Source organism: Cucurbita pepo, chromosome 19 (assembly GCF_057944985.1).
Source record: "Cucurbita pepo subsp. pepo isolate OVF chromosome 19, ASM5794498v1, whole genome shotgun sequence".
Lineage (NCBI taxonomy): Eukaryota > Viridiplantae > Streptophyta > Magnoliopsida > Cucurbitales > Cucurbitaceae > Cucurbita > Cucurbita pepo.
The window spans coordinates 733,324-855,219 of NC_141816.1; the positions used below are offsets into that span (position 1 = coordinate 733,324).

At 38.2% G+C, this 121,896-nt stretch overlaps 20 protein-coding genes and 1 pseudogene across 29 annotated transcripts; 11 read left to right on the forward strand and 10 right to left on the reverse strand.

Annotated features, from left to right (window-relative positions):
* Nucleotides 1-2,929: 2,929 nt before the first annotated feature.
* On the reverse strand, nucleotides 2,930-2,990 carry LOC111782339 (U6 spliceosomal RNA; annotated as a pseudogene).
* Nucleotides 2,991-3,209: 219 nt separating this feature from the next.
* LOC111782066 (guanylate kinase 2) lies at nucleotides 3,210-6,872 on the forward strand. Its single transcript, XM_023662842.2, has 10 exons — nucleotides 3,210-3,575; nucleotides 4,635-4,670; nucleotides 4,790-4,897; nucleotides 4,994-5,070; nucleotides 5,141-5,270; nucleotides 5,357-5,719; nucleotides 5,816-5,937; nucleotides 6,004-6,139; nucleotides 6,206-6,360; nucleotides 6,446-6,872. Exons 2-10 carry the CDS (start codon nucleotides 4,668-4,670, stop codon nucleotides 6,561-6,563), a joined length of 1,212 nt encoding a protein of 403 aa, XP_023518610.2. The 5' UTR covers nucleotides 3,210-3,575; nucleotides 4,635-4,667; the 3' UTR covers nucleotides 6,564-6,872.
* Nucleotides 6,873-8,231: 1,359 nt separating this feature from the next.
* LOC111782067 (ras-related protein RABA4d) lies at nucleotides 8,232-13,033 on the forward strand. Its single transcript, XM_023662843.2, has 2 exons — nucleotides 8,232-8,875; nucleotides 12,441-13,033. Exons 1-2 carry the CDS (start codon nucleotides 8,649-8,651, stop codon nucleotides 12,883-12,885), a joined length of 672 nt encoding a protein of 223 aa, XP_023518611.1. The 5' UTR covers nucleotides 8,232-8,648; the 3' UTR covers nucleotides 12,886-13,033.
* Nucleotides 13,034-14,367: 1,334 nt separating this feature from the next.
* LOC111782175 (protein POLYCHOME) lies at nucleotides 14,368-17,309 on the forward strand. Its single transcript, XM_023662992.2, has 3 exons — nucleotides 14,368-14,548; nucleotides 14,700-15,108; nucleotides 16,536-17,309. The coding sequence occupies exons 2-3, from the start codon at nucleotides 14,707-14,709 to the stop codon at nucleotides 16,896-16,898; spliced, it is 765 nt and encodes a 254-aa protein (XP_023518760.1). The 5' UTR covers nucleotides 14,368-14,548; nucleotides 14,700-14,706; the 3' UTR covers nucleotides 16,899-17,309.
* A 439-nt stretch (nucleotides 17,310-17,748) lies between these two features.
* LOC111782174 (polygalacturonase inhibitor-like) lies at nucleotides 17,749-20,024 on the reverse strand. Its single transcript, XM_023662990.2, has one exon. The coding sequence runs from the start codon at nucleotides 18,967-18,969 to the stop codon at nucleotides 17,839-17,841; it is 1,131 nt and encodes a 376-aa protein (XP_023518758.2). The 5' UTR covers nucleotides 18,970-20,024; the 3' UTR covers nucleotides 17,749-17,838.
* Nucleotides 20,025-20,175: 151 nt separating this feature from the next.
* CYP93D1 (cytochrome P450, family 93, subfamily D, polypeptide 1) lies at nucleotides 20,176-22,547 on the forward strand. The gene is made up of 2 exons (XM_023663014.2): nucleotides 20,176-21,087; nucleotides 21,906-22,547. The coding sequence occupies exons 1-2, from the start codon at nucleotides 20,176-20,178 to the stop codon at nucleotides 22,545-22,547; spliced, it is 1,554 nt and encodes a 517-aa protein (XP_023518782.2).
* A 1,451-nt stretch (nucleotides 22,548-23,998) lies between these two features.
* On the forward strand, nucleotides 23,999-25,097 carry LOC111781136 (polygalacturonase inhibitor). Its single transcript, XM_023661583.2, has one exon. It carries the CDS (start codon nucleotides 24,049-24,051, stop codon nucleotides 25,039-25,041), a length of 993 nt encoding a protein of 330 aa, XP_023517351.2. The 5' UTR covers nucleotides 23,999-24,048; the 3' UTR covers nucleotides 25,042-25,097.
* A 2,752-nt stretch (nucleotides 25,098-27,849) lies between these two features.
* On the forward strand, nucleotides 27,850-31,717 carry FTIP1 (C2 calcium/lipid-binding plant phosphoribosyltransferase family protein). Its single transcript, XM_023661785.2, has 3 exons — nucleotides 27,850-28,344; nucleotides 29,137-30,036; nucleotides 30,402-31,717. Exons 1-3 carry the CDS (start codon nucleotides 27,850-27,852, stop codon nucleotides 31,362-31,364), a joined length of 2,358 nt encoding a protein of 785 aa, XP_023517553.1. The 3' UTR covers nucleotides 31,365-31,717.
* A 1,568-nt stretch (nucleotides 31,718-33,285) lies between these two features.
* LOC147786567 (polygalacturonase inhibitor-like) lies at nucleotides 33,286-34,365 on the forward strand. Its single transcript, XM_087120208.1, has one exon. The coding sequence runs from the start codon at nucleotides 33,286-33,288 to the stop codon at nucleotides 34,291-34,293; it is 1,008 nt and encodes a 335-aa protein (XP_086976334.1). The 3' UTR covers nucleotides 34,294-34,365.
* A 5,624-nt stretch (nucleotides 34,366-39,989) lies between these two features.
* Nucleotides 39,990-41,261, forward strand: LOC111781283 (polygalacturonase inhibitor). The gene is made up of 2 exons (XM_023661788.2): nucleotides 39,990-40,719; nucleotides 40,909-41,261. Exons 1-2 carry the CDS (start codon nucleotides 40,001-40,003, stop codon nucleotides 41,186-41,188), a joined length of 999 nt encoding a protein of 332 aa, XP_023517556.2. The 5' UTR covers nucleotides 39,990-40,000; the 3' UTR covers nucleotides 41,189-41,261.
* A 2,287-nt stretch (nucleotides 41,262-43,548) lies between these two features.
* On the reverse strand, nucleotides 43,549-47,623 carry LOC111781282 (receptor protein kinase-like protein ZAR1). The gene is made up of 2 exons (XM_023661787.2): nucleotides 46,131-47,623; nucleotides 43,549-44,294 (listed from the first exon to the last, which is right to left on the reverse strand). The coding sequence occupies exons 1-2, from the start codon at nucleotides 47,452-47,454 to the stop codon at nucleotides 43,669-43,671; spliced, it is 1,950 nt and encodes a 649-aa protein (XP_023517555.1). The 5' UTR covers nucleotides 47,455-47,623; the 3' UTR covers nucleotides 43,549-43,668.
* A 5,388-nt stretch (nucleotides 47,624-53,011) lies between these two features.
* On the reverse strand, nucleotides 53,012-53,769 carry LOC111780983 (uncharacterized). The gene has a single exon (XM_023661366.2). The coding sequence runs from the start codon at nucleotides 53,684-53,686 to the stop codon at nucleotides 53,324-53,326; it is 363 nt and encodes a 120-aa protein (XP_023517134.1). The 5' UTR covers nucleotides 53,687-53,769; the 3' UTR covers nucleotides 53,012-53,323.
* Nucleotides 53,770-54,745: 976 nt separating this feature from the next.
* Nucleotides 54,746-58,139, reverse strand: LOC111782332 (protein cornichon homolog 1). 2 transcript variants are annotated; one of them, XM_023663195.2, is made up of 4 exons: nucleotides 57,909-58,137; nucleotides 56,737-56,918; nucleotides 55,871-55,993; nucleotides 54,746-55,226 (listed from the first exon to the last, which is right to left on the reverse strand). In XM_023663195.2, the coding sequence occupies exons 1-4, from the start codon at nucleotides 57,981-57,983 to the stop codon at nucleotides 55,166-55,168; spliced, it is 441 nt and encodes a 146-aa protein (XP_023518963.1). In that variant the 5' UTR covers nucleotides 57,984-58,137; the 3' UTR covers nucleotides 54,746-55,165. The 2 variants fall into 2 exon arrangements, with proteins under 2 accessions (XP_023518963.1, XP_086976259.1); XM_087120133.1 differs by lacking the exon at nucleotides 54,746-55,226 and adding an exon at nucleotides 55,250-55,770 and having other exon boundaries at nucleotides 57,909-58,139.
* A 1,070-nt stretch (nucleotides 58,140-59,209) lies between these two features.
* LOC111781480 (uncharacterized) lies at nucleotides 59,210-64,255 on the reverse strand. Of its 3 annotated transcripts, none has more exons than XM_023662095.2 (9): nucleotides 64,038-64,255; nucleotides 63,779-63,862; nucleotides 61,537-62,812; nucleotides 61,147-61,438; nucleotides 60,787-60,990; nucleotides 60,496-60,669; nucleotides 60,201-60,398; nucleotides 59,984-60,097; nucleotides 59,210-59,859 (listed from the first exon to the last, which is right to left on the reverse strand). In XM_023662095.2, exons 3-9 carry the CDS (start codon nucleotides 62,607-62,609, stop codon nucleotides 59,518-59,520), a joined length of 2,397 nt encoding a protein of 798 aa, XP_023517863.2. In that variant the 5' UTR covers nucleotides 62,610-62,812; nucleotides 63,779-63,862; nucleotides 64,038-64,255; the 3' UTR covers nucleotides 59,210-59,517. The 3 variants fall into 3 exon arrangements, with proteins under 3 accessions (XP_023517863.2, XP_023517864.2, XP_023517866.2); XM_023662096.2 differs by having other exon boundaries at nucleotides 63,773-63,862; XM_023662098.2 differs by lacking the exons at nucleotides 63,779-63,862; nucleotides 64,038-64,255 and adding an exon at nucleotides 63,622-63,744.
* Nucleotides 64,256-71,646: 7,391 nt separating this feature from the next.
* LOC111781243 (bifunctional cytosolic FAD synthase/FAD diphosphatase-like) lies at nucleotides 71,647-78,764 on the reverse strand. 5 transcript variants are annotated; one of them, XM_087120132.1, is made up of 17 exons: nucleotides 78,741-78,764; nucleotides 76,761-76,866; nucleotides 76,329-76,374; nucleotides 76,089-76,246; nucleotides 75,881-75,998; nucleotides 75,671-75,753; nucleotides 75,411-75,470; nucleotides 75,020-75,268; nucleotides 74,555-74,651; nucleotides 74,214-74,264; nucleotides 74,041-74,121; nucleotides 73,866-73,937; nucleotides 73,735-73,797; nucleotides 73,419-73,571; nucleotides 72,333-72,390; nucleotides 72,207-72,259; nucleotides 71,647-72,117 (listed from the first exon to the last, which is right to left on the reverse strand). In XM_087120132.1, exons 2-17 carry the CDS (start codon nucleotides 76,859-76,861, stop codon nucleotides 72,022-72,024), a joined length of 1,539 nt encoding a protein of 512 aa, XP_086976258.1. In that variant the 5' UTR covers nucleotides 76,862-76,866; nucleotides 78,741-78,764; the 3' UTR covers nucleotides 71,647-72,021. The 5 variants fall into 5 exon arrangements, 4 of the variants coding, with proteins under 4 accessions (XP_086976258.1, XP_086976257.1, XP_023517493.2 ...); XM_087120131.1 differs by having other exon boundaries at nucleotides 76,329-76,377; nucleotides 78,741-78,758; XM_023661725.2 differs by lacking the exon at nucleotides 78,741-78,764 and adding an exon at nucleotides 77,643-77,825 and having other exon boundaries at nucleotides 76,329-76,377.
* A 3-nt stretch (nucleotides 78,765-78,767) lies between these two features.
* On the forward strand, nucleotides 78,768-79,634 carry LOC111781594 (uncharacterized). Its single transcript, XM_023662280.2, has one exon. It carries the CDS (start codon nucleotides 78,768-78,770, stop codon nucleotides 79,458-79,460), a length of 693 nt encoding a protein of 230 aa, XP_023518048.2. The 3' UTR covers nucleotides 79,461-79,634.
* Nucleotides 79,635-79,853: 219 nt separating this feature from the next.
* Nucleotides 79,854-82,937, reverse strand: LOC111781244 (uncharacterized). The gene is made up of 3 exons (XM_023661727.2): nucleotides 82,772-82,937; nucleotides 81,753-82,688; nucleotides 79,854-80,505 (listed from the first exon to the last, which is right to left on the reverse strand). Exons 1-3 carry the CDS (start codon nucleotides 82,778-82,780, stop codon nucleotides 80,164-80,166), a joined length of 1,287 nt encoding a protein of 428 aa, XP_023517495.2. The 5' UTR covers nucleotides 82,781-82,937; the 3' UTR covers nucleotides 79,854-80,163.
* Nucleotides 82,938-83,806: 869 nt separating this feature from the next.
* On the reverse strand, nucleotides 83,807-87,006 carry LOC111781242 (probably inactive leucine-rich repeat receptor-like protein kinase At5g06940). Its single transcript, XM_023661724.2, has 2 exons — nucleotides 84,506-87,006; nucleotides 83,807-84,353 (listed from the first exon to the last, which is right to left on the reverse strand). Exons 1-2 carry the CDS (start codon nucleotides 86,811-86,813, stop codon nucleotides 83,983-83,985), a joined length of 2,679 nt encoding a protein of 892 aa, XP_023517492.2. The 5' UTR covers nucleotides 86,814-87,006; the 3' UTR covers nucleotides 83,807-83,982.
* A 5,065-nt stretch (nucleotides 87,007-92,071) lies between these two features.
* LOC111781588 (serine/threonine-protein kinase Nek6) lies at nucleotides 92,072-98,784 on the forward strand. 2 transcript variants are annotated; one of them, XM_023662273.2, is made up of 14 exons: nucleotides 92,072-92,294; nucleotides 92,630-92,754; nucleotides 92,925-92,991; nucleotides 93,920-93,985; nucleotides 94,897-94,943; nucleotides 95,253-95,298; nucleotides 95,373-95,453; nucleotides 95,549-95,591; nucleotides 95,713-95,729; nucleotides 96,907-96,988; nucleotides 97,070-97,119; nucleotides 97,193-97,266; nucleotides 97,363-97,414; nucleotides 97,494-98,784. In XM_023662273.2, the coding sequence occupies exons 2-14, from the start codon at nucleotides 92,636-92,638 to the stop codon at nucleotides 98,631-98,633; spliced, it is 1,884 nt and encodes a 627-aa protein (XP_023518041.2). In that variant the 5' UTR covers nucleotides 92,072-92,294; nucleotides 92,630-92,635; the 3' UTR covers nucleotides 98,634-98,784. The 2 variants fall into 2 exon arrangements, with proteins under 2 accessions (XP_023518041.2, XP_023518040.2); XM_023662272.2 differs by having other exon boundaries at nucleotides 92,073-92,294; nucleotides 95,680-95,729.
* Nucleotides 98,785-101,953: 3,169 nt separating this feature from the next.
* Nucleotides 101,954-110,966, reverse strand: LOC111782102 (Peptidase S41 family protein). Of its 2 annotated transcripts, XM_023662897.2 has the most exons (12): nucleotides 110,501-110,966; nucleotides 110,250-110,331; nucleotides 109,190-109,320; nucleotides 109,012-109,098; nucleotides 108,302-108,380; nucleotides 107,550-107,638; nucleotides 107,030-107,062; nucleotides 106,825-106,944; nucleotides 106,633-106,719; nucleotides 106,393-106,542; nucleotides 103,503-103,610; nucleotides 101,954-102,435 (listed from the first exon to the last, which is right to left on the reverse strand). In XM_023662897.2, exons 1-12 carry the CDS (start codon nucleotides 110,819-110,821, stop codon nucleotides 102,187-102,189), a joined length of 1,536 nt encoding a protein of 511 aa, XP_023518665.2. In that variant the 5' UTR covers nucleotides 110,822-110,966; the 3' UTR covers nucleotides 101,954-102,186. The 2 variants fall into 2 exon arrangements, with proteins under 2 accessions (XP_023518665.2, XP_086976248.1); XM_087120122.1 differs by lacking the exon at nucleotides 110,250-110,331 and having other exon boundaries at nucleotides 110,501-110,640.
* Nucleotides 110,967-113,342: 2,376 nt separating this feature from the next.
* Nucleotides 113,343-115,972, forward strand: LOC111781994 (zinc finger protein WIP2). Its single transcript, XM_023662750.2, has 2 exons — nucleotides 113,343-113,969; nucleotides 115,220-115,972. The coding sequence occupies exons 1-2, from the start codon at nucleotides 113,346-113,348 to the stop codon at nucleotides 115,664-115,666; spliced, it is 1,071 nt and encodes a 356-aa protein (XP_023518518.2). The 5' UTR covers nucleotides 113,343-113,345; the 3' UTR covers nucleotides 115,667-115,972.
* Nucleotides 115,973-121,896: the final 5,924 nt, after the last annotated feature.

The following is a 121,896-nucleotide window of genomic DNA, read 5'->3' on the forward strand; positions in this document are numbered from 1 at the left end:
AGGTATTAAACTTTTGAAAACATTTGCACACGTGTGAAATATGATATATATTAATATACTTACGAAAGTTAGGAACCTAAACTGATCGCTCTCATTCAAATGTGATCTCAGTTCATTTATGTACCCGTTACTCGAGTGTCACATGTCCACTGGCTTCCGCTTTAGTTCGTCTCCATACCACATCTTATTAAAAGAGGTACTATTTTGGTACCGTTTGTAACGTCCCATGAATTGATGCTGAATCTGAATTTTAAATCTCAAGCATGAGGTTAAATCTTTTATTCTTACGGATTTATGTAGTGATTAGTTTCCGTTGCTTAATTAATTGAATATTTTATAGAGAGTTTGAAAAGGAACTCGTTTATATCTCAATCATACTCGTTTATATCTCAATCATACTCGTTTCCTCGAAATCCAAGAAATCTTATCGTCTTTGATTCTTAACGTCGATTAGGGATTGAATATGAAATAGGGATCTCATGATATGGTGATAAAATTTTCAAAATATTTCAAACTAACGCATACTACGATATCACGTTGTGCACTAAAATCTTCTTCAAATATGTCAACTTTACTCCCTGAAGTCAACATAGAAAGAATTGTCGGTTTCAGAAAATAAGTTACAAGAAACATAGTAAAACCCTTACTCAAATTGTGGAGTTTCGTAATAGTCGGGTAGAGTCAAATATTTCATGATTTCACGACCAAGTACATCGAAAATAGGTCAATATCTTCAACAAAGATTAAGTGTCGGAGTCAGTGAAAGATCAAACTCTTCTACTCAAACCGACATAGATACTAGACTTAATCCTCGTTAAATTATGAGACGAGAAGGATGTCTTTAGAGATAAGACTCGATATCTTTACGCTTAATAATGGATCGAACCTTGAAATTTGAACTAAATTTTAATTATTATCGGTTTAAATGTTGACCCTATCAATTTAAATTTAAAATATTGTATCCAAACTACTCTTTTTCACCATCTCTAATTTAAAATTTGAGCTTTTGGATAATTCCTATTATTTTTTTATTCTTTTTATTTTCTTTTTTCGAGTTACGTATTTTTGTTGAAATCTATAATTGCACTTATTAAAAACATGTGTGAGAATGCCATAAAAATATAAAAATAAAAAAAAGAAGATTTTTTTTTTTAAAAAAAATAAAATAAAATAATAATAGAGGTGTTCGTATGACCTGATAATTCGACCAACCTGAACTATCCAACCCAAATTGTAAATACTAATTTGAGTTGAGTTGAATTTTTAAAAAATTGAAAGTTCGGTTCTGTTCGGTGGTTGACATTTTTTTGGTCCATGTATGTTATGATACCAGGTTCATGTTATGTCCTATGAGACATTGGATCATGTATGATAAATATGAATAATATATCATGCATGCATACATATGTATGGTTTCAAAAATATCCTCGAACTTTGGACCATGTTTCAAAAACATTAAGATCATCTTTAAAAAAATACCCATAAAATTTTTAATATACCATTAATACCCTTAACCATGAGTTAAATTTTTTTTTTAAAAAAAACTATTATCATCAATATATGGATAAAATCCGTTTATCTACACCTTATAGATCATTTCCAAATTTTTAAATTTTTTTTTTTAATATTACTTTTGAAATTTCATCCCTATTTTAAAATTTTAATCTTATATAAAAAAAAAAATAAATAATTTACCAAGTTCCAAGAATGACTTGTTCACATGGTCGTGGTCAATAAATTTAATTGATGAATTCATAAGAATATAATTAGAAAATGAATGAATAAAAATTAATATGTAAAATACCTTATTATAAATTATAATTATATCACTAGATCATAGCCTCACCCCTATTTTATTGTCTTTTAGCCCTTAGAACGTGCAATGCCTAGATTCCCATATTTAAATTCATATAAAAAAAATTGGGAAAATTAATCATATATTATACTATTAATCTCAACAATTTGTAACCATCTAAGAATAAATGAATGCTGTTAATTTTAAAAACATTGAATATGTTAGGAGTCGGGTCACTGTCGAGTCGGATGTTGGAGTAGGATTTTGGATCTCTTGTGGGTTAGAGTGTTGGCTATTGAGCCGTTGATGGGTATGATTGGGTTTTCAGATCTGATCGAGTTCAAACTCATATACCCACACGTTCCTTCTTCTTTACCCGATTTCCTATAATTTCTCTCTCCATTTATGTTCCTATGTCGTTCGTTCTCTGATTCCTTTCAAACGGTGGTGTCGTACCACTTGTTCCGTTTGCACCTTCTCTCGTGGGTCGTGACAACAAGATCCCAACGTGAGTGCTGACGTGTCAATCATTTTTGTTGTCGTGCAACCATACGTTGAAGAGCTTACTATCTGCGATCTTAGAAACTTCATCCTCCTATCTCGACAACGTTTTGTCTCTCTTAGTAGTATTCTCTCTCTCTAGCAACTAACCTCGAATTCAAATGGGGAATGGTTGCTTTCGAGCACCGAAGCACAAATTAGAGAAGAAATTGTTAGTTGTTCAGACAACTCGCCATACTTTTTATTCTATTTGTACCTGTTTGTTACAACGTGTGGCTCGACTAATTTACTTTAAAATTAGATACATGGTTGCCAAAATTTCAAATGTGATTGTCATCAAATTATTTCAATACTTTTATTGTTATTATTTTTTAGTAAAAAAAAAAAAAATATTATCTTAAAAAAAAAAATCAGTTTTAAAATAATTTCAGATGAATATTAAACTTACCAAAATAAATGTAACATCCATGTCATGATTTGGATAAGGATTTCTTATCGTCCCTACTACATGATACATTACTGGCTTCCAAAAGTACGAATCCTTTTAGGATGCTTTGAGAGGGAGAAGTTTCCACGCCCTTATAAGGAATGTTTCGTTCCCTTTTCCAACAAACGCGTGATCTCATAATATCTAAAAATTTGAACAATTTCTCGATTTGTGTGTCATCCTTATGCAGGGGACATGCTAATCTTGGAAATCTCTCAGTAATAGACTCGTTTTAAGAATCTCAAAGGGTAAGAACAGACAGAAAAGCCCACAAAGTATAATGTCTAATAGCGGTAGGCTTGAGGTGTCACAAGTATCATGTTTTTATGATTTTCATAAAAACAACTAATATAGAATTGTTAGAATGATTGAGGGATGGAAAAGATGTATAAATGGAATAGGTGGAATAGGTCTCGATTCATTCATGAACGGTGTGGAAAGGGTTAGAAGGGAATTGGATTAGCGATTGGCATAAGCATCCCGCGAGAAAAAGAAAGTCGGTGTTCTTGTTCCGTGAATGGAATGCGACCAAAACCCCGCATCCCTATTTCTCTCTATTTCTTTTTATTTTTCTGAATCGCTTTGTTTCCCTACAAATACGAGAATGCTCCTCAAACTTCCCTACGCCACTTCTCTCTTCTGTAGCGCTTCTAATTTCTTCTATTCTGGGGTTCTTGTGATTTTGTAGAAACCAGGAGCGAAGTTTTTTCTGGGTTTCACCCAACACAACACATTCAATTACTCTTGCGATTTCGCGAGCTTAGCGGCCCCTTAGCTCGGAATTCGCAACAGGTAACATTGTCTGATGCCTTTCGATTTTGTTTCTGGCTTTGATTTTGATGATTCTGGCTCTGGTTTTGCCTCGTTCTTACATTTGTTATATGTTTCTGAATGTGGCGCTTGGATTCTTAGAGATCGTGGATTTGTGTTTGTTTTCTGGCGCTTGGATTCTTTGTTTTTTTTTCATAGATTTTTATGTGTTTTGGAACTCTCCATTTACATTATTGATAGTGCTTCTGGGAATTGGATTTTTGGAGTTTATTATGCTTTTGGAGGGCTTGAGTTGGGAATCTGTGATATCCGAGAACGAAACATTCTTGTTTTAAAAACCTTAAGGGAAAGGCTAGAGAGGACAATATTTGCTAGTGGTAGGCTTGGGCCGTTACAAATGGTATCAGAGGCCGACACTAGGCGATGTGCTAGTGTAAGGCTGAGCCCTGAAGGAGGGTGGACCCGAGGTGGTGTGCCAACGAGGTCTTTGGGCCCTAAAGAAGGGTGGATTGTGAGATCACATCAGTTGGGGAGGAAAATGAAACATTATTTATAAGGGTGTGGAAACTTCTCCTAGGAGACGTTTTAAAAACCTTGAGGGCAAGCTCGAAAGGGAAGTCCAAAGAGGACAATATCTGCTAACAGTGGACTTGAGCCGTTACAAATGGTATCAGAGCCAGACACTAAGCGATGTGCTAGTGGAAGGTTGAGCCCCGAAGGATGGTGGACATGAGGCGGTGTGCCAACGAGGACGCTGGGCCCCGAAGGAGGGTGGATTGTGAGATCCCACCTCGGTTGAAACATTCTTTATACGGGTGTCGAAAACTCTCCCTAGCAAACGTGCTTTAAAAACCTTGAGGGGAAGCCCAAAAGAGAAAGCCTAAAGAGGACAATATCTACTAGCGCTGAGCTTGGGCCGTTACGAAATCCTTGTTCTTTCTTTCTTGCTGGTTTATGTGTTGTAATTTCATTATTTCGTGCAATTTCTTGTGTGTTTATGATTGAATGTTTTGAGTTTCTTCTTGAATCCTCAAGTATTTTGATTTGAATCTCATCTCTCATTCCATCTGTCTTGATCAGGGTAATCTAGAACTTGGAGGATTAAATTTCTCCATGGTGAGCTTTTAATTCTTCTTCAAAAAACCTTTCCTGTTCTGGCAAAAATATGCTTAAACTTTGATTAATTATGTGGACTATGTAAAAGAGCCAATTGTGTTGGCTTTTGTGCTCATTAGGGAGAAGCCGCAGCTTTCTTGGTTCATGATTTGAAGGAGGGATTCCCGAACGGGTTCGGTTTAAAATCGAAAGGTTGTGAAACAGCCACCGTCATCGGCAATAAAACAGTACGCTGACTTACTTTGTATTGTTTGTTCTATAGTTATTGTGATGCATCAAGAACTCATCTCTGAAAGTCTTAGCTTTTTGATATGCTTTGGTAGTATGTCGTTGACGGAGGCTGTGATGACTCGATATTGTCCTTTCGAGTTCAAGTATTCGATCATTCGACAGGAACACGGTGAGTTTCTCCCGTGGTTATGCAATTTATTCTTTTAGTTCTAGTCTTCTAAGTTTCGGTGGATTTTCAGGATTGATCCTGTCGTTTTGGGAACGATACCGGATCCATGTAAAGGGCATTCGGCAATAGCTTTAAACGAAGATCGTATATTGTTTATTAAGGGTGGATCGCCCTTACATGATTCCTTTTGGTTTCTTGAGGTATGTGTTCATGAGGATTCAACAACACAAGATCACTCAGTGTTACACCTGATTCTTATGATATGTATCGATTTTTATACGAGTAGGTGAATACTCCATATGTCCAAGAACGAAGACGATCTTCGGGTTGTGAAGTTGTCGCTTGGAGTAAAGGGGTGAGGGGAACTGTTGAGAGGCCGATCGTTGTTAGCGGTCCGTCCGGGGTGGGCAAGGGTACTCTTATATCCATGCTCATGAAAGAATTCCCGTCTTTGTTTGGATTCTCTGTTAGCCACACGACCCGTGCTCCGAGAAACATGGAGAAAGATGGGCTTCATTACCATTTTACGGAACGAAACGCAATGGAAAAGGACATAAAAGAGGGGAAATTTCTCGAGTTTGCTTCAGTTCACGGAAACCTCTATGGAACAAGTGTCGAAGCTGTTGAAGTGGTCGCCGATGCCGGGAAAGTATGAAAATTCAGTTTGCTTCCATTTGAGGATCGTTTTTCGGTTTTATCGAATCTGTATGATATATTCATCATATCTTCTGGATCTTCCATGTAGAGATGCATTCTCGACATTGATGTTCAAGGTGCAAGGTCCGTGAAGGCTAGCTCCCTCGACGCTATATTCATCTTCATCTGTCCACCTTCAATGGCTGAACTCGAGAAACGTCTTCGTGCAAGGTGAGTTAACGATACCATCGTCCATTCATGTTACGAGTCTGAATATATGCATTGTTACATCCTCAGGGGAACCGAAACCGAAGAACAAATCCTCAAACGACTACGAAACGCCAAGGCCGAGATCGTGCAAGGAGAATCATCTGGAATATTTGATCACTTCTTGTACAATGATAACCTTGAAGAGTGCTACAAGAATCTCAAGGTAATTCCTCATGAAATGGAATGAAAATGTGTTCAATCATCTTTTTGATGATTCAAATCATTTCAGAAACTCTTGGGGCTTGATGGGAGTGTCAATACTTGCACTAAATCAATCCCAGAAGATTTCGACCTTCCTCCGATCGTTCATTCGGTGTCGAGGATCGATAACAAAATAATAATAACCAACCGAGCTTCAGATCTCAAGAACGAATCCCAAAAGACGTAAGTACTCGAGTCACGATTTATATCGATATGATTTGAAAGTTAGGGTGTTCAATGTGTTTATTTACAACTTTTTCGGAAGCAGGATCGTGCTGGATTTAACCTCGCTCAGAGGTGGCGCACCTGGCCGGACTAGAGGGCTGGATGTGTATCCGATCGATTCGGTTTCTAATGGCTCGAATATGATCAATCAGCTTAGCTAACAGCTCTACCAATGATTTATGCTACTAACCTGTTACTACCCTTTCACAGACGACGTCGAACTTCGACGGTGCATTCCCAATTGAATTATATTGATTCGAGACGACGTTACAAGTTTGATTTTTCTCGCTCGCGTTTTAAGTTAGGAAGAGAAACGACTCGATTGAAAAGGTCGAACGATCATTATTGTTTCTTAGGTAGGCTGGTAGAACGTGATCATTGATTTTTCTTTGCCAAATTGGGTCTGATCATTTATCCAACACTAATTTGTTATTGCTTTCTTCTTAGAAATTGAAAGTCCTATTTTTTCAGATTTCTTTTTTATGTTGAATGGGTTTCTCTGGGTTCTTGCTTTTGATTGTTGAGATAAAAATGTCGTTATCCATCAGATATCGATGTCGGGTGAGAAACTGAATTATCGACTATCGAGTGCTCGGTGACCCAAACAATCCAAATAGAGTTTCTAGTTCTATTTTTTTTATTGAATAATTAAAATTGACAATGTATCACTAACTTCAGTCTTAATCCATTTTAGAAGTACCGTTCAAATTATTATTTAACATATTAAATATATTACATTTAAACAGTGTAAATAGCGAAAATATATTTAACTTGGAGTGTTTGAATTAATATTTAATATATTATATATGTTAAACGGTAAAAAGGTAGAGGCACTTTGCGTCCTTCAACCAATAATCTTTCAGCTAACCTAACCTCTTCGTCTGGGACCGCACTTTGCGTCCTTCAACCAATAACCATCTTTCAGCTAACCTAGCATCTTCGTCCCTTGGGACCAACCAATAAGGGGTAATACAAGAATATTTACCTATTGTCCATCGACTACCCTTTTCGACATGATCTTAGGCCTTGAGTCATCCTCCGTGGACGAACCTTGAGAACATGCTCGATTATCCTTTCTACTCCAAACACTACATGCCACATACTGTATGAAATGTTCATAAAACTAAACGGATTAAACTACGTCTTAATAATAATTATCAGGGGTGCACACAGGTTGCGTTGGGTTGGAAAAATCTTTTGAACCAACTCTAAATTTCGAGTTCGTTTGGGTTGGTGACTCTCTACTTTTAGTTCGGGTTGGGTTGAGTTATTTTTTTAAAAAAAATATATTTTAAAAAGTATCACCCGTTCAATATTAATAACTAAAATCTCATAAATTTTAAATATGGAATATTTACAAGTCACGCGTATCATTAACATCGGTTATAAACATTAAATATTCTGGATCTTTTAAAAAATAGAGATAGGTTGTAACCTTATTTTCGGGTTGGTCGGGTTGACCCGATCGTAAACTCGCAAACCGAATAAACGGTTTTTCAAAAATTCAACTTAACCTAACCTAAACCGAGAAAAAAAAAAAGAAAAAAAAATAAACCAACCTAACATTTATGATTTGAATCGGATAGTTGGAGTTAAATCATATAAACACACCTGTAAACCACGTCCATTCATTCCAAATTTTGTATACAATTTTGACGACGTTCGTAACAAAAAAAAAAAAAACAATAAAAATAAATAATGAAAACGCATGTGTTCTAAAAAAAATACTAAAAAAGAAAGCAAAACATGGTGATCCAATCCTAGGACAACTCGAAAAGATTTTTGTATAATATTTGTGACTACCTCATGGTTATCTTTGAGCAACGCCTCATATTGTAAATGACACCGAATTTCCTAATTACATTTGCATTTGAAGCCTAATTTTACACGGTGAAGCCCACAAAACCGTTGGTGAGACCCCACAATGGCCGTTTCTCCATTTCTGCTTCTCGCTCGCATTTCATTCTCCTTTTCTCCCCTTCCGTCCTCCTCTTCAATACCCTTTTCACACCTTTCCAAAACCCAGCTTCGATTCCATTTCTCCTTTTGGGTTGAATTTCAGGCAGTGCAGTGGTTGATTGATTGATTGATTGATTGATTGATTCTTCAGCTTCGTGTTTGATTTAGGGGTTTCCCAGTTGTTATGATCGGGAAATGGGAAATTTCTTTGAGTTCTAGGGCTTCTATGTGTCTAATCTGCGTGTTCTAGAGGTGGGTTTGTGGGGAATTTTGAAGAGAAAATTAGAATGTCGAATCTATATGGGGATTATAATCAGAAGATTGATTATGTTTTCAAAGTTGTTTTGATCGGAGATTCGGCCGTCGGCAAAACCCAACTCCTTTCGCGATTTTCAAGGAATGAATTTAGCGTTGATTCCAAAGCTACTATTGGAGTCGAGTTTCAGACTAAAACTCTCGTTATTGATCAGAAAACAGTGAAAGCCCAGATATGGGATACTGCTGGACAGGAGAGGTATGTTGGTTTAATTCTTCTTGTTTTGTTTCTCGTCGAGTACTTCATTGTGTTCATGCTTTTGGATCTGTGATAGCTTTTAGAGATGAAAATTGGAATGTGCTCTTCAACTTTGTTGTAACTTATAGCTTGAGTAGATGAATGATTGTATGATAGAACATAGAATTTGTAACAGCCCAAGCCGACCTCTAGGGGAATTTAAAGCCTTGAGTTGTTACAAATGGTATTAGAGCCAGTCACTGGGCGGTGTGCCAGCGAGGATGCTGGGCCCCCAAGGGGGGTGGATTGTTAGACCCCACATCGGTTGGAGGGAGAAACGAAGTATTACTTATAAGAGTGTGGAAACCTCTCCCTAGCAGACAGATGCAGTTTAAAACCTCGAGGGGAAGCCCAAAGAGGAATATCTGTTAGCGGTGGGCTTGGGGATTCCACACCCTTATGAAGAATGTTTTGTTCTTCTCTCCAACCAATGTGGGATCTTACAATAAAGAGGATAGTTTCTAGATGAGTACCCATTTCATTGCATAGCTCTGAAAGATGCGTTTTAAAACCTTGAGGGGAAGCCTAAAGAGGACAATATTTGCTAGCGTGAGTTTGGGCTGTTACAAATGGTATCAGAGCCAGACACTGAGCGGTATGCTAGCGAGGACGCTGGGCCCCTAAGGGGGTGGATTGTGAGACCCCACGTCGGTTGGAGAGGGGAACGATGTTAGGAATCACGGATCTCCACAATGGTATGATATTGTTCACTTTGAGCATAAGCTCTCATGGCTTTGCTTTGGGCTTCCCTAAAAGGCCTCATACCAATGGAGATAGTATTCCTTGCTTATAAACCCATGATCATTCCCTAAATTAGCCAATGTGGGACTCACACCCAACAATCCTCTCCTCGAACAAAGAACACTATAAGCCTCCCTTTAATCGAGGCTCGACTCCTTTCTCTGGAGCCCTCGAACAAAGTACCCTCTTTGTTCGACACTTAGTTACTTTTAACTACACCTTCGAGGCTCACAATTCGGTGTTCGATATTTGAGGATTCTATTGTCATGACTAAGTTTAGGGCATGAATCTGATACCATACGGATCTCCACAATGGTATGATATTGTCCCCTTTGAGCATAAGCTCTCATGGCTTTGCTTTGGGCTTCCCCAAAAGGCCTCATACCAATGGAGATAGTATTCCTTGCTTATAAACTCATGATCATTCCCTAAATTAGCCAAGGTAGGACTCACACCCAACAATCCTTAACAAACGAAGCATTCCTTATAAGGGTGTGGAGACCTCTCACTAGTAGACGCGTTTTAAAGCCTTGAGAAGAAACCCAAAAGGGAAAGCCCAAAGTGGACAATATCGGCTAGAATCAGAGAGCAAAAGTTTAGAACCCTTGAATAGAATTGAAACTTGTTTTGTTGTTGTTTTCTCTGTACTCTCAAATCCAGAGAGATTGCAGAGATCCATTTATGTTTGAATGAGCTTGTGGTGATTGGAATTGTGTTCAAGTTCCATTTTATCAGCTTTTGTGTATTAGCATGGTCTACTTTCTATTATTTTTTCCTGTGTTTCTTATATATAGCTGCAGCGCATTCTTGTCCTGTTTCAGATTTATTGAAATTGTTGTGATAAGATCGATAAGTCATAGGTTTGTTTTATGTATGCTTGGAAATGACACAATGAAAGAATGAGTTGTTGGGAGAAAAATGAGAAGGGTTTGATCTATGTGGGACTCGAGTAGTTCAACACGGTGAGGCCCGACTTTCGTGATTCTCTTATTGTAGGATCGGAATGCAAACACAAGAGGACTCAGTTCTGCATAAATTTGAGAGGAAGGTAGGGGAAAAGGTGAGTGAAGTCGGGGGGGAGTCGGAGACCTTTCTCGAGTTTGCTAACTTTTGTTCTTTTGCTAAGAGGATTGATACAAAAGTGTATTTCAAGTCAGGGAAGTTCTATCAAATTGCTATTAGAAAATTTTCTTAGGCTTGCCTTGGAGTCACTCGAGTTGCACTTAGGATTAGTTGTGCGGAAGCTTGATGTAACAGCCTAAGTCCACCGCTAGCAGATACTGTTCTCTTTGGGCTTTCCCTTTCGAGCTTCCCCTCAAGGTTTCTAAAACGCGTTTGCTAGGGAGAGGTTTCCATACCCTTATAAAGAATGCTTCATTCCCCTCTCCAATCGATATGGGTTCTTTCAATCCACCCCTCTTCGGGGTTCGTCCAACATCCTCGCTAGCACACCGTCTGGTGTCCACCCCCCTTTAGAGTTCAGCCTCCTCGCTAGCACATCACCTGGTGTCTGGCTCTGATATAATTTGTAACAGCTTAAGCCTACTGCTAGCAGATATTGTCCTCCTTGGGTTTTCCCTTTCAGGCTTCCTCTCAAGGTTTTTAAAACGCATCTGCTAGGGAGAGATTTCCATACCCTTATAAAGAATGTTTCGTTCTTCTCTCCAATCGATGTGGGATCTCATAACCCATCCCCCCCCCCCCCCCCCCCTCCTTTAGGCCCAACGTCTTCGCTGGCACTCGTTCCCCTCTCCAATCGATGTGGGACCCCCCCAATCCACCCCATTCAGGACTTAGCGTCCTGGTTGGCACACCGCTTGGTGTCGATCCCCCTTCAGAATTCAGCCTCATCGCTGGCACATCATCCGACGTCTGACTCTGGTATCATCTGTAACAGCCCAAGCCCACCGCTAGCAAGTATTGTCCCCTTTGGGCTTTTCCTTTCGAATTTTCCCTCAAGGTTTTTAAAACGCATCTGCTAGGGAGAGGTTTTCACACCCTTATAAAGAATGTTTCGTTTCCCTCTCTAATCGATGTGGGATCTTCACACCTGAAGTGGCAAGTAACAGAAAGGACATTATCATTTGGATTAACCAATGAATAAGTTGCTGAAGCAAAGGGAGGAGGAATGAATTGTGACGAGGGACAAGACAGTTGAATTAAGGAGAGGGAGAGGCTAGTGAGATAATGAGGAGGAAGTCAGGCATAAATGAACTAACCGCAAGAAGGCTAGAGCTGCCTCAATTGAATGGAGTCAATCCGGATGGATGGACGAGTCGTCAATCTCTTTGTACTCGGTGAAGTTCAAGCTGGCGAAGATAGCTTGATTTCCTACGACATCGCACGAAGGAACGCCATATGAGCTTTTTTTAGCTCTACAACAGGAGAGTAGTGTGTACTAACTCAATGGATTGGCAGAGCAATGGTGGACGCCCCATCGGAAAGGTGGAAGTTCGGATAGGGTCTTGATGAATAAACGAGCCACGAGTTCGGTTTATGTATTCGAGGAAGAAAACGAGAGAATTGGGTTAACTTGAATGCTAACCAGAAGGGTGTGAGTTATGCAGGACTTGAATTAGTTAGGAGTAGTGAGGTGTGTCATTTATAACTCCGATATCATCAGTGAGAGATGTTGAAGGAGAACGTTATGGAGAAGTTGAGGAGAGTTCGATACGTATATCTGACGAAATAAGATTCCGAAAATCGATGTTATGAACTTAAATTGTGTAGATTACCATGAAGTTGTTCATAGTTTCTTATGATATCTTGTCATCTCCATTGTCAGATACCGAGCAGTGACAAGTGCATACTACAGAGGTGCAGTAGGAGCCATGCTAGTTTACGATATGACGAAGCGTCAATCGTTCGACCACATGGCACGGTGGCTGGAGGAGCTAAGAGGACATGCTGATAAGAACATCGTCATAATGCTCATCGGAAACAAATGCGACTTAGGAAGCCTCCGAGCAGTGCCAACAGAAGATGCACAAGAATTTGCTGAAAGAGAGAACCTGTTCTTCATGGAGACGTCGGCTCTGGAGTCGACGAACGTCGAAACTGCGTTCTTCAGAATTCTAACAGAGATTTATAGGATAATCAGCAAGAAGAGTCTTGCAGCTGGGGAATCGATAGATATTGGCGTGAATCCAGCGCTGTTTAAAGGGACAAACATAGTTGTTCCTGGACAGGACCAGGCTGGTGGGAGAAAAGGGTGTTGCTTTGCCTCATGAGTTTCCATATAATTCCATCATCATTTCAGTTGGGACATTGTTTTTCTATTCCACTTTTGATTTATACTTCATGTATTTGTATTTTGTAGAGGAACTGGCTTTATACCATGGATGAAGGATTAGTGAAGCTTATCATCTCTTTTATCTCTCTCCCTCTCTTTGAACCATTTTTTTTTTTTAAATTCAAACGCCCCAACGTTTCAGTATTCTCCTGTATACCCTACGACATAATCATGTTATCTACTTGTCTAGGATTTGAATCAGGAGTTGGAATCTAGATTCGACATTTGATGTCTCTTACATCCCCTGCGACATGGTTGTGTTACCTACTTGTCTATCGTTCGAGTCAGGATTTGGAATCTGAATTCGACATTTGATGTCTCTTGCATACCCTACAACATGGTCACGTTACCTACTTGTCAAGCAAAACAAGTAGTATAGGTATAACTTTACTATCCTAATAGTCACTCTTATTCAGATATGATCTTGGTTCATTTATGTATCAGGTGTTATGTATGAACCAAAACTGAAGGACCTTACTAGATATACTCAAACACACTAGACTTAGCTTTTCCACAAAATTCATGTTTCATCACCCAAAGATGATTGTGAAGGTAATTACGAAATAACCAATTGTAATTACCGTCAAATAGTTATCATCATTTAAAGGTGACCGTGTTTTAACCAATGTGCAATCATCACATACGAACAACCCAGTCATGAATTAAACACGACCCAAAAAAAAATTATAAATCATGTTTCATAACACATCATAATTTGAACTTCTAAGTCGTGTGTAGAAAAGTACTAAGCATCCAGACCTACCTAAAAATGAAATTTGAACTCAAGACTATAGACATGATTTTAGATCTCATTGAAACACGAACACTAGATCATGTCGCCTTGTAGATGCAAAAGAGGATAACCAGAGAATGAGACGGAGTTAAAAGAACTCGTGATGATTCAATAATTTTAGGTTTAGAGTTTAGGGTCTAGTAGGGTTGACCCCTGCCATGTCTGCCATTATGTAAGAGACTTTTTATGTAATATTACAGACTATCGAGTCGAATCGCTTCAAATTATTCTCGTCATTGATTAAAAATTTTATTTTTAATAAAAACAATGTTTATAGGTAAAATAGTTTATTTATATTTTTAATTTTTTTTTATATTTTTTTTTTAAAAAGTGAAGTTTTTGAAAAATACAAAATTAATAATAAGGGTATTTTTGAACTTTTGAAAAAAGGTTAAGGGTACTTTTGACATTTTAGACAAAATATTAAGGGCAGGATATATTTTTATTAATGTAGTATTTTGCAGACGTGTAAGCACAACAGAATGGGATTTAAAACACAAGGACTATATAGTCATTTCACATGGAGCTAAAAAAGAATTGGGTTTCAAAAATGAAGATCCCGCTCTTGCAACAAATTTGAAATTCAAATAACAAAATTGAAAAATGGGTTTAAGTAGCGCCCAAATTTTCACATTTGAAAATCGCCCAAAATTTCGCCTTTCTCTCAAACAACCTCCATCTTCTTCCCTCTCATTTTTCAACTGCGCGTTTCAGAGAGCGCCTCCCACCAATCCACCGCCATTCTTTTTTGTTTCTTGTATTTTGGTCAAACCACATAAACTCCATTGAAGCCCACTGGAATCTCACGGTATGATTCATCTCCTTCTTCCTTTTTCTCATCTCTTTGTTCAGATTTTAGAAATGAAATGTAGGTTTTAACTCGAAGAATCTGGTTCTTGTTACTGTAAGAATCTTCTGTTTTTTCTTTTGAAATGATTGTTTTCTTGTTTCTTCTTAAGTTCCATAATGTCGGAATCAAGGGATAGATTGGAGAGGCAAGTGGACTATGCCGAGGTCTTTGCTCGTCGGAGATCAGAAGGCGGTATATTGGACGAGCAAGAAATGAGTACTACTTTGATCGGGACTCCGATCGCACGCGCCACAACGACGACTACAGCTCAACAAAGACCTACGAATCTCGGGCCTGGAGGTGGTGGTGGTGGTGGTGGTGCGATTCCGAGACGCAGTTTTGGTTCTCCCATTTCTGGTGGAATTGGGCGTAATAGACTTCTTTACAGATCTCCAGTTTTGAGCCGCGAGAATACGGCGGCTGGGAGTTCCAGACGGAGTAGATCCCGGGTGAGGCATAGTGTTTTGCCGATTTGGTATCCAAGAACTCCACTCCGTGACATTACTGCAGTTGTGAGGGTAAATGACTAACACTCCTTTTATTTTAATTCTGCTCTGCTAGATCTTTCAAGTGTTCGTTGTGTTCTGCTTTCAATTTGTGGAGTATCTGCACATAGCATCTATTGAAATTTCTCTACTCATTGCATTTCGACTGGTGAATTTGATTCATATGAGCTCTGTTTAAATTCACTCATTGTCATTGCATCTCTCTCTCTCTGGTATTCATATACACCAATATCTTGAGATATCTGTTCTCTAATACTGTATGCTTGTTTGTTTAGATTCATTCTAATTTGAAGTTGCTTGAACTTTCGGAAACCCTCTTTGATTTTTTTTTTTTTTTTTTTTTTTTTTTTTTTTTTTTTTTGCTGTAGTTATGATCATGTTTCTGTTTTTCAGTTGGTAGGATTTGATTTGATTTGAGTTGAGCTGACTTTTAATCGGAAATGTTAATTTCATATGTCCAATCCATTTTTGTGAATCCTGAGATCGGATTACTTTCCTTGCCCTTTAAGTTAATTAATTAATATATTTCCAGTTCTTAAGCAAATTGACTACCGACTTGTTTGTCTAAAAAGAAGATTCTCTTTGTTTTGTAACGCCCATGCTCAATGATTCCATATGTAACATCAACAGTCTTGATGATGATATCCTGTCAACCATTTACTTGTTAGTTTGTCACGTAATTCTTCTCCTTGTTAGTTTGTTTCTTTATTATTTTATTTTTATTCAAATTGTTTTCTAGGCTTTGTTTTAACCTATTATTTGAACTACTTTTTGGTGGGCTCACCATGCTTCGGCTGATTGCAGTGCATATTAGCACAAGATGAATACATTACTTTGTGGGACATGTTTTCAGCGCTTTTAACGCGTTTGAATTAATAGACACTTGTACTAACGTTTTCGATGTGTTCATATATTTATGTTGTTATTTGAACAAAATAATTAATTAATTTTGATTGTGACAAATATTTTATATTTTCAAGCCTCTAGGTACATGTACATTATTGACTTATCTATGTCACGTGATTGTGTCTATGCATCATTCATCTCAGATCTTTGCTACTTTTCAAGTTGGTTCCCTGATATTTTTGCTGTCAATTTGAGAAATTTCCCCATTTGTCACGTTTCCAAGGATTTTATTTGATGAGAACTTCTATTATAAGTCTTTATTGAGCTATGTCCTTGTGAATTCTCTTTAAAGAATTGCATATGGACTCAAGTTTTTGGGCTAATTCTTCACATTCCTATTTCATGTGTGAAACTTATTTTGTTTTTTTCTGGGTATTTAGTTACTGCTCCATGTCATCCAATAGCATCTGTGTTCTTCCTAGATATCTCCTTTCCTAGTTTTCCATTTGATGCGAGGTGAACTGGGGTTGTGCCTTTTATAAGCATCTTCCAATAGTGTTCTTAACTTGGGGAGAATCATATTCTTAAATCAGGCAATTGAAAGAACACGAGCTCGGTTGAGAGAAAACGAAGGCCAAGGAAGTGATAATAGTCCAGCTCCCTCGGACGAAAGAGCTTTAGAGTTTAGCGCATCTGTGTCAGGTGGTCATCAAGAGCCAGACGTTTCTCTGGTCACCCCCAAACCAACCGTAGGCAAAGTTAACAAGATTCTTCGTGGAATTGCAAATGAGAACGTGGAAGAATCCGAGATGCTAACCCCACAGAAGAAACTCTTGAACTCCATTGACAAAGTGGAGAAAGTAGTGAGGGAGGAGTTGCAGAAATTGAGAAAGACACCGAGTGCAAAGAGAGCCGAGAGGGAAAAAAGAGTCCGCACTTTGATGTCATTTCGTTGATTCAGTTCAACACAGTCAGTCACTCCCAGAATTGGGGAGAACCAGATCACCATCATGTTGATCAGATTCATTCAGAACTCAGATCAATCATCTGCTGGTGATTACTCGGTAAAGAGCGCTGGATGATATGATACTAGAGGGACAAGGGAGAAGGAGAGATCCTCATCTTCTGATGAGATCTCAAGAGGATTATTATCTTACTTTCCTGTTAAATGAAATCCTTTTCATTTGCTAGAACCATAATAGGTTGTTTTGTTGTTGTAGGGTCGTCTGCCCTTAAGTCTGTTTACTGCAAATATAGATAGTGAAAGTAGGCCATCTGTTTTGGGCGGTGGAAATGATGTATAGAAGAATTATTCACCAACTCTGGACTTGAATTTTTGCCTTCCAAAAATGCACATTTTTTATCAACTGCTGTGAATTGGGTAGAGTTTGGTTCATTACATCAATTAACTTTAAAAAGGGTTATTTTAGACGTCTTTGGGATTTGTTTTCTTTTGGAAGGTAAAAATAACCAAATGATGATGCTCATCATGGACAGGTTTTGAGGAGCATTTGCAGCAGGTTCAAAGGTTCAAATGGTGAAAGAGAAACCATATGATTAGAGATGTTGATTTTATTGATAGGGTTAAAGACTTTGTAGGAACGTGCCCCGAGTAGGAAAGGGATTGTTGAAGATCGTTGGTGAGGAGCTTCACATTGACTAATTAAGTGGTTGATCATGAGTTTATAAGTAAGAAATACATCTCTATTTGTAGGACGTCTTTTGGAGAAATCAAAAGAAAAACAATGAGATTTTATACTTAAGGTGGACAATATCGTACCATTGTGAAGATTTATAATTCATAAAAGGGATTCCTCTTTTAGTATTTTCTTTCGTTTGATAAATGAGGCCGAGGACGGACGATAGATCAAAGTACATAAATATTAAATACATCCTTCATCTTGTGCAGCTACTAAGTGGCGCCCCACACAAACACTTATTATGAAAATAGGAACTCAAATCAAAGCTCTGCAAGCGGCCGCCCACCGGAATCTCGCCGCACAGCCTATTATAACTGACATTCAACTGAAAAGTCAGTTCCGTCATCGCCACCGGAATACTCCCAAAGATTTTATTATGGTTAAGATCCAGCGTAGTCAAGCTCCGGGGAAACACAACCTCCGACAAGTTAAACTCAAACAGATTCCTCGACAAATCAACGATCTGGGTCGTCTTGTTTGCACCAAATAACATCCACGCGCCGCCTTCAAGCCTGTTTCTCGACAAAGAAATGACATTGAAATCCATTTTAGACAAGGAAGCTGGAAGTTTGCCGGAAAGTTCGTTGTGGGAAAGATAAAGGTAAGGAATCTCTCCCTCGAAGTACCCAAAAGAGTCCGGGATTTGTCCTGTTAACTTGTTTCTGTCCAAATGGAGAGAGCCGAGATTCGGGAGCTGGGAGAGAGAACTTGGGATTGTTCCGGTGAGATTATTGAAGGAAATGTTGAGGAGGGTGAGATTTTTGAGGGAGCCGAGGAAGCTTGGGAGAGAGCCAGAGAGATTGTTCCAGCTGAGGTCGAGGGATTTGAGGTGGCGGAGATTGGCTATGGTGGGTTGGATGGGTCCGGTGAGATTTGGCAGCTTGTGGAGCATGAGGGTTTGTAAGAACGGAAGGTCACCCACTTCCGGTGGGATTTGGCCGGAGATTTTGTCGTCGGCGAGGATGATGAGGGAGATGACACGGTGGGTGGTCGGGTGGCAGTCGACAGAGTACCAGGTACAACAGTCCTGTTTGGGATCCCAAGAGGAGAGGACGTAGGGGTTGTTGAAGGCTTTTTTGATGGTGAGGAGGACTTTTTTGTCAGCTGGGTTGCAGAGCTGTGCAACAGAAATGGCGATGGAGATGAAGAAAATGAGAAGGAAGAGGAGGCATGAGAGTTTGAGATTTGGAGCCATGGAGGAAATGGGGGACAGGTATGGTCGGGAGGATAATAGATGGATGAACTTGAAAGGGATATAGTCCAAATCGAAGTCAAATAATGAAGGTGGTGTTTGGAGCATTATAGCTTTATTGACTAGAGTCTCCATTCATCAAATGATTCTTGATGAATCTATGTAAGTGGTGAGTGCATTATAAACTTAGGTGCACCATGTCTTCTCTTCATTCAAGCTTGGCGTGCTGTTCGGCTTGGCTCGGCTCAACTCGACTCCCTAGACTGATCTTTCTTCCTCCCATTTTCTTATTGTCCCTCACTTGATTTTTCTCATCATCTCATCTCATGCTTGGATCTTCGTGTTGAGAATTGTTGAGAGGGAGTCTCATATTAACTTAGGCAAGGAATACATCTACGTTGGTACAAGGCCTTGGAATTCCAAAACAAAGCCACGAGAACTTATGCTCAAAGTGGACAATACCATACCATTGTGAAGATTCGTGATTCCTAACAATCCCTTCCTCCTTACTTTTTGTCCAATTCTGTCGCGACTAGAGTGTGAGTCGTTGGAGCAAAAGTTGTCTCTTCTTCGATTTGGCGAAGTGTTTCCGTCCATGTTTTGGGTGTCTGCTTCTTTCTCCCCTTTGTGTGATAGGTTATACAAAGTATTCCAATGTTCATGTTTCTCCTTTACACAACCAACAACATGTTGGTGATGTTCTTCGTTACTAGTTTGATCCCATTGTATGATATGTATACCCAGCGTTTGGGTATTTGATTAATGCACTACAAGATTTTGTTCTCTTTTAAGGTAAAAAATCTTTGGGTTGTTATCGATTAAGCCTTTCTTAGATAAAAGTATGTAAACATGATTTTGGTGAACGGTCGTACACTCACACACCATGAAATACTAAGAACCTATCTAAGATAAAAGTATGTAAGAGGGATTTGGAAGCATGTGGTCATGGACAACACGTCCTGAACAAGCATGACCGAAACATCCAACATGCAACCGTAAACAACACGCCTTAGACAAGCATGACCGTAAAAACTAACTACCCTCTTAGTTAGGACCTGAAGAGCTTCCAATTTTGATTTATGCTAATTTATTTTTTAGACATGATAGTTATTTGATTATTCTTCCAAATTGAATGTCTAATTATTTATATTAAACTTTGGCAGGCCTTGGCCATCATCAATATATATATAATTAAATACAACAAACAAAAAACATGAACACAATCATAAAGATCTAATCACTATGAACAATACTTCTCGCCGGCTGATGTGAACAGCATCAGAGTCGTCTCCTTCCATATAAAAACTATATTGAACTGATCAACCTTCATTTGAGTCATCAATGGAGGATTTCCAAAGCTACACAATTCTCTTCCTCATATGGCTACTTTCCACCATCACAATCCGCTTCATTTTTGCCAAAACCAAGCCAAACGCTCGCCTTCCTCCAACCCCTTTAGCCCTTCCCATCATCGGCCATCTCCACCTCCTAGGACCCCTACCCCACAAAGCTTTCCACAAGCTCTCAACCCGCCATGGCCCTCTAATGCACCTCCGTTTAGGCTCCGTCCCTTGCATCGTAGTTTCATCCGCCGAAACGGCGAAACAAGTCCTAAAAACACACGAATCGTCCTTCTCAAACCGACCCCATTTGGCTGCAGTTGACTATCTAACCTACGGCTCGGCGGACTTCTCCTTTGCTCCCTATGGACGCTATTGGAAGTTCATGAAGAAGCTTTGTATGTCGGAGCTCCTTGGTAGCCGAACGCTCGACAGCCTTGCTCCGATAAGACAAGACGAGACACGGCGGTTTCTACGGTCGTTACAAACGAAGGCGGTCGAGGGGAAAGATGTTGATGTTGGAAGAGAGTTGATGAGGGCGAGCAACAATGTGATATCGAGAATGACGTTGGGGAAACGAAGCGCGGAGGAGGAAGAAGAAGCGGAGGGGATAAGGATGTTGGTTAAGGATGTAGCTGAGCTTACTGGGACTTTTAATGTTGCGGATTACATTTGGTTTTGTAAGGGTTTGGACTTGCAAGGGCTTGGGAAGAGGTTGAGGGAAGTTCGTGAGAGGTTTGATGAGATGATGGAGAGGTTGATAATGGGGCATGAAGAGAGCTTGAAGATGATGGAGATGGAGGGAAATGGTGATGAGAAAGTGATGGATTTGCTTCATATTTTGCTTCTTAAGTTTAGAGATGAAAACTCGGAAGTGAAATTGACTCGAGAGAATATCAAGGCTTTTATTCTGGTAAGTTCGATTTGAAGTTATGGCTTAGTTCTCGATGTTAGAGTCACGGACCTCCATAATGGTATGATATTGTTCACTTACTTATAGACCCATGATCATTCCCTTCGTTAGCCGATGTGAGACTCCTACCAACAATCCTCCCTTCGACTAAAGTATATCATAGAGCCTCCCCTGAGGCCTTGGAGCCCTCGAGTAGTCTCTGCTTAATTAAGATTCGACTCCTTTCCCCTGAGGCCTATGGAGCCCTCGAATAGCCTCCGCTTAATTGAGGCTTGACTCCTTTGTCCTGAGGCCTATGGAGCTCTCGAACAACCTCCCCATAATTGAGGCTCGACTCCTTTCTCCTGAAGCCTATGGAGTCCTCGAACAAAGTACACTCAAACAACCTCCCCTTAATTGAGGCTTGACTCCTTTCTCTGGAGCCATCGAACAAAGTACACCTGAACAACCTCTCCTTAATTGAGGCTCGACTCCTTTCCCCTGAAACCTGTGGAGTCCTCAAACAAAGTACACCCTTTGTTCGACACTTTAGTCACTTTTTGACTACACCTTCGAGCCTCACAACTTCTTTGTTTGACATTTGAGAATTTTATTGACATAGGTAAGTTAAGGATACGACTCTGATACCATGTTAAAATCACGGACCTCCATAATGGTATGATAGAGCATAAGCTCATGTGGTTTTGCTTTTGGTTTCTCCAAAAGGCCTCGTACCAATAGAGATGTATTCCTTACTTATAACCTCATGATCATCCCCTTAATTAGCCGACGTAGGACTCCTACGGACAATCCCAACTAAGTCCCAATGAATTTTGCAGGATATATTTGCAGCAGGGACAGACGCATCAGCAGTAACAACAGAATGGGCATTGGCAGAGCTAATCAACCATCCAAACATAATGGAGAAAGCCAGACAAGAACTCCACACAGTTGTAGGAAAGAGCAGACTGGTTGAGGAATCAGATATCACCAACCTTCCTTATCTCCAAGCAATAGTGAAGGAGACATTAAGGCTTCATTCAAGCCCATTGATTGTGAGGGAGTCAACTGAAAGCTGCACAATAAATGGCTACGAAATTCCAGCAAAAACCCAATTGTATGTGAACATTTGGGCCATTGGGAGAGACCCAAATCAGTGGGAAAGGCCTCTTGAGTTTGAGCCAGACAGGTTTATGGGCAAAGAAGGGAGTGTGAGTGGTGATATGAGAGGGCAGAATTTTAATCTGCTGCCATTTGGGAGTGGTAGAAGAAGCTGTCCTGGAACAACGCTTGCTTTGCTCATAGTTCAAACTACTTTGGCTTGCTTGGTTCAGTGCTTTGATTGGAAGGTCAGTGGAGGAGATGGCAAAGTTGATATGGAAGAAGGGCCTGGCCTTACACTTCCTAGGGCTCACCCTTTGATTTGTGTACCCATTGCTTGTCTTAGTCCATTTCCATCGTTAGCAGATATTGTACCGTAATCTCTCCCACTACCATGCTATCTCGACGCATTCTAGATTTGTTTGTATGTCCATCTACTTAGTGATCAAGGATGAAGCGTTGGATGATTTCTTACTCAAGGCGCTAGCCATCACAGTTTCTTTACTCGAATGATATAATATTTCTACGTCATGGTTCTCTAGCCATCAACTCGTCTCATATGAGTTTTTTTGCGTGAAGAGATACTTCAGATTTGGAATTTCTCTCTCGATAGGCAATGCCTCCAAATCTTCAGGACAAAAATTATTGTCACTAGCTCTAAATCATACATCGAGTAATTGTACTCTTTCAATTGGTAGGATGTGTAAGTCACAAACTTGTCTTGTTACATCAAAACACAACACATCCTTTCTTTGAGACATCGCTATATACTACGAATCCTTCTGTCTTTGTTGGCACTGAAAGCACTAGAGCTAAAACTAGACTTACATAAGGTAGTGAAAAAATTCTCTCGGTCTTTGTTTTAAGGGTAAGAACTCCCATTCTTAGTCAACTTGGTGAGAGGGGTAGTGTAACGGCCCAAGCTCATTGGTAGCAAATATTGTCCTATTTGGGCTTTCCCTTTTGGGTTTCCCCTCAAGGTTTTGAAGACGTGTCTCTTAGAGAGAGAAACTCCTCTAGATACTGTCCTCTTTGGGCTTTCCCTTCCAAGTTTCCCCTTATAGGCTTCCCCTTTACGTGCCTGTTAGGGAAAGGTTTCCACACCCTTATAAAGGGTGTTTCGTTCTCCTCTCCAACTAATGTGGATAGCTCAAAGAGTGTTTCGCCTCGAGCCCATTCCCTTCGGGTCCCAGCGTCCTTGCTGATACACCGCCTCGTTTCCACCCCTCTTAGGGGCTTAGGGTCCCAACGTCCTTGCTGATACACCCCCTCGTGTCCACCCCCCTTAGTGGCTCATCCTCCTCGCTGGCACATCGCCTAGTGTCTAGCTATGATACCATTTGTAACGGCTCAAGCCCACCGCTAGCAGATATTTTCCTCTTTGGGCTTTTCCTTTCGAGCTCTCCCTCAAGGTTATTAAAACGCGTCTACGTCGGCTAAGGAGAGGTTTCCACACATTTATAAAGAACATTTCGTTCTCCTCTTCAACAGATGTGGAATCTCACACTTGTAAATCTTTCTTATACATCATATCTATAAGATCGCTCTCATTCGAACGTAGTCATAGTTCATTTATGTACCTCTCTTTTACATGGGTATCACAAGTCCACCCACGAGCAAAACACGCTTCAAGTTTAAATGGTTATACAATCGATTCGTGTTGAAAAAGAAAAGCCAAATCCAAACCAACCTCTTCAGTTCTTGTTGACTTCATAAAGCCTTCTTTACTCCATCATCCACATGAGCTGAGCTACTACGCGTCTTTAGCTGTCAGTCCACAGTCCACAGTCCACAGTCCAAAGCCTTCACCAGATGCATCCTTGAATCCCAAATCATATATATCTCAGCTACTCATCATCTCCACCTTCCTCACTCAAATCCATGGCTTCCAATCTCAACCTCCCATGCCTCTTCCTCTTCTCCATCTTCATCGCCATTTCTGTTGCAGAACTCTGCCACCAAGACGACAAGAAAGCTCTCCTCAACATCAAAAAGGCCTTCAACAACCCCTACATCCTCACCTCCTGGGACCCTCAAACCGACTGCTGCCATTGGTACTGCGTCAAATGCAACCGAACCACCCACCGCATCACCTCCCTCACCATCTTCGCCGACGACCGCCTCTCCGGCCAAATCCCACCCTACGTCGGCGACCTTCCATTTTTAGAAACCCTCATGCTCCACAAACTCCCAAATCTCACCGGACCCATCCACCCCAACATAGCCAAACTCCATAACCTTAAATTCCTCGACCTCAGCTGGAACAGCCTCTCCGGTCCCATCCCTGATTTCCTCAGCACCCTCTCCAACCTCTTCGTTCTCAGCCTTTCCTTCAACAATTTCAACGGAACCATTCCAAATTCTCTCTCAAAACTCCCAAATCTCGGCGGTTTAGAATTGGACAGAAACAATTTGACCGGAGAAATCCCAGATTCGTTCGGTTACTTCACCGGAGAACAAGCCCCGTCTCTGTATCTTTCACACAATCAACTTTCTGGGAAAATCCCATCTTCCTTGTCGAGATTGAACTTCACTTCCATTGATTTGTCCCGCAACAAGCTTAAAGGCGACGCCTTTATGATATTTGGGTCAAATAAGACCGTTCAGATCGTTGACTTGTCGAGGAATCAGCTGGAGTTTAACTTGTCGGAGGCTGTGTTTCCTCAGAGCTTGACTTCGTTGGATGTTAACCATAATAAGGTGTTTGGGGGTTTGCCTCCGGAGATGACAAAGCTGAATTTTCAGTATTTGAATGTGAGTTATAATCGGCTGTGCGGTGAGATTCCTGTTGGTGGAGAGTTGCAGAAGTTTGATGTTTATGAGTATTTTCATAATAAGTGTTTGTGTGGCGCACCGCTCGGTAGCTGCAAATGATGGAACTTTGCACGCAGCTTTGAGGATAATGAATAAAGTAAGAGGATTTCAATGTGTTCCTTTATTGCAACTTATTAAAAGTCAACTCTAATCATTGGGGTTGACTCGATCTAACACGAAGATCCAAGTTTGATTCGAATTAAGTTTAGTGAGTCTATGACACTGTATGAGTTAGATCGTGTAACTGCACAAGTTTATCGCTAGCAAATATTGTTTTCTTTGGATTTTTTTTTTAGGTTTTCCTTCGAACGCGTCTGATAGAGAGAGAGGTTTCCACACTCATAAAGTGTTTCGTTCCGTTTTCCAACTGATGTGAGATCTCACAATTCACTCCCCTTTGGAGCTTACCGTCCTCGGTGACACTCGTTCCTCTCTCCAATCGATGTGAGATCTCACAATCCACTCCCTTCGGGGCCCAACGTCCTCAATGACACGCTGCCTAGTGTCCACCCCCCTTTGGGGCTTAGTGTCTTGGCTAGCACATGGCTCGGTGTCTGGCTCTGATACCATTTGTTATAGCCCAAGCCCACTACTAGCAGATATTGTCCTATTTGGGCTTCCCTTTTGAACTTTCCTCAAGGTTTTTAAAATGTGTCTGCTAGGGAGCACACCCATAAAGAATGTTTCGTTCCCCTAGCAGAAGCGTTTTAAAAACCTTGAGGGAAGCTCGAAAGGGCAAGCCCAAATATCTGCTAGTGGTGGGCTTGAACTGTTACAAATGGTATCAGAGCCAGGTTACTAAGTGATGTGCCAGTAATCCCCAAAGGAGTGGACACGAGGCGGTGTGCCAACAAGGACGTTAGGCCCCAAAGAGGAGTGGATTGGAGGGTCCCACATCGATTGAAGAAGGGAACAAGTGCCAGCGAGGACACCGGGCCCCAAAGGGGGTGGATTGTGAGATCCCATATTGGTTGGGGAGGAAAACGAAGCATTCTTTATAAGAACCACCACAACTTGGGTCATAATACTTACCCCGAATCAACCTCTATAACATACCTATTTCTACTTCACCTAAAGGGCAATCTTCCCATTAGGGACGCACAATGAGAACCCGTACTGGCCCAACCTGAATTATAAGGATTATGTTAGGTTAGATAGAATTTTTGGATATATTAAGTTGATTTTTTATGACCCTATCCAGTTCAGGTTGGATATGGGTTCGGGGTGTAAAAGACCAAGTTAAGAACAGACTCAACCCACCTTCTTCTTCCTTGGACCGTAGCCCAACACAGTGTGTATATTATTTACGGGCCCAACCCGATTACTTTCTTAGCCTAATAGAGTAAGTATACTACACAATACCTACTTCCTCACACAACCTAGTGAGTTAGTGAGGCAGCCAGTCGATTGTCCACATCAAACTAAGTACTTATTTCCAATCTGCATCGGCAAGACATTTCCTACTTCTCAAGTACGTGCCCTCGCCATTCGTCTCGCATTGCCACTCTATTGCACAATTATCATCTTTCCCTACTCGGTCACTTTGTCAAATTAGAGCATCTTTTAAAAGAAATACGAGTTAGATAACTACCATTTAAATTTTTGATGCTCTTCAAACTTTTCACGAAATTCCTGTTTAGAATTCTTGGATCTCACGTTGGTTAATGAAAAGAAAAAACTTATTGGGACGAAGTATTCTGAGAAAACCATAAGAATTTATATCTTCAAAGTGGACAATATCATATCGTCTAGATAATACTAGACAGATAGATACGACTATTTAAAAGAATGTTTAATGGTATGCTTTGTTCGAGTGGAGGATCGTTGTTCTTATCAATTCCTACCTATGCTAAAAATTGTTAAAACACTATTTCTTCGATGTGATTTACCTGTCATTTAAAAAGACGTATAATTATTTGATTTCAAAATTAAAAAGTATTTATTATAAAGGAATAAGAAAAAAGGACAATAAGAAACAAAAGTTAATGGGAGAATAAAGGAGAGGAATAATGTGGAAAAATTAAAATGTTCCTTTTTTGCTTTTCTTCAACTCCTACCATTCTTTATCATTTGTGTCTTCCAAAAATTTCCTTTATAGCTGTTCTTGTTTTCATCTCAGCTGATTTGGCCATGGAATTTCAAACAAAGGTGAAAAGGAAGGTTTGAAGATCATGGAGATCGTGATATTCGTAATCACTTTTCGTGTTAGATTGAAGCAAATGACTTATGTCGGTGGCACATATAGTCATACCTACATCCACACAAGCCATTTGCTTCGGCTAAAATATGGCTATGCCGACGCAAATTGGTGGGTCGAAACAAATACGCCCATTACTTCGCTTAGTCAATCAATCAAGTTGAGGTAGCTCACGACATGCATAAATGATTGAATAGAGCCATCTTGAATTCATATTGTCTGCGTGCAAAACCCCATCAGATTGATAATACACAATCATTGAATCGTTAAACAAAACTATCAATGACTAATTCGATTTTAACTAGTTAAATTAGAAGATGAAAAGTTATGTCGAACCCTGATGCTAAATCTAACTGTGCAGTGATTCGAGGATCGGACCGGTTGGAAACAAACTATAATAATTGTTGAGCTTTTGTATTTGAAAAGATTGTAGCTTTCTACCTCTTTAAGCATATAGTAAAGCATATGAAGAATCCCATATATTCCTACTTTGAAAACGCAACAAAAAAAAGCTTATCTTTGTCCCTTCAAAGTGGGCTATTGATTCCCTTTTGGACAACTATATCTTCCACTCCACTTTGGCACCTTATTACATGATTCTCTACTCTTTTAACGCCTCTAAACCTCTCAATCTAAACCAACCCTTAACAAGACTTTGAACATAGTACCGAATGAGCTCACCCGACAAGGAGGACTACAAGCTGAAGGACACGAAACCGCAGCTCGGCGAGCGATGGCCGCACGGCGGTATACGCGGTGGAGGCGGGTGGATCACAAGCGAGAGAGCGACGAGCACGTACGATCTTGTGGAGCAAATGTTTTACCTTTACGTTCGTGTGGTGAAGGCAAAGGACCTACCGCCGGACCCGGTGACAGGGAGCTGTGATCCATATGTGGAAGTGAAGCTGGGGAATTACAAGGGAAGGACTCAGCATTTTGAGAAGAAAACAAACCCTGAATGGAACAACCAAGTGTTTGCTTTCTCTAAAGAGAAGATTCAATCCACTGTTCTTGAGGTTTTTGTTAGGGATAAAGAGATGGTGCCGAGAGATCAATATGTTGGGAAGGTGGTGTTTGATCTGAATGAAGTGCCCACCAGAGTCCCACCGGATAGCCCTTTGGCGCCGCAGTGGTACAAGTTGGAAGACAGACAAGGCGTCACCAAGGTGATGTTAAATTACTACTCAAACATGAAAATTTTGTCTTTTGAGAAAAGTTCTAGTTTTTTTTTCTTTTGTTACTAATAAATTTTGTATGATTTATTGGAAGAAGTTTCAAATTTAGTTTTTCTCGTACAAAATTAGGTTTCTACATCCTTATAAGAAATGTTTTGTTTCTGTTTTCAACTGATGTGGGATCTTACAATCCACCCTGCTTGGGAGGCCAGCGTTCTTGCTGGCACACTACTTGGTGTCTAGCTCTGATATCATTTGTAACGACTCAAGCCCACCACTAGTAGATTTTGTCTTATTTGAGCTTTCCCTTTTGGGTTTTCCCTCAAGGTTTTAGAACCCATCTTCTAGGGAGAAGTTTCCACTCTTATAAACAATGTTTCGTTCTCCTCTCCAACCGATGTGGGATCTCACAATCCACTCCCTTTGGGGCTTAGCGAGTCGAGCCTCAATTAAGGGGAGGCTCTTCGACGGATCCATAGGCCTCAAAGGAGGCTCTATGGTGTACTTTGTTCGAGGAGAGGATTGTTGAGATTTTGGGAGAGGAATCTCACCTCGGCTAAGTATGGGGTTGATCATGGGTTTCTAGGTAAGGAATATATCTCCATTGGTATGAGACATTTTGGGGAAACCAAAAGTAAAGCCACGAGAGCTTATGTTCAAAGTGGACAATATCACAATGGTCTGTGATTCCTAGCATTTATTTGGTCAATATGCTTTATTTTGAGATAAAATGCAAAGGTCAAAGATATTTTTATTAATTTAGTCGTAAATTTGATATCACAGGTGAAAGGGGAGATCATGCTCGCGGTCTGGATGGGAACACAGGCCGACGAAGCCTTCCCAGACGCATGGCACTCCGACGCGGCATTCGTTCATGGAGAGGGCATCTATAGTATAAGGTCAAAAGTCTATGTTTCTCCAAAGCTATGGTACTTAAGAGTGAACGTAATAGAAGCACAAGACGTCGAGCCACAAGATAGGAGCCAACCACCACAAGCCTTCGTAAAAATTCACGTAGGAAATCAAGTGCTCAAAACAAAGCTATGCCCAACAAAAACCACAAACCCACTTTGGAATGAAGATCTAATCTTCGTAGTAGCTGAGCCATTTGAAGAACAACTTGTTTTAACTGTAGAAAACAAAGTGTCATCAGCAAAAGATGAAGTCATGGGACGACTCATAACACAACTCAATGGCTTTGAGAGACGTTTGGATCATAGAATTGTTCATTCACGATGGTTCAATCTTGAAAAGTTTGGATTTGGTGCACTAGAGGGTGACAAAAGGCATGAATTGAAGTTTTCTAGTAGGATTCATTTGAGGGTTTGTCTTGAAGGAGCTTATCATGTCATGGATGAATCTACAATGTATATTAGTGATGTGAGGCCAACAGCTAGGCAGCTTTGGAAGCAGCCAATTGGGATCCTTGAAGTTGGGATTTTGAGTGCTCAAGGGCTTCAACCCATGAAGAAAAATGATGGCAAAGGGAGCACGGATGCTTATTGTGTGGCCAAATATGGTCAGAAATGGGTTAGAACAAGAACTATAACTGAGAGCTTCAATCCCAAATGGAATGAACAATACACTTGGGAGGTTTATGATCCTTGCACGGTTATTACCATTGGGGTTTTCGACAATTGCCATTTGGGTGGTAACGATAAGAACGACTCGAGAATTGGAAAGGTACGTAATCGCTAATATAACAAAAAGCTTATCGATTTCGATATTATCTCTGTGAGTCATTATAAAAAATAGTTATTGACTTGAATAAGTTTAGGAAAATTGTTAGTGGTCTTTAACTTTGAAGAGAAAGTTTAGAAAACTGGTCGTATTTTCTCTACTATAAATACTCCTGAGATGTATGCTCTTAACAACAACAAAGAGAATTGAAAAATTAAGCGTTTAAAGTCTTTTTTTTTTTTTTTTTTTTGTTTAAGAAGATCTCTCCCCTTAAGTTGTTCTTTTGGTTTTTTTGATTTGTTTCGACATATTTCGATCGTGGGTTATATCCAACAATGTTTAAATTGTTTGTTCGTATTGTTTAACAGGTACGTATAAGACTTTCAACACTCGAAATGGATCGAATCTACACCAACTCATACCCGCTTCTTGTGTTACAACCATCCGGGTTGAAGAAGATGGGAGAGCTCCAACTAGCTGTGAGATTTACATGTCTTTCCCTAGCACACATAATCTATCTCTATGGCCATCCCCTCTTACCTAAAATGCACTATCTCCACCCCTTCACCGTCAACCAAGTCGATAGCTTACGATTCCAAGCGATGATCATAGTAGCGGCGAGACTCGGTCGAGCCGAACCATCTCTAAGAAAAGAAGTCGTAGAATACATGCTAGATGTTGATTCCCACATGTGGAGCATGAGAAGAAGCAAAGCAAACTTCTTTCGAATTGTTTCGCTCTTCTCAGGCGTCATTACCATGAACAAATGGCTCGGAGAAGTTTGCCAATGGAAGAATCCGATAACATCGATTCTCGTTCACATCCTCTACTTCATCCTTATATGTTTCCCCGAACTCATCCTCCCGACAACTTTCCTCTACATGTTCCTCATCGGCGTTTGGAACTTTCGGTATCGACCGAGGCATCCACCGCACATGGATATCAAGCTCTCTTGGGCCGAGGCAGTTCATGCAGACGAGCTCGACGAGGAGTTCGATACTTTTCCAACGTCGAAAACGCAAGATGTGGCGCGAATGAGGTACGATAGGCTAAGAAGTGTTGCGGGACGGATTCAAACAGTTATAGGAGACATTGCGACTCAAGGGGAAAGGTTTATGGCGCTGCTTAGTTGGAGGGATCCAAGAGCTACGAGCCTTTATGTTTTGTTTTGCCTTGTTGCGGCCATTGCATTGTATATTACGCCGTTTAAGATTGTGGGTTTGGTTGCGGGGATTTATTGGCTTAGACATCCTAAGTTTAGGAGTAAGATGCCATCGGTGCCTAGCAACTTCTTTAGAAGGCTTCCTTCTCGAGCTGATAGCATGCTTTGATGGATCATCTTCGAACCTCCCCATTTTTAAAACCTAATTCTTGAGAGAGATGTATAATTTTACCCTATCGTTCTTCGATTTCTTATGATTTCTCTCGATTTTCTCTCACCAACCTCGTGTCCTGTGCATAAAATTTTGATATAATAAATCACCCATGTCTGATAGTTTCTTAGCGTACTTGAAATTTTCTTAGAAAAATGCACTCATTTATGATAATCTACTGATAGACTTAAGATTTGATAGAATGATACACCCGTGTCAAATTTGAGCCTGCTTTGTAGTCTTCATGATCTTCTGCAATTGCACGACTTCCTACATATGATTAGAAAATAGTTTCTTTGGGAGTTTGGACATATCATTTGTCTTATGAACATATCCTTGTATTATTCTGGGTAGAGAACGATTATCTAGCCAAATTTACTAACTATGAACTTTCTTTGCTTTCTTCGAAGTACTGGGTTATAATTCAAAGCAATTTCGTGGATGTTCTCATATTCAAACTTTGGTTCAACCAAAGCTTCTAAAGTGACATGTTATGTCTGAAAGTAACGGTTCTTGAACAAACCTTAAATGAGGAACAACATAATTGTAGGTCGAAGAACGTGCAACCAATAGTGTAACAGTGGATGACTCCTTGATTTGAATACCAACTTACCTCTTTTGGGGAATAAGTTCTTTATGGGTATGAAATCATCACCAAGAGAAGAGGAGAATATTGCTCAACCGTTATTGGAATAGACGTAACAACCTATAATTTAAAAAGTAAAACAACATACAGTCGCTCGAAGTTCGAGATTTCTTACAAATCGTCAGAAATCTCACAAATTGAACTAGTTCACCCACTTTTACTAATTTTAACACCCTATTCTTAACACGTCTTATCCAGGTGTTATAAACAATAAAATAACCCATTTATATTCTTCATCTTGAAATAAATCAAACCTATGCCTAAGCATTCATTTGATTTTAAGAGTTTGAAACAAATTCACAAGCAAGAAAAAAGTGACCCATAAAACTTCTCCTTCAAAACTATTTCTCTTTTTATTTCTCTCATCTCCCAAAAGAAAAGAAAGGACAACAAAAATGGTAAGTAGGTCCGCATATAATGGAAAAAAAAGACAAATAAACAAGCTAATAAGTGTCAGAAAAACATGCTCTTACTTGGGAGGGCAAGATGGTAATTTCATACTATCATCATATCAATTGTGTACCGTATGTTTGTGAATTAGGTTGCTATGACATTTTTTTAGAGCTAATCCAGTCGGTTGAGTTATAAAATTTTTCAACTCAAACAACCTTTATTAAATAATGAATTGACTTAACCTAACCTATAACATTTTCGTACGATTTCAAGTCATTTTGTAACAGTCCAAACCCACTACAAACGTACATTGTCCGCTTCAGCCCATTACATATTGCCATCAGCCTCATGGTTTTAAAATGCGTCTCCTATAAACACAATTTAGCCCTACTCTGACCAACGCCTCGTACCGTCCAGTGGCTGGCTTTGATACCATTTCTAACGGCCCAAGCCCACCGCTAACAAATATTGTCCGCTTTGACCCATTACATATCACTGTCAGCCAGACACATTTTAAAATCGTGAGGCTGACGACGATACACAACGGACCAAAGCAGACACTATCTATTAACGATGAGTTTAGGTTATTACAAATAATATTAGAGCCAGACAGCGAGCGGTGTGCTAGCGAGGACGCTAAGCCCCCAAGGGGATAGATTGTGAGATCACAGGTTGTTTGGAAAACGGAACAAAACATTCCTAATAATGGTGGAGAAACCTCTCCCTAGCATACACATTTGAAAACTAGAAAGCTGACGGCGATAATGTAATGAGCCAAAACAATCCAGCTATTATAAATCCACAACTATCCCACTTCCTAATTCATTCCTACCATCAACAATGGTTCGTCTAAGCCTCAAATCTCCACTTTCATCCACCATCTCTCTCCTCCTCATCTTCATCTTCTTCACCATTTCATTTGCAGAACTCTGCAACTCAAACGACAAGAAAGCTCTCCTAAACATCAAGAAAGCATTCAACAACGCATACTACTTCGCCTCATGGAAGCCCGAAGAAGATTGCTGTACTTGGTACAGCGTCCAATGTGATGAGATCTCCCACCGCATCATCTCCCTCACTATCTCCGTCGACAAACAAATCTCCGGCCAAATCCCGCCGCACGTCGGCGACCTCCCATACCTCCAATACCTCACCTTCCACAAGCTCCCAAATCTCGTCGGCCCCATCCAACCCGCCATCGCCAAACTCCACAACCTCAAACACCTGGACATAAGCTGGACCAAAATCTCCGGCACCATCCCGGACTTCCTCTGCTCCCTCTCCAACCTCTCCTACATTAGCCTCTCCTTCAGCAATCTCTCCGGCGCCATCCCGAGCTCACTCTCCAAGCTCCCAAATCTCTCCTATCTCCAATTGGACCGGAGCAAACTGACAGGACAAATCCCAGATTCTTTCGGGGACTTTAAGGCTGAAAATTTCAACCTTTATCTTTCCCACAACAAACTTACCGGCAAAATCCCACCTTCCTTCTCCAAAGTGGACTTCAGCGCCATTGATTTGTCAAGGAACAAGCTTGAAGGCGACGCCTACATGATATTTGGAGCACACAAGAAGGCTTGGAATGTTGATTTGTCGAGGAATTTGTTGGCGTTTGACATGTCCAAGGTTGTCTTCTCAACGAACTTATTTATGTTGGATGTTAACCATAATAAGATCTTTGGGGGTTTGCCGCCGCAGATGTCGAAACTTAGTCTCACTTCTTTGAATGTGAGTTACAATAGGCTTTGTGGTCAGATTCCGAAGGGTAAAAAGTTGAAGAGATTTGGTGTTGATTCGTATTTTCATAATAAGTGTTTGTGTGGTAAACCACTTGAGAGCTGTAAGTGATGATCCATTTCTCATTGTCGTGTGGGATTTCAAGTTTCTATTAATAAAAGTGTTGTGTAAGCTTTCTATTAAGTGTTTCATGCTCTAACTTCAAATGGGTCATTTTCGTTAATCGTTTCATGAGTCGGTGTTTACCTAGACGAGCTCTTATAGTATCTCATGATTAGGTTAATCGGGTCTCCTTTGGTAGTGATATCTCATCGTTGACTCATCTGATAACACTAGTCACTCGGGTTTCTGTACAGGTCCTAGTGAACTCTATAAACTCTGATGTGATGGCTAACTCCGGGATTCAAAATCCAAATTTGGCAACTCAAGACCCTAGCAATCCTTTGCATCTCCTACGAAAAATCTACATTACCTGGGGGTCTTAATCTATTTGTTAGCCATTAACACTGCTACTACTGAGGTAGATCTTGTAACCATGATATCTCGAGGCTCTACCTCTTTGTGCATGCTTCACAAATAATCCATAGATAATTGTGCGTATGTAACTTCATCTCATCAATACTTAAATCGAGCAACCCCTACAAAAATAGGTTTCTATATTCATATAATGTCTGGGTCCAACCTTTCCTCTATTAGTGCTAAAGTAGGCCATAACTCGACCCTATTGTTGTAGTCCTTTTCTCAATGTTCATTGGCCTACCGTAAAAGTTTCATAGATGTAACTTTGTGAACATGTTTGTCCAATCTTGATGACAGCCCAGAGCGCAGTCAATATTCCTAATAATCACGTGTGCTACTGAGTTTGGATCTCTCCTTCGAGGTCCATAGTAAATCTGTCATCTCTTGGACAATCTTTCACCAAAAATTTTCTTTTACACGTGACTCATAAGTGGCATAATGCATTTATTGCGCACCTACAGGTCCATAAACTTGAACTTAATCTTTGAGGATTCCAACCTACCATCTTTACCGTCATGATCTGTAAAGCTCGTCGCTCAATGCCACTATGATAAAACTCTTCAAGGATAATGACATGTTCGTAGAGTGTGACCTCACATTTGTTGTATGAACAAAATCTTCCAAATAGACATGTATAACACATGCTACTCTAATTTAAACTTGCTACATTGGGATGAAAGTGATGGAACATTTAGCAAAAAAATGAACTAACTGATAAAGCAGACAATGATTTTGACTGCTCTTGCAGCTTTGTGAGACAGCCGTACATCATCCAGCCTTGCATTATTTTTATGCCAAAAGTTAAAAAGAATAAAAAAAAAACAAGAAATAATTCAAGAAGTCATATTCAACATTTAAATTATCAAATTTCTCTTACAAAACTAGATTGATTTAAACATATATTTTAGACCAAAAGACTACATGTTTGATCTATCATCTCTGCACGTATTGAACCAGATATAAATAGACACACGATTAAAAATAGTACATTCATGTTCCGTTTGAAAATGAATATTAATTGGTGTTTGATATACCATTGATATACTAAATACTACTAATGCAACGTCCCATGCCGAAGATTAGAATCGAGATTTGTAATTCGGATTCGACACCTAATGGCCTCGATATTCCCTTGCATCCCCTGCGACATGGTCACTTTACTTACTTCTCGCTTCTATGAGTGAAGACTATCCCCACAGACCAATACGAGTCTTTTGAGCATATTTTGTTCTCATTCACATGTATGCCAAGAAAATTCTTAGGAGATCACCCAAAGTAAAATTGCTCCATGTAAGGCATAATTAACCATGAAGTTCCTATGATTGAGTTAGAGAAAAGAAAGGTGCATCTAGTTTCATTTCCTTTATGTCTGTCTTAGTCATCCTGTCATCCTATCATCAAGATGCTCTCAAACGAATGTGGTCTTGATTCGTTCATGTACTGTATTAGTAACTTTCCCTAACTTTCCCTGTGTGACCCAAGTTAGGGCATTAATGTGATGGTTCAAGAGTCATTCTTGCTCAATAAGTGGTTGGGGGTTGGGCATGAATTCATTGCTGTGCAAAGAAAACCCTGAACTTGAAGGATAACCGATAGTTGCCTCTTGGATCCAATAGGGACTAGTGGGAACCATCATTTTTTTTATGACACCCGAGTAAAGGAGAGGTACATAAATGACCTAAGGCTACATTCGAATAAGATGGATCATGAGGATAGGATAGCTAAGAAATGTTTACAATAATTGATAGTCACTACCTATACCAGCAAGGTGCACCTTTTAGGAATTTTCCTGAAACGCATGTGAGTGAGTCAGATGATGTAGAAGAATGTCAAGTCCATCAAGTTCCAAATTTGGATTTCAAATCTTGATGTGAATCCTGCGCATGGAACGTTACAAATGGTATCATAGTAGTAGCTCTCCTAGTAAGATATAGTTAGAAGACAAACTAAGGCGGAAGCTTGTAAGCATGTGACATCTAAGTAAAGGTAGGGTACATGAATGAACCGAGACCACATTCGAATGAAAAGCGGTTCTGAGGATAGGATGACTAAGAAATGCTCAAACGAAATGAAAGTTACTACCTTTACTACCTATACCAACAAGGTGCACCTTCTTTTTTTGGTGGTTCAATCATAATGTGATATCCCACATTGGTTGGGGACGAGAACGAAACACCCATTATAAGAGTGTGGAGACCTTTCCCTAGCAAACACGTTTTAAAAACCTTGAGAGGAACCCCGAAAGGGAAAGCCCAAAGATGACAATATCTGCTAGCAGTGGGCCTGAGTCATTACACATGGTATTAGAGTCAGACATCGGACGATGTGCCAACAAGGAGGCTGTTTCTCGAAGGGAGGTAGACACGAGGCGGTGTGCCAGTAAAAACGCTTGAACCCGCAGAGGGGTGGATTTGGTGGGAGTCCCACATCGATTGGAGAAAGGAACGAGTGCCAGCGAGGACGCTGGGGCCTAAAGGAGGGTGGAGAGAGGAGAACGAAACACCCTTTATAAGGGTGTGGAAACCTTTCCCTAGTAGACGCATTTTAAAAACCTTGAAGGGAAGCCCAAAGAGGACAATATCTACTAGCGGTGGACCTGAGCCGTTACACATAAGAACTCCATAGTTAAGCATAGTTTATATTAATGACTTCAAGGATGTACAATAAGGAATAAAGAATGTAGAAAGTACATTTTCAACGCACTGAGTAGTGGAGTATATATATGGTTCATCATCTACCATATATAACTTTACAAGATATGATTTTTTACTATACATTGACCATTTATTTTATATGTCAACTTAACTTACGTTGCTTTACCATTTACAACCATTGAATAAGCTATAAATAAGTAGCATGCTCCATAACCTAACAATTAAGGTTTTGCACAACCTCAATTTTCTAACCGAGAATTTCATTCTCAAATGACCATCAACATCTTCATTTGATTTTCAAGCCGATATGATTTTCAAGTTCAGCTTTCCACTTCTTGAAGGTGGCAAACACATCTGATTTATGTTTCAGGAGATAAATTCACACCTTCCTACTGAAATCATCGATGAAGGTGACGTAGAACTTTGATCCACCAAGTGATGGAACTAGAGATGGTCCCCAAATGTCTGTATGAACCATTTCCAACCGCACTTTCTTCAGTTCTCTAGCAGCCTTTGTGAAGCCAACTCATTTCTGTTTGTCCATAACATAGTTCTCATAAGAACTCTTATCAACAAATTTCAGACCTTCTAAAAATTCTTCCACTTCATTCCTTTGATGCTCATATATCCAAGTATGTTATGCCATAAACTTGAATTTGAAGCACTCTCAACAACAACAATCATCTTTATACACCAAGCAGTGGTGTATAAGGTTCCATATTTTGTGCCACGTACTACCACCATAGTGTCACAACCATACTATGAAGAGAGTAGGTTGTGACCTTCACGCCATGACAAGCAAAGTGGCGTCCCTCAAGAGACGCCCATCCGGCCATATGCGGGCCAATATAGAAGAGTGCCATGATGTGATCGAGGAGGACGATGCATCATCCAACACACCACCACGCAAAGTGGGCATTGAAGACATGTTGAGACATAAGCAAGACAGAGCATCAGAATAGACATGAAGGGCAAAGATAGGTTGTTGAAGGGTCGGGTAGGGCCCAGGGCCTTAACCTCAAAAGTCGGGGTTTTGGAAGGAATTTGGGCATGCGGTTCGGGAGTTAAGTCCGTCCATATGAAATATGAATGCTCGCCAAGTTTGGTGTCAATCGGACATCGGACGGAAAATGCACGACACTATATGACACCTCACCTAAATCATGTCTACACTTGGTAGAATGAAAATGGCTCAAAATGTACTATAGGGGTACCATGGTGTCAGCTCTCCACCACCCCTGGGCCCTGTGGCCTAAGTGAGCTACCCTGTGGCACATACGTGTGTCACAGTGTGGGCGAGCATGCTGAGACGAGTGTCTCGAGCGACTTCATTTGAAATGGGTTTTTGAAGGACAGTACCGGACGGCACGGGTGTGCCGGTATTGCGCCCTAGCCCACGTGTTGGAGGTTGCTACATACACCCGCTATCCGGTACGGTATCCGTAAATGACTCGGCATGGGCACGGGAGGGCCTATGCCTCGATGGATGGATGTTCGGGAAGTCCCGATGAGATGAACGACACGCGGGCCCATTCTCGATGGCATGACCGAATGAGTTATGATGGCCGACGACATCCCAAGACTCGGGATGGCGTCAAGACATGGACCCTGTCGATGGGGCTCGAGATGGCAAGACGAGATGCGACGTTGTATTGAGAGACCTTAGCCCGAGCAGAGGCAAGGTCAAGCCGAACGAGTTGGCCTAGTGTAGAGGCAAGTCGGATGTGTCGCAGACAATTGAACATGCACGCGCAGGCGGCGTGCGTGGTCGAACAAGCTTGGATTCCGCACAAGCGATGTTCAATGGGCGAAGATAAACCTCGCCTAAGGTCCGACGAAGCCGCAAAGCCGGGGCGAAAAATATATATGGGGCTTCACTCCCCTCAAGGCTAGTCGTAAGCGTGTCAAGATCACGACGCCGCACGGCAAAAAATGTAGGACCGTGACACATAGCACCCCCTAACAACTTTGACAGTGAATCTTATATCAACTATCTAGATCATTATAGCACCCTAGAGGCCCATGATCTGTTTTTCTTTTCATATAGGTATTTCAAAATCCTCTCATTATGACCATCTCGACTAATTTAGCTTCTTGTCCCGAGTAATTTAGCTTCTTGCCCTAGTTCGGATCAATCTTACTAGAGAAATCTCTCAAATGGCTTTATCTCCCCCTTTTCTTTTCCTTTCCATTTTTGCTCCACTCTTAACTCCTCCATATTCCTTCCTTCTTTTCCATTTCTTGTATTTGTATTCCCATGTGAGCCACCTCTCAAGTCTTTTTCTCAACCCTTTCTTTCCTTTCTTCCATACACACCTCACCGACCTTTAATTTCCCTCCACCACTTCCCAATTCATGATTACATCCCCAACTTCTCTTTTCATCATTATTTACAATTTATTTTGGAGGGCAAAAAGGTAATTTTTCAAATACCATTATATCAAAGAAGTTGGAAGGCTAGGTTTCTAAAAAAGAAAAGAAAATAAGCATAAATAAAACGTGCTCTTACTTTGGAGGGGCAAAATGGTAACTTCCATACACCCATTTCATAATTGATATCCATTGTCGGTCAAACTTAGTTATATAAATCCATAACTCCCCTACTTCATAATTCAACAATTACATCTAAGCCCTTGTCATCAACCATGCTTGTTCTCACCCTCAAATCTCCTCTTCCTCTCCTCTTCTTCTTCCTCTTCTTCACCATTTCATTTGCAGAACTCTGCAATCCAAACGACAAGAAAGCTCTCCTAAACATCAAGAAAGCATTCAACAACGCTTACTACTTCGCCTCATGGAAGCCCGAAGAAGATTGCTGTACTTGGTATAGCGTCGATTGTGATGAGAATTCCCACCGGATTATCTCCCTCGACATCTCTACCGACAATGAAATCTCCGGCCAAATCCCGCCGTACATCGGTGACCTCCCATTCCTCCAATCCCTCATGTTACACAAGCTCCCAAATCTCGTTGGCCCCATCCAACCCGCCATCGCCAAGCTCCACAACCTCAAACACCTCGATATCAGCTGGACTAATATCTCCGGCACCATCCCGGACTTCCTCAGCTCCCTCTCCAAGCTCACATACATTCGCCTCTCCTTCAGCAATCTCTCCGGAGCCATCCCAAGCTCCCTCTCCAAGCTCCCAAGTCTCGAATTTCTTCAATTGGACCGTAGCAAACTAACAGGACAAATCCCATATTCTTTCGGGGACTTTAAGGCTAAAGGTTTCTACCTTTATCTTTCCCACAACAAACTTTCCGGCAAAATCCCACCTTCCCTCTCTAGAGTGGACTTCGAATCCGTCGATTTGTCAAGAAACAAGCTTGAAGGCGACGCCTCCATGATATTCGGCGAGCACAGGTAAGAATATATGCTAAAACCACCCCACCTAGATGGTGGAGAAATTCTATATTTATAATCATCAAATAAATGGACACTTTAACTATAACAAACAGAAATATCATATCGAGATATTTGCCTATAATTAAATGTCAAATATAATATATATATGATAAACTATAATTCATGACTAAATATCTTTAACAACAGGCACACCTGGAAAGTTGATTTGTCGAGGAATTTGTTGGAGTTTGACATGTCGAAGGTTGTGTTTTCAACTAGCCTGTTTATGTTGGATCTTAACCATAATAAGATCTATGGGGGTTTGCCGCCGCAGATGACGAAGCTCGGTAATCTTAACTCGTTCAATGTGAGTTACAATAGGCTTTGTGGTCAGATTCCAAAGGGTGGAGAGTTGCAGAGATTTGATGTTTATTCGTATTTTCATAATAAGTGTTTGTGTGGTGCACCACTTGAGAGCTGCAAGTGATGATACACTTCTCATTGTCCTGTTGAAATTTCAAGTTTCTATTAATAAGAGTGTTGCGTAAGGTTTGTATTAAGTATTTAATGTACCGATTGGTATACAAATTCTAGCTCTTCCTAAAGTTGGAGAATATTAAAGATGTTTCATTATGGTCAAAACGTGCGAGTGCAATATATTATTGTGATGATTGGTGGCTTCGATGAGGACAAAGAATAGACCATAATTGAAAGTTGCAACACATATGACAAATGCACAATTTGATAAGGCAATTGAAATCCATGTTGGGAGATGAGACCCGGTTAATCATGGGTTTATAGTAGGAATACATTTCCATTGGTATGAGGCCTTTTGGGAAAACCAAAAGCAAAGCCACGAGAGCTTATGCTCAAAGTGGACAATATCATATCATTGTGTAGATTCGTGATTCCTAACATGGTATCTGTGTCAATAGAATCTTGAAATATTGAGCAAAGAATTGTGGGCCTCAAAAGTGTAGTCTAAAGTAACTCAAGTGTCAAACAATAATGTACTTTGTTCGAGGACTCTAAAGAAGAAGTTGGCCTCGATTAAGGGGAGGCTGCTCGAGGGCTCCATAGACCTCAAGGGAAGCTGCCTCGAAGGTGTAGTCAAAGGTGACTCAGGTGTCAAACAAAAGGTATAACTTTGTTCGAGGGCTCCAAGGAAGGAGTCGAGTCTTGATTAAGGGAGGTTATTTGAGAGCTCTAGAGAAGAAGACCTCAAGGGAGGCTCTATGGTGTACTTTCTTCGAGGGAAGATTATAGGTAAAGGCCTCAAGGCAATTCATGATTCCTAACATTTTTACCATGCTTTGGACTATACACAAGATTCAGACTAGCATATTGTTGTAACATCTAATGCCCAGGATTCAGACTCTAATACCACATTATCTACTTTTCTTGAAATACTTCTAAAAGTGAAAACATCCCTACAAACTTACGACAGGTTCCTTTAGCCTGCTTTGTCCTCACTCACAACGTTTTTTAGGAAGTCACCCAATATAAAACTATTTCCAGCTAAAAATCCTTAACGTTGGAGTTCTTATGATTAAGCATTAGTTGACAATCATATCCTCAGAATTACTCTCATTCAGATGAGTTTCGATTCATTCATATACCTCTCCATGATTCTCACTCATTTTTGGCTCAACGTCTTCGTCTCAAATAGACGTACGAAGAAGTTGCAAGTCATGGAAGTCTATATTGAGAGCTAGGAGCGAGGGAAATAGTCGGTCTAGTCCAATCGAACCAGTTTGATCTGCTTTACTTCGATGTTCAATCTAATTTTGACGGTACTCATAGAACCTATTTGAGGAGTTTTAGAAGAACTCAAACCAATCAGTGCAAACAATCATACAAAATTTCTGTAGCAACAAGGAAAACATGAAACCTAGCTTTGAATGGTTCTAGTAATAAAACCATTTATTTGACTTCTAATCCAAACAAAGGAATCATTAACTCCTAGAACAAATATTTTCCCCAACCTACGATTACCCATAGGGTTTCTAACTCAAGCTTGCCTTTGGATCTTATAAGCTATGAATAATCTGAAACGATACCGATAAAATTGAAGATCCCATTCGAAACACAACAACATTACGAATTCTAGTTTGAAAACGAACTAACCTCACACTGGAATGTCCTTTGGGATCATGGGTGTCGGCGTTTGCGTGCGCGGGTGGCTATATAGGCATCGATCAGCGGTAGTCGGTGGCTACATATGAACGACAGAGAGAGATGTAAAGGAGATGCCGGATGGGCATCACTTGGTCAGTGAGTCTCGGCATCAGTGTCGGCGGTGGCATCGTCTTGGGTTGTTTCCAAGGAAGTGTAGAAATTGGAGGGCTTTCACGAAGGGGTATGCACAAGATTCAAAAAATTATATAACCCAATTCATTTGGATTTAAATAACCCATAATTTTATGGATTAGATTCGTTCGTACTTCCAATACTTTTAACGTTTTTTAAGATTACAAGAACCCGTCGATATTATCCTCTCTAGACGGTCTGTCATATCTCTATAATTTGGATTAGGTGAGCTGCATCAGTGAACCGTCAACCGCCAACCATCGCACTATAAAAATAGGATAAGTTTTATCGATAGTCATTTGTTCCTCCTAAAAAGAACGGCTAAATTTATCGAGTTGTTCCAAAGAATCAAAATAACCCATTATTAATAGAATTCCTTGTCGACTCTCGGTAAGATACTCATTTGGACGAGAGTTTCTAAAAAGGACTTCCCTTTAACGTTTGAAAACTTCTGTTGGTAAGAAGTTTTCATACCGTTACAAGAAATGTTTTGTTCTCCCTGCAATGTGCGTGGAATTTCAAAAAGATCATGAACAGTTAAAAAAGAGGAACTTTCATTAGGAAATGGCACAACTCTTTGACTGTTCTAGTGAAAGAGCAATTGAAATAATTTCACAGCTACGCCTCTGAAATCAACCTAACAACACCCAGATCTCTTCATTGAGATTTGATTCGATCGAGACTCTCTAAAACCGATCGCATTCGAGGACGAAGCTCGGGATCAAGCTCTGTGCAATTCAGCGCAATGTGAAATGTCGAAACCACTTGTTTCTTGGCATAAATCTCCGGCACGAGTGCCGGGTCTATAATCTCGGTCAAGGGGCGCTCTTCTTGAAACGCCTTCCTCACAAAACATTCCAACCCCTTCCCCCCATCGGTCTCCGAGCCTGCATTAGGTGATCGACCGCTCAAAAGCTCAAGGAGGACAATACCAAATGAATAGACGTCGCATTTCTGAGTGTACTTCCCTCCAAACTCACGAACCTCTGGCGCTAAGTACATTGCTGAGGGAGTTGTCATGCTTGGCCCCATGATTGAGGTGGTGATCATATTCTGGCTTGAGCTCAACTTTTTGGATGCTCCTTGGCTGAGACGAGCGAGTCCAAAACCTGAAACGTAAGGCTCGAGATCGTCATCGAGAAGAATCTTCGTCGATTTTATGTTTCCGTGTACGTACTTCCGAGCACCGAATTCATGAATATATGCCAAACCCCTTGCAGCTCCTTGGGCAATTTTTAACCTTGCAGACCATGGCAGAGGTGACAAAGAACTGGAGGGGCCTCCTGCAAATCCATAAAACGAATAAAATAAGCTATGCCAACATATTTACAGTAGATTAACTCGTTGATTCTTAGTAACCCAGATGCCCAAAACAGTATCACAACAAATGAAAACAGAGCATAAAGTGACTGTGATGGTATCCTATGAGATCTCACGTCAGCCACGTCGCCATATAAAGGTGTGGAAACTTCTCTCTAACAAATGCATTTTAAAATCATGAGGTTGATGGCAATACGTAACAGGCCAAAACGAACAATATGTACTAGAGGTAGGCTTGGGCTATTACAAATGGTACCAAAGGTAGACACCGGGCGATGTGTCAGCAAGGACCCTGAACTTCAAGGAGGTGGATTGTGAGATCCCACCGTTGGAGAGGGGAACTAACATTCTTTATAAAGGTGTGGAAACCTCTCCCTAGCGGACGCATTTTAAATCCGTGAAGCTGACGGCGATATATAACGGACCAAAACAGACACCATCTCCTAGTGGTGGGCTTGTATTGTTACAAATGGTATTAGAGTCAGACACTAGACTATGTGCCAGCGAGGATGCTAGCCCCCAAAGGGTGGATTGTGAGATCCCACATCGGTTGGAGATAGGAACAAAGCATTCTTTATAAGGGTGTGGAAACCTCTCCCTAACAAACACGTTTTAAAACCGTGAAGTTGAGGGCGATACGTAACGAGTAAAAGTGGACAATATCTTCCCGTGATGGGTTTGAACGGTATGATACCCAACATATGGCCTATGTATTAATTTAGGAGTGCTATAAATGAGATTTGGCAGAGAGAAAGAAAGAAAGAGGACCATAGAAAATTAAGGGCAGCTGCAGTGCATGCCTCAGAGTAGTGTGGAGATAACAATTCCAAGAAAAGACAGAGATTGATGAGGCCTTAAATATTGGGAATGGTGCCAGTGTGTGTGGGGGAGCAAAGATGCCCCAACTTCCAATTTCTAACTTAATTCACAACCAACCAAACTAAATAATTGAAGATGCCAAAACATCTCCCAAAAATCAAACTATTGAACATGTTTTGTCTCCGAAAAGGAATGTAACGGTCATAGCTCACCGCTAGTAGATATTGTCTGTTTTAGGCCGTTACGTATCGCTGTCAGTCATCCGCTTCGGCCCGTAACGTATTACCATCAGCCTCACGATTTTAAAACACGTCTACTAGGGAGAGATTTCCATACCCATATAAGGAATGCTTTGTTCCCTTCTCCCACTCACGTGGGAACTCACAATCCCAAAAACATCCCAAAAATTAAACAACCTCCGTAACCCGACATTCCCCTATATTCCCTACAACATGGTCATATTACTTACTCTTAGCTTTTTAAGAGTAAAAACTATCCCCATCGGCCAACACGAATCCTTCCAGCATATCTTATCATTACTCACATGTATCTTAGAAAAATTCCCAAGAGACTGCCTAGCATAGAATTCTTCCAAGCAAAACACGTTTAACTAGAAGGTGCACCTTACTGGTATAGGTAGTGACTTTCCATTCTTTTAAGTTTTTCTTAGTCATCCTATCCTTAGGATCACTCTCATCCAGATGTGATCTTGGTTCGTTCATGTACTCCTCCTTTACTCGGGTTAGACTATTGTCATCAAAGCTATCCATCATAAACTATAAATAACTTAAGGAATAAGTTCAAGCTACGATGGTTACCTACCTAAATCTTAATATCTTTTCGATTTTCAATTAAATGTAGTTAAGTCGGTTAGTTGTGTCGTGAAATTAGTTGAGATATGTGCAAATGGGTCGGGGTACTCACAATTTACTCCATCTAGAAGTAAAAAAAAAAAGGGGTTAAAATTTAGAATTAGTTACCATGTAAGGCAGAGTGCAAGCTTCCATTGTTGATGAAATCAGTGACCACCAATTTCTCATCACTTGCATAGTAATGAGCTCTCAACCGTAGGATGTTGGGATGGTGAACCCTACTGATGGACTCCATCTCATACTCAAAATCCTTGAACGTCAACGTGGCATCACCATCGTTAAGTCTCCTTACAGCTACAATACTCGCGGCCGCACCTGATCCCCGCCCAGCCACTACCTTATACACTATCCCACTCCTACTCTTCCCCACCACGTACGCTGATGCCCTCAACAAATCCTCTAATTCCAAATTCATCCCTTCATCGATCACTACGAATTTACCATCTTGCCCTTCCAAATCCCCTTCACTGTTCTCCTCCGGACTCCCCTTTCCCGATTTGCCCTCATCCCGCTTCCCCACTTCCGCCTTCCTCCGGAACCACCACACCGTCAGCGACACAACCCCCATCACCGCGAATATTGACGACACCACCGCCACCGTCGCAGCGGCGCCACTCCCCCTTGTAGCTCTCCCTCCGCCGTATCCTTGAAAATTACCGTTCAACGACTTGGGATTCTGCGGATTCTCAGGGATAACGTTCGGGTTCTGAGCTTCCGGACATAGCGTCTGTAATGGAAACCCACAAAGACTTGGGTTGCCGGAGAAAGCCGTCGGGCCTTGATTCAACAACGAACCCACCTGCGGAATCTTTCCGGTGAGGTTATTGTGACGAACATCGAGATTCACAATCAGCGGGAGGTTCCCAAACGACGGCGGAACCTCGCCGGAGAATTGATTGTAGGACAAATTGAGAGTCCCGACAAGTTCGGTCAACTCCGTCAGCCGCTTCGGGAGAGACCCATTGAGGGAATTAGAGGATAAATCCAGATGCCGGAGATTCCTGAGTTCGCCGATTTGATCTGAAACCGGACCGGAGAGGGAGTTGTGAGAGAGGTCGAGGAAGACGAGATTGGTGGCGTTGTAGAGATGAACCGGAATCGGTTTAGAGAAATTGTTGAAAGCGAGGCTGAGGCGCTGGAGGGAATCGAGGAGGCCGAGCTCGGAAGGGATGTAGCCGGTGAGGCCTTTGTTGGTAAGCGAGAGGTGGGTGACTCGGTCGCGGGTGCAGAGGATTCCAGGCCAGTGGCATGGGGTGGAGTCGGAGTCGGACCATGAGGCGAGGAGGTGAGATGGGTCGGTTTCAATGGCGGCCTTGAGGGCGAGAAGGGACAGACCATCGGAGTTGAGAGAGGAAGAGAGGGAAATGAGGAAGGAGAAGAAGGTGAGGAAGGAGGGAAATGGGGAGGAGGAGGAGGAGGAGGAGGAGGGCATTTTGGGGATTTTGGGGATTTTGGATTGGTGGTTAAATTAGGGGTTTGGAATCCGCCATTGTTGAGGAGGTTGGAGTTGCAGAGAGTTAGTGAGAGGAGTGAGAATGAAGGGAGATTTTGAAATTTTGATGTCTTCTGCTGTAGAACCCACTAATCCCAATAAAGTGGGAAGGGAAGGGATGAGTTTTTATTTTTATTATTATTATTTACTATTTATTTATTTATTTATTTATTTATTTCTTATTATTATTATTAAAATATCTATTCATAGCGTAAAATGATGGGACGACTTTGAGTATCATTGAGAGTGAGTCCCACATTCGTTAATTTAGTAGAAGATTTGAGGAATACTATCTTGAGTACGAGACTTTCAGGAACCCTAAAGCAAAGTCATGGTCCAATTAGGTTCTGGTTTAATAAAAATTATTTGAATCGAAAAATTTTACAATATATTAGTAATTTTTTCTATTCTAATTTTTATTTGTTTTAATATTTCATTACTAGTTTTAGTTTTTCTATTTTTGAAAAAAAAAGTACATTTTTTTCATTTTGAATTATGACCTTTGGTTTTTCTATATTATTATTATTAATTTGGCTTTTTTGGTTTTTTTTTGTTTAATATTAAAATTGATGTGACACCTAGTTTCTTAGAATTTCCATGAGTTTTAATTGTTTTTTGTCCATTACAATAATTTGTTTTTTTTAATAAAATTTTCTAGTTTCATAATAATTTAATTTTTAAATTTTAAATTTTAAGAATACATTTAAATTTTTAGACTATTTCTTTTTTTAAAAAAATTCTAAGTTTTTAAAATTTGGTTCGATTTTGCTAATATATCTTTATCATTTTGTTTAGAAGATCATCGCCGTCGATAATAAGTGATTTTTTCTTTAGTTTTTTTTTTTTTTTTTTTTGTTCAGTTTCTACTCTTTTGTGAGATCTTACATCAGGTAGAGAGAACAAAATATTTTTGTAAGGATGTGAAAACCTCTCCATAACAGACGTATTTTAAAATTGTGAGGTTGACGGTAATATGTAACGGGTTAAAATGAACAATATATATTAGTGGTGACATCATGTAACGGGTTAAAACGAGTTAAATCGTGAGGTTGACGGCAACATGTTGATAATGGTTGGAGTCTCGCATCAACTAATTAAGAAGAAGATCATGGTTATATAAATAAGAGACATTATCTCCATTAATATAAGCAAGGGACATCATCCCCATTCATTATCGTTTTCACTTCAGTTCATGCACTAGTTGTCGATCTAACTCTAGTTCATATATATTTTAAGTCAGTTCAAGGTCATTCTTCTAGTTTAGATCGATTAAGAATATTTTAGACGAAATTGATTATGTATATGTTTACGAGATAATATAAACTAAAAATATTTATAAAGAGTAGTCAAGTCTGAGCAATCATGAGGTATAAAAAGTAAATTATGGCCCCTGCGCGTTATTAGCACGACGCTCTAACCAACTGAGCTAATAGGCCAATTGGTAGGTGGATATGTCATATATTTTCACATTTAATTTCGTTTTTTTTATAGATTTTGAAAAAGAACAAGCATATTATGGCCCGCGTAGGTCTCATAAGACCTTCGTGTTGTTAGCATGACGCTCTAATTAATTGATATAATAAGCAAAATGTTTGTTTATGATGAAGTATAATGATTTGTACCAAAAATTAAACGAGTTAGGTTCAATCTAGTTTTAAAATGGTACGTTCGTGTGGCTTGTTGAACATTATATGAAAAACTTGCTATGTTGGGATGTTAATACTAAACGACGAAATTAGAGATGCAGACATTTGATTTGCAATATTTTATAAATATAGTGCCTCGTCATTCTTCTATGACATGGTCATGTGACTTATTTCTTGCTTCAAAGAGTAAAGACTATCCTCACATACCAACACGAGCATGTTTTGTCTTCCCTCACGTGTTTCTTAGGAAAATTCCTAGTAAGTCACCTATAACAACTTAAGTTCCCTGCTAGTAGATATTGTCCGCTTTGGCCCGTTATATATCGTTGTTAGCCTCACAGTTTTAAACCGTGTCTGCTATGGAGAAGTTTCTACATCCTTATAAGGAATGTTTCGTTCTCCTCTCCAATCGATGTGGGATCTCACAATACGTAACGAGCTGAAGCGGACAATATCTACTAGGGTGGACTTGTGCTGTTACAAATGGTATCAGAGCCAGTCATCGGACTATGCAAGACACTGGTCGGTATCGGGCTAGACCCTCTCCATAGTGTATGATTTTTAAAACCATGAAGCTAACGATGATAAGTAATGCGGCAAAGCGGACAATACCTACTAGCAGTGGGCTTGGGCTATTATATCATGTACATTGTTGGTATAGATAGTAACTTTCATCATATTCTCAGGATCGCTCTCTTTTGAAGGTGATCTCGGTTCATTCATATATCTGTCATTGACAGAGTTAAGCGTTGAAAAGAAAAAGTGAGAGTATGGAGTTGAAAGAAACGACGAGGAGTGATGAGAGCTATTAACGAGACTTTGGTATTTCTTGGGGTAAGGGATGGAAGAAGTGAAGGTTTTAGGGTTAAAATTCAAAAGGTGTATTCTTTTGATGAAGGTGTTGGGTAGTAGAGGCAAAGAAAGAAAGAGGTTGAAGTTGATGTGTGCCAAAAGGGAAGCTGACCAAAGTTCTTATGAAAAAGCAATTTTGAGCACTTTTCTGTCTTCTTCTTCTCTTTTACTTTTCCCCTTTTGTCAGATTCGCCACATGCTTCGCTAAACAAACAACCCAAGTCCCATGCGAAACCGAAACGGGTTTGAACTTTTGGTCTTCACTGATTGCATTTGATCTTTACCAACCAGTGTGCCACGAGGAGGCTGAGCCCCGAAGGGGGTGGACACGAGGCGGTGTGCCAATAAGGATACTGGTCCCGAAGTGGGAATAGATTGGGGGGTCCCACATCAATTGGAGAAGGGAACGTGTGATGCTAGCAAGGACACTGGGGCCGAAGGGGGTGAATTGTGAGATCCCATATCGATTGGGGAAGAGAACGAAACATTCTTTATAAAGGTGTGAAAATCTCTTCCTAGCCGACCATGTTTCAAAAACCTTCAGAGAAACCCCAAAGATATAATATCTACTAGCGGTGGACTTGAGCCATTACAATTATATTGCAATATACTACTATCTTGTGTTTTCTGGGTTTGGGTACCTACCACTAGGCTACGAGTACAAGGGAGAGTTCGTTTTTGAGGATGCTATATTAGCGTTCGGGTTTGCACGGGTTTGCAGAAAACTCCACACAGCAAAAAGACCGTTCAAAGAGTGTATGCACGTTACATTCTATACAGACATACAAGAAATATAACACATGGATCAAACTAATAAGCACATGAAAAGAGGACAGGAACAAATCTCACCTTCAATGCCAAGAAGATCACAAAAATGCTTATCCATTGGCATGAACAACAATATAAGTTACTTAAGGAATCAATATTTATATACACCCCAAGGAAATTAGTCCAAACCTTATCTAGCCGTTACGCCTGAATTATTTTCTACATAGGGTTTTCGAGAGTACTGATTTCTTATAAGACATGACCAAAATCCTTCCTGCCGCTCAAACGTCCGATGGATTTCCTTCATTTTTCTTTCGCATCTTCAAGGTACTACAAACTTTGCAACACCTCAAGCCAAGCCCACTACCAACCGATATTATCTTCTTTGAACTTTCCCTTTTAGGGAGAGGTTTCCACACCTTATAAAGAATGTTTCGTCCTCCTTTCCAACTGACGTGGGATCTCACAATCCACCCGCCCTAGGGCCAACGTTCTCGCTGACACACCGCCCAGTGTCTAGCTCTGATACCATTTGTAACAACTCAAGCCCACCGATAGCAGATATTGTCCTCTTTATGCTTTCCCTTCTGGACTTTCCCTCAAGGTTTTAAAACATGTATGCTAGGGGAGGTTTCCACACACTTATAAGGAGTGTTTCGTTCTCCGTTCTCCTCTCCAACCGATGTGGAATCTCACACCCAATAACTCATACTCACACTTCCCAACAACAACCATTGCCTACTAACCGTATGTCCTATGAGTCGGACACATCAAACCGCAAGAGTTAGAACTTCTCCTTGAAAAGGGTGGTGGGGAAGCAAGTAAAGAGGAGGCTGGTGAGTGATCGCCTATGTAAAAGGCAACAGAACAAAGATACGACAGATAGATTCAACTTCACTAAAAAGTGGGCATGATTTAGGATATAGTATTTATTGAGGACAGGCACCAGTTAGGACTCAGTCGTTACTCCTCCATGAGCACGAGTTCAGATGAAGATCAATACTTATTTAGTATTTTCCCTTCCAAATTACCCTGAAAAAGAAGAGCTTCTCCACGGTTTTGCGGTTATAGCGAACGGATTTAGCAGAGGAAACTCCAGTTAGAATAAGAATTCAAACTCTTTGGACACAAAAGGTTGCAACTAAAACCCAGGTTCCAATCTCCAAGTACATTTGAGTAGCATCTAAAGTTAGAACACCAGCAAACACAAAAAGCCCAGGAAACGAACACAAGAGCTCCTCACCAACCCATAAGTCCTCTCGAAATCTAACCAAGTCCATGGAACCTAGCAGGAACTCAGTAGTTAAATAAATATAACGCTTGGACATGGAAAACCAAGGGCTATAAGGCAAACATTAGAAGCATGTACTTTTACCAGCCATGAAGATCAGTGCTGTATTTACTCGAAATCATCTAGTATCAGTGCTGTATCTACAGAACCCCCAAACATCTTGAAGCTCTCAGTTATTCTAGAAAGACTGGATGGAGACCTAGGGTCCAAGATTTTCAAAAGTAAACCTAGTTACCAGATCCATTTGTTCGGTATACAAGGATCACTAATTGAGCCTTCGAAAAAGAAAGGAAGAGCACACATACAAAAGTTTAAATAATACTATATATCAACAAAATGTAGATTCAAACTATAAAATCAATGGAAGGGTGTCTGAAGATGCTTCGCTCGTTATCCATACCACACTCCAAATAAACATACCCTCTACTAAGGAAGGTCGTTAAGTGACAAATGCGACATATATCGAAAGAATGAATCTACACCCGTAATTACTACACAAAAGTCTCCAGAGTGACCATTCAGTTACTATGTAAACAATATGCTCATCACTATACGAACTATCCCCACTTTTAGAGGGGCCAACATTCAATTCAGATGGCACAAGTATCAAATGATTAGAAACAAGCAATTTCATAGGGAACTTGCAAATAGTAAATGATAAAAGAAATATTGCACAAAACACTAACTCATTAGGCATTAAATGGATGAAATTGAAAGGGATATAAGCACAGCGATTCGAAAGAACTATAAAAGTAAAAGAAAGATAACATAAGCAACGAGATAAACTATAAGAGAACACAACATCTAATAACATCAGTTGTATTTGAACAACCTATTATCGATCGCAGGGCATTGAGAGTACGTAGTTATTGAACAAATTCAAGATGGATAAACAAAAAGGAATTAAACAGAGATTGCCACGATAATCATGGCCATAAGATATCCAACAGAACTAAATTATTAGGAAATTCGTATACATAGCTCAACATTGGCAACTGAATTGAAACATATCGAAGGGTTAAAATTCAAGTGCTTGAGATATACCACGCCAAATATGTCCAAAACTAACAATTAAAATAGAACTGTTATCGAAGGTCCAAAAGAGCCAATGGCACATTTAGGAAAAAACTTATTGAACTACAAAATATCGACAGCATCTCATAAATCCCACCATAGAACCGAAACCCCTTTTCAACGGTGGAATCAAAATCAAACAACCCAGTTTCCAGAAAGCACATAAGAACCACGAAATTCAATCAGATTCAGATGATCCAGAAGCAGACATAGCCAGATTCTCCATCTCAAGACGCTCTAGGGCCTTCTGGTGAGCCCAAGTCTCAATTGTGAGATCAGGCTTGGCGTTGAGGCCAACGCCAAGAATCACGATAGTAAGAAAACTAGTAACATAACAAGGAAGCTCCCAATCCTCCCATTTACGGGACTGACCTGGCGGAGGCGGCGTCCGATTGAAAAGATAGCCCTTTGGCCGCTCCTCGTGGCCGGGACTGGTCCACCGGCTCTGGCCGGTGGCGGCGCCACCGCGGGTCCTGAGAGAAGGGAGAAGGCGGTGCCGGAGCATATTTGAGGCGGTTGCAAAGGGCGTTGGCGACGGCATTTTGAGTTGGTTTCGATCTCAGCGACTCTGTGAGCGATCCAGCGAGCGCGAAAGAGGAGCGAGAGAGAGAGGGAGACAATGTTAAGCCCTGTGTTTGATCTTGTAGTCTATTGACAAACTAAAGCGTCGTCGTTTTGAGAAGCTCAGTTTCATATGGAAGCTTTCTAGGTTTAATCTTGTTTATAAAACACATTTAATTATTATTATTATTATTATTATTTACCGACAATTTTAATAATTTGATCTTTGATATTTAGTTTCGAGATATAGTTTCATTCCGTTGTAATCTCAGTTCATTCATATATTCTAAAACTGAAGTGTAACTTGTGAATAACTAATGTTCTCTCAATGCGCTTAATTAAGCGTAAATGGAAGCATGATATGTGTTAGAATGCATTGTTTACATTGAAAAACTTCATAAATTGTATAATTATTGTGTCGTTCCTAATAAGTAATTGCATTAGATGAGCATGTTGAAGGTTTGATGACTTGAAGAAAATATTATCTTAAAATATTATCCAAGAAGAGAAGTGCATAACCTTGCGTTGGAGAAACAAGTTGGGCAACAAATATGTACCAACAAGAAATCATATCACTAGATCGTGAGAAACCTGATATGAACCACGCAATAGATCTAGTCAATAGAGTAGGTGACGCCAAATAAATTTAGTATTAGGAATTAAGGTCACGAGTAGTCCCCACATTAGCTAATTAGGGAGAAGATCATGAATTTATAAGTAAGGAACATCATCTCCATTGGTACATGGTCTTTTGGGAAATCCAAAAGTAAAGCCCTTATGTTCGAAGTGGACAATATCATACTATTGTGAGATCTGTGGTTCCTAACAAAACCATCAAAGAAAGAGCAGTTTAAAGCTTCAAGTTCTTCTTAATGTATAATTTTCTAACACAATTTCTCTACTTCTCTACGCTCAAAATTCTCTCATTCTTCCAAGAGGATTTGCTGGCATCTTACACGGGCATCTTACACGTAAATTCGAGATATCCATAGATGACATTCACATTGACATTTAAAAAAAACAAAAAATCTTATGAAAATACTAAAAATTGGCTAACTCCAGCTGATATTTCAAAAACATGCAAAGAAATGGGACTCTAATCTTGGAGATCCCTGAAAATTACCAGTAAGTTGTCAAGGTACCAAACAAATCACATGTCAACTAATTGAACAATATGCTTACAATGCTAAAACTCATTCTACAATCACATCATTTTAAACTGGAGAATCTATGAACTTCAATCCTCTCTACATACAAGCATTCCTTGGGTCAAAGTCTACGAGAATGCTACAGGAGCCAACCAAAGCAAAGAATGGGAATATGGGAGGAAAAACCTGTATGAACGTGTTTGAAGTTGCCTTGTTCAAATTTGTTTCCTTGCGTGTAAATTCCCAAACAAATACCAACCACAGACATGCTATAGAACCCGTAATACAAACTTCGAGTAAGAGAATCGCAATCAAAATAAATGTAGGACGTCGTCTTCATCAGATAATGCGTTGAAAGCAGACAAGGTAAGCCTGCATTGCATATTAATTCAATACATGTAAGAATGCCAGTAAGAGAGGCGAAAATTATGTGTATGTACCAGGATCTCACTCAAGAAGCATAGGAGTCGACCATAAAACTAAACAGAGCTACATTTTTTAACATAAAAAATGTATTGGACATTCTAAGTTAATTTATAGAAAATATTGGGACCAGAAAAGGTTAGAAAGAGGCAACATTTGGATCAAACAGAGCAAAATCCAAAAACTTGCAATAATGCATTACTAACAAGATACTAAAAGGCGTCAAGAGAACAAAGAGTAATGGTATATAGCTTCCAAAACCAACAAAACAATCCCAAGTCAGTGTAACATCATTATCTTTAACAACTTTGCAATCAATAAATAAGTTGACTATTTTTCATGTAATCATATACGTAATTCAAAACAAAGGACGGATTCGACTTTAAGCTAGTTGGTTAAATAAATACTCTAGAATTCGAGAACAGTGGAGCGAATGTCTATATCCTCAGGTGCAGAGTCAAAAACAGATTTCATTCCTGCTACCATTACTATTCTATACAGAAAACAGCAAGGAAAACCTCAATCAGAAATATCCAACCTTCCAAATAGTTAAGAAGAAAAGCAGAATGACACAAGGAAAAATGCAGACTAACCTGAAGATTACTACGAGGAACAGAAGCAAGTAGAAGATAAGCTTGGCAAAACGAAAATACTTCTCTCGTTTTAGAGTTTTAAACACCTCAGTAACATCAATAAGATGCTCCCTCTTCAAGAACCTGGGGCATTGTAACAGGATAATTCATCATAAACACAAAACATGGAGAAATACTTGAAAGAAACTCTCAGTCCAAGTAGTGGAACATAATTCATTTTCTTTTTTCCTTGTTTTTTCTTTATCCTGTTAACCATCCTACATTACTAAGTTTTAGTTTTACTCTTAAAAATGACCGGTAGTAGATGGCCATCGATCACCAAAAATTTATTAAAGACTTATGTGGGATAAAAGTTTCAAACAATAAGTTGGCATACTTCAGCTGATGGAGGACATGTGTAATGGAATTAGATTTGAGATTGTACTGGGATAGCTACATGGAATAAGAATGTTCAGAAAAAATGACGAAAGCAATAATTGGCACCAGGTTAATTGGTTTACCATTAACATCGTCCAAGAAGTTTTCACTATATACATTCAGAGTGAGAATATCGATGTTTCTAACCGTACCAAGAAGTTTTCACTATATACATTCATCTAAAAGAATGGTGTTTGATAATAGAACAAAGCATATTAAGAAAGTAAAAAGAATGCATAATGCTTTTTTCCATAACAAAAGAATAAAGTATATATAATATGAGTGCAAACTAGATTCATTTTACAAGGGACATCATAAGCCTCATACATAACACTTCCAGACAGTAGAAGGGGAAAATCAACAAAGAACGCCACCAATAGGTCTCATCCATAGCACACAGTAAAAGAAAATATATACCAGGCCTTATTTCAGAGTCAAGAAACACTTACAGATTTATGTGATAACAGCTAACAGGCACGGTTATAAGAAACATGAACCAGTGGCCTGTGAAGAGGAAAAGAGAGCAAAACAGTCCTTGCACCAAAAACTCTGGAACGACAAGTTTGTTAATGCGTGATGATGAATCATAGATGTTCAAATAATCAGCCTCCAAATCCGTTAATACCAAGAGCTACAAAACAAAAAAAAAAAAATCAACCACAACCATTAGATGCTTCCAACTTAAAAGCACAGATGTAACTAGACAATAAACATTACTCTTTGCAATGGCTAGTGATGTTCATCTACAAGTGTAAAATCTAAACATTCATCAAGTCTATAAGAATACAAGCAATAGAGAGGACAAATCATCGTGGTTCAAAAGAAAATACGAGCAATTACTTCTCTCCTCCTGCCACTGTACATCATATTAAACGAAATGGGAGTAAAGCCAACAATCTATTGATGTCCCAGAAATAAACCGCAGGAATTGGGATCACTTGTACTTCCATCCGCATCAAGAACCAGAAATTAGAGTATAATCAACTATAATAATTGAAGCCAGTTTCATGGTTGAAATACATCTACAATCTTCTATCCCAACATGTTACATATACAGCCACTTCTCTGGAGACTACAAAACAAGGTAAGAGTACATCGTTGACTCAGATGCAAAAGGAAATGATCAATCCATTCCATGGAAGTGGCCGGTTATTTCACAGGTAGATATGTCATTTTGTGTATACGTTCACTTCGGCTAACAGTGCACGATTGATCAAGATATCAAACTCATCACCGTAAAATTAATCATTCAACGGTTGGTTAGAAACTAAGAGAGCGGTGGAATAGTAAGTAGGTATTGAATCTATTTCAAAAGTAGGCGCAACGACAGTATAAAGGTTCCATCAATCAAAATCTAGGTCACATATAAACGTAAATAAAATTGAAGTCGAAATTCTCTCTTCAAGAAAACCGAATCCGAATCTAAGATATGCATCAAACCTCCACTGCTTATTGAATAAGCAACAACAAGATTACAACAAGACAAACACAACAACAACAACAACAACAACAACAACAACATTAGGGCTACGTTTCAGCAGACGCATTCAAGCTTTCTCGCAAAAGAATCTGTAACTTGATCGCGAAAACTAGGGTTTATGAGAGATTAGAAAGGGTGTACCTGGTAAAAGTTGAGGACGAGAAGTGCTATGTTGAAACAGAAAGAGACGAACCAAAAAATCAGACTCCAGGCCATTTCTACAACCGCGCAGCGTCAGTTCAGAAATTCCAGAACTCAAAGCTTGATTGTTGATGGTAAGGCGATCTCGCAAGTTCAGTGTTCTTGAGAATTTGAACTGTAGAGGCTAAAGCTACATACTGCAATGAAGCTTCAGTAGTTCCATCATGATTGCTTCCAGTTTCAACCACATTTCCAAGTTTAATCAATTTCACTCACAATTTCCTCTTTAGATTACAAATTTCCCAATATAAAATCTTTTTATCTTCTTTAACGAAAATTCTTATATTTACAAATTTAATCACAATTTTTTTTTTTTTTTTTTTTTTTTTTTTTTTGTGAAGCACAGTCACGAACCCATTTCAAATACGTTGAACACTTGAGTTGAATTAGAATGAATCAATACGATCGTTTGTTTTCTCTCATTCTCCTCTCACCCGTCAATAACACGTTCGTCTTTATTCTGTATGTTTTTTCATCGTCATATAGAACTGAAATGGCACATGTTTTGAAGATTATCAAAGTAATTAGCTTTCTTAACCAAATCACTAGCATGACGATGCTAATTGTTTGAGACGAATATGAATAATTGCTCCGGAAATTTTCTTTATTAATTAAGCATTTGATCATGTTGACCTTATAAATGTGAGGACTCATGGCATTAAAAAATAACAATAATAAAAACCGATTTTTCAAAAATGGTTGAACAAGTTCGATTGCTTTGCTTTGAAACAAAGCTACCGAAGCCACACGTGATAAAAATAAAAAACGATGAAATAGTAATTTTAAAAAAAAGTTGTGAGCAAAGGTAAAACTGGTAAAAAGTTGTTTCCATCATATTTCTTACCAATCCTATTGTTGATTGAGCAGGTTCGTATAACTGCGAGAAAATTAGGTTCATATCCATGACGCTACCAAAATTAGGTTCATATCCATGACGCTACCAAAGAATCATCAAATCCACAATAAGTACCCTCTACCCCGATCCTGAATTGACTTTAGACTACCTTTACATATGAAATACCACTCGGAGAGTTTAAGGGAAGAACTTAGAACCCAATTTACGTAAGCATAGATACTGAGAGCAAAACTCAAAATCGATCATTGTTGATCTCTTTATATCAAACAAAGTTTGAACCAAGCTAGAGTGACCGTCCTCGTACTCAACCCACGCAACATTACTTAACCAATGATTTTCCGCTAAATTTAAATAGAGAAATGTAGAAAAGAACAACATAAGCATGGATGATCCAAAGCCAAAGCCAAACTTGGATTTAGCCTATTAATAACATATCCTTGATCTTGGAAATAAGATTCTTCTATACGAAATATTAACTTACATGGTTGTTATGGGAATGTAAGTTTGTTCAAGATTTCTATATAAGAGCAAATACTTGAATTCAATTTACAAGAAAATTTGGCTCACATGACCTGAAATTCTATTTTCTATTTGCATTTTGTATTTTGTATTTTTCTTATTCAAATTCAAAGTAACAATCTATATGTGTTGTAAATAAAATACATACATCACTCATTTGTTGGGAATTCATCATTAAGACCATACTTCTTGAAGGAGTTTGTACCTCATGTTGCTGGATATAAACATCGTATCCTCTTCATGTTGGTCATTTCCATGACCATTGTACGTTGGAGATGAGGTCGATTTATCGACAATCAACGAGAGAGGAGAATCCAGCTCCTCTAGTTCTCCTTCGCTCGTATATCCTTTCCTCTGAATTGCAGAGATGTTCCTTTCCAAGTGAGATTTTCCTCCTCCAGCCTCTGCAACTTTTTCTGCCACATCAGATGTCGAAGGAGAAATATAGACAACCGGAGCAGCTATGTAGGGGAATATCCTCCCCGAGTAACCCGACAATCTTCGTTCGACTATATTCTGTTCAGGTGAAAATACAATGACGAGTTCATAATAATGATAAAAAAACATCAAAACTCAACAGCTCAAAGCTATCTAGAGATATCCTAGCATGAAGTTTTGGAACAAGAAAAGTTCATCTTACCTCAGCATTAAGTAACTCCAAGACAGTTCCGGGAACGGGATCGGGGCAGAACTCGTCTGGAGTGAAATTACAGAGTATCCGTGTAATCAGCGGAAGACTAATCGATGGGCATACCTAGAGAACTCAAAAAATGGTTAAATAAGTGATTAACAATGTCGAACAAACTTGCAGAGTGCATGCACTTAAGAAAAGGTAGACGCATGGGGTTGAGAAAGACCTCTTCTCTGATTGAACGATCTGAAAGCATGTCTTTTGGAAGCATCAAGAGATCACTCAATGAATTAAGTAGAGGAAATGATTGGGGCCTTCCATCTATATCCGGTCTAATGTCGTCGTCACTGCCATGTTGATCTACTGAAGAGTCATCAGCATCGATACCGACCATGTCAGTTAGCCATCTCGACCAATTTCCAACCTGCATCACGAGCAGCCCACATCAATTTGGCATCTGCTAGTTACCAACATTTCATGAAGTTCGAAATTATAAAGCGTGAGATGAGAATGGTACATACAGAATTTTTTAGTTGTGCACCGGATCCAAAGCTCAGGTCTCCAGCCGGTATGGGAAGAACCTTGGCATCAACAATAGGATCCGAGACAGGATCCGTAGGAATCTCATGGGCAGACTCACGGAGAATAGCATTAAACATGGCCACGTCTAGCCTGGAAACACACTGTTCCATAACCTGATCCAAGATTGGATATGAATTATTCTCCAAAGTTTAGTGGTTGAAATTGGAATAATTTTGAAATGGCAGCTTTAAGTAATTTTATTCTACTCTTCTCTATTGAATAAAACTTACCATTCTTGAAAGAACAGGAAGACAACCACACTCATGACCGCTTGCTCGAACAGGACAGAGGCGTTGAAAAGCATCCTGGAAAGTACTTCTCCACAGGTTAACTGAAAAGTTCCCTTGCTTCTGATCACCCAGGGGAGGTCCCATTATCCGCTCCCTGCTTTTGTTTTTGGATGCGTCTCGAGGTTGCATATTTGGTGTTAAAGACTGAAAATATATTATGCGGAACAAAGAGATATAGGCATAACGATATTGATGAAAAGGCATCAAATCAGACTGTGACAAGGAAAGTAAATTAAAGTATTCACTAGTCTAATATTACCAAGATTACAATATATAAAATAACATAATGGTCTACTATACCTGCCACCAAACAGACTCGACAATCCGAGAAAAGATCCAGGATTCAACTTTTTCTAATGCAGCCATAAAAGTTCCTGTCTCTTGCCAATCCTCTACACACTGCATATATTTATTTACTTGTTTACTGCCATAACTATTCATCCATTGAACAGCTATTGGCTTCCCACCATTTCTCCGGCTACTGTTGTTGGAATCAACAAAACATTTCACTGGATTTGAGCTATGGATGCTGCTAAATGTTTGACATATTATCTTCCTCATCACAATAGTATTTGATAGCCAGAAGGTTAACCTGAAAGAGCCAAGGAATTTGTTAATTTCCTCTGTTAATTTTCACCACTCAACAGCAGTTCATAATAATTAACTGTGATAATATAATAGCAAATATACCTTGGAACATCACTCCCACATGATTTAGCAATTAAAATTAGCCCTGATACAATATTCTTTGCAACTGTGGCTCGCTTGTCTTGAGACCAGTGTTTGCAGGCATAAATGTAAATTCTAGACAGGCGTCGAGCAGGCGTATGCACTTTATGTGCGGAGCTCCCATGCTCTGGTACCACAGAATAAAGCGACATTTCAAGAGCAGCAACAACTCTCAACTCCTCTTCAAGTTTATCAATTCTTTTTTCCATTTCTTCAATTTTTTGTTCACAAGCAATTTGATCATCGTGGTCACCATTGGTATCAGGACCATTTCTAATGCTCTGTACACCATTTATAGCCTCATCCAAGACCTCAATATCCTTTACCACATCAACAATCTGGTAATCAGTTCCTTCAGAAGATTCTGATGAAGATTTAGGCACAATTTTTGCACCCCTAGCATTTCCTTTAGAAGACTTTTTGTTTTTAATTCCGGGAAGATCTCTATCAGAATTTGTTGTTTTCTTTGAAGTAAAAGATAATTCCTTGGACTGTGATTGATTAATACCACGGTCTAATTGTTCACTTGAGTTGTGAAGAGAGCAATCTGAACTGTTATCTTCTAGAACATCTTCAGGAAAATTTGACTCTCTTTCTACTCTCTCCTCCTTTGTTGTTATTGAATCACTTTTTGATGAAACCGAATACACCTTCGTCTCTGAATCAGAAACTTCTTCCTCCCTGTGATTCTGATCTTTCTCCAACGCAGTACATTTATCTTCTACAACATCATTCACATTCTCTCTAACAGCAATCACATTGGCTTTAGAATCTTGATTTATCCCCTCAAACTTATTGGCATCAGAAACATGATCTGCATCTGAGCTTTGATGAGCCTCTAATGGTTTCGTGCCGGCGTTTGACTCACTTACTAAATTGTTTGACTTCGTAGCCAATGCCTTGTGTGTGGTTTCTTTAGCATTCACAGTTTTGCAAATATTCTCTTGATGTGGTCTGCGTTCTTTCCTCTCTGTTCTAACAGCTCGTTTACTCTGGTTCTTAATAGGAGTTTTTCTCTTGTCAATCTCTTTCATTTTTAACAGATCCAAACTTCCAACAAAGAATAAATGCAGCAGCGACAAAGAGGAGGATTATCAACTAGGCTCACTCTGGACTGTATCAAAAGATCAAAAGTATTGTAGATGCGAGAATATGTGGCTCCAAAAATCTTCAGAATTAGCAGGGCTGTAACTTATAGCACCACTGTGATTCTCATATATCATACTAACTTAAAAACCTGCAATTGAAAATATTAATGAGCAACAATAATGAAGTAGCCTAAATAGCCGAATTCAAAGCAAAGTCATAGTAGCGACACTATGCAACCATCTAGATTGAATGAACTAGTATTCCCCATACAAGTCAAAATAAATAAATACATAAATAAAATAAAATAAAACCCTCTTATGAAACTTCAGAAAAACACCTCTATGTTAATGGATGACAAACAAAAGAAATGACCAGTCCTTTCTCTACGAGAAGCCAAACGATAGCGAAGGTCGCTTTTAGATTTATCATTTATGACTCTCTGAAAATGCGTGAAGGCAAAATGGAAATGGGAAAGATCAAAGTGAATCACAATTCTAATCTCTGCCTAGACAGGGTTATGTACAAAATCAAAATTAATAGATGAGCAGTCGTTCATCGTAATGTACTTAAACCATAGTAATCTTAGAGTCAGAAATGGTAGCATCGAATTCAATTCACGATTATAGCAATCAAACAGTCAATCTCCATCGTGTTTCTAGAAATCAACTTCAATTTAAATCTACAAGGTGCCAGAGAATCAGAGTTACAGCAATTATAGAACGAATTCGATACTCTGTAATCCCGAAACTCCTAGGCAACTTAATTACAACGATCTAACTCGCAATCCAGGTCTCTGACCATACCAACAAGAACTAAACAACAAAACAGCCTTAATAGAGAGAGAGAGAGAGAAAGAGATTTCCAAATATTCAAACAAAAAGCATCCAACATTGCATAGCAGAAACGCTCGATTCATCACACGGAACCAAAAAAAGAAAAATGTTAAAGAACACAAACCATCCACACTCCAAACGCGAACTCGAAACTCTTTCAAAACAAAATGCGAATTGCTGAACCACATCTAGAGCAGTGCAAGATATACACAGGAAAAGAAAAACAAGAATAAAGCTGCAAAAGAAAAAGAGAAGAGATCTAGCACGTTCAATACATTAACCTCCAGAAAAAGAAAATCCGAACCGCTGCCGTCAGTAGAGTTCACGAAAGAAGCAGCACCGCATCTCAGTTTCCTTGCAACCTCCTAAGTCAAAAAGCAAACAGAGAAAAGTGAAAAAAAAAAAAAAAAAAAAAAAAAAAAAAAAAAAAAACTACCAGGTGCAGAGGAATGCCAGTAGCAAACCAAAAACACAGGAAGAGAAATCAACAGAAAACAAAAAAAAAAGGAACACGACTCGACTCGACTGAACTCAACTCACCAGTAAATCACCTCCAGAAAGCAGCGCAGATTCAGAGATCGAATAAACGAAGAATCAACGGAACATTCATCTCGTGATTGTACACAGAAAAGCAACACAGTCGAAGTCGAAACGCTCAGGCGGTTCTTCAAAGCATGAGGAAGCGAGTGATGATGATGAGAGAAGCAATGGAAGGTTTAAAAAATGGCTGTCACTGAAGTTTCTCTAATGAGTAAGTTTTTGTTTGTTTTGAGTTTGTCGGTGATCGGGAAGTCACCGGAATTAGCCGGTTGCTCTACGCGTTGTTGGAAGTATTACCAATATACCACTAACAACCGCCATTGTTTCTCGTTTTATTTACGAAACTATCATTTTCGCTAATTATTGACCCAATTTTTATTTGTATCTCGAAATAAATAAATTTCCACCATTTTTTAATTTTCTTTCTAAATTAAAAAAAATATGATTTTTGGCAATTTTAGGTATATTTTGTAAGAATATTCAAAAAAAAAAAAAAAAATTCGAAGATCCGAAAATTCAATCAACCTCAATTCGAGTTTAAATTGGATTCAAATAAGTGAAAATTTTAGAGATTACATTAATTTATGTGTTACTCTTAATTGAACCGGAAATATACATTAAAATTAAATTATAAATCTTAATTAAATATTTCAAAATAAATAAATAGATGTCGTGCAACTAATATTTTATTTTTATTAAAGATAAAAATTTGAATAAATTTTACTTTTATGGTTCGTTTCGGTTGAGTTCAGTGTGTAACATTAACAACGGGACAAAAGAATGTTTACAATAAGACTCAACTCAACTTACGAACACTCCTGTTAAATTGGATTACTAAATATAAACTATTTTTAGAAGATCCATTAAAATATATATATATATATATATATATATATATATATATATATATATATATATATATATATATATATAATATTTCAAATTCATATTATTATATTTTTTTTATTTTAAATTAGATTAAATTAATAATAAATTTTTTTTGTTAGGTAGTTAATAATATTTTAATAGTCTATTTTCCTTAAATATTTCTTTAATTAAAAAAAAAAAGAATTTGGATTGTCACATGGGGAACGTGATGAATCATGTCCAATAGTAATATCAAGAGAAAATAGTAATATATTTGAAATTAATAAATATTTTCTTGTCCAATAAATTTATTTGTTTAAAAGGTAAAATAAATAGTATATTCATTTTATAATTCTCTTTCTTTTTTAATTTTTATATATACATTTACTTATTTAATTATTTTGTTGAAATTTAATGCTAATAGGGAAATTTGGTTTAAGAAAATAGTTTCTCTTTTATTTTATTTTTCAAAAATTAAATTTATAAATACTATTATCCAACAACTAGTTAAAATACTTTTTTATTTAGAATATAAATTTTTAAAAATATATATAGAAATAAATCTTAATTAAATATATAGAAATAAATCAAATTGTTTCTCAAATGAATCTGGGTGGATTGCGGCCAAGACTCGAACCAAAAACTTCTTGACCAACAACTAACCCCCCGTGGGATCGACCATACTACCTTTGGCAAGCCTCAATAGGAGTCGACCTCAACGGTTGTGGTCAACCCCCTATGTTGGTCTTGGGGTTGACCTCGAGGGTCTCAACCTTGACTAGTGCTCATGGTGGTCGACGACTCAACTTGGTCTTTAGACTTGTATACTTAGCCAGCAAATTTTATTTAAATTCTTAAATTATCTAAAACTTATACATAATTTTAAATTAAAAGCATATTGCAATTTGTTTTAATTAAAAAGAATTAAGAATTACATTTTTTTTACTTTCGATTTTACGTTATTGCTTGCTTAAGCAATCTTTTTGCAAGACTTATTGCAATAATTTGAAAAATAAATAAATAAATAAATAAAGGGTTTGGAGGAAACGTAATTAAATAAGCTTTTATCTAATTTGGAGTATTTATTGTAACTTAAAGAAACATTTCTTACCTAAAAATTTATTGTCATAAATGGGATTTTATTTATTTATTTATTCGTATTCATTCAAGTCTTTCTTAGTCATCTTATTCTCAAGATAGGTTTCATTCATGTATCCATATGTACTCAGGTGTAACGGATTTAAAAAAAAAAAAATTACGGAATGGTCAACTCTCGTCGGAAATCTCGTGATTTCTAGCGAGGGCCATGAACTACTCGCACAACTCAGTCATTCACTTTTCCTTTAAAACCACCATCAACCTCACTCTGCCACTAACTGCTTTCGTGTTGTTTGAGAACGTGAGATACTGAGAGAAAGCAACGACGGATGAACGAATCTTCATTGGATTGAACTACCGACGAGACTGGAAAATTCAGGTTTAGTACATTACGGGAACGAGACACACTGAGTGGTAACCAGTCAATGGCTCCAAGCCTACCCACGGTAAGATACTCGCGTTCACGTCATCCATTTTATTTTTCTTCGTCGTCGGCAAGCTTACCATTTTTGTAAACTGAGATATAAAGACAATCGCATTGTGTAGGTACATACAAGACACCACAGCGTCATGGGAGGGTAAGGCAAGCCAATAGGGACTCATAGTAGTTGAGATTTGAATGAAGGAGCGACGGGAAAATGGAGTTGAAAGGTCTCGGGAAGAGAGATAAACGGAAGAAAAATCTGATATATTACATGACATGCAATGAAATGTTTTGACACGATGCACAACCCTCGAAACATGTTTTTGAAGGCTACGGGAGAAAAAGGAGGGTATGTCACATGCATCGGGATAATTTTCCTTATGATGAGTACAGACATGTACGTTATGAAAAGGAAAATGATTGTCCTGCTTATCATGATGCTACAACGATTCACGACTCTCCACAATAGTATGATATTGTCCATTTTGAACATAAGTTCTTGTAGCTTTATCAATGGAGATAGTATTCCTGATTATAAACTCATCATCATTTCCTAAATTAGCCGATGTGGGATTTTTATCATCGAACAATTATTATTATTATTTTATTATTATGATGGAAGAGTTGAATGCAGGCTGTCACACTTGGAATTTGGTGGACAGAATGGAGACTGACAGACTGTAGGTGAAAATAACAGCATCCTATGCAAATTGTAGACTTTAAAATAAATACATATTAATTCAACTATTTTTAATTCTAAGCCTTATAAATATTATTTATTTATTTATTTCCATGTTTTAAAAGTTAATTTATTTAAAATATATATATGTTGGAGTATCATTATGAGATCGTTTTGTTTTTTTTCTAATTTAGTAATTAAAATTTTTCAAACTTGTCGGTGTGGTTTAAACTTTATATGATTTGTGATCATATCATTTTTGTTTTTATCTGTAAAAAGTTTTTTATTATTATTATCTATTTATTTAAATAAATAAATAGAGAGAACGAAAATAGATTTCTCCGTATTAGTTGGGAATAAAGATTATATTCCTAATTTTCGATTCGGTTTAGTTTTTTATATATATTTATTTATAAAGATAATAATATTAATGTTCATACATGAATCATACCCATATGCCAGATGAACCAAATGAATCAAATAGGTGCATGAATTAAAGTGGAAAATATACCAAAATTATTCATGACTGAATCAGTTTAAGCTCATCACTAGCAAATATTGTCTGTTTATGTCCATTACATATCGTTGTTACGATCTTAAAACATGTCTACTTGAGAAAGGTTATAAATATTATTACTATTATTATATATATATATATATATATATATATATTTATTTATTTATTTATTTGTAAAAGGGTGTGATTTTGATTTAAATATATAATAAAGATAAAAATGAATTGAGCAATGCACGTGATATTCACGTGACTACATCTAATCTTGTATCCGAAAGTGAGGCAAGTGGCACGTGAGAGACCCAAATTTCTATTATTCACTTTGTTTTTTCTTTCCCAACAAAATTGGATAATTTTAAGACCTTTTCTATTATCTTTTAAGATAATGTATTTCAAAATTACATTTATTTAAGGCATTTTTTCTTGATAAAAAAGATATTTAAAATTAAATTCTTATATGCATTTTTATATACTAATTTGCTTTAAATTCAATATACTTTTACTTACGTCAAATTATCATAAAAGACGGCTATTAAATACTAACAATTAAAGGGGTCACTGAAAATGATTGTCCATTGTTGGAGATGATTATGGATCGCTTGTTTAAATAAATTGAAAATCTATACTAAATTAGCAATAAATATATATATAATATTCACCATTTAAAGGAAGATTATTCACTTTCTTCGCTTCATTTGTGGAGGGCCCACACGCCCCTCTGACATGCATGGTAAATGGACATCCCTAGATATCTCATTTGATTAAGTTTCGTTAAATTATAAAATTTAGGCTTTAATTCACGTTAAATTGTGAATCCTCGCATATATATATATATATATATATATATATATATATATATATATATATATATATATATATATTCGTACTAATTTAACCCAAACTTTATAACATAATTAAATCCAAATCATCTCGACTAAATTGAAATTAAACTCAACTAATATAGACTAATTTAAAACGTTTAAAAACATCGAAATCAAATTGAAGTTGGTAAGTAATTGGTTGAAAATTAAATGGTAAGTCTAACCTATTTTCAAAAGCTAACTTAAAAATAATTAATCTAAATTTTGATGGTGAAAAAAGAAAAAGAAAAAAAAGTCATGAAGTAGGGGTAGAATGGGAATTTTTCCACCGCAAATACGTTAGATTTGAGAACGAGCTCGAGGTAGGCCACCGACAATGAAGCCCGAAGGATGATTGATATCGATATTTGAAATCGACATGTTGTTTTGATTTTTCAAATGCTATTTGCTAGGTCCCTAAAAAGGATATATTTTTTTTCTTTAAAAATAATAATTAGAGGATTAATTGTTTGATTTTTCTGCTTCACCTCCTTTTTGAAAATTTGTATTTCTTTTCACAATTATATTACAATAATTATAATATTTTAAAGAAATAATTAAACTTTTAGTTAAATAAAAAAAAAAACTAATAATTTTAAGTTTTAAAATATTGATAGAAAGAAAATAACAAATTAAATATTTTTTATAAGAAGTAGAATTTATAAATTCAATTTTTAAAATAAAAAAAATGAAAAAAAATATTTCCAACAAAAAGAATTAGTTTTATTATTGTTAATGATGCTACAAGTAGCAGTGGGGGCATATACATGTAAGCAGAGTAATTGCAAATGAGCCCCTCAAAAAATGAGTAATTAAAATGAGACCCACAAGAAATGAGTAATTGCAAATGAGCCCCTCAAAAAATGAGTAATTAAAATGAGACCCACAAGAAATGAAGAATTTCACAATGGGGCTCTGCACAAGGGGCACGAACTGTTGTGGTGAAGCCAGTTGAAGATGCATGACTCATGATACACATGCCCGCATTGCATCCTTATCACCTCCTCCCTCTTCTTCCCTTCGCCATTCCCATTTCCATTCCCATTCAGTTCTTCCAGACAGATACTGCAATCCCCCATCTCTTCCCCATTCTCTTCCACTTTCTCCGTAACCGGCCGAGCTTCTTCCAGAATCGCCGTCTCCTCCCCCAGTGCATTGTCATTGCTCCATCCCTGGTACAATCCGTGGTTTTCTTCCGTCCAGGTGATCAGTCGGATGTAATCGAGCTCCAAGACCGTGTGGAAACTCGTCTCTCTGTTTCCGCCGGCTATTAGGATGGTGTACGACACGATGCGCTCAGCAATGACTTCGCGTACGGGGGAGCGGACGTTGAGTAAGGACAGCAACTGTGCGACGTAGACCTGGAGGAACACCGGATTATGGAGTTCCTGCAGACGGAGCGGGAACAGAAGATTCCTCAGTAGAATCGGTGCAGTTTCTTGAAGGTACGTAACTCCGGAGAGCGGAGAAACAGAGATCTCACGGCGGAAATAGCGCAGTTGGAGTTGCAGAACTTGATAGGGTTGCTCGCCGGAAGCGGCGGATGTGTAGCCGTAAATACGATACTGGATCGGTCTAGAGGTAACGAAAGACATTCTGAGGATCGAGTTTGGTACTGATTGGTAAGTGAGTTTTTGATTGTTGATTGTTGATTGTTGATTGTTGATTGTTGATTTATAAGCTAAGAGGAAGTGTGTTTGATTATGGAAAATTTTAAGAATCGGCCGTTAGAATTACCGATTAGGAAAATTTTCTGCTTCTACTAATTTCCACGAGGTTCAAATTGTGGTTCCAACCTGTCGTCGTTTTTGGAAAGTTTTTTTCTATTTAGATTTCGATTTTAATTTTGATTTATAAGCCAAGGCGAAGTGTGTTTGATTATGGAAAATTTTCAGAATCGGCCGTTAGAATTACCGAATAATAAATTCTTCTTCTTCTTCTAATTTCCACGAGGTTCAAATTCACTGATTGCTTTATGGAAAGTTTTTGATTAACTATGAATATAACAAATTCACTGATTGCTTTATGGAAAGTTTTTGATTAACTATGAATATAACAAATTCACTGATTGCTTAATTGGTTACTGATTTCTTTAATTTAGTTAGGAGACCAACGGCACCAATTTGTTCTTCTTCTAGTTCATTGTTTTTTTTTTTTTTTTCTCACTTCTTAAACTTTGAATTTTGATGCTGAACTTATTTGTTACAACTTGACAAAATGATAAAAATAAATTAACAAAATTAGAATGCATTTTCACTTCCTCTTTACGGGGCGAAATTTCAACTACTGTTCATCATTTAGTTAATCATGAAAATTAAATTCAGTCAAAGGAGCAAAGTTCATGATTAAAAGATATACATATGTATTTACGCTTTTACCTCATTTCTCTATTCCTTTGAGATTAAAATCGAAGGATATACGATCATCTTGCAAAAGGTTAATTTTCTCAATTAATAGATTTATAAGAAAAATTATAGAGTATTCCTATCAATTGTGTTATAAAAATAGACCATCTAGGTTATTACTTGAATATGAATTGTGTTATAAGAATAAATTATTTAAGTTATTACTTGAATATGATCTTCACATCTATCAACTATATATGATTCAAGTTTGATATAATAATTCAAGTTTGATATAATAGTTTTGAATACTATTTAGGTCAAGTTTGATATGATAGTTTTGAATACTATTTAGGTTATTACAGTATTTAGGTTAATTTGAATATGAATTGTGTTATAAGAATACTTTATGAATCGTGTTATAAGAAGAAACTATTTAAATTATTACTTGAATATGATCTTCATGTATATCAATTATATACGGTTCAAGTTTGATATAATAGCTTTGAATTTTACACAACTTAGCCACGAGTGGACCTTAATCTTGATTATTGTTCGATTTAGCCTTGATCACTAGTCAACAATAAGGAGGGGGAGAACGTGGCTTGCAAAACAAAAAAGAAATCATCTCCGATATTTAAGTTAGCATAGAGGATTTAGTTGTATTAAAATGCATGAACTAGGGGCATGCAGGACATGTGCTCCTCATGAGCCCGAGCATAGAGTCAGACATGACCTGAGGTTGAGACTGATCGATCCAAACTCACCTCTTCTCCATATTCGGTAGTTCAGCCCTAGCCGTATGTATGACCGTAGACGAAAAGGTCAAAAGTTCAAATTTCTAACCAATAAATAATTATTTTTTATGTTGGAACAAATCATAGGATGATAGTAACTAACATCATTCAAACTCCAATATTGGGCTGTTTTACATTCCCTCCTGCCCAGAAAATAATAAAGAGTTGCCATTTTTATCATATAAGTCGATGACTGTAAATTGGATAGTTCCTTCGTCTTCCACGACTTTGCACGGTCACGATCCCGAGCTCTTTGTTGATCTTCTCTCCTTCCAGTTTTCGAAATCCTAGTCAACTTCATTCCGCTTACACATTAAACCTTTGTCAAAGCTTCTGGTTTCCTGTGTGATATTGGTAATGCCTGCTGCTATTTGCTTGATTGCAGCTTTCAAAATTTTAGCCTTCAGATTTCTGGAGAATGTAAGTTGATTTCAGAGAACGCCCCGGGTTGGAACTTCTTGCTCAAGGCTTCTGTAGCTAATTGATTTCTTTCTTCATTCTGAAACAAAACTAGCAAAATGTTACGATTTCGTTTGATTTCGTTCATAGAGAGATTCTTTAAGAGATGAGGAGACTACTAGTTAGTACCTTCCCTTGGAAACTTATAATAATCGGCCCGGATCTCGATTCTCGATAACATCCTTGACAGAACAAAGGAAATGGTTAGAATGAGATTGCAGAAGATATTTGGTTTAAACTAGTTGAAGGACTCACCAATGTGTATATCTGGGAATTCAAGACATAGTTTAGCCAGAGATGGAGCAATTTCTACCTGAATTATAAAAGAAAATATGGAGAGTTGGACACTAATGGAACCAGTAAATTGGTTGCAAAGAAAAAATGCATGAAATCTCTGTTCGATCAAATGGAATGAAACCGGGACTCGACGGTTATATACGAAATCGATATTATTCTATGTTTCAACATTTTTTTAATAGAAAAACATGTTTGGATGGAATGATGATAACAGTGTGAACATCATCTATGCCATATGCTATGTCCTAGTTATTCCAAACATCCTATGAAGAAACAGGATCTGTACTTCATGTCTAATGCTGCAGTCTACCGAGGTGTCTTGAGTGGGTTCTATCAAACGGGTCCAAAATCTTACAAACTAAAACCAATTACCAACCATTATGGCATCTCTAGACTTGCATGTGTCTGACATGGCCACTCTATTTACTAGGTTCCATCAAAACTTTTTCCATACTACAGATACGAGACATACGAGAAATTGATTGTGAGATCTCACATTGGTTGGAGAGGAGAACAAAGCATATAAGAATGTGGAAATTTCTCCTTAGCTGACGCGTTTTAAAACCTTGAGGGGGAGCCCAAAAAGGAAAGCCCATAGAGAACAATATCTGCTAGCGGTGGGCTTGGGCGGTTACAAGTGGTATCAGAGTTAGTCACCGAGCGGTGTGCCAGCGAGGACACTAGCCCCCAAGGGGATGGATTGTGAGATCCCACATTGGTTGGAGAGGAGAACAAAGTATTCCTTATAAGGGTGTGGAAACCTCTCCCAAGCAAACACGTTTTAAAACCTTGAGAGGAAGCCCACAAGGGAAAGTCTAAAGAGGACAATATCTACTAACGGTGGGACACATTCTAAAACCTTGAGGAGAAGCCCAGAAGGAAAAGTCCAAAGAGGACAATATCTACTAGTACACCAATGTTAGCTAATAGCTAATGACGCAAGAAATATTGATGTGATAGAAAGATTTGAGGCAACAATAACTCATAATAGAATATGGCCAAAGAAACAGTTGCGTGGAAAGAAAAGGAAAATTTGATACATACATCTGAAAGTTTTGTGGTTAAGTGCTTGGATTTATATGGTTCCATTAAGGGGAAGAGGTCACCAGTTCTCGTCAATTCAATCAAACAATCCCACTGCAAGTCCAGTTCCATTATGTTTGTTGCAGTAAGAACTATGACGTTGTGACACTTGATCTACAAGAAAGAGAATAGTTAACTACTGATATGAAGAAACAACACTGCAGAAATTATATCAGATAGATTCCCATTTAAGGTAATTCAACACAACCGAAGACAAATTGTCTCTTGTACAATTAATGAGAGAAAAAAAAACCCACACACATTCATCCAACCATACCAACGGGACCGACAACTTTTCGTGATGCAATAATTCGGTGATCCCTTCAGGCAATTGAGCCATCTGAAAAGAAAACACCAGTTTATCACAAGAGAACTAAACCTAGACATCTATGTTCGGATCGAAATTACCTCATTTCGATCACCAGTACATTGCTCCCCTATAAGATGTCTGAGGTATTCTTCAAACTCTTCATCAGGAGCCTATTAAAGTTTCAGGACAAGCATATGTTGATTACCAATTGTCTAATTTAATTTCTATTCAACTATCCCAATTCAAAATTGTTAAAGAAATAAAACAACGCACCAGTCGAACGCCAAATGCCTTCGCAATACCTCCTAAAGTTGCATCCGAAAACAATGGACCTACTCCTCCATATATGAACACCTGCACTAATCAGCAATTAAAAGCACAGTCTAGATGCATCTAATAAGTCCATGACAATACTTCATAAACCCAAACCAAGATGAGGGGTTTACCATCTCATTGGATGACCTTCGTAACTCCACTTCTTCAGCAACGGAATCTATCTGATACGAGCAAAGGATGAAAGATTAACAAATGTTGATCCTCTTTTCTATTTGAGAAATTACAAATACGTTCGAGAGCTCATGATATCCATCTTTTTCTAAAACAGAAAATTTGTGTATGCCTACACATACACAGCAATTTACATTTAGTACCATTAGAAACGTACAGCCAATAATAATTTTATGATGTCTTCAATATTACGAAGTACGTCATTACATACAACGAATAATAGTTCAAGCAGGCGAGCTGATTAACGAAGAGTTAAAACTTTGTTGTTGTAGAAACTTACATCATTCCGAACTATAGAAGTATGTGATATAGACCAACCAATAGAATGCACCTTTCTACGCAGTGAGAGTCCCAATTGATCCTTAACAGTGCCAAAGCTGAGCTATGGGGCGGATAAAGAACAAGGAAAGGCTTCAACAAAAATAGTCAATAATATTCAAAACAAAACTGCACTTGGTTTTATATTTCTAAGAATGAAACATATGATGGATCGCATAAAAATGAGGAACATAAATCACAAAACACGACATATGAATATCCCAAGTCGAGAAAACGCAAAAGTAATCCGTTTGAGAACAAGATTTCAAAACGGTGGGATGAAAAAAAACGAGTCGAAGGCTATATGGTTGGTTGAGTTTCATTATAACAATTACAAAGATTTACTTCCAAATATATTTACAAACAAAAATAAACATACTCAGAAAACAAATACATAATATTATAACGCAGTACAAACGAAACTTACAGGATTTCATCTCCAACAGCTATGACCGAAGCAGTGAGCATGCTTTGTTTCTGTAAATCCATATTGCTCGTACCATTCCTTTTCGGATTTAGCACGGTAGGTGAAAACCTTTTTGCTCGCCCAGCTCGTTCAGATCTTCCATCTGAAAGCAAGTATGCGGGTCTAAATTTTTCCTTGCTTCCAGACGAATTACTAATGCACAACAACGCATTTGGAAGTGTATCATGTATACTCCCAATCGAAGTATATCTATAAAAAGAAAACGAAATAAATAATTTTTAATATCAAGGGAAAGATACGAAAAGAGTAATGGCATCACAAACAAACAAAACCCTTCAGCTACAACAGCAAGCACAATAACTATCGTTCTGTATTTGCTTGGTATCATTACCCTTGATCATAAAGACTGCAGTACTGGACCTTGCAAGTTAATATGAATGCCCATACATCTCTGAGAAGAAGAAGAGGAGGAGAATGAGGAGAAAAATAACCAATAGTCATAGTAGAAAAGCAACTATTACGTTGAAAAGTGTACGTTCTGCACATCGCCATTATCCTCATAGATTGAGGAGTCAACCACAGAAAAGTTAGGCTGGGAACAATACTAAAAAATATATAAATAAGTAAAGGAGCATATAGTAACAACCACACCTATACGACCAATCCAAAATCGGATTCACTCTCATAAATGGTGGCCATCCAGGTGAACTAGGGGAAAACTGTTCTTGGCCAACCTGTTTATTTTGTGGGGCAAAAGAATATGAAAGACAAATTGGCCTTATTAGAACTTGAAATAAATGGTACAAAATTAAATAGCCACTATGAAATGCATAGCTTAACGAGAAAGAGCACGAACAATACCGCAGTAGGATCCCCAATGCGAACACCCAGGAAAATAGCTCTGATCGGTCTATTTTTTAATAGAGCCTCCAAGCCAGATTTGAAATCTGTCTGGATGATATCCATTACCAAGCCATAACTGTTATGTACGAAAGAGTTGATTAGCAGTTAGCTAAAAGTGACCTATACATTCAATTCCCTAAAGTGAAATTAAAGGTGTTTCTCTTACTTAGTTGCCGTATCATAAGTAAACGAGTTAATTTCAGGAAAAGCAGAAGGACTTTCAAAATATATTATTCGAATAGGAAATTTCTCGAGTCCATCAACAGAACATCCTTCTTCCTCTTTGTGCAGGAAAAAGGCAGCTCGAAGAATGTGCAGTAAAACCTGCATATTCAATTTGCCATTGTAACCAATGAAGGAAAAAGGAACAAGTTAGATAAATAGAGAATTGGACATCAAAGCTTACAGTCGAATCTTTTCCACCATTGAAACTGAAGGCGACCTCTTCAGTACTGCTGATAATGCAAGTTCCAATATGTTACAACATGCAAGAAAAAAAAAAAAAAAAAAAAAAAAACTTAGAAACAAAGGCCAATGTATGTTTCAAGAACGAACGAACGCTCCACCTGTCAATTTCCTATGTGATGAATCCCTTCAAGTAAATCATTTTCCCAAGTTCAACAAACAACTTTCACACTAAAACTACCAACAGTTACATAGGTGGAAGTGTAGTAATTCAAATAATTAGAAGGGTTTCATAAATTATGAGTTAAAGTCAAACATAAAGCTTACAATTTTCACTTTTTAGAATCGAAAGTTTCAACGGAACCAACAAAAACAAATAAAAATAAGAACATCCCACCAAACAACCACCAGAAATCCACAAAGAAGTACTTACGAATACAAAGCCAAAGCTCTCTTGACAACATAGATTGCATTATTGTACTTGGTTTTAAGCCTTCGATCGTTACAATTTCTGATTGCTTTGTCGATCTCCATGCCCTCTGTTACATTAAACTCATTTTACATTACTTTCAATTGAATGAAACTAAACACAAACGAGTCTAAAACAGTTTTTTCCACCTCTGGAAATCCCACAAGATGGCCAAAAATGGAGCGTTCGCTCGTTTCCAAACATATGCAACTTCTCTTAAATGAATTAAGCAAATGGACATTCATCAATTGAACTACAGACACAATTAATCAAATCTCCTAACTTCTGTATTTCGTGCAAAAAGGATGGGGAATCACACAATCATCTCTTTTTCTGGTGCAAACAGGCCAGAATCTTTTGGGACTTTATTCTAGAATCGTTAAGGTGGCAGATTGCATCGATTCAACTCCAACCGAATCGATTGGGAAAAACAGAAGAAACACAGATGAAATTGAAATAGCATTATTCAAATGGAAGAAATCAATGAGAAAAACGGAGATTATACCGTTAATCAAAATAACTACTACAAGCAAGGAACTGAAAGCGAATTGGATAATCCTACTTCGACTGATTCTCTAATAAATAAGGAAGAACGGATATGGAGAAAATTCCATGGCAGCAGAAATGAAATTTTCAGCCGAGATCAAAGAGGTATACAAATGCCGGTACATCCACGTTCGAATCGGAACAGCCAAACATAAACAACGTCACAATTTTCCACAGCCTTTTTTCTTTTTGGTTACAATTCGGCCATTGTTACTAAATTCATAAAAACAACTGCTCCATTCTCTCATTAGACAAGTCCTAGTTTATGTTTTTCAAGTAAGAAGAAAGTTGAGAGAATACCAGTAACAACAAGAGTAGAAAATCAGTGCAGAACCGAGCGGCAGCGACAGGAGAGTAGCGGCGGTGGCAGCAACAGAAGAGAGACGACGGCGGCGGCAACAAGCTGCTGAAACGGAGGAGGAGACGGCGTGAAGAAGAAGAAGACGAAAGAGGACAGAGGTAGGTTTATCCCTTCGTTTATTTATTTTTATTTAATTTTAAAAACTGTGGCTGACTTTTTTTTAATCATTAAAAATAATATTTTAGTTTATTGAATAATATTTATTTATTTTTATTTGTGCATCCCACGTAATTCTAGCAAATATAATAAAAATAATAATAATAGATAATGCTTTATTTATGTCATAATTCATGCTTTTTTTTTTAGAGTAAATTTAAGTAAAAATAAGTTTCACATATAAAAGTATGTAATTATGTGGAAAAAAAAGGTTGAATTTGTAGGGTTTTGTTTGATTTTGCGTAGAAGCTCGGAAGGGTATAAGTATCGATTTACCTTTATTCAATTCTTCGATAGTTCGAGATGGGTGAAGTGAGATGTGTAACGTCAATAACTCATTAAATATCTGATGCTTTGATTAGACATCCGTAAAGAAAGATAATCTGTGAGATCTCACATCGATTAGAGAAGAGAACGAGTACCAGCGATAACGCTGGATTCCAAAGGGAGTGAATTGTGAGATCTCATATCGATAAGAAGAATTTCATAATCTGTGAAAATTGGAACAAGAAGAAGAACAATTTCCTAATCGATAATTCCAACTGCCGATTCTGAAAATTTTGCATAATCAAACACAGTTTCCCTTAGCTTATAAATCAAAATTGAAAGAAAAAAATTACTTACGAATCAGTAACCAATCAGTGAATTTGTTATATTCATTATTAATCAAAAACTTTCCATAAACGATCACAGGTTGGAACCACAATTTGAACCTCGTCGAATTTAGTAGAAGAAGAAAATTTTCCTAATCGGTAATTCTAACGGCCGATTCTTAAAATTTTCCATAATCAAACACACTTCCTCTTAGCTTATAAATCAACAATCAACAATCAACAATCAACAATCAACAACCAACAATCAACAATCAAAAAATCACTTACCAATCAGTGCCAAACTCAATCCTCAGAATGTCTTTCGTTACCTCTAGACCGATCCAGTATCGCATTTACGGCTACACATCCGCCGCTTCCGGCGAGCAACCCTACCAAGTTCTGCAACTCCAACTGCACTATATCCGCCGTGATATCTCTGTTTCTCCGCTCTCCGGAGTTACGTACCTTCAAGAAACTGCACCGATTCTACTGAGGAATCTTCTGTTCCCGCTCCCTCTGCAAGAACTCCATGATCCGGTGATTCTCCAGGTCTACGTCGCACAGTTGCTGTCCTTACTCAACGTCCGCTCCCCCGCATGCGAAGCCATTGCTGAGCGCATCGTGTCGTACACCATCCTAATGGCAGGCGGAAACAGAGAGACGAGTTTCCACACAGTCGTGGATCTCGATTTCATCCGACTGATCACCTGGATGGAAGAAAACCACGGATTGTTCCAGGGATGGAGCAATGGCAGTGCAGAGGGGGAGGAGACGGCGATTCTGGAAGAAGCTCGGCCGGTTACGGAGAAAGTGGAAGAGAATGGGGAAGAGATGGGGGATTGCAGTATCTGTCTGGAAGAACTGAATGGGAATGGAAATGGGAATGGCGAAGGGAAGAAGAGGGAGGAGGTGATAAGGATGCAATGCGGGCATGTGTATCATGAGTCATGCATCTTCAACTGGCTTCACCACAACAGTTCGTGCCCCTTGTGCAGAGCCCCATTGTGAAATTCTTCATTTCTTGTGGGTCTCATTTTAATTACTCATTTTTTGAGGGGCTCATTTGCAATTACTCATTTCTTGTGGGTCTCATTTTAATTACTCATTTTTTGAGGGGCTCATTTGCAATTACTCTGCTTACATGTATATGCCCCCACTGCTACTTGTAGCATCATTAACAATAATAAAACTAATTCTTTTTTTCTTTTGAAATCCCTTCGCATATTTGTTTTATTTGATTGTGTATAAAACTCAAAATATTTGTTTGAACACCTAGAGAGAGAAACCCGTCAGAGAGAAACTGAGATAGCTCGAGACTATGCCTTAAAATCATGTAGGTCACAGTATTTCGTTAGTAATTATAGAGTTGACGTGAAGCTTTCGATATTATAGACCAAATACAAAGGTGAAAAAGTAAGCGATTAACCTCTTAATCAATTGAGCTATGTTCATGTTAGCATGTCCCTATAATACACGATATCAAGTCGAATAATCATATGAATAGAACTGCATAAGAACGAGCTAGGAAAGAAAGAAACTGACCCAGTGGATGTTAATATGGACTTGTTCTTTGCTAAAGCCAAGGCTGCTTCTGAAAATGAGAGACTTTTCAAATGGTGTCAAAGTTTTATCTTTCAGCTTCATCTGAATCATTTCTTACTGCATTTGAACCGCTCTTCCTTTCTTCCGTTGCCTTAGAAGCATCGTTCGGTTATTCCGTTGTCTTGGAAGCATCCTCCGTTTCTTCCGAGGCCTTAGAAGCATCGTTCGGTTCTTCAGTTGTTACACTAGACATAGCATGTCTTTCCTGAATTATAATAGATGCGTCGTCCTTCGTTTCTTCTGTTGCATTAGGCACACCCTTCTTTTCGTCCGTTGCATTAGACTTGTCCTTGTCTTCATCCGTTTCACTAGACGCATCGTCCTTCACTTCTTCAGTGTCCTCCTTCGTGCCGATGGCTACTAATGGTCCTAGCTTAGAATCCAGTTCTTTGATTTTCGAGGTTAATAATCTCAGATTTTGGAGCCCTCTAAGGTAGTCAAGTGATGATGCCTGGGGAAGAATCATTAGAACTGTAATTAGAATAGACAAGAAGATACAAGTAATTGATGATAATGCAGCTTAATCTTATTCTCAACTTAACAGGTTGAATCCCCCTTCCTTCTCAACTCGTTAACCTTTGTCCAGAAAACAAAGACATGGGGAGAAAGCTCACTAGCTATATATTTTCCCTACCTTATCCAGAGATCATTGGATTTCATAATTTTAGGATGTTATAAGTGTGAGATCCTAAATCGGTTGGAGAGGAGACAAAACATTCCTTATAAGGGCGTGGAAACCTCTCCCTAGTGGACGCGTTTTAAAACCTGAGGAACTAGTTTGGAAGGGAAAGCCCAAAGAAGACTATATCTACTAGCGGTGGGCTTGAACTATTACACTAAGCATGTATGATTCATCTAACATCTGATGCAAATTGAAAATAGTATGTGGAAAATTACAGAGAAAGCCACACCAGAATATTGAATCACATCGATTAACAAATAGTTTCATAGCATAATACCCATTCAGTTATCTCGAAGTTTTCCATATAGATAGGAAATGCTTGCATCATTCATAGTATTTCTGAGGTTATACCAAGATTAGGGCAGCCAAAGAAAATCAGCAATTAACAAATCAAGCTTACACATTCGAGTAGCAAAAGAATATCATTTCATATATTCAATATGGTATGACAGAAGTCGTTAAATAATAGATTGTAACATCTCAAGTCCACCGCTAACAGATATTGTTCTCTTTGAGCTTTCCCTTTCAAGCTTCCTCTCAAGGTTTTTAAAACGCGTCTACTAGGGAGAGGTTTTCACACCCTTATAAATAGTATTTCATTCTCCTCTCCAACCGATGTGGACCTTTTCCTCGCTGGCACACCAGCTCGTGACCACCCCCTTCAGGGCTCAGCCTCACTGGCACATCGTCCAGTGTCTGGCTCTGATACCATTTGTAACATCCCAAGCCCACCGATAACAGATATTGTCCTCTTTGGGCTTTCTCTTTCGGACTTCCCCTCAACGTTTTTAAAACGTGTCTGCTAGGGAGAGGTTTCCACACCCTTATAAATGGTGTTTCTTATAAATGGTGTTTCGTTCTCCTCCCCAACCGATGTGGGATCTCAAAAAGATAATGAACACATTTCATATCAACTCACACTTTGATATATGCACACTTTGGTGTCCATGATTCAGCAAAAATAGAAGCCCATTTAAGAATTATATATGAATTCAAACAAAGCTGTAACACCTCACCTCTTCAAGCTGTTGCCGTCTATGTTTAAGAGTCTCTTCATTTGCTTCCTTGTGTACAGAGTGAAGAATAAGCAGCAAATGAGAATCAAAACTCTCTGAACAATGCTGCGATATCAAACTGTAAGGAACAGGGGATTGACAACCCAAATTATGGAAGGGGCAGTTCACAAGCTTCATAGGACAAACAGTTATGCAATGGCGATCCATTTCGCGTCTCATAATGAAGGCAGAACACATCTGTTCACATAGAATTATCTTGAAGGGGCAAATTGAATCATGCTGTTCTGCGTTGTTTGCACAAAATGTAGCACAGCAGCCTTCATTTGTGCAGATTAGAGACCTAAATCCACAGTTTACAACATGTTCAGCTAACTCTTCTACAGAGTGAAATTTCTGGTCACAATGAAACTCGTTCTTAAAATCTACATTCTTAAGCAGAACTTGAGCAATTGCTTCCCTCCTATCAAGCGGCCAAAAACCATTAACATCCATTTCTTGAACAAAATCATCTATCTTATCCTCTCTTTTCTCACTTAGAACCCATCCCGAAACTCTACTAAACAAATTTCTCTTCGTAGCAGCAAAATCCTCAACAAAATCAGAGATAATATCGTAGGGATGATCAGATACCTCAGCATCCGGAGCATTATCCAAAATTATGGATTCCGCAACACAAATTTCGCTCCTCATAGTAATATAATCCACCATTTCTTTCCTCATTTCAGCAGCCACGGAACCAGGGGTTCGAAAGATATCGCCACTCGTGTTATCGACGCACGCGGTTGACAATCCAGGAAGGAGAACCTGAGCGAGTTTATGAACAAGTTCCGCATCGCAAAGCTCGCAGTGAATCAAAGGCTCGTTGATCTCTTCATCTTCAATCTTCTCCAGTACGACTTCTTTGTCCGTCATCGGAAGATCCACATTTGGAGTTTCCTGCAACACAAACATAATTCTTCACTGTTCAAACCGTGAAATTCGGGGAAGAAATTCAACCTTATGCATCTCCAGAAGAATACCAAATTCATTTCCTCGAGGCAAAGAAAACAACAAAAACCCTTCTTCTTCTTCTACTACTTCTTGATTTTGACTGTGAATCCGTTTGGAGAAGAGAGAAAGGGAAAAAATTCTTGAATTTCAGATTTCAATGGCGGGTTAGATTGGGTCAAGAGAACGTAGCGTTTTTTGAAAGGTTCTCAGATAAAAAAAATTTATAAAATAATAAATAAATAAATAAATAACATAAAATCTTTTTTTATTATTATTATTTAAGTATAAATTTGCAATTTTTATTTATGATGAATTATTGGGCCGCTAAAAATTAAAAAAATAATAATAATAATTAAAAAAAAAAAAAAACTCCCATTTGCACTGATTTGACTTGAATTATGAAAAAAAGAAATTTGTGACTATATAAACAATTTATAATTTATGGAATTTTTTAAAGAGATTAAAAATGGACCAATTCAAATATGTACCCATGGATCGTGACTAATATTTTTGTTTATAATAAGATCGTGTACACAATATTGATTTATTATTTGAATTTAGTAGAAGTGTTCGTGGGTTCGATTGAGTTAGATTGAGATATTTTTAAATCTAATCTAACCTAGCGGGTTATAAATTTTTTTAACTCAAACAATACTTATAAATAATAAACCCAACTCTAAATTTTTTGGGTTGGATTGGTTCGAATTTTTATATATATAACTCAGCTGTTCGAGTCATTTATTCATTTTATATATATATATATAAAGATAAAATGTAAAAAAAAAAGGAGTAGTGGGTTGGAAAATATATAATAATATATATATATAATTGTATCATTATATATATATATATTTAAATTAACAATAAATTCAAGTTTGTTTAGTTCAACTCAACTCACGAACAAATTCAATTATAATTTTTTCATTTATTTAAATCCGACCCAACCTAATTATGTTCATAATTCAACTCAAACTATACGAATTTGGTTAAGTTGTCGAGTTTTCTGAGTCATCTAGTGTTTTGAACCGTCCTAGAATCTAGTTCATCGTATATATATATATAAATAAAAAAGATCTTGAAAGAGGCTTCTTCTTAAACTCCCAATCAATTACATTACACCAAAATTTAAGCATCTATCTGAAAATAAAACTTAGAACAAAATCTTGTATTTACTACCATACCACATGTCCCAAACATTGCAATCTCTCAACCAAAAACTCTCCTACAAACATGGGTGTCTTCAGCTCGAAACTGATTCATCCTCCGCAGCCGAGGGGGCTACGTCGTGGAGGTTTGTCGTCGAGTCGATCAGTTGAAGAGCCTTGGAGACTTCCAACATTGATGGTCGTTTTTCGGGCATCATGGAAGTGCATTGAAGGGCAATGTCTAGAGCTTCCAGCATCTGTCGTTGGGATTGCTCCGACACGCTCGGGTCCAAGACTTGGGAAGCTCCATTGGCTATGTTCACCTTCCTTCTAACCCATTGGACGACATCGAGGGAGTCGGTCGATTCCGATCGCTCGGCTTGTCTCCCGGTCACCAGTTCTAGCAACACGACACCAAAGCTGTACACATCCATTTGCTCTGTCGCTTTTTTGTTGTATTTATACTCTGCATCCAAATGATGAAATGAAATAAGCCATACTAACAACATATTCAATAAACTCGAGTGAGTTCGGTTGAGCACGAAAGAAACTTGATTGATTCTTCAGATTAACGAGTATTTCGAACTCCATAGTTCCCGATCATAAAGTTTTGCGTACCTGGTGCAATATAGCAGGAATGAGCAGATTCCGAAGCCACAGTCGAGTGAAATGCCGATTCTCCAACGATTTGGTGAAGAGCGAAATCCGTGAGCTTCGGGACAAAGTCAGCATCCAATAGAATGTTAGACGATTTGACGTTTCGATGAAGTAAATGAGGGACACAGTCCTTGTGAAGGTAAGCTAGTCCTTGAGCAACTTCCATGGCAATTCTCAGTCTCACATTCCAATTCAGACAAGAATCATTTCTGCAAATCAAGTCAGCCAAGCTTTTTTTGTGTAAGAATTCATAGATCAGAAAAATGGCATCATCAGAGTAGCAAAACCCCAGAATTTTGATGATGTTCTTGTGCCTGATCTTGGCCAACGTCTCGACCTCGGCTTTCAACGATTTCCACGAACGACTCCCAAAGTTAACCAGTTTCTTAACGACAATCAGTTCACGGCTCGGCAAGCTTAAAACGAACACTCGGCCAAAAGCTCCTCCATGTCCTTGTGCAGTTTTCTCATTCATACCCATGATCAACTCATGTTCACTGATTCTAAGAGGGTAAAAGTAGACCGAGTGCCAGTTATCGACACGGGATTTCGACTTGAACGACCGGTAATACAGAAAGAAACCAGCAGCTAAGCTCATAACTCCTAGAACACAAGCTATAGAGATGAGAGCACATGTCATTTTCTTAAGTCCAGACACATGGTTTGTTGAATGGCTTTGAGAACAAGGAGTTTGAAAACCAGGGCCACAAAGATCAGGATTTCCTTGCAGAAACGAAGCAGGTAGCCCCGAAATCAAAGAGAACGGAACAGCACCCGATAGTTGATTGAACGAAACATTAAACAGCGCGAGCTTTAAGTTTTCGAGTCCTCGAGGGATCGAACCAGTGAGATTGTTATCAGAAAGATCAAGATAAGTTAATACAGGTAGATCAGCAAGGGAAGTAGGTATTACTCCAGTAAAACTATTGCCTGCTAAGGACAAAGAGACAAGTTTCTTGCAGTTCTTCAGCTCGGGAATCCGTCCCGAAAGAGAATTACGGGACAGATTAATGATACTCATCAAAGGCGAATCACAGAAGTTCAATGGCAATTCACCATAAAAAAGGTTGAGCGACGCGGAGAATCGGTATAAGCTTCGAATCGACCCGAGTCCTCGAGGTATCTTACTCGAAAAACTATTGTTATCAAGCTGAACTTGCTCAAGATGCGCAGCCATTGATATAGACTCAGGAATTTCACCAGAGAAACCATTGTTTTCAGCTCTAATGAGCTTAATCTTAGGCAATGACCACAATGATTTAGGAAAATCCCCTGAAAACCCATTGTTCTGAACTTCAAACCTCTCAAGATTCAAGCATTTATTCAAGGAATCAGGCAAGGTTCCAGTGAAAAAATTGGTATGAACACTAAGACTCACAAGAGATTTTCCACTACAAAAACCATTTGGGAAAGATCCCATGAGCTTATTCACAGAAACATCAAAGAACACCAAATTATTCAGAGAAGAACCCATCATTTCAGGGAGTTTTCCAGTGAGATTGTTCTGAGAAAGATCCAAAACAGATAAACTACTCAAATCCAACAAAGAAGAAGGGATTTCGCCATGGAAACCAGAGCTTTGAAGCCATAGCTCTTGAAGCTTCACAAGCTTCCCAATCTCATTAGGAATATCACTCATCAGATAAGAATTTTCAGACAAATCAAGAACAGTAAGTTCAGTAAGATTATGAAAGATAACAGAAGGAACTCTACCAGAGATCAAGTTGCTTCTTAGATTCAGAACTTGAAGATTCTTCAAAGCCCCAATGCCGTCAGGAATCTTGCCCTCGATATGATTCTTCGCAAAATCAAGAACAATCAAAGAACGAAACAGAGAAATCTGATCGGGGATCGTCCCCCAAATGAGATTGTTACTCAGATTCAAAGTCTCCAACGAACTGCACTGCGAGAGATGAAGAGGAATCGGCTGATTGAACTGATTATCCGCAAGATTAAGATGAACCAAACGAGGGAGCTCACAAATGGAAGATGAAATTTCGCCGGAGAGATTCAAACCCTGAAGATTAATGGCGGAAACCGAAAGCGAAGAAGGCGATGACGAACTCACACAAGAAATCCCAGTCCAGTTACAGAAATGGATCGGCGAAGAAGAAGAAGAAGAAGAAACCCAGTTCGAGAGAGAGTTCGTCAAATCATCAATGGAAGATTTGAAGGCCAAAAGGGTCGATTCCTCAGACGAAGAAGAACCCAAAAGGAAGAAAGCAAAGGCTAAGGATATCAACAATGGCGGTCTGAATGGGGACGCCATGGGAGGGAGTGACAGTGAGCTCGGATTTTCAGTACTCCATTTTTATATGAATGGAGAGATGAACTTTTTGGAAAAAGGCTCAAATCTTTAAATTCGGGGCAAATTCTTTATCGAGAAAAGGATCATCGGGGAGAGAATTTGAGTTTGGATTAAGAATTAGAAAAACAAAAAGTGAGGAACAGATTCATATAATAATATAATGGATGATTTGAATCACGGGGAGAGTTTTGGCCAATAAATGACAAAAAAAAAAACTTGCAGCGTTCTCCTTCTTTCTTTCTCCCTGCATGGCGTTCTATATTAACAAGGTGCACATTCTTTTTCGACGACTCAATCATAAGAACTATAATACATGTCTAAACGACCCGTGTTGATCTGTAGGAATAATTTTCGCTCTTGAAAGCCGTTCAAGACAAATAGGTAACGTAATCATGATATATGAAAGAATCATGTGTTGGTCTGAGAATAGTTTTCGTAGTTATGTAGTAAGAAAAAACTCAAAATGAATAGGTAATGTAGCCATGTAACACGAGACGTAGGAAGAATGTCTAGACCATAAAGTATCAAATTCAGATCGAACAACTCAACTCAACCCTTATGAACTCTACTGGGGTTGCTCGAGTCACCAATCCAACCAACCTAAAAATTGTTTATAAAAATAGTAAAAAAGTTGAATAATGAAGAAAGGGTGTTTGAATTTTGTTTTTTACTTTCAAATTATGTTACGATGAGCTAAGCAAAAAGAATCCCAAGCGAAATTATTAACAAAAGGAAAATAATTGAGACCACGACCTTTTACCCACTCATACTTTTAACTCATTTACGATTCAAAAATAAAAGTAAATATATGAATCGATAATTTGATTATTTCCGACTATTCATCCTAAATTATCGGGTTAAATTTTTTTTCGATTCAAGTTGTCCGGTTTATGAGTTAACATTTTTTTTATGAGGTCAACTCCACTAACTCGAGAAGAGAGTTGCAACCCAATCCAACCCTACCTTTCTTCTGTTTATAACCTATGTATGGCAGTCGGTAACTCCTTGTAAATATTTTATAATTGAACTTATTTTAATTGTTTATATACCATATATTTGGATAATTATGAATTAAAAAAAAAATAATGATTCAACCATCATAATCGAAAATACCAGGTTGGATTGTAAACTCTTTTTGGGCAGCTCGAGTGACCAACCTAACGCCCTGAAATTTCGAGTTGAAAGATTTTGTTCGAACTCATTTATTTATAAATATTTTTTTTTTTATTGAAAAATCATAACAAAATTTCTAAACTTTTCTTTTTTAAAAATGAATAAATTTTATAACAAAAAAAAAATAATAATAATAATAATAAAACAAAATCAAATGAATCGAAATTCGAATGATAATTTTTAGTCAAATTATATGATAATGACATTTCGAAATCTAGATTCGACACCTAACGGCCGGATATTTCTATTCAACGTAATCACGTTACTTACTTTCCACTTCTAAGAATGCACAGTCTTTTCAATATGTTTTGTCTTCACTTACGTGCATCTCTAGAAAATTCTCATAAGGTCACCGAACATAGGATTGCTTCAAACAAAGTATGAAGTTCTTATGATCGAGCCACCGAGAAGGTTTATAGTCTTAGGTTCAAATTTCATTCTCGAATGGGTTTCGACATGTGATACTTCACTTCACATCGGCCATACATGCACATGGACCCATTAGGCAAATACCTTGTTTTCGTAAACCTTAAGGCTGCATATATGCCTACACACTCTCGCTCAACTAAACCCCAGGTAGAAATAAGATCTAAAATCATTCTTATAAGTACACATATGTATAAACGTAGAACGAGAAGTAATCAATGCCAATGCATACACAACATGCATGTCTCTCATAAAAATCATAACATACATTTTCTACGAGACTCAAACTCTGAAGGTAAACCAATGTCACAATCTTAATAATAGATTTAAAAAAAAGTTGTTTTTTTTAAGATAAGTTTTTTTTTTTACGCCAGGTTCAAACTTCTGGCTTCTTGATTTATAATATATACTTTCGCCAATTAAATGATATATTTACTAATGAAAGTTTGATTATAATTTAAAGATATTTGATACATTTTTAACCGTTAACAGGATGGTTAAATTTATTTATATGGATTAAATATATATATTTTGTAACAATAATAAAAAAAAATAGTAAATATAAAATGAATAAATAATTAGAAAAAGAAAAGGAGAGAGAAAGAGGTATGAGACTGGCAGGGAATGTGAAAAAAGGTTAAGCACAGTAAATAAAAGTGACGAAACAGTAAAAAGGAAAAGAAACGGCCGGCAGTTCAGCTTTTGGGAACGTTGACCTTTTTAACTGCTGCAGTGATTGTAATTTTACTGCTACCATTGAGGTTAAAAGTAAAAACCTGCAGTTACCGGCGAAGATCTTGGTAAAAAGCTGTCTGCGTCGAGATTCCTTCCCTATCTCCCCACGTTAATTTAATCCATTTATTGCTCACTTTCAATTATTTAAATTTTAAATTTTGTATTTAATAATTATTTGCATTGATTTTTTCCCTATAATTTAATATTTCGTAATTAACCGCCGTAATTAAGTTTGCTATATATGTACGTAGCATGAACACATGGAACACATCATGAACTTCGGAGTTAAAACATATTTGAACAACTTCGTATAATATATTTATTAACGATAACAAATTTATAAAAATTATTTTCATCTGCTTACGTCCTCCAATGACTAACTATTTAATAGCAATACCATCTCATCTAATAAATAACGAGGAGTTAGCAGATGACATAGCATAACCCGAGGTATGAAACTGTGAGATGAATCTTTATGTGAAACTCGAGGAAGGCAATATCTACACAAAAATTACTTCAATGTATTCAGATTGATACCATTTATAATGGGTTGAAGAGAATATCAATTAATAGCTCTCAATGGATAGACGTGAGAAGTTTTATCATCTTTAAGTATCGAGATAGCTTCGATGTCAAGCATGTTGAAAATTATATCAGTAGGAAATATGAATCGGAATGCTGCAGTAGTAAATCATGTCATAGTCTTGTCTGGACAATCCCGTTTTTTATCACACTATATTAAAAAATGGTTTTATTAATTATAAATATAGGTTTTTATTATATATTTAGAAGATTCTCAATTTTAAAATAATTTTTGGATTATATCTCAAGTTTTCCATTAAAAAAAATAGTTTATAAATTAATCTAATTATTAAGTTTTTTTTTTTTGTTAATTAAGATTTAAAAAATTAATTTTATTAAAAAAGCTTTTTTTTTTTTTCTAGAATTATTCAGATTTATGCATTCCCTTTCTGCGCCTAATTTTTGTTTGGACGTGCCGCACTCTAACTCCCATTTACCAAAGTGGGCCCGATCGTGGGCCCGATCATGGGCCATAACAGTCTTTTCAGTCACCCAAATCTCGGCCCATATCTTCAATGGGCCCTTACAACTTCTTTCTCTTTTTTTTTTCTTTTTCTTTTGAATTATCTATGAAAAATTGGAAAATGAGAATAAATCTAATTTTTTTATTACGAAAATTTATTTATTTATTTTTAATTAAAATAAATATAGAATAAGTGACCTCACTACTAGAATTCGAAAATGCAAACACGTGCAATTATGTTGGATGTTGGGATCTTTCTTCTTATGGACATATCAACAAATGTGATCGTACTGTTGTCACAAATGCATAAGGGGCCATATCGTCACTCTTCCTCGTGACCATATTGTCACGTTTTCAAAACTCTAATCATGGCCATATCGCCACTCTCCCTCGGTTGGAGAGAGAAACGAAACATTTCTTATAAGAGTGTGGACGCCTCTCCCTAATAGACGTGCTCCAAAACCGTGAGGCTGATGATAATACGTAACTGGCCAAAGCAGACAATATCTACGAGCAATGAGCTTAGGTTGTTACAAATGATATTAGAGTAAGACACTGAACGGTGTGCGATCCAGGACACTAGTCCTTAAAGAGGTAGATTATGATATCTCACATTCGTTGGAAAGAGAAACGAAATATTTCTCATAAGAGTGTGGATGTCTCTCCCTGGTAGACATGATTTAAAATTGTGAGACTGAGAGCGATATGTAACGAGTCAAAGCGGATCTGGTAATGGTGGGCTTGAGTTGTTACAGCCTAAAAGAGGCCAAACCCCAAAAAATAAGATCAATTACCTCAACACGGCTCATACAAATTTTAAGATTTATAGAAAGTACCAGATTTCTTTTTTTAAATATTTGAAATTACACATCTTGATATTGGCTATGTACCCCGATAATATCAACGGACCACGAGTTGCGACATCCCAACAGAGATGTCGGTGTCTATTAGCAACCGTCACAGTTTTGATAAGTGACGCTAGTAACCTACGAACAACGAACAACATCCACCCTTCGATCGACACAAAAACTAAAGAATTTGTTTGTATTTATAAGGAAATAAGAACCAAAATTATGCCGACAATTTAAATATTTAAAAAAGGGAGAAACTTTCTTATTTCTCCTTTATTTAGACAGAAAAACAAGACCAAAATAAAAGCAAAATTTCATTTATTTATTTATTTATTTATTATTATTATTTTTTTGCATGTAGGCCCCACCATTTCTCTATATTTAAAATTTTGCCGACAATTTTATACTAATTGCTCGCACGAATGAAAGGCAAGACCTTAATTTAATTATTTTTAGGAATAAGTTGGCCCTTTCTCTTGTACCCTATCAACCATGGGGTTGGGTTTTTTAATGCAAAAATCATACCACTTTTAATTATTTAAACAAATTAATTTCACTTTATACAAATTTAATAATTTGTTTGGTAGATATTAGAAGCGTTCGTATGATCTGAAACGTTGAATTTTTGAAAAATCGAAGATCCGGTTGGTTCACGGGCTGATGATTTTTTTTGGTTTGGTTAACCCGACTAACTAGAAAATAGGATTACAACCCAACCATAATTTTAATATTTTTAATTTTGGACAAAAACACTTGAAAATGAAAGAAGTTGAATTCTAAAGAACACTTTTGAAAAAAAAAAAAAAAACCCAAAACCAATCTAAAGGAATGATTCAATAAATAACTGAAAGGAAGTCTTAAATAAACAAATATTTAAATAAACCAATTAACAGCCCAGAAAAGCCTTCATCTGTGCAATAATTACAATAAAAAACTGCAAAGTTCATTCTTTTTCCTAATAAATTCATCAATTTTGATAGATATAGACTGAGAGAGAGAGAGACACCAAAACCAAATTTATTTATTATTTGAGAATGCCTTAACGTTTTAAACAAAGAGGAGAGAGAAAAACGGCTTCTTCTTCCCAAAACCTTGCTGCTGCTGAGAAGGGCAAAAACAAAGGGTTCATAATAGTTGAACGAGGCGTTCTTGAAGTGGGAATTTTGCGCCATCGCCAATTTCTTCCAATTTCTTCCAATTTCTTCCAAAAGGGTGAGGTTTTTGGGGTTTTTTTGTTGTTCTTTCAAGTGGGGTTGTTGATATCTCAACTTCTTCGTTGTAAAACGTTTTATTCTCTGAATTTGATGCTCTTATGAATCTGTAAATGGAAGCAAAGCTCTTGGGTTTGCCTTTCTTTTTCATCTTCCTAACTCTTTTTTTCTCTTTATTAAGAAGCTTTTATTTCTGTAGATTCTGGAACTTCTGTTCATAATTATAAAAGGGTTTATAGTTTTTGGGGAGATTTTTGTTACCATGTGAGAGTTTCCGCAAATGGTTTCAATTTCAGTTGATTTCTGGGCTTACAGTGTTGTTCTTGGTGTTTGAAGGTTGAAATGGAGAGTGATAATGGAGATATGAAGACCAAGATGGAAGATTATGAAGTAATTGAGCAGATTGGGAGGGGGGCGTTTGGATCGGCCTTTCTTGTTTACCACAAGATTGAGAAGAAGAAGTAAGAATTGTTTACTAATTTTGGTTCTTGAAGCAACTGTTTCTGAGTTCTGCAAATGAAATCGTTGATGTTCATACTTCCATTGATGCTTAGTTGCCTATGAAATTGTGAGATCAGGGCTAGTTTGTGTTGTTCTCTCTCATTAATGGGAATTACTCTCTCTAAATTAGGTATGTGCTCAAGAAAATTCGCTTGGCGAAGCAAACGGAGAAGTTCAAGCGCACCGCCCACCAGGAGGTTAGTTTAACTCTTCACAATGGTATGATATTGTTCACTTTGAGCCTAAGCTCTCGTGGCTCTGCTTTTGGTTTTGGTTTTCCCAAGAGGCCTCATACCATAGAGCCTCCCTCGAACAAAATACATCATAGAGCCCCCCTGAGGCCTGTGGAGCCCTCGAATAGCCTCCTCTTAATCAAGGCTCGACTCCTTCTTTGGAGCTTTCGAACAAAGTACACCCTCTGTTCGACACTTGAGTCACTCATAATTACACCTTCGAGGAAGATATTGACATGGCTAAGTTAAGGGCGTGACTCTGATACCATGTTAGAAACCACGACTCTTCACAATGGTATGATATTATCCACTTTGAGCATAAGCTCTCATGGCTTTGTTTTTGGTTTCCCCGAAAGGCCTCAGACCAATGGAGATGTATTCCTTACTTATAAACCCATGATCAACCTCTTAATTAGCCGATGTGGGACTCATTTCCCAACAATCCTCAACATCATTGTTCGTAAGTGCTTACAATGGCTGATAAAAGTGATACTGTTCTTCCTTCATTATTCACCAACTACAAGTGAATAGTTAATAAGTAGAGGGCTGTTAACAGCCTGGGTCGCACTCAAGGGCAGTGCTTGGTGTTGGCACGACGGATCGTGCAGAAGTTGGAGTAAAGAAAGAGGATATTTAAGTCGAGAAATGAGCGTACGATGTGTTATGAGAGGAAGAACTTGTAGGACTCCTTGTGTTCATTATAAATTGAGTCATGGTGAGCTTTTAGCTGGTTCGAACACTCAAAAAAACAAAACAAAAGAAAAACAATGGTGTCTTGTTATATCCTCGGCATGAGCTTGAATGTTTTCTTGCCTGATTTAAACGTAAAATAGTCGATGCGCGTAAATATTATTGTTAGTTACAGTTACTGATGTTCCTATATCGATTTCAGATGAACTTGATTGCAAAACTAAATAATCCATACATTGTGGAGTACAAGGATTCATGGGTGGATAAGGTAAATTGTTGTTTCTTTTACCATTCTTCTTCTTTTTCCTCTTCCTTTTTATTTACTTTTATCTTGTTTGGGAGAGGATCTCTGTTCATAGAAAATGAATAATGTTTTTGTGGTTTGATCACGATTTGGTAACAAACTTGCTATTAGAATTTGGAGATAGGGGTGGGTGGGTTTTGGTTTCCACAGTTCCGGTGAGATCCCACATCGGTAGGAGGGGGAAACGATACATTCTTTACAAGGGTGTAGAAACCTCTCCCTAGTAGACGTGTTCTAAAACCATGAAATTGACGGCGATACGTAACGGGCCGAAATGGACTATCTGCCCGCGGAGGCTTGGGTTGTTACAAATGGTATCAAAGCCAGACAGTGGGCAATGTGCGAGTGAGGATGTTAGGCCCCAATGGGGGTGGATAGTGAGATCCTACATCAGTTGGAGAGGGAAACAAAGCATTCCTTATAAGGGTGTGGAAACCTCTCCCTAGTAGATGCGTTTTAAAACCGTCAAGTTAACGACGATACGTAACGGACCAAAGTGGATAATATTTGCAAATGGTATCAAAGCCAGACATTGGACGATGTGTCAATGGGGGCGCTGGGCTGTAAGGGGGTGGATTGTGAGATACCACATCGGTTGGAGAGGGAAACGAAACATTCCTTATAAGTGTGTGGAAATCTCTCCTTAGTAGATGTGTTTTATAACCGTGAGGCTGACGGCGATACGTTACGGGCCAAAGCGAACAATATCTACTAGCGTAGCGGTAGGCTGAGTGATTCGTTGAGGAGAGTGGATTCTGAATTTGGAAGGGTGTTCATATTTAGCCTTAAACATAGGGTTATACCTCTGGTGACTTCTTTGCCTTCTGGTTTTCCACTTGCTCTAAGTTTCATGTTTTGGGCATTCTATTTTGTAGGGTGATTGTATATGCATTGTAACGGGCTACTGTGAAGGCGGAGATATGTAAGTGACGTTTATTTAAATTTTACAACCTTTCGGAGTTCGCTTCATTTACAACCTTCAATGCGGTTGTTTATTTTTTTAGATCGAACAAAAAATATGCAACCTTTATAACAATGCCTATCAATTTCCCCTCTTAAGAAACATAACTAAGTGAAGAACAAAAGTTATCTTGAATCAATTAAAGAACAAACATTTTGTGGAAGGTCGACATGGATCGAATCGATAAACGAGTTTTCCTAATGTAGTGAAAGGGAGAAAGAGAAGAAAACTCGAGCCTAATCCGATGCCGTGTTTTCTTTTGTTGAGCAGGTCCGATTTGATAAAAAAGGCTAGAGGAACATACTTTCCCGAGGACGTAAGTTGTAACCGTGCTGATTATTTTTTCCTTCCGAATCTACGTCTGATTGTCAATTTTTTTGTTTGTCTCAGAAACTTTGCAAATGGTTGGCACAGTTGTTGCTTGCTGTAGATTATCTGCACTCAAATCGAGTGCTACATAGAGATCTTAAGGTATCTATTGAGTATTAACCTACACAATCTTGTGATTATAAATCTCATTAATGGTTCTGATTTTTTTTGGTTTTTTAAATTTTCTTCGATTCCAGTGTTCGAATATTTTTCTTACGAAGAGCAATGATGTCCGGCTCGGTACGATGGCTTACCGTTCTATTAGGATGGGATTTTCTTTACTAGTTATTTCTTCTTGTAAGTGCTAATATCTTGAATTCCTGCCCAGGGGACTTTGGGCTTGCAAAACTACTGAATACAGAAGACCTTGCTTCATCTGTAAGAACGCAATCATCGTCTTGTCATAATTTTGCAGTAGAAAGCTTTTAAACGAACCGACTAACTTTTTCGCTGTTGAAACCTGGCCTAACCGAGAACCGAGAATGTTTAGCTTCCACTGCCCAAACTATGTAGCGCTGAATTCATTCCAGTCACTTCAACTAGTCTCTTTGTTCCCTAAAACGTGTTTATTGCTCTTGAGAAAACCAGGTGGTGGTTCCCTTCCCTCACTTCCTCCCTTTGCACATGGTCTTATGACTTTGCGGAGACCTGTGTTTTTGGTAAACAGTCACTCGGGTCTAGTCACTGTCACTCGGGTCTAGTCACTGTCCTACTTCTGTACAGATTGATCCCATCAGGCCCGGATCTGTTTTGCATACGCTTGGAAGAAGCTTTAACACCGTCCCCCCAACCCGCTCCCACAAAAAATGGTGCCTCTGTGATGTGAGCTTTAGATGTATGGAGATGTCTTCTAAGGTCTTGGATCAAGCTCGTAAATTGAAAACTTATTCGTTTGAAACCCTCGTCTCCCAAAGCTCGGCATTGGTAGGAGTGGGCTATGGAATGGCATCCCTATAACATAACATGGTTACCTTAAGCAGCCCTCTTTGTATCTGTCTTACTGTCTTACTCTAGCTGTAACAGTCCAAGCCTGCCGCTAACATATACTATCTTCTTTGGGCTTTCCCTTTCGGGCTTCCCCTTAAGGTTTTTAAAGTGCGTATGCTATGGAGAGATTTCCACCCCTTATAAAGAATGTTTTGTTCCCCTCTCCAACCGACAATCCACCCCCCTTCGAGGCCCGTCCTCCTCGCTAACACACGTTCCTCTCTCCAACCGATGTTTTCCACACCCTTAAAGAATGTTTTGTTCTCCTCTCCAACCGATGTGAGATCTCACAATCCACCCCTATTAGGGCCCAGTGTCCCTGCTGATCTCACAATCCACCCCCTTTCAGGGACCGATGTCCCTGCTGATCTCACAATCCACCCCCTTTCAGGGACCGATGTCCCTGCTGACATTCGTTCCTCTCTCTAATTGATGTGAGATCTCCGACTAACAACTAATTAGTAACTAATAAACCCTATCCCAATAGTCTATCACAAGATCATAGAGTTATAATTTAATAGTTACTGTTCAAAGTAGCCTAGGGTGGACGCTAATATATGTTCTGTAGGTTGTTGGCACTCCGAATTATATGTGTCCCGAGCTCCTTGCAGATATACCGTATGGCTACAAGTCTGATATATGGTCACTTGGTAAGAGTTTGTGGAGGCACGATCCTATTTTCGTGGTCGTCGTTCATGTTCTTGGATGGTAACAAAACTTGCCTTTTCCAGGTTGCTGTATGTTCGAAATTTCTGCTCATCAACCGGCATTTCGGGCTCCGGTAAGTTTAAGCTTCACCTCTTGAATTTCATTGTTTTTCTCGATGTCGGATTGATTTACGCATAATTCAACAGGACATGGCTGGTCTTATCAATAAAATTAACAGATCCTGCATTTCTCCTCTCCCAATTGTCTACTCCTCTACATTGTAAGCCTCTCTTCCTATCCGTATCGCCGTTTCGGTCGATTTTTCAGCTAAAATCAGCTGTTCTTAGACTTGAGACTGTTTGGTTTCCACTTGCAGGAAACAAATCATCAAGAGCATGCTAAGGAAGAATCCCGAACACAGACCAACGGTGAGTGATGCAATCGGTACTATTTCAATACCAAGTTCGGATAGATCCCTTCTAATTTGCAGCTTGGATTAACTATTAGGCGGCTGAACTGTTGAGGCATCCGCATTTGCAACCATATGTCCTTCAATGCCGCAATGCTTCGGCTAATATACTACCGATATATCCCTTACCTATAAACCCCAAGGATAGAACACCGAGGAAATCGCCTTCTAGCAAATTGAATAGTGGACACGAGAGCCGAGCCAAACTGAGCGTAGCTTTCAACCTGCTGGAAAATATCGATATGGTGGGAGTAAGTTGTGACGTACAAACTAGCAACTCGTCGACCACCGATGAAAATATGTTATTGACATCTATTTCAGAAGACATACTCGAGACGAAGATGGTGGATCCTACGTCCTTTCCTGATGAAATATCGACATCTGATCGTGTTGATAGTCAGGCTGATGGGCTAATGACGTCTGCATCGGCGACATCCATTTGCAATGGCGATAAACAGAATGGAGGGGAAGAATCTTCCATCAATACCTCGGAAAATACTGTGAATTCTCTGGAGACAGAACCTCGTTCGGAAAACTTTCGACAATTATCTGAGCTGGACGTCAAGACCGTAAACCTGGATGACCCGAAAACAAGTTGCAGCGGACAGGCTTCGAGTGGAAATGGAATGAAGAATGGATCTAGTGAAGGGAACTTCATGGAATTATCGATGTCCTCTAGTGCTGAAAAATCTGGATCATCTGATGATCAATGCTTACTGAACTCTGTCGATCCACTGGATGTCGAACCAAGAAGCTTCATAAACCAGGAAAGCGTTGAAGGACATACAGAAGTTGCTCGTAGTGCTCGTATTGACTGTTTGACATCAGAGAAAGAACCTCCCGAAACAGAACACATTTCATCTGAGAAAGAAAGTGCACAAACCGATGGCGTGCCATGGGAGAAAGGAACAGACGACATAAGTTGTTCACCACAGGACATCGCAAACGAAGACATTCATCTGCACAATAGTACCGAATCAGATTATCCAAGCCAACGAAGAGCCGATGCGCTCGAGTCCCTACTCGAGCTATGTGCACGGTTACTCAAACAAGACAAACTCGAAGAACTTGCTGGTGTGCTGAGTCCGTTTGGAGAAGACGCCGTATCGTCAAGAGAAACAGCGATCTGGTTGACAAAGAGTCTGGTATCGTCGCAGAAATCTAACGGGGGATCATAGTATCCTTAACATTTCCGAAAATCTGTTCATAATTTACACAATAAATCTGTTCGTTCATTCTGGGTGGTTTTGTTTGATTAAGTATTATTTGAGGATACGAGTATATCAACATTGTTTGATCTTTGAACATATCATTTTCATTTCATTCAAACTGGAAAGGGATCAAATTTATTACAACAATGAATCAAAAAAACAAAACAAAAGCTAAAGAACATAATAAAGAATCATCACCCCACATTGGTTTATTTATAAGCCCCTTCCTCATACTGATAATCTCAGTTTACTGAAGGCAGTATGCAATGAGAGAGGCAGCAGATGCACCTAGCAAAGTCCCGACGACGGGGAAGGTAGCAGAAGCGGCGCTGGACGGGCCGGGGGCCGGGGATGTTGCTGCTTCAGTAGTAGCCAAAACCATGTTGAGGGAGGCAGCAACGGCGACGAAGGTGGCAACGGCGAACGTCTTCATTTCCATGGCGGAAGGGGAGAGGGGCAAAGGAGAGTTTAGAGAAAGACCTGCTTGAGGATGGGGAAAATCTTCCCTTATTTTATGTTTTTTGGGGTTTTTTTTTTGTTGTTTTTTGTGTTGGAAAGTAGAGATGGAATACAGGTCTGAGGAAGATGAGGGGTGAAGGGAGAGATTTATAGGTTGAAATTTGGTCTATTTTTGGAAATAAAATAGTTAATAATAGCCTATTATTTAAATGAGTGGTTGAGCATGGTTTTAGGAATTTAAATAATTTCAATTTATTTAGAAAGAAATTTGTGGCTGAATTATTTTTTAATTTTTTAATTTTTTGGAAAAAAAGAAAAAAAAAAACCAATAATGTTTGTTAATTTTGTATTTTGTATTTTAATTTTTCTAGGAAAATAATGATTTTTTTTCCCAAAAAATCAAAAATATTTTTTAAATAAAATTTTGAAATCTCAATATTTGGAAAATATTTTGAAAGATATTCTTAAAACAAAGTATTAAAATATTTTATTTTTTTAAAAAGATGAATGGTATTTTTAAAAATTTTAATTTAAAAATATTAATTAAAATTAGAATTTTTTTTTTAATTAATTAAATCAAGAAAAAATAATAATAAAGTGAAAATATATTTAAAAAATATGAGAAAAGATTTTGGGCACGTTGTCCGTTTCCATAATTCCGGCGTACCGACAGACAAATCTGGATCGGTTGAACCAACCGAAAATGTGAACGCCGTCATCAACGTGACAAAATCTCCTACGCGCCGTCCGCACCCTGTTTCCCTACCACCGCCTTTCCACGTTCTAACCTCTTTTCTTTATTTTTTTAAACAAATTAAATTATTTAAATAATAATAATAATGCTTTACCATTTTTTAAATATTAAAAAATATATCTATTTTGCCTCTATTTTTAAAATAAATAAATAAAAATTCTTTTATAGTTACTATATAAATATTGTTTATTTAATCTAAAGACCGAAAGAAACGAGAGTTTTCCATTTAGACGGGGAGTGAGAAAGAGAGTGGAGAGAGATTTCTCTCAGTTAGATACATAAGGCGGAGAATGCCTGCCCAAGTTCCCGACACATCCAACTTGATATAAAATATATTTTCAAGAGGAGAGTTTTCAAATTCCATTAATCCAATAATAAACCGGAAAAATAATTTATCTCAGTTAGATCAAATATATTTCCGTTTATCATATTTATTTATTATTATAGGAAAAATAATTTGATCAACAAATAATAATTTAAAAAAATTGATTCCACTCTAATTTCTAATTTATAATAATATGAATAAATTAACAATAATTAATAGTTTATATATAAAAAAAAAAAAGTATATTTTAATCTTTGTTAGAATGACATAATTTTTTTTTTTATAAAAATAATAAACAGGAAAAAGAAAAATCTTACCGTTATTATTATTCTTTTTTTTAATAATGTTGAAAAACCACATTTAGCTGTAACGTAGCCGTTTCACCTTTTTGACTCGCTGTCGCCCCTTTTCTGTGGGGTCCACGCGCCGCTCCCTTCTCCTATATAACCCCCTTTCTCAGCCCCTCTCTCCGCCACTCCTGCATCTCCGATCAATCTCTCTCTCAATATCTCTCTCAGTCTTTTCTCTCAATTTTCTAATCCGTTCTTCTTCAATGGCCAGAGTTTTCATCTCCAACGCCTTCCTCGTCACCGTTTTGATCCTCGCGGTCTTCTCCGCCGGCAGCCTGGTTTCTGGGCTCGGAGAAGACTTCGCTCCGGCGCCTGCTCCGTCGCGTGAGGCCGGATCTGGATTCTCTCTTCCCATCTCTGGCTCCGTCGTTGGTTTCTCTCTGCTCCTTTCTCTTCTTCACCTTCTCAGGCATTGATGAAGTTTCCGGCATCCGGCGGCCGGTCACCGGAATGTGGTTCTTGCGGCGATCTGTTGTATTTTGGGTTATTTTATAAAAATTGATATACTTATATAATGTGATGTAATTCTTGAGTGATTATTTGGGAGATTTTTTTTTTCTTATGAAATGTTATGTGATGTGGCATTTTTTATATACCATCAAATAAAGATTTCCATCTTATTATATTTATTAAATTTCTTTTTTCCAACTAATAAAGTTAATACATATATTATATATATTTTTGGATTAAAAAGTTTTTTTGAAATAATAAGAAATTGAAAGATTAGTGATCACAACGGATAGGTGGATGGGCTCGAGTGACATTTCAACCCTAACCACGACACATTTGCTGGTTCTTCAATGTCAATTAGTTCAGACCCCAGCCTAATTTCATCTTGGTCGTGGATTGATCACATAGGTTCTGATTCACTTTTGCTATGGGTGTTTGAGGGTTGAATTGAGTCGGGTTGTGAATTTTTTCAACTCGAGTGGCATTTCAGGCCCAAGCCCACCTAACATATATTGTTCTTTTTGGGATTTCTCTTCTCGACTTCCTCTCAAGATTTTTAAAACACTTCAACCGAAAAGTTTTTATACCTTTATAAAAAACAATTTGATTCCCTCCTCAACCGATGTATGATCTCACAATCCATTCTCTTCGAAGCCCAACGTCTTCGATGGCACACCGCCCGATGTCCACCCCCATTCAGGGCTCAGCGTCCTCGCTGGCACACTGTCCAGTGTTTGGCTTTGATACCATTTGTAATAGCTCAAACCCACCACTAGCACATATTGTCCTCTTTAGCCTTTCCCTTTCGGGATTCCTCTCAATACTTTTAAAATGCATTTGCTAGGGAGAGTTCTTTCCCACCATTATAAAGAATGCTTCGTTCCCCTCTCCAACCGATTTGAGATCTCACACTTAAATACAATGAACGAAACATTTTCAAAAGGAGTCATGAAAAACACATTATTCATCTCACAATGTTTGAATAATGAGGAAGGACATGTCGACTACACCCACGAATCGACAAGCGTATTGACCTAATATTTATAATCCGAGTAAATCCCAACGAACCTCGATCAAACGGTCGAGTTTCTATCGTTCATCTATATACATATATGCCTTTCTAGTTTCCATCCATATTTACATTCAAATTCTAGTTATAAAAGTGAAACGATTCCTATCATTTCAGGAGGCAGTCCCTTTAGATTGTTGGATATCCAATTCATGCTCAGCTATCATGATACAAGAATCAGCTTCAAGGGGTGTGCGTGAGCTCCTGTCTTTACCTATAACTTCTCTTGGTGAGTTGAGCACATCTGCTGTACATTGGATATCTGGTACGATGCCAACTTGATCGATCTCGTGACGTGCCGGGGATAAGTACTTTGCAACCGTGATGAATAAAGCTGAGCCATCATGAAGCTCTGTCACACTCTGCAACAAACAAGAGCATAGCTTTTGGTGTTATGTATTGTACAGAATAGGACATCGTTTAGATGCATGATATATGTTTGGGTATGGCGCAATGTTTGGGTCGTAATTTGCTTGATCAAACTCCACTATGAAGTGATCCTGTGAGATCCCACATCGGTTGAGGAAGAGAACAAAACATTCTTTGTAAGAGTGTGGAAACTTCTTCCTAGTAGACGCGTTTTAAAAACCTTGAGGGGAAGCCCGAAAGGGAAAGCCTAGAGAGAACAATATCTACTAGCGGTGGACTTGGGCTGTCATAAATGGTATCAGAGCCAGACACTAGGCGATGTGCCAGCAATGAGGCTGAGCCTTGAAGAGGGGTGGATACGAGGCGGTGTGCCAACAAGGACGCTGGGTTTCGAGGGTGGATTTGGGGGTCCCACATCGATTGGAGAAGGGAACGAGTGCCAGCGAGGACGCTGAACCTCGAAGGGGGTAGATTGTAAGATCCTACATCGGTTGGGGAGGAGACAAAACATTCTGAGGGTGTGGAAATCTATCCCTAGCAGACGCATTTTAAAAACCTTGAGGGGAAGCCCGAAAGGAAAAGCACAAAGAGAACAATATTTGCTAGCTATGGGCTTAGGTTGTTACAAATGGTATTAGAGCCAGACACTGGGCGATGTGTTAGCGAGGAGGCTGAGCCCCGAAGGGGGGTGGACACGAGGTGGTGTGCAGTAAGGACGCTGGGCCCTGAAGGGGGGTGGATTGGGGGGTTCCAATAGATTGGAGAAGGGAACGAGTGTCAAAGAGGACGCCGGGCCCTGAAACGGGGTGGATTGTGAGATCCCACATCGGTTGGGGAGGAAATCGCATTCTTTATAAGGGTGTGGAAAACTCTCCCTAGCAGACGCATTTCAAAAACCTTGAGGGGAAGTCCGAAAGGGAAAGCTAAAAAAGGACAATATTTGCTAACGGTGGGTTTGGGCCATTACAAAAAATCATCTAAGACTTGGAGAGAGAACACCAATAGGAAGCACAAAATGCTTTGTTGAAAGAACATATTGTTCTCTACTAGATAACAACACCTGAATTTTTCCTTTCCCGAACGTCTTGTGCCCGACGAGAGTAGCTCGACCGTTGTCGTGGAGTGCTCCCGCTAAAATCTCGCTCGCACTAGCACTACCCTCATTGACCTGTACTAAGAATATGCACAAAAGATTAAATATACATAACCCATAATAAGAACATAAAATCAGATTCTATGAGTTAAGTGAATACACACACAAAAGATCAGCCAAATACTAAGAAACAACATGAGTTGATCATCATCAATAAGAAAACAATAATAGATAGGACATCATGGAACAAACTTATCTTTGAAGTAATTTTAAATCTGCAAAAGCATCGGTAACCTCAGTCCCTGTGAGATCCCACATCAGTTGAAGGGAACAAAGCATTCCTTTGAAGGGTGTGGAAACCTTTCCCTAGTAGACGCATTTTAAAACTGTGAGACTGATGACGATATGTAACGGGAAAAAAGGGGACAATATCTATTAACAATGGGCTTGGGTTGTTAGAAACAGTATCAGAGTCAAACACCGGACGGTGCGCAAGCGAGGATGCTGAGCCCCCAAGGGGGGTGGATTGCGAGATTCCACATTGGTGGGAGAGAGGAACGAAGCATTCATTATAACAGTGTGGAAACTTTCCCTAGTAGACATGTTTTAAAACCGTGATGTGACGGCGATACGTAACGGGCCAAAGCGAACAATATCTACTAGAGGTAGGCTTAGGCTGTTAGAAATGGTATCAAAGCTAGACACCAGACGGTGTGTTAGCGAGAACGTGGGCTCCCAAGGGGGGTGGATTGTGAGATCCCACATCGGTTGGAGAGGGGAACGAAACATTCCCTATAAGGGTGTGTAAACTTTTTTCTAGTAGACGTGTTTTAAAACCGTGAGGCTGACAGCGATACGTAACAGGCTAAAGCGGACAATATCTACTAGCAGTGGGCTTAGGCTGTTAAAAATGGTATTAGAGCTAGACACCGGGCGGTGTGCCAACGAGGACGTTGGACTCCCCAGAGGGGTGGATTGTGAGATCCCACATCGGCTGGAGAGGGGAACAAAACATTCCTTATAAGGGTGTGGAAACTTTTCCCTAGTAGACGCATTTTAAAACCGTGAGACTAACGGCGATACGTAACAGGTCAAAGCAGACAATATCTACTAGCGGTGGGTTTGGGCTGCTCCAGTCCCCTTTTGTCTAGTTACCGATCCATCAAGTAACGAAGTCAATGAAATTGTCCCTCGTACACCCAGATGCAACAAAAGAAGTTTATCCTCATTTCTTGGTCCTCAATGATATCCCCATATGATGTAATAGGATTAGCGACTAATTAGATATCCCCATAAGCCTCCTCCAATTGCACTTCACTAGCATATGATGTAATAGGATTAGCGACTAATTAGATATCTTGGTCAATTCTTTGGTTAATTGGGCTTAGGATTAGCTTGTTTGGTTATTTAAGATTAGGACTAATTTGTTTTCCACTTCTCTATTTGGTCTCGGTTTGAGTTTAGAGAAACGAACCGAGCTGTTTCCGAGTCAAATAGAACCTTGATTGATTCCCTTTTGATTGATTCCCTTTTGATTGATTCCCTTTTGATTGATTCTTGAAAACAATTCTCCAGTATCTTTCACTTCTGATTTACATCCCATCTTTCATTCCAATTCAAGTATTTTTCTTCAAAGAATCTTTGGTTCCTTTGAAACCAAATGCGGCATTTAGCTTTATTCTTACTTTATTTTGGGATGCCCCCAACACTTTCCACTAAACAAACAGTGAAAGAATAAATGAGATAAGACTTCTCCTATTTAGAAACGAAGAACATAGACTACAACAGACGAAGAACACAGATTGGAAGAAACAAACCCATTGCAAAACTCAAAATATATTTGTGAGTATCTAAGCTAGTTCCGACTCTGCTAGCAAGGAAACACGAAGGATATTAGATTCTAAGTAGGTAGTTACTATGACTCAAACTCATTCCCTCTATGCCCTTTACCTTGGTTGGAGAGGGGAACGAAACATTTCTCATAAGGGTATGGAAAACTTTCCCTAGTAGATATGTTTTAAGATCGTGAGGCTGACAACGATACGTAATGGGCCAAAGCGGACAATATCTACTAGCAGTGAGTTTGGGCTGTTACAAATGGTATAAGAGCCAGACACTAGGCGGTGTGCTAACGAGGACGCTGGGCCACCAAGGAGGGTGGATTGTGAGATCCCACATCGGTTGGAGAGGGGAACGAAACATTCCTTATAAGGGTGAGAAAAACTTTCCCTAGTTGACACGTTTTAAGACCGTGAGGCTGACGGTAATATGTGACGGACCAAAGCAAACAATATCTTCTAGTGGTGAGTTTGGGGTGTTATAAACGGTATTAGAGCCAGACACCAGGCAGTGTGCCAGCGAGAACGTTGGGCCCTCAAGGATGGTGGATTGTGAGATCCCACGTCGGTTGAAGAAGGGAACAAAATATTCCTTATAAGGGCGTGGAGAACTCTCCCTATGGTAACAGCCCAAGCTCACCGCTATCAGATATTGTTCTCTTTGGGCTTTTCCTTCTGAGCTTCCCTCAAGATTTTAAAACGCGTCTACTAGGGAGAGGTTTTCACACCCTTATAAGGAATGTTTCGTTCCCCTCTCCAACTGATGTAGGATCTCACACCTAGCTTGTCGGCCCCAAAAGTACATGCACACAACACTCCCCTTACTACAATATAGCTAACCAAACAAATAGGAGGACTTTCATTGCAATCAGATTATGGATATCATTAGAGCCAGACTACCTCTAACCCATTCAGAAGATTGCACCTAGCACATTCTTTCTTATTCTCCTTGCATAAGTCATTTATCTCAGACTACTCAGACTTCTACCTAAAGAAACAGTGTAAAAACAAGAACTTACAAGCACAACGAGCGGATCGTGCGTTATAGCGTGGCCATCAATCATATTAATAGGCAACATATTCCCGTCTCGATCGATTGTATTCACTAGAGTTTCATCCCCATCTAGCCATATTTGGGCAACTTCAAGTCCTGCTTTTACAAGCCCTCCCTGAAACGAGTAGCAATAACCAATTAGTGAACCCCACGTTGAGCTTTTACTTGAAAGAAAACAATCACTTTCAGCAAACTAGAGAATTACTGGGTTGTTCCGTAAGTCAAGAATGTAAGACTGCACACCCTGGCTTTCCATTTGATGAATTGTGCTTTCCATGTCAGAAGCTGCAGTCTGACAATATAAGACAAAAACAAAGCATGTCTTCAATAGTCATGATCCTAAGATACTATGACCAGACAAAAGCAACACACTTGAAAGATGTTGGTCAGCATTTACCTGGGAGAATGCTAACAACTTAACATAGCCAGTCTTGGACAATTGGCCATCTTGTGTTCTATGAGGAATAATTGCACTGGATACCGGAGAGAGTTTAATGTATTCCCTTGGTATTTTGACCTGCAAGAAATGTGAAGTTGTCAAGGAAGTAGAATTTTTATAAACGAAGAAGAGGGTAGGCTTTTGCCATTGAGTGGTTTAGTACCTCTCTTATGCTTGAGTTGCTCATATCTTTAACCTGAAAAGTAAAATGCTCAATGAATATGTAACCATTTATGCTCAAAGTGGACAATATCATACTATTGTGGAGGTCTGTGTTCCTCACATGGTATCAAAGCCATGCCCTTAACGTAGCCATGTTAATAGAATCCTCAAATGTCGAACAAATAAGTTGCGAGGCTCGAATGTGTAGTCAAAAGTGACTCAAGTGTCAAATAAGGGTATACCTTGTTTGAGGGCTACAGAGAAGGAGTCGAGGCTCAATTAAGGGGAGGCTATTCGAGGGTTCCATAGGCCTCAGGGGAAGCTCTATAGTGTATTTTGTTCGAGGAGGATTGTTGAGGATTGTTGGGAGGGAGTCCCACGTTGGCTAATTAAGGAGATGATCATGGGTTTATAAGTAATGAATACTATTTCCATTGGTACGAGGCCTTTTGGAGAAGCCAAAAGCAAAGCCATGAGAGCTTATGCTCAAAGTGGACATTTAACAACAATTTAGTACTTACATCATGAACTTTCACGGTCACAATTGTTCCAACACGACCTCGGAGTTTTTGGGCTGCTGTTTCACTATCAACTCCATCAAGTCTTTCTCCTAAAGTCACAAAAATGGTAAGTTAGGTTGAACCATACACAATGAGATGGGAAAGAAAAATTTCCGCAGAAAAGAGGTGAGATCAAGATGAATTATGATAGTAGAAAAATGCAGACATTATCATCTGAAGTTAAATACTTCATGAATGCTGAAACAGATAGGCTTGTATCTTGTCTTTAAACCTTCTTTTGCAAACCATTGAACCACAGACGAGTTTTTCATTGAAAGTAATATGGAAGTCAGTGAAGTTGAATAGCTATCACGAAGCCTGAATAATGATTTTAGTAACAGGGGTTAACAAAAATACGTCTGAATTCATGGATACCATGGATACCCGTGCGTCTTGCACGCTAACCGTAAGATCCCACATCGATTGAAGAGAGGAACGAGTGCCAGCGTCTCGTTGGCCACGAAGGGGGTGAATTGTGAGATCCCACATCGGTTGGAGAGGGAACAAAACATTCTTTATAAGGGTGTGAAAACCTCTCCCTATCAGACAAGTTTTAAAAACTTTGAGGGAAAGCCCGAAAGGGATAGCCCAAAAAAGACAATATGTACTAGTGGTGGGCTTGGACCCGAAAGTTAGAACTTCATCTTTATATCTAAAAAGATACGATTAGATTCACAGACTATGAAGAATAAACTGATGGAAAAAGAATTTACCATTAATTTCAACCAGCTCATCTCCTTCATGTATGCCAGCTCGTGCAGCAGGGCTACCATCTATCATGGATAAAACAATCTGCAATGTCAATGAATACAGGCAGGACCAAGAGGGAAAACGTTTAGTAAATTGGTGATTGGATAACAAATGCTGTCTTTTTCCTTGTTATATCCACTGAATATCCAACAAAAATTTCTTTTACCATAGAACTAATATGCTTTTTGTTGTGCTAAAAATGTGGAGTGCTTCTCACACCACCATCGGTGAGATCTCACATTGGTTGGTTTTGGTTGGTTGGGGAGGAGAATGAAGCATTCCTTATAAATATGTGGAAACCTCTCCCTACCAGACACGTTTTAAAACCTTGAGGGGAAGCTCGAAAGGGAAAGTCCAAAGAAGACAATATCTCATTGCTATTGGCTGTTACAAAATGGTAACAGAGCCAGACATCGAGCAGAGTGCCAGCGAGAATGCTGGGCCCCCAAGGGGATGGATTGTGAAATCCCACCTTGGTTGGAGAGGTGAACAAAGCATTCCTTATAAGGATGTGGAAACCTCTCCCTAGCAGAAGCATTGTAAAACTTTGAGGGAAAGCTCGGAAGGAAAAGCTTAAAGAGGACAATATCTGCTAGCGATAGATGAAATTTGAAGAAAGCAAGAAACGTTTGGAATCATAATAAGAGATTAGATTACAAAGAATGTTTCGTACCAAATGGCCGGTTGTCGGTTCGATGTTTATGAACAGACCTACTCCCTGCAAGTTGCCATCGCTGCCTATTCGAAAACTTTGATACTCCTGACATACAAACCATCAGATAAATGAGTATCTTCTTTTGAAGATAAAGCCAAACAAGAATGTTTTCCAACCCAAAATAGCATACAAACACCTTTGGGTTTATTATACGAGTAAATGGATCTCCAAGTGTTGACAGCATTGCACTGACTTTCTTATATGCTGCATCCCCTGATTTCAAAGGAAACATTTCCACCATGGTTTGCTGTAATTTTAGGTCCCAATCTGCAAAAGTGGAACAATTATGTGTTAGATTTAAGATAATTTAACCACACTAGAACCACCATATGAACAAATCTATCTTATGGACCTTTTCATGGCTCATTTCACAAACATTTAATATGGTTAAGAATCACAATCCTTTGTCCACTTTGAGCATAAGCTCTCGTGGCTTTACTTTTGATTTTTCCAAAAAGCTTCATACCAATGGAGATGTATTCCTTACTTATAAACCCACGATCGTCTCCTTAATTAGCCGATGTGCGACTCCCCACCAATAATACTCCCCTCGAACAAAGTATACCATAGAGCCTCCCCTGAGACCTATAGAGCCCTCGAACAGCCTCCCCTTAATCGAGGCTCGACTCCTTCTTTGGTGGCCTCGAACAAAGTACACCATTTGTTCGATACTTTAGTCACTTTTGACTAACATTTTCGAGGCTCACGACTTCTTTGTTCAACATTTGAGAATTCTATTAACATGGCTAAGTTAAGAGCATGACTCTGATATCATGTTAGGAATCACAAACCTCCACAATAGTATGATATTGTCCACTTTGAGCATAAGCTCTCATGGCTTTGCTTTTGGTTTTCCCAAAAGGCCTTATACCAATAGAGATGTATTCCTTACTTATAAACCCATGATCGTCTCCTTAATTAGCTGATGTCAGACTCCTCACCAACAATTCTCCCCTCAAACAAAGTATATCATAGAGCCTCCTCTAAGAGCTATAGAGCCCTCAAACAGCCTCCCCTTAATCGAGACTCGACTCCTTCTCTAGAGACCTCGAACAAAGTACACCCTTTGTTCGATACTTGAGTCACTTTTGACTAACATCTTCAAGACTCACAACTTCTTTGTTCGACATTTGGGGATTCTATTGACGTGGCTAAGTTAAGAGCACGACTCTAATACCAAGTTAGGAATCACGAACCTTGATGATTAAAAGTTGGGTCTACAAAGGTTTCTCTAATCAATCCCCACGCCTCAATCAGAGTTCTTTGAACTGTATTCACCTAACAAAGATAACCAATTTGCAAAATCCATTCGATCACAAATGGGAAAAGCCAAAAGAAAGTTTCAAAACAATGAAAATTAGAAGAAAATCAATTCATTGCTCTGATCATAACTACATATGGAGTAAATTAACGCAACAATCAAAGAAGAAACGTGAAGAAATGTCACCTCAGGAGTGCGCGAAACTGGAAAAGCAACAGTAAGAGATTCAGCAAAAGCAGGGGAATCAAAGCAAACAGAGCTCAAAGCAGTGGCAGCAGCAGCAAAGCCGACAACCCATTTCCCAACAGACCCAACAAGTCTCTGCCGAGCAGATTCACTTCCAAACTCGCTCGCGGCGGAAACCACTCTCCATTTCCGGCTTCCACGACGGCCGGAGCTCGAGAACCGGCAGAAACCGATCTGAGACGAAATGGGTCTGGAGGGATCGAGTAAAAATGGAGAAATATGGGGTGGTTTCAGGTCGAGGCTCCGGATCAGAGCCTCCATGATTGGTGGGTGGGGTGTGAAGGTGAAGAAGGAAGGTTTGAAGAAGGAGCCCTGATACCAATTGTGGCTGAGGGTGCGGCCCCATTGGAATCTTCGTGCTAATTCTTGTGGCTCTGAGGCTCGCTACGTTGCGTGAGACAGCAAGCAGCTTCTTGGCTTGATCTCGTGGCGCCATTCATTTGCCTGAAAGAGATTGATTTTTTTTTTTTCTTTGCATTGCGTGATCGAAGACCGTTGCCGTCTGAAATTTGCCTCCCACTTATTTGGAAACGTTTTTTTTTTTTCTTTTTTAAAATTTTATCCATAGTTTATATATTTATTTGAAGAGGGTTGCCATATGATTGTTGAAGTCGAGAAATGCAATCACATGCACATACTTAATCGAGCATGCAATGTTTAATTCAATATTGAAGAAGTTGGAAAATAAACGATTTTCGTAAAAGGGAAATAGGACTTCGTTGTTGACCTTAGACATCGATCTAAGGTAGTTGATATCGAGGTTGAATAGGCAATGAATCCGATTCATATTGTGCATCACTTTCATATATCGATGTAAATCGTTTTCATATATACTGATTCCAGATACATCACTTTTAAATGCTTAAAGCCCATGGACATGCATCTTCATACATAACAACATCATCATTAGCTACTTATTTCCGTTCTCATCATATAGCATCCATGACTTAATATTGTACAACAATCTCGTAAACATTCCGAATAACAAAAAACATCAAGTCTAGCTCATCGTGTTCCAACAATAATAAGCCACTTACCTTAGCTCAGAAAATAATTAGTAGCTACTGTTTAGAAGATTTTTAGTTGCCTTTAGACCTTAATTAGTAAGACCCTATTTTCCAAAATCGTAGACTGTCCCAGACTCTTTAACAGATGCACGCTTACGACATTTAAGGCGAAAAAATATGAAACATCGTCTTAAGAAATGTTAAATATTTATGAATTTTGATCCATCTTTTAAGAAGAAAAAAGCATGTCCCAAATTTTTTCTCCCGAGCATTTTTTCCGTAATTTTTAAATGGGTACCATTGGTTAGTTTTCGTCGTTTCTCAAAGAGGCCCCATTGACAAGTTCAAAAAAGTTCTTTTCGCATTCTAATTTCCTAGTTTACTTTATCGAGACTGAACTAGACCTATAATTTTAACCCTTTAAAATCTTTAGCCCTAAATATAAGACCTTAACGTCCACAAACTAGTAAGAAACACTTAAAACACGTAATAGAATTATAGGCATGGGCTAATGCTTCCTTATGTTCACATTAGTAAGCTAGTGTAACAGAGGACTTCCTCGAGAGTAGTTTTATAATCGGGGGTGACACAACTGGTTTGCCTTTCTTCTTTCTTTTCTGTACGTTAGAGTTGTTCGGGCGGAAAACCGAAATGTGAAACTTAGTCCTTCAGACCTTTCTTCTTTCTTTTCGGCACGTTAGGGTTATTATAATATATATAATTAATTAATATACTATAATTTCAATATTCATAGCTTTATGAACTAAAAAATAAATTTATAATGGGCTTAAATTTGAGTAATTAGGGTTGAGGGCATATATTATTTGAAAATAATTTTAAAAATTAAAATAAAATATTTTAATGCTTTTATTTTTTTTTTCTTTATATATTTTATTGCAAATATGATTAGTTGGGTCAAAATAAGGAATATAGTCAGAAAATAAGGAATATAGTCAAGGATACAATGAAACTCTCATCATTAGGATAAAAAGGCCAATAACTGTATTTTTTTTTAACCCTATGTTACATAGCCCATACAAAAAGTTACTCCATGCATATCTATCTTATATTACTAAAGGGTGTCTACAAATTTAACTCGGTTCACGGGTTGACATTTTTTTTTGGTCGGGTCAACTTTACCAACTCGAAAATAGAGTTGAAACCTATCTCTACTATACCATATATATTTTTTTAGATTATTATGAAAATTAAAAATATTTGACATTTCTAACTGATGTTAGTGATACGTTGTGACTTGTGAACGTTTGATATTTGAATTTTATGAAATTTTAGTTATTAATGTAACATGTACTGTGAATACACAAGATTTTTTTTAAAGAATTAAACTACAACCCAATAACCTAACTCAACCCAACTCGAAAATAGAGGATCAGATTATTTAGATCACTAATCCAACCAATCTGAATTATCGAGTTACTTCAAAAGATTTCTCCAATACAATTCGAAAATAGAGTGTTGGATTGGGTTGGGTTGTGAACCCTGTTCGGTTTGTTTGGGTCCACCAACCCAACCAGCCCGAAAATATCGAGTTATTGAGATTATAATTTTATATTCTTTTTTTTTTTTGGGGATGATTCTTGAATTATGATGACCATTTATAAAGAATATTAAATGGTAAGATTAGACCATTGCCCTATGAAAATAAGTAGAGTTGCAAGTAAGTTAGCTTATTTTTTTTTATTAAAAAAACATAAAATTAAAAAAAAAAACATAAAAACAAAAGCTAACCCAATTAGTACTCCCTTTTGGTGTGTTGTATGTATGTTTATGTGTATGGTTCATTCTCTCTCCTCCAAAACTTCAACCAACCATTTTCTCTCTCTTCAATTCCCATTTCCATGGCTGACCCATACTCCAATTCATTAGCTAGTCTTCTAAAATTCAGCTCCCTCCATCACCATTTCCCACAATCACAACCTTCCCCATCTCCCTCACACCTCAATATGTCCCTCAATTGCCTTCCATATCCCTACCTGGGTTCGGGTTCGGGTTCGGGTTCAGGTTCAGGGTCAGGGTCAGGTTCGCCTCCGCCTTCGTCGCCACCGCTCCGCGAGGCTCTACCGCTTCTCGGGTTGATATCTCCCCCCGAGCAACGGCAGGAGCAAGAGGAAGAAGACTATGGCGGGGACGACGAGGGCAACGATGAGTCGGTGACCGTGGCACTCCACATAGGGCTACCTAGCCCTAGCACAGTGGAGATGGGTTCATCTGAGATTGATCATAGTAATAATAATGATAATCTTGATGATTTTGGGCAGTCCACCAAAACCCTAATAAAGGGGCAGTACTGGATCCCTACTCCTACTCAAATCCTCATTGGTCCTACACAATTCTCTTGCCCTGTTTGCTTCAAAACCTTCAATAGATACAACAATATGCAGGTAAATTCAGTTCATAAGTTCATAAGTTCATCAGTTCATCGAAAAATCATGTAAAGATTGAATTTTTCTTGATGGGTTTTTAGATTCTTAAGAAAATTTTCGATTTTGAACATGAATTTGATCTGATCTTGTGAGAATTTAGGTGTTATTTAGTGTTTATTAAGTTAAAAAAAAATGTGTTCTATTCTTTCAAGGTGATGACTTTGTTGCCTGATATGAATCTTCACTTTAGATATCCTTTTGTAATATTATAATACAAATTTGATAGCAATTTCATTGCATGGTCATATGATTTTGAATGTTTCTCTCTCTCTCTCTCTACATTTCTCTCTCCATCACTGTCTTTTTTTGTTTCTGATACAAACTGAGTGAAATGAATATCACTGACTATGTTCCTTCTGTCTTTTAAATCAGTTCATTGGAATCTGTGTTTTAAACACTCCAACTGTTGTTTTTTTTTTTTTTTTTTTTTTTTGTGATGAATCCTATGAATATTTGTATGTTTTTTTTTGTTGTCATGAAATTATCTCCTCTACTTTCTAGTTTTTTGGACACAAAGTGGGGTTTTTTCATTGAAAATTCATCCCAAAAATGGAAAATTTTAAAGATTTGCACTTTGTTGTGTAATTTTTGGTAGTGTGTTCATAAAAATTAGTAATTTTTAGTAGCTAATAAATTTGATTTGTTCCTGATTTAGTTTTTGCACGATTTATAGAGCATTTTTTAAAAGAAAAATTGTTACTGTTTATTTAGAAAAGTACCTTGATGCATAAAAACCCTTCTCTCAAGTTATCGTGTTGTTTATTTTGTATCTTTCTGCTTCGATTTGGTACTGTGTTTATAAGAATAGTATAAAAATTAGTAATTTCTCGTAGCTATTAAGCTTGATTTGTTCGTGATTCGATTTATAGATCATTTTTAGGAGAAGATTCAGAAAAAACCCTTTTCTCAAGTTATCTGGTTGTTTATTTTCTTCTGCTTCAATTATTCGGTTGGGTGTGGTTTGATCGATCGAGAGTCAAAACCAATAATTTCATATCATTTTCCAAACATAAAAAGAAACCCAAAGAAGAAATCATGATCGAATAGGTTTTCGTACGTTCATTGGTTTCGAGAGGAAAAAAATTAGATTTTGAAACCAAGAACATTACCCAAATGAAAAATTACATCTTTTTTTGTTTGTATAAAGTTTAAGCTGTTTTTGTTGAATAATCTCACACTAATTTGTTGTTTTTATGTGCATTTTGCAGATGCACATGTGGGGGCACGGCTCTCAGTACAGAAAAGGCCCAGAATCCCTGCGAGGCACGCAGCCAACGGGCATGCTAAGGCTGCCTTGCTACTGCTGCGCGCCAGGGTGCCGCAACAACATCGACCACCCTCGAGCCAAGCCACTCAAAGACTTTAGAACTCTTCAAACACACTACAAGCGCAAGCACGGGCTCAAGCCATTCACGTGCCGCAAGTGCGGTAAGGCGTTTGCCGTGCGAGGGGACTGGCGAACTCATGAGAAGAATTGTGGAAAGCTTTGGTATTGCATTTGTGGCTCGGATTTCAAGCACAAGCGCTCGCTCAAGGACCATGTCAAGGCCTTCGGTAACGACCACGCCGCCTATGGTGTTGGCGGGGTCGACGGGTTCGGAGACGAGGAGGAGGACGACCCCGCTTCGGAAGTCGAGCAGGATAACAACGAGTGAAAGGATCGACACCGAGATGTTATAGTTATATATAATGAAACTTACTTACTTACTTACAAATGTTATTACATTATATGTGTAATTAATTAGGGAAGCTTTGTTGTTGGTTGGTTCTGATGTTATAAATCATGTTTGTTTTGATCCCAAATGGATCAAAATATTGAAATGAAAAAAGAAAATTTGAAGTATATAAATTAAAATATTTTCATTTTCAGCTGATTCAAACATGGATTCACTGTTGTGATCTTTAGGATATTTTAAGGTTTATGTCTGTTTGTGTGTTTTTTTTACAGGAATTGTGTAATTACTTCACTAACTAGTTGCAGTAATTTATAGTTAATAACCAAATCAAGGTTAATTTTCTGAATATTTTACTTTAAACAAATAAATATTAGTATTAAAAAATAATATATACTATTTTTCCAAAAATTGATTTTTTTTTTTTAATTTTCAAAATTTTACTTGAATTTTAAAAATTATATATTAAAACAAATATGGTTTAAAGTAATGTTTATAAGTTTAATTTTTTAAAAAAATCGAGTTTTTTTTTTTTTTTTTTTTTTTTTTTTTTTTAAACTAGATAGTTTTAGAAATTAAAAATAGAAACCCTAAAAGAGATCAAAATAATACTCGAACTAGGAGTAAATTTAACATGATAGTATTAACGAAGAAAAGACGTTTTAATTGCTTTTTCTTAAGCGATAACTCAAAGAGGCAAAGCTCAAAAGTGATGATTTCGATGATAAGTCTCCCTTTTTCATTACTATCGGTAAAGATTGAGGACTCAGATTACGTTACTTTAAAAACATATAATATAAAATAAATCTAAAAATCTAAAAGTCGGATCAATCCAATTCATCCGAGTTAGAAGGGTTAAAATATATATTCAAATTGAGTGTAAATATGTAACAACTCAAACCCACTGTTAGCCTTACGGTTTTAACACATGTCTACTAGGAAGAGGTTTCTACACTTCTATAAGGAATGCTTCGTTCTCTTCTCCAACCGATGTGGGATCTCACAATCCACCCCTTGGTGGCTAGTGTCCTCGCTCGCACACAGCTCAGAGTCTGACTTTGATACCATTTGTAACCGCCCAAACCCACCACTAGCAGATTGTCCGTTTGGCCTGTTACGTATCGTTGTTAACCTCACAGTTTTAAAACACGTTTACCAGAGAGAGATTTGTATATTCTTGTACAACAAACAAATAAGCATTCTACTTACTAACAATTTGCTTTTAAATAAAAATTTGAACAAACCGTCTCAACAATCCGAACCAAATTTAGGTTGGGTTGAGCTGGATTCATTATTTAATAAGTATAGTTGGAGTTGAGAAAATTTATGACCAAAACAATTAGGTTAAGTCTAAAACACGTTCCAATCTGACTAAACTCAACCCAGAACCCGAACAATTAGCTTGAGTCTAAAACACGTTCCAATATAACTAAACTCAACTCAGAACCTGAACAATTAGCTTGAGTCTAAAACACGTTCCAATCTGTCTAAACTCAACCCAGAGCCCAAACAATTAGGTTGAGTCTAAAACACGTTTCAATCTAACTAAACTCAACCCAGAACCCGAATAATTAGGTTGAATCTAAAACACGTTCCAATCTGACTAAACTCAACCCAGAACCCGAACAATTAGGTTGAGTCTAAAACACGTTACAATCTGACTAAACTCAACCCAGAACCCGAACAATTAGGTTGAGTCTAAAACACGTTCCAATCTGACTAAACTCAACCCAGAACCCGAACAATTAGGTTGAGTCTAAAACACGTTCCAATCTGACTAAACTCAACCCAGAACTCGAACAATTAGCTTGAGTCTAAAACATGTTCCAATCTGACTAAACTCAACCCAGAACTCGAACAATTAGCATGAGTCTAAAAAACGCTCTAATCTAACTAAATTCAATCTACGAACACTCCTAATAAAACCACGAGATTTTCTTTTTGAAGAGAGAGAGGGGTATGATTATTGTAAATTATAATTTGTTGTGTTGGTTTAATGATGATGATTAGTGCATGCATAAGAAAACAATATTGTATTCAAATCAAACTGTTTTGTACACTCTACGAGGTGTATAAAAGGAGAGAGATTTGCTGTGTGGGAATGGACTTTAAAGCTTTGTTTTTTTTGTTTAAAAAGAGAGATAGAAATGGGGAATGGGGGAAATTATGTCAGTTTCAGTCTTTCAAAAACCACACTTAGTGTCTGTGTGGAACCCATCTGCCACTGCCCTCTCCCCCAAGTTGCTGTCTTTGTTGCCTTAAATTGTGGCATTTTAATTAACTCTATACCCCTCAATTATCGCTACTTCACCCTCTATTCTCGATATATCTTTTCCATTCTTTTTAGGGTTTTTTCTCTCTCCTCTATGCAAAGTATTCGATGGATGGACGATAGAATTTAAAAGTCGGGTTTTGAAGATGTACGTTAGATATTGAACCTGAGTTGAATAGTTATTAGAAGTAGCTGCGTTAACGTATTTTCATTAAGTGTATACTCGTTAATTCTCACTACTTTACTCTCTATTATCGATACATCTTTTCCTTTCTTTTTAGGGTTTCTTCTCTCTCCTCTATGCAAATTATTCGAGGGATGGACGATAAAATTTAAAAGTCGGGTTTTGAAGATGTACGTTAGATATTGAACTTGGGTTGAATAGTTATTAGAGGTAGCTGCGTTAATGCATTTCATTAAGTGTGTACTGGTTAATTCTCACTACTTTACCCTTCATCATCAATGTATCTTTTCCATTCTTTTTAGGGTTTCTTCTCTCTCCTCTATGCAAATTATTCGATGGATGGACGAGAGAATTTAAAAGTCGGGTTTTGAAGATGTACAATTAGAAGACGGATAGGTTTTGAACCGGGATTGAATAGTTATTAGAGGTAGTCGCTTTAACGCATTTCCGTTAAGTGTATACTCGTTAATTCTCACTACTTCACCATCTATCATCGATACATCTTTTCCGTTCTTTTTAGAGTTTCTTCTCTTTCCTTTATGCAAATTATTTGATGGATGGACGAGAGAATTTAAACGTCGGGTTTTGAAGATGTACGGTTAGAAGACAGATAGGTTTTAAACATGGGTCGAATAATTATTAGAGGTAGCTCCGTTAATGCATTTTCATTAAGTGTATACGAGTTAATTTCTCACTACTTTACCCTCCATCATCGATGCATCTTTTCCATTCTTTTTAGGGTTTCTTCTCTCTCCTCTATGCAAATTATTCAATGGATGGGCGAGGGAATTTAAAAGTCGGGTTTTGAACCTAGGTTGAATAGTTATTAGAGGTAGCTGCGTTAACACATTTTTATTAAGGGTAAGCTCGTCAAATCTCACTACTTCACCCTTTTTCTATCGACACGTCCTTTCAATTCTTTTTTTCTCTGTTTCCTCCTTTCTATTTGCATGTGAGGATTTATCTTCTCACCTTTAGAAAAGTTATTTAAGACATGAAAGAAATAAGTATCGTTGGGTGATTTTAAGTGGTTCGATATATGAGAGAATTGAAAAGTTGTACGATAAAGAGATATTATTTTGGACATGAATTGAACGATTATTAGGAGTATCGAGACATTTTAACTAACTCTATATAGCCATCAGTTCTCGCTTCTTTACCTTCTAAACCATTGATACATCAGTTCGATTCTTCTCTCTCTTTCCACTCCCACTTTTGATTCGCTTGTGAGAATCTATCATCTCTCCTCTCGAGAACTTATTCGAGGGATGAAACAATACACAACTAGCGATTTTCGACCGTTAGATGAGTGAGAAGTACGTTTAAAAGAGTTGTATTTCAATAATAATAATAAAAAGAAAAAAGACATGCTTGATTCATGGTGTAACATCTCACGTCCAGAATTCAATCAAAATTTAAAATTTGGGTTCAATACCTGATGTTCTCGACATTTCCTTACATCCCGCGACATGACCACGTTGCCTACTTGTCACTTCTAAGAGTGAAACTTATCCCCACGAACGAAAATTATGGATCGTTTCAGTATGTTTTGTCCTCCCTTACATAATTTCTAAAAAAAATTCTTAAAAGATTACCTAACATATAGTTGTTCGAAGCTAAACACGCTTAATTTTGGAGTATTGGATCACTGAAAATGAAAGTATATTTTATTGGTATAGATAGTGATTTTCAATTCTTGTAAGTCTTTCTTAACCATCATATCCTTAGGATCACTCTCGTTCGAATGTGGTCTCGATTCATTCATGTACCTCTTATTTACTCGGGAGTGACATATGAAACCTAAAACTTGACTAAATAGAACAAATACTCTGATCATCTAGTATGTAAGTCCGTGATTTGCTACGAGTAGCTTTTTTTTAATCATATCTATTCTATTTCTTCGAATTTTTCTTACAAGTCTCATTCTTTATGTTATGAATTTCTACCCAATGTTGCCAACGTCAAGATCACCATGCCCAACAATAGATGCAATTGAATATGATTCCAATAGTGTCAACCAAGAACATGACAAACCCAAAGAAATATTAGATCGCACCTAGAAGTTCAAGCCCATGACCATCCACTAAGGTCCATAAGTATGGCAAACGTGCGGGTGACTTGATCCAAATCGTTTATGTAGATATATATTAGTGGGTGTATCGTATAGAATGAGTTTGTATAAAACTAAGCTACTAAATACTTGATCTCTCATTATAATCTGTTAATCGAAAAAATTAATATTTCACATGAAGATCATATGTCGAGTCAATCTTAATATTAAGTGAGTTATGAACTTTTGCTTATAAAGACTTGTCCTTTGACTTGTATCGGTGAAAATGACTTTCATTTGTAAGATGGAATTCACTCATACTCATATAAAGAAAGTCGATGAATAGTTCTCTCTAGTGTTGATTTCAAGACTTGAACAATGGTGTCTTACCCTCTCATTGGCTCGAGATAGACTTAGTTTATGGTTGAATCATAAACAAAATGTTCGTTAGGTAATCAACTATCCTTAAGGTGAAAGATCTAATTGTAGGGTAAACGAATTATTAACCCAACTATAGTTTCGAACAATTCTTTGTCATGGTTGACTTGTCTGTAATGATTACATTTATGGATGCAACTGGATTAATTGACTGTACAAATATCTAGAGATCGTCAAGTAATTCAATGATGGAGGTACTAGAGGTCGTCAACTAATCTATTGTAATGAGGAGTCTATTATGATTAGCTCATTTACGTATCTTAATTGGTTCAAGTACGGGATTGCTCTCCCATGTTTATTATTGTATATATGCTTTTTCATGTTATCAGATTATTAAGTTATAGCTATTCGATGGTTGCCAACTAACCTCAAATAGCAAGAAGTCGGATATCTTAGTTGGTTCAAACATAGAGTCACTCTCCTCATGTTTATGATGTTATGAGATTACTAGAATAGGGATACTGGAGGGTCACCCGCTCATCTCTAGAGACGAGGATAGACAAGTCTTTATTCCACACGTTTTAGTAACGATTTTTGATAGCCATGTATAAAAGATGGGTTTTTACAAACCTACCGCAAAATCAAGAGCCATCTATCCCATAATGTTTCGATGATTTGTTTATGAGACGAAGTTCTCTAATAGAATATACTGAATCATTTATACATAACAGATTAAAAAAATTCTAAAATTTCATTAGACCTAAAAAATATAGGTATTTTTAAACTAAAAAAAAAACATAAATTTAAATTTGAAAACGAACCGAAATTTGGAATTCCAAGACAACAACTAGTTTGAATGGTTACTTGTTACCAAAATAGACATATCAAACAAAATAAAGTTGTCTTTTTTAAAAAAAAAAAACATTAAAAATTGTTCTTAGCAAATTACTAAAACTAAAAAGAAAACATCATATTCAGAACCGAAAGTAACAAAACATTAAAATGGTGGAAAAAGCTTCAAAGTTGTCGGGAAATTATTTAATGAATAAAATTAAAAAAATATATATATATATACATATAATCGGGTCCTCAAACATATATGTGTTCCTCTATCCTCATAAAAGTGAGGTACTATTTCGTAGTTGTTTTGTCTCTTGATTTTAAATTTACGATCATAAATATAGGAGACTAATCGTCTGATATAATTGATATCATTTAGTGTAGGATCGTAATAAGATCTTGTATCACATGCATACAAGGAGTGACCTTGCATGCAAACTCGTATCGTTTGAAAACCACCTTAATAGATTCACATCATATATAAGTAA

Coding starts and splice junctions, on each gene's coding strand:
- LOC111782332 (XM_087120133.1), bottom strand. CDS start 57,983: ATGGCCTGGAGTCTGATTTTTTGGTTCGTCTCTTTCTGTTTCAACATA. Junction 56,919..57,908: donor TCGTCCTCAACTTTTACCAG/GTACACCCTTTC, acceptor TTTGTTTTGTAG/CTCTTGGTATTAACGGATTT. Junction 55,994..56,736: donor AGCTGTTATCACATAAATCT/GTAAGTGTTTCT, acceptor ACAATGCCCCAG/GTTCTTGAAGAGGGAGCATC.
- LOC111781994 (XM_023662750.2), top strand. CDS start 113,346: ATGTATGTTTATGTGTATGGTTCATTCTCTCTCCTCCAAAACTTCAAC. Junction 113,970..115,219: donor ATAGATACAACAATATGCAG/GTAAATTCAGTT, acceptor TGCATTTTGCAG/ATGCACATGTGGGGGCACGG.
- LOC111781282 (XM_023661787.2), bottom strand. CDS start 47,454: ATGCCCTCCTCCTCCTCCTCCTCCTCCTCCCCATTTCCCTCCTTCCTC. Junction 44,295..46,130: donor CTTGCACTCTGCCTTACATG/GTAACTAATTCT, acceptor ATGGATTTGCAG/GAGGCCCCTCCAGTTCTTTG.
- LOC111781588 (XM_023662272.2), top strand. CDS start 92,636: ATGGAGAGTGATAATGGAGATATGAAGACCAAGATGGAAGATTATGAA. Junction 94,944..95,252: donor TACTGTGAAGGCGGAGATAT/GTAAGTGACGTT, acceptor TTTGTTGAGCAG/GTCCGATTTGATAAAAAAGG. Junction 95,454..95,548: donor TGCTACATAGAGATCTTAAG/GTATCTATTGAG, acceptor CTTCGATTCCAG/TGTTCGAATATTTTTCTTAC.
- LOC111782066 (XM_023662842.2), top strand. Junction 4,898..4,993: donor CCGTCATCGGCAATAAAACA/GTACGCTGACTT, acceptor ATGCTTTGGTAG/TATGTCGTTGACGGAGGCTG. Junction 5,720..5,815: donor TGGTCGCCGATGCCGGGAAA/GTATGAAAATTC, acceptor TCTTCCATGTAG/AGATGCATTCTCGACATTGA.
- LOC111782174 (XM_023662990.2), bottom strand. CDS start 18,969: ATGGAGACTCTAGTCAATAAAGCTATAATGCTCCAAACACCACCTTCA.
- LOC111782175 (XM_023662992.2), top strand. CDS start 14,707: ATGTCGGAATCAAGGGATAGATTGGAGAGGCAAGTGGACTATGCCGAG. Junction 15,109..16,535: donor ACATTACTGCAGTTGTGAGG/GTAAATGACTAA, acceptor TTCTTAAATCAG/GCAATTGAAAGAACACGAGC.
- FTIP1 (XM_023661785.2), top strand. CDS start 27,850: ATGAGCTCACCCGACAAGGAGGACTACAAGCTGAAGGACACGAAACCG. Junction 28,345..29,136: donor ACAGACAAGGCGTCACCAAG/GTGATGTTAAAT, acceptor TTGATATCACAG/GTGAAAGGGGAGATCATGCT. Junction 30,037..30,401: donor ACGACTCGAGAATTGGAAAG/GTACGTAATCGC, acceptor ATTGTTTAACAG/GTACGTATAAGACTTTCAAC.
- LOC111781283 (XM_023661788.2), top strand. CDS start 40,001: ATGCTTGTTCTCACCCTCAAATCTCCTCTTCCTCTCCTCTTCTTCTTC. Junction 40,720..40,908: donor ATGATATTCGGCGAGCACAG/GTAAGAATATAT, acceptor CTTTAACAACAG/GCACACCTGGAAAGTTGATT.
- LOC111781244 (XM_023661727.2), bottom strand. Junction 80,506..81,752: donor GACGGCAACAGCTTGAAGAG/GTGAGGTGTTAC, acceptor ATTCTTCCCCAG/GCATCATCACTTGACTACCT.
- LOC111782102 (XM_023662897.2), bottom strand. CDS start 110,821: ATGGAGGCTCTGATCCGGAGCCTCGACCTGAAACCACCCCATATTTCT. Junction 106,543..106,632: donor TTGACTTACGGAACAACCCA/GTAATTCTCTAG, acceptor TACTCGTTTCAG/GGAGGGCTTGTAAAAGCAGG. Junction 102,436..103,502: donor TCGGGAAAGGAAAAATTCAG/GTGTTGTTATCT, acceptor TGTTTGTTGCAG/AGTGTGACAGAGCTTCATGA.
- LOC111782067 (XM_023662843.2), top strand. CDS start 8,649: ATGTCGAATCTATATGGGGATTATAATCAGAAGATTGATTATGTTTTC. Junction 8,876..12,440: donor GATACTGCTGGACAGGAGAG/GTATGTTGGTTT, acceptor CTCCATTGTCAG/ATACCGAGCAGTGACAAGTG.
- LOC111781136 (XM_023661583.2), top strand. CDS start 24,049: ATGGCTTCCAATCTCAACCTCCCATGCCTCTTCCTCTTCTCCATCTTC.
- LOC111781480 (XM_023662095.2), bottom strand. CDS start 62,609: ATGAAAGAGATTGACAAGAGAAAAACTCCTATTAAGAACCAGAGTAAA. Junction 60,399..60,495: donor GTGCACAACTAAAAAATTCT/GTATGTACCATT, acceptor CTCGTGATGCAG/GTTGGAAATTGGTCGAGATG. Junction 59,860..59,983: donor TGGAGTTACTTAATGCTGAG/GTAAGATGAACT, acceptor TCACCTGAACAG/AATATAGTCGAACGAAGATT.
- LOC147786567 (XM_087120208.1), top strand. CDS start 33,286: ATGGTTCGTCTAAGCCTCAAATCTCCACTTTCATCCACCATCTCTCTC.
- LOC111780983 (XM_023661366.2), bottom strand. CDS start 53,686: ATGCCGTCGCCAACGCCCTTTGCAACCGCCTCAAATATGCTCCGGCAC.
- LOC111781594 (XM_023662280.2), top strand. CDS start 78,768: ATGTCTTTCGTTACCTCTAGACCGATCCAGTATCGCATTTACGGCTAC.
- LOC111781242 (XM_023661724.2), bottom strand. CDS start 86,813: ATGGCGTCCCCATTCAGACCGCCATTGTTGATATCCTTAGCCTTTGCT. Junction 84,354..84,505: donor TTCCTGCTATATTGCACCAG/GTACGCAAAACT, acceptor ATTTGGATGCAG/AGTATAAATACAACAAAAAA.
- CYP93D1 (XM_023663014.2), top strand. CDS start 20,176: ATGGAGGATTTCCAAAGCTACACAATTCTCTTCCTCATATGGCTACTT. Junction 21,088..21,905: donor ATATCAAGGCTTTTATTCTG/GTAAGTTCGATT, acceptor TGAATTTTGCAG/GATATATTTGCAGCAGGGAC.
- LOC111781243 (XM_087120131.1), bottom strand. CDS start 76,861: ATGGAGATCGACAAAGCAATCAGAAATTGTAACGATCGAAGGCTTAAA. Junction 74,265..74,554: donor CTTCTATAGTTCGGAATGAT/GTAAGTTTCTAC, acceptor TGCTCGTATCAG/ATAGATTCCGTTGCTGAAGA. Junction 72,391..73,418: donor TAACCACAAAACTTTCAGAT/GTATGTATCAAA, acceptor TTTATAATTCAG/GTAGAAATTGCTCCATCTCT.